Here is a 144179-nt window from a genome sequence, read left to right on the forward strand (position 1 = left end):
TTCTAGCTAGGACTTCCAATACTACGTTGAATAGAAGTAGTGAGAGTGGGTATCCTTTCCTTAATCTAAATCTTAAAGGAAAAGCTTTCAGTTATTTATTGTTTAATATAATGTTAGCTGTGGGCTTTTTGTATATGGCCTTTATTATGTTGAGGTAATTTCCCTCTATTTTTAGTTTGTTGAGTGTTTTTATCATGAAAAGGTGTTGAAATTTTTCAAGTGCTTTTTCTCTACCTATATGAGATGATTATGTGATTTTTATCCTTTGTTCTGTTAACGTGGATATCGTATTGATAGATATAACCGTATTGATTGGTATATATGTAGAACCATCCTTGAAACCCAGGGATGAATTTCACTTGGTTATGGTGTGTGATCCATATAAAGTGCTATTGAATTCAATATGCTAGTGTGTTCTTGATTTGTTGGATTTTCTCACCCATTCTGCAGGCAGCCTGGAGGAGGGACTATAGCCAGTGAGTGTGCGCTAGTATAAGCCGTTGCCTTCGTTCTCAGAAACGCTCCGCCAAGGGTCCTTTCCTGTCCGTGCTTAGTTTCAGGCAAGACAGAAACTAGTCCCTCAGGCAGCCCCTGAAGAGTCTGCGCATTGTGTACGTGTTTCAGTCTTCTCTCTCTCTCTCCCCAAGCAGACGTCTGCAGTTGGGCGTTTCCCCCTGATCGCCTCATGCTGCGCAGGGACAGGGAATATGGTGAGTGCCACGATTTTTCCCACCCAGTTTGATGCAGCAGGTTTCACTTTCACTTGGAGGCACAGGAGCCTCTTAACTGGTTTCTGGATTTCTCACGAAGGAAGTTTGTCCATATGTTGTTGCTGGGTCTGTGTCTCCATGGGGCGTGGGAAGTCTGGGTCTTCCTATTCCACCATCTTGCTGACGTCAACTTCAGGTTAAATATTTTAACAATAAAGAGTTGTTGAAAGAATTTACAGAAGACAATGGCTTAAATGCTTTATGGTTATATATGTGCAGGCCTGCAAATATGTATATAACTAAAGTTATGGAGGATTGTTATACTAGGCCCCAGACTTGTAAACATCTGATAATACATAAAAATATTAACTCATTAAGTTCAAGAAGCCCACTATTTAATTTTTTTGAAAAAAGAAATACATTAACATGCAGCATAATTTAAATGTACAAAAGAAATCCGTTGAAAAGTTCCCCGACCCTTTTCTCATTCCTGAAGACAAACAATGTTATGTTTCTCACACTTCCTTACTGATTTTTTTTAAACATACACAAACAAGTTTTTAAAATTTTATTTTATTGAAGTTATAATAGTTTGTAAAATTATGAAATTTGAGTTGTACATCATTATTTGTCAATCACCATAAAAGTGTGCCCCTTTACCCCTTATTCCCATCCCCCTACCCCCTTTGCCTCTGATAAGCATTAATCTTACAAACGAATATTTTAAATCTATATTTTACAAAAACTATGGCATCATAGAAACATTGTTCTGTGCTATGTAAACCTTTCATAAAATCACCTATCCTTAAACATCTTTTAAAAGTGAAGAATGAGTAAAATTTTTTCAAACACACAAGATCTCAAAAACATTTGCTTTCTATGAACTCTTTCTCAGAAAATTTCGGGAAGATTTGCTCCTCTTGAGCAAGGAATTAACTAAAAAGGGGGAAAATACAGAATTCAGGTAAAAGGAGTTTCAGTACAAAGAGAGGGGCAAAGGGAAGTTGCTGGAAGATATTGAAGGGGAATCTCAGGAGAGCAGCTGGGCTGCAGGCCAAAACTGTAGTAGAGGAGTATTTTATTTTTGTTAGGCTATCTCCAAGAAAATGAAAATAAAAATGATGTAACCTGATATGTTTGAATATAGTAAGAAGTTATTTGTAGTTTTGAATCAAATGGGAGGTTAATTAGTAATAGTATGTAAAAAATCAAGAAGGTAGAAACAAAGCAGTTATTACTTCAATAGAAAACAAAACAAGATGCAGGAAAACAAATGAAATTATAGTATATTTAAAGGCTTGGGTATGAAAGATAAGTAATATTAAGGTAATAATAAGGAAAATATGGACTGCGAGATGAAGATAAGGGAGAAGCATGTGTGTCTGTGCACGCGTGTGCTGGTGTGTGCCCACCTACGTGGGGCAAAGAAACAAATCGTCTTTCATAGAAGGAAGTCTGTAGCTAATACTACATCTGAAAAATCAATAGTAAAACCCAGCATATCATTAAGACATAAGAGTAAAAGAATTTTAAAAAACAGCTTAAAGTTTAAAGTGGTTGCTTCTGGAAAACAGGATAAGGAGTGAAAGTGACAGGACAAGGGATACTTATTAGACACTACAAACCTTTAGAATTATTATACTTAAAAAGCTGTGTATTTTACTGCTTCAATAAAAAAACTTTAAATAAGAATAAAGATAAATCCCATTCATTATTATTTTAAAAAGTTGTCTGTAACGTAAGTTTATATATTTTGAGTTAAACAAAGAAGCAGTTTAACAAAGCAGGTGAGCCGTGAACCAGGTACACAATGTTATCAGTGGAGAAATTAATGCAGCCATGTGCATGAGCAATAGACATCTAAAAGTTACCTTGCAAAATGTCACCTGTAGCTAATTTCGGATGTTTGGATTTTTGCACTCTTCACAAAGTCGTTGAAAAAGATTATCGGGGCCAATAAATTCATATAATGGATGAAGAAATCAATTATCAGAAAGTTTTAGAGGTTTGTCCTTCTTTACTCTTTGAATTAAGGATAAAAATTGATGAATTAAAATGTTTTGTCTGTTCATGAATCTCTTTTTCCTTTTATTGCCCATAAATCTATGTTTGGAAGTCTAACACTTGAAAACAGGCAACAAATACATATGGGTTATTTATGAAATTTGACCAAATCTTAGCCACCAAATTAACTTCAATAAATTCTATAGAAGACAAATAATAAAAATAGCCCTTCTTGATCACTCTGCAATAAAATGAGATACTAACAGAAAAATTTAAAAAAAGAACTTTTCCACCCAGGCAAAAAAAAAAAAAAATTCTACAAAACAACTCATGGGTCATAAGAGAATTACAGACTTTTAAAATAATAATGACAGTAGTAATAATTACATACAATAAAAATAAATTACACACTTTTCTCAAAAAGAATTAGAAATAATTTAAACTAAAAAATGTTAAAGGAAAATGAAAGAAAGAAAAAATTACACACTGTCATTTCAAAGTCATTTTTGAAAAAATCAATAAGTTAAAATACAACTATTTGCAAAACAAGAAATTTCAAATACACAAATTTATTTATTTATTTTTTAATTTATTTATTTATTTGTTTTCGGATGTACATCATAATATGTTTCGGATTCTGTGTAGATTACATCATGTTCACCACCTGAAAACTAATTATAGTCCATCCCCTCACATGTGAGCCTAATCACCCCTTTTGCCCTCCCCACTCCTCCCTTCCCCTATGGTAACCACCAATCAAATACACAAATTTAGAAATGAGTTAAATAATATTGAAACAGAGAAAATGAATTAACTCAAAGATGCTTTTGTTATATCCATGAACATATACATTTGGAAATTAGATGAAATGGATATTTTTCTAGGAAATTATAATTCATCCAAATTGGCCAGAATGGATACAGAGTCTTACTGACCAAATGCCACAAAGGGATAAAAGAGAAGTTAAGGAAACTTACAGAAGAAAGATACTAGATCCAAACTTAAAACCACAGTCCCAGTGATACTTAAACTGTTCCAGAGCATAATAAAGATGAACTGCTAACTCTCTTTTATGAAATGAGTATAACTTTAATCTCCAAACCTGATAAAGATGAGAGGTAACCCCCGACCCCACCACCCCCAAAAACCTAGCTATAGACCAATCTTATTAATGAATATCAGTGCAATTATTTCAACTGAAATTTTAACTAAAAGAATCTAAAAGTGCACTAAAAGTATAATATAGCATGAATAAGTGCAATTTACTTCAGCAATACAAAAGTAATTAAGTAATATAAACTCTAATAATATCATTATATAATCATATGAATAGAAATAACAAGAAAAGTTATACTTTTTCATCTCAATAGATACTAAGAAGACATGTCACCATGTCAGTACCCACTCGGATTTAAAATGATTGATAAAATAGGAATCAGTAGGTACTTTCTTAATGTGATCAGTATGTGTGCTCATGTAAATATATTGAATGCTGGTTGACATTTGGGTTGAAATATATGCTTTGGGCTGACAGTCAGTATCTTAGTTAATGGGGAAAACATGGAATTTCTCACAAATGTCATAAATAAGACAAGTATATCAACTCTCTGCTACACTATTTGACAATGTATTGGAGGTACTAGACATTGCAATTAGACAAGATCAGGTACTCAGAAGCATAAGAATCAGAAGAGAGAAGATGAAATATCTCTATTTGAAGTTAATATGATTAAATTTCTGAAAACCAAAAACAGTCAATATAAAAACTATAGCAATTTTAGTAAAATGACAATTGAATAAAGAGTCTGCAAAAACAATAGGCTTCCTATAAGTTAACAGTCTTGAAAGACATAAAGGTGGACTTGAATAAGTGGAAAGAAAGTCCATGATTTTGGTTTCAACGAGATAACTTTGGCTACTGAATTGAAAAGAAGCTGAAGATGACAAGGTAAGACTCAGAGTGAACATTTGGGAAGTTGCTGTGATAATCCACTGGAAAGATGGATTAGGGAGAAGTGATGAGAAGTAGATCCCACATATATTTGAAAATCAGAGCTGGCAGGGTTTGCCATCTTGTGTGCAATGTTAGAAAGAGGAATTAATTTGCCTAAGGGAACCAGCAGCAGCTTATTTTGTGTCTTCTCTGGATGTTTAAATCTTTTTAAAGAGGAATATGTTTCATCATAGGATGTGGACATATTTGGAGGACCCTTATTCTGTCTACCACAGGTATTTAACATACTCGTTAAGTACTTGGCACAAAGATAGATTTGAATCCTTTCACCGTTTATTGAATAAACTTAGGCAAATATTTATCTATTCTAAGACTCCATTCCCTCATAGATAAAATGGAGATAAAAATTAAATCTATCTCAAAGAGTTTACGGGTTTATTTTTAGTGAAATAAAGCCTGTGAAGCACTTGGCATGGCTTAGCTCATAGAATATACTCAATATATATTAGCTACCATAATGATACCGTTAAGGGAAATATTAGTAAAATATAACATTATATAAGCTTATTTGACAGTCATTTTACTTGCTCTTACTCAATTAACAATCTTAAAGTTTCTTTTAAAACTTCAGAATAGTTTTGGATTTTATATTTACTCTTTAATCCTTCATGAATAAAACTTTAAGTTATTTCATTCCATTGAGAATGCTTATGAACACTTTCTGTTAAACTTTCATATTTGAGTTATACACAGTTATAATGTCAATTACATCATCATTCAAATTATTTATGAAAATTTGTAAGAGAAAAGAACTGAGAAGAGAAATCTCAAGAAACAAGTTTGAAATGTCTCAAAGTTGACATTTGTGTAAGTTGTGTATTAAGGTTTTGTCTCCCAGCTTCAAACTCATCCTTCGTGTGTGTGTGTGTGTGTGTGTGTGTGAATCTGGAGCTTGGACTCTGAAAATTGCCTTCCTCCTTTGACAGCTGGTGTGCTGTTAGGTTTTGCCAACTGAAAGAGCTAGAGAAAATTGGAAGTCAGAAAGAGATGAGAAAGAATTGGCTTGTTTCTGTTTGCTTGAGTTTTGAGCCATCCCAACAAGGGGCTTTCATGTTGACAGCAGCAGTTGATTCCAGCAACAGTTGGGTCCAGTTGGAAGTGGAAGTTTCTTTCAACACTCTTGGAACTGGCCTCATTGTGTCCCATTTGGGGTGCCAGCAGCAACCATTGTCATTTCCTCCTCAGAGGTTTGAGTTCTAGCTCTTCAAGGTTGCTTTTTCATGTTTCTAAGATGTCAACACCTGTTTTGAAGCATCGCCTCCTCAAAGATGTGGTGCCTAATTCCACAAGGCCTCTTCTGCAAGCTTCAAGTTTCTAATGACCCTAAAATATTCACTTTTTTCTCCATTCTGAGGAATGTTAACTGCTTCCTGCTAACTTTCCTAGAAATGTGATACCTCAGTGTTTCCCTCTCCAATACTCATTCAGACTATTTCTTATATTAAATTATCTCTGCTAAAATAAGTAGGTTCTTTTTTTTCTGACTGTAAGCTAACTAATACATTGGTGCATTTTTTTTCTGGAAAAATTAGTTAGGAATTCCTCTTTCCTGTAATAAAGCCCATGTTTCTTTATTTCTTCCAAGGATAACAATGGACTAGTGCATGCCCAACTGAAGTTTTTAACTTAGTATTTTTCACATTGTGCTTTTGCATAGCACTTGAGAAGCCGCCAGTTTGGAAGAGAATCTATGCAGCCTGGTGAAGTAGGGCTACCCTGTCTGACTGCTTCTCTCCAACTACCTGGTCATCTCCCTTTAGGTGATCTATGTGGTCTGAGCTCAGGTGCATCTATTTTCAAGATGTTCCAAAATGTAAGTTCCTGAGTTCCCACCTTTCTCATGGCATTAATTGAGCTTCCATTCATTGCCAACTTCTCATATCTGGATCTTCTTTATATTACTTTCCCATAATCTTCTTAGTGACTGCTCCTGGGCCCCAGCTCCATGGACTCCCATTCAATATCTTAAATCCTTTCCATGGACCACCTCCTGGCCTTGATCTCTCTGTCCTCACACTATCTCTCCTAGAACCTTTCAACACATTACGTCTCCTTCTTGCACCTGTTTCCTCAGCTGTGAACATCTCTCAGCCAGCAGTGCCCTCTTTTCCCTTTGGTGTCATTAACTTATCACTAGACATTGAGCCAAGTTCTAAGGTCACATAGAAGAATGTAGGATAAAGTCTATGCCTTAGGTTGATGAAGCATCAAATAGATTTAAAAAGGTGTCATCCTTACACTAGAAGCAAAATGGATCTATTTCAGAGTCCTACTTTCCCACTGCTTCCATTAATACCTTTCTTTATAGTTTAACTACCATCACATCCAAATATTAACTCCAAAACTTAAAAAAAAAAACTTCAATTTTAGAGAGTATTCTTATGGGGAACAATAATTCCCCTGCTACTGTCTTGAGTAGACTTTTGTGCCGCTGTTCTTGCAACCCAATATCTGAAGATTCCTTGCCCTATTTACTTCTAGTCTTACAACTTTTCTGTCCACGACTGTATTTTCTCTTACGTGTCTACCAAATATCTCAGGACTGGTTGCTGCTAATCTGCTCTCTTTATCTACCAACAGCCCTTGCTCTGGGTTCCTTGGGACCTCTATTGTAGTCAGGCTCATTTCTCTGTGGCTGCCTCTGGGATTTTTAAACTCTCCTCTCTAAACCTGACTACAGCTCTTTCTCTTTGAAGACATGGTTTTTCCTCCCTTTTACACACATCTTTTCCACTCCTCTTTATCAGAAAGTTCCCTTTTGTAAGTATTTTTAAATACTTTTATTTAAGTAAAAATAAAAGTGAGTTCACTTAAGGAAAAATACAAAGAAATAATAATGCACAGGATATGCAAATATAGCAAAAAGGACGAAAGCATCGTGCCAATCTAATGTATTATAGATTATTTTATGAGCTACCAGTTGAACCACTGTGTTAAGGGAGAACAAAAACAGTTCTGCTTGTTCTTGGTGAATTTTTGATGGCTCCCAGTGATCATTGCCTTCTTTTATAATTTACCTAAATCATCACATTAATAGCTTATTTATTTATTCTGCTTGGGAAAGATGCAACTTTCACCAACTTGCATCTTTCAAAAAATAAATAAAAAATTAAGGCTGGTACCCTCTGTTATTTTTTTTTAAAAAAATAGAGCAGTATTTATTAATTGCCAGTGTTCTAAAATGGGGTTTGTGCATTAGTAACCACTTCTGGAAGCTTCATCTTCAAGACCATAAGATTTGAGTTGATTTTAAGCAAGCAAGAACTTTCCTTTCATCTCACAAATCGTAGAGTTTAGTGCCCTGTTACTGATATTTGTTCTGTTTTTGCCAGTTTAAAGATCTCCTTTTGAAAGAGAAGAAAGAAGCAAAATAACTTCGGGTCGCAATGTTTTTAAAGAATGTCTGGCTTTAGCAAACTGATTTGCTTATTGGTGTTTTCTTAAGTATGCGTAATTATAATATGCAATTACACTTAAAATAATTTAGGAAATGTAATATCTATGTTATCACTTTAAGGACCACGCTAAGGTAGTATATTTGTCTGCAATCGCCCTATTTAGTCAAAAAACACAATCTATCACCCTTTTAATTATTTATTTCAAGAGTTTGTATCTGATTATAGTTCAAAGTTGGGTTTCCCGTGAGATTTTATTGCTGGTCTTAGTGTGTTTCTAATGTTTAACACTAATATTTAATGTCTCTTTAAACCAGTGTTTGTATTTGGGCTGAAATCCAAATTGTGGGTTCCTTTATAGTGGTCCATTCATCCTGGGAAAATTGTACCCACTTCAGGAAGATCTAATTATGTCAAGCAAAGCATTAATCTGAATAGCATTAGTACATTTAATTCTTTTTGTCATAATTAAACTCTGCCTAAACAAAATTGGGAAAATATTTTAATTCATTTGAGAGAATAAGGTTGATACAGAAGAGGGGTATTTAATTCAAGTAATATATAGGTATTGGTGATAATAAGCAATAACCATGGTGGTAGAAAACATGACTTCTGGATTTAGAAAGCTTGAGTTAAAGTGCTCAATCTAGCACAGTAGGTGTTACTTTGGGCAATTTATTTAGTCTCTCTGTGGGGACAATAAAAATACAAATGGCACAGCTTTTTGGTAAGCCTACTATGATATGATGTTTATGAATCACGTAGAAAACAGTCTAGACATAGACGGTTTTCAATAATGGTGAAGAACTACTTCATTTATGCTATTTTTAAATGCCTATATGATACCAGTCATTTTGATGTTAAAGAGTTATCTGTGCCAGCAAGTTGAGAACAATAAAATGAAATTAGTAATAATGCATGTCTTGATTCAGTGCTCAAAGTAACCAGGGAAAAGAGGAATTGTGTCCTTCAATTAAATATGCATTTATAATGCTTCATAAAAGTCATAAATAATAAAAATTGGTAATATGCATCACTTACATATACTGTAAGTGGTACCACTTACAGTAGTCCAGGGATGGGAGAATCACAACAGCACAGCACGCCTCTAATGAAGAAATTATCATCTCCGTGCATATTAGGAACCATAGACTTGGAAATTATGTTGGTCGCCCAAGATGACTGACCTTATAACAAGATTGTTAATGGTATTTAAACGCAGACGTTTCGAATGTCAATATTCACACTTTTAAACAATATACACTAGTAGCTATATATGCAATGGAATCACTTCTTGAAATGCAGGGTTGAGGAGATGATGGAGTCCATAGTTGGGTAGGGATAACCAGCACTGATTCTGAATTCACATAAGGATCGTGTCCACTAATCAATATTTTTAGAAATCCCGGGGAAGACTTGGATCAGCCCGGCTTAGATCCTATGACTTTCCTGGAGCAACATATATGGCTGAGAGAACAAAACAATGCATTAGGATCATCTTGGATCACAAACGCAACATTGTGCTCAGGAAGATGTGGTCCAGAGATTGGCAGCGTCCGCTAAACCCTACATTGAAGAAAGATTTCTCAGAAGATGCTTTTGTCACTGTACAGGGAGAATAAATAACTTGCATCCACTAGTAGTGCCTCTCCTTGCCTAGCATATGTTTTGTGCATCGGAAAATAGTGCCCTTCCCCTAGGGGATGTTGTGTTAAATGGTATGGTTTGGGAAATCAAGCAAAAGATGGATTTAGTACCCCCATTTCCCCTCTCAATTGATTGTCTTCTGCAGTATCCCTGTCTACTACCAACATTCTGAAACAATAAAAGGAATTCTGGAAGGAGGGTACAAACTTGGGAAAAGAGAAAGGGAGAAATCAGGTAAAGAACTGAGTATACAGACATTTTTCCCCATATCCATAGGAATTTGGCACAGCACCCCTTGGAAGACTTCTAGCTCCTGCTTCTTTTCTACTTGGGAAATATTAATTCACAGATGTTGTAATGTGTCCTTTGGGGAAATGTAGTAGTCTGTCAAACTATTGAAGGGTACTTCAAACCTGGAAGCAAAATTGTGTAAAAGCATGACCCCCAAAGGGCGTGGCTAGAGAAAATTGTAGTTTTAGTCTTGCTCTGCACCTTAGTTAAGCAGGGTGTGTAACATAGCTTTCTCTCAACCATAGTTATGTTCCAGGGCAATTAAGCTGATCTTATACAGATTTTCTCTTCCTTTCAATCAACCTCTTGTCACTGCACAAGATTACTGAGGAGCATAAGCATATGACTGGGATCATTAGTCACGACCCTCCAACCCTGTCACCTATTTTCGCAGGTAGATGGATCCTTTGGGATCCTGTGGTCCTCCCTGAAGTCCCTAAGGGGCCCTAGATGTTAGGGTTTAATAAGGTTTGATAGTTAAATCTCTGAAAACCAGAATATTTGACCAATGATAGCTAATATTTCTTTTAGGAGGTTGGGTAATATAGGCTTAACCTTCTTGGAAATTATCCTGATTTATCTACTGTGGAGTCCTCTTAGGCTGATGACTGGAGGTGGAGGTGATGGGAAGGAATGCAATCCAAAATAATTCATGCATCAAAAATATGTGGCTAAACCTGAGCACTGCTTAGGAATAAGTTGGATAGATGAGGTCTTGATGAACTAGTCATTTTGAAGCAAATTTTTCCTGTTGAGATTTTCACTGTCATTTTCAACAGTTGAGTAAATTAAATTTAAATAATCAGCTTCCGTAAATCACTCACCATTACTTGAGATCTCTGGCTGCATCACCCAGATATTATAAGAAGAACCATGTCATTCTTATTCTTGTCCTTTTAGGAAAACAAAAGAGATCACTTTATAATAATGCGTCAATGACAGGCTCTCTTAGTCACTATGGAATGATTCTGCAGTCAGCATGAATTGCTCTCGTTCCGAGATTTTGTACAATGACTTTGTGCTATCGTATCTTAAGAATGAGAAGAGTTATTGTCAAGTTCATTATCTCAGCAGGGAATGTTTGTGATGGTGAAACTGCCCAGCTTCATCAAGTTGTTCGTGCTTTTTCCATTTTATTAACATGACCCATTTCAACCTCCCTCTGATGATAACTCCTTTTGATTTTAACTCACTTTAAAAATGAGTCAATTTGATTTTTAAAACCTTGTTGATTTAAACTTATTTTAACATTTCCTGATATGATATCTTGTATTTTAGCAAAAAAAAAAAAAAAAAGAGAGATCCTCTTGACTCAGCAATCTTAAGAGGAAAATGTAAGAAAGCAGAAAATTGATGAATGTAAAAGTAACACTAGTTCATTTTTCTTTACTTTTTCTTCCAACTATTAACTTTCTTCTGCCATTCTTAACAATCACTTAGCCATTAATTCTCAAATCGCAATCCTGGCTTAATCCAAACTACTTTTAATCCACTCACTTGATTATGCCTTGACAGCATGCTATTGTATTTTGCACAAGTAAAAGAACCCAGAATGGTAAACTAGGAGACAGACAATCTCTGTAAAACTGCCAGCTTTCATGAAACATGATTTACGCCATTCCATTTTTATGGCACTGCTCTCTGCTAACATGTCTAGCTACTACCTTGTTCCATTCTCATGTTGCTTTTTCCAAGATTTACCCCAATGTCCTCTGACACACAGAGAATGCTAGTGGCAGTATCTTAGCAACAATTTAGAGTATAATTCTGAAATGTGTAATATTGCTTGCAGGGAACACACAAATAAAAAATAAATAAAAGTAGTGTCTCCAAGGTAATTTTTCAATTGCACATTTGAAATTCGGAGTGAGCTTTTATCAGATAAATAGCAGTATTATGGGTAGTTAAGTTCCCAGCCTAGCCCAAAATATACCTAAAATACCACACATTTGCACTAAAAAGCAATAGTAATTAGAAGTTTTGAAATCCTAATCAAAAGACTGAAAATAACATTAAGATTGGTTTTTCCATATATCTTTAATATTCATCCTGGAAAGAAATTTAGTTTACAGGTAAGTGACGTGACAGATATATTGACGTCAAAGGAGGAATTCTGGACGTTTGAAATCGCAGAGGCATAGCATATTAGAGTTAGATAAAAACCTTAAATCTTTTGGATCCCTTGCTCTTTTCGTTGTTATTATTATTATTATTATTATTATTTGGCCAATGTCACGAAGTTAGAGACTTAGGCTCTTTATGGATAGTCTTAGTGCAATTAAGTTCTTACACAAATTCAGGTATTGCTGTAGCTTCAGCTCCCCCATCTCAATTCAGTGGGATTTTGAATAAAGCACTTTGCAGGACTAACCATGACATTGAAACCTTGTGGCCCTCCAGAAAACTCTTAATTGGCTATTCAGTTCCAGGGGCCAATGGCCTTTGAGATGGTCCCAGTAAATCCTGCTATACTTTAAACATTTTATGCCCTTCTGATCCATTTTTTCTCTCTTATTCTGTCTTTAAAAATTCTGCCCATACCCCGACAAGCATTCCATCCCACTCCAAGACAGGAGAACTTGATTTGACAGTTGGTGGGGAGTGGGTGGAGCTTTTGTTTCACCTTTAATAGATCACACTGATGCCAAACCCCACACAAGGTGAAGACTGCTCATGGCTTCTCTCATATTTTGTTCTGCCCAGCTGTCATATCTCCCAGACATTTAACCTTGGACATTCAGTTGCTCACTGTTTCCTGATCATAAGAATTTATTAATGCAAGAGCTTATTAGCACTCCAAACTGAACCTTTTTTTGACATTATCAGCAGCTTATTCATTCTTAATTAATAATTTGTAATAAAGAAATAATTAATAAGTAGTCTGTCCTGCCCAATGGATTGATTCTGTGTTATTTTCCCTTGTTCTCCATTATTTTATAACTAAAAGAAAACCTATAATGCAGAGCTGATTCACTAACTATGACTAAAGATATTCAATATAGAACTTAACTGTTCTTCCTGGTGGGCTATATCTCTGAAAATACGCTGTCAAAAGTGTAACTATTTTTAGAGACTGTTTCTGAATGCTCCCTGACTACTCCTGGTGAGCTTTGTAGTATTCCCATCCTTAAGATATCCTATGTTTGTACATTATTTCATGCATGAATGCTTACTTTTAGAAGAAGTTTTCTTGGTAGTAGGGGATATCTGTGATATTTGCATTCAGATTATATACAATTAAGTCTTAGTTTTGCCATCTTCTGGGCTCATGGATTTGAGCAAATAATTTAATCTTCACAACTAACGATTGGGTTGGCATTAGTATTTCACTTAAAAGACAAGCGAACTAAAACTTGTCTTTCTGAAACACTTTATGTGAAAGTTCTTAACAGTCCTTAACATATAAGGATCACTAAATAAATAAGTACTCTGCTATGGATTGAATATTGGTTTCCTCAAATATCATATTTTGAAACCTTAATCCCTAATGTGGTGGTATTTGGAGATGAGGCCTTTGGGAAGTAATTAAGTCATGAGGGTAGGGCCCTCAAGATGGGATTAGTGCCTTTATAAGAAGAAACACTAGAGAGCTTGCTTTCTGTCTCTGCTCCCTGCCATGTGAGGATACAATCAGAAGAAGGTCATCTGCAAATCAGGAAAAGGGCTCTCACTAGACACCAGATTGGCTGGCACCTTGCCCTTGGACTTCCCAGCCTCCAGAATGGTGAGAAATAAATACTTGTTGTGTGAGCCACCCACTCTGTGGTACTTTGTTATAGCAGACAAAACTGACTAAGACAAACTCATTAACTAATTATTAATTGACCAGTTAACTATTATTTAGTTGACCAAATATTTTTTTCAGTGTTTGTTTGTGAGTGTGTGTCTTGTGGTTTACATTTTGGGATCATAAATCCCTTTAAAATTCTCTCTTCAAGAAAGTGTATGTAGTCAAACACATTTACTGGTAGGTCATTAAATGGACAAAAATGCAAAAATTTCAAGGAATTGGAGTGTAGAGAAGATTTCCTCAGTATTAGCAAAGCAAAACTTTGAAGACTCAGAACCCAGGCATATGACAAAATTATTAGCTTATACCTATTGACTTTTAAGGTAGCGTTAGCTTAATTTAGTTTAGTTCAACTTTTGTTTTGTTTTTAGTAGTGACGTAACCAGTGATATAAAAAGCAGGACACCCTTGGTTAGGTCTCCGCTAGTCTAGTGTGCAGCTAACCCCACATGAGCCTGCTCCAAATCTCCACATCAGGATTGCCTCTGAGGGATGCAAGACTGACAGTGGGGAGTCATGTTCTCCTAGGAGCATCAGTATCTTTTTCGAGTCTTTGTACCATTTATTTCAAAAAGTAAAACAACTTTCAAACAAGTCTCAGTCATCATTCTTTGTGTATTTTCAAAGCTGGACTGCCTCCAAGTAGAACCTAACTGATTTGTGAAATCATGTAGGTGTTTGTCGGTAGTTCAGAGAGCTTTGTAGATCTCAGATAGAAGATGCAGGAGTCTGCCAGGTTAAGAAGCACATTTCCTGACAGGTGGCCAGGAGGGTTGCACATAAGCACACCCAGTGGTAGAAAGTTGATACTTTTTAAAGACGTTCCACTTCAGTTTTAATTTTATTATAAAATTCTTCCTTATATTGAGAGAAGTTTTGCCTAGCTCTTGCTCTTCTGCAGAGGCAAACAACAAATCCATTTTCTCTTCTAAATTATAAGATTCCTACTTGAACTCACCTCTCCTGTATTTTTCAAGCTAAGGAGCCCAATTTCCTTCCATAGATATTTTACTCACAGCATGGCTTATCAACTTCTGATTATTTTTGTCTTATCTTCAGTTTGAAAATGCATCTTATGAATTTGTATTGGTGTGAGTTGAACATAATATTCCATAGATTATCTAAATATAGTAACTATATTCTACAATACAAAAAGTATATTCTAAACAAGATTTTCTATTTTTTGTTGTTTTTTATTCAGTTTCCGTAAAATTGAAGGAAATTACTTGCTTTTTTCAAAAACAATGGCTCAGTAAGAAACATTAAATGAATCTCAGCAAGGAAGATATAAATTTTGGGGTGGTATTTGATAATTTCCAAGGGAAGAGTGTTGCTTCTGACATAGACACCCCCTCCCCCCCAACAGTGAGTTTGGCTACAAACCTCTGTGAAGCTCCACACTAGACAGTGTAGTTTTTTTTAATACTGTTGCAGTTTGCCATAAATTTTAATGTTCATATCAAAATTTGAATATTTTTTACATGTAAATCCAGGTTGCTATACTTTCGTTTCAGGAATATTGCCTCTTCCCAATAAATACGTAGCTTTATAACTATTTTCATTAAATTTTACTGTTAAAAATTACTTAAAGTTTCTGCCTGGCCAGAAAATTTTTAATTCCCATTTTATATTTTCCTAATTTATATGTTTCCCAAATTTGCGTTATTTTCCTATGTGGTTAACATGCCATCTCCATCTTAAGAGCATTTATATTGATTTTATGATGATCATGGAATGAAATATAACAACTGATTTTAATAATGACAGTGTCAACTATTTATAACCAATATAAGCTATACATATTAAAATGTGAAGGCAATATTAATAATCAGAATGCAAGATGAGCATGTATGTTAACTCTCCCATCATTGGTGTAGGGGAAATGAAAATAATGAATGGTATTTTAATGTCACAAACAGTGCACATGCATGTGAGTTAGACAAAATTAACTTTGAATTATGTTTCTGAAACTCTCCTGGATATATAGTATTAGGAAAATTGTTACACTATCTTATTTTTTAATAAAAATATTTTTCATGCTTTGGTACATAAATACTTCACAATTTTCATTTCTGATTGTAGCATGATAAAAAATGTTTAAAAATTTAATAAAGAAATACTTCACCTACAATCCTATCCTTTCAAGAATAAACTGCTATCATTTTTCTGTGCTTTCTAATTTATTAAATTAATTAACATTTATTCAATTTTATTAAAATTCCCACATATTTATCTGATAAAAATCACAGAAAACAATTTTGCAGTTCATTTACTTTGCTAAACATTATAAAATTGTCATTTCTTAGGTTTCTGTATTGTTTCCATAATAATGTTTTATTGATTGCATAATATGACAGAGTTTATATTTCTTTCTTTACTTATTCACTTCTCTTGTTTTTCATATATTTCAATATTTCCAATCAAGAAACATTTTCTTTTTCATTTTAGTTTGTGTTCATAGATCTTGGAGAAGAGCATAAAAGTGTACATGATTTTAAATGAAGATTTTCCTTACACTACCTTATACTTCCCTTTCCATTCCATTCCTCTTACTAAACCATGAGAGGTCAGAAACGACACTTTAGTGGTGAGTAGCTGCAATGAGAACAGCTCTGGAAGACTCATATTTTTTATTCATACTTGGAATGTTCTTTCCTTATGGGTATATGAGTCTGGTGTATATAAATTTTACTAATATTAATAAGGTTTATATGTACGCTCAACAAAAGAATAAAATGCCTTTCAATGTTTAATAATGACATGTATTACTTTTCATTGAATTGATTTATTTCCCACTGAGCTCCAATGTTTATTGAATGTGTTGGCTGATGTCACTAGAACAAATTCAATAAACTATATGGCATCATTCTTTGGGAAATTAAACAGTATATAATTTTCTTTAGGGACTAAACAAGTAGGATAAGTGAAAAATATATTTTACCTAACATTATATATGGTAGTCTATAAAAATTTTTGTAATAATTTTGAGGGGTACATGTTATAGAATACATAAAGTATACTAATGATCAATAATAATTTATAAACCTAAATTTCAATAATCAATAATGCCCTAAATGTTTTTATAAAGAATATCACTTTAATAAGATATTAAATGTTTGCCTTTACTGATAATGAAAAATGCAAATCAAAACATGATATAATGCAATTATATCTGTCTGTAGCAAATTAAGAAAGATTGTACATTATATTACTAAAGCTCTTAGCTCAATATGGCAGGTTAATTATATATATGTTGATATAGTTATATACACAGATATAAAGAGACAACCGAGGATTACCAGATAATTGCTAAACAGAGAGAGGAAAAAAAATAAAATGGAGTGATTCCGTAGGAAGCTGAGATAATTCAGATTTCCATATCCAAAGAAAATACGTTTCAAAAATTAAGACAAAGTAAAGATTTTTGCAGAGAAATATAATCTAAGAGAATTTGATGCCAACGTATCTTCTCTATAAGAATGTGTAAAAAAGTTCCTCAGGTAGACAGAAACTTAGATTTTTGCAAAAGAATAAAGAATATCATAAATAGAAAATATGTAAGTAACTATATAGTGACTTATTGTTTTGAATGTCATTTAAATATAATTATTTAGAGTCGAATATATGACATTAATAGTACAAAGACAGAGAGGGAATATTATAAGATTGTCACATTAACTATGAAGTGATAAAATATTTGAGAGAGATCATGATAAATTAAATCACGTTTATTCAACTACAGTATTAAGTAAACCCTGTAAACTGTAAACCCTAGAGGAACCAATTAAAAAAATATATCTTATAAGGCAGTAGTGGAAATAAAATTAAATACTAAAAAACAGTCAATTAATTCAAAAGAATATTGAAAATATAAAAGGGGAAAAGAACAGATTAAAAGAACAGAGAGAAATAAAATAAGAAAATGATAGATTTAAACCTAATTGGTACATTAATATATACACTAAATGTAAATCTTTCAAAATTGCGATTCAAAGGCAGAATTTCTGAGAATTCTTAAACATAGAGGTATCAAAGGAGCAGTACAGAGAGTTCAGAAATAAAGCAATGAATTAGGGCCGTCTGATTTAGCAAAAGGGGCTACTCTGGAAAGAATGGTCTTTAAAATAAACGATGTCATGTCAACTCATATCCATATGGAAAAATACAAATGACTCATTATTTTCCTCACAAAATACAAGATAATTTATTTCAGTTTGATCATAGAATGAATGTAAAATATAAAAAATGATGTTCTATAAGAAAACATAGTAAATTATATTTATTATATTTGAACAAAGACTTCCTAAAGAAACAAAAATCACTAATCATCAAAGTTAATAATTTAGAGTTAATGACACTAAAAAGTTCTGTTTAAGGAAGGCGATATTAAGAGAATGAGAAGTGAATCCAGAAACCAGGAAAGGATATTTCCTAGGACATATATGCCTAATATATATAGACTACAAATAATTTTTACAAGTAATGCTGTATAGAGAGTGCAACTGATAAACAAATGAGTAAAATACTTGGAGGAGCATTTCACAAAATAGATATTCATGTGGTCAGTAATCATATAGGAAAGTGCTGAAGAGCATTTGTCACTAAAACTGCAAATTAAAATGACTACAAGATACCATGACATACACACAAGAAGACGGCTAAAAGTGAAAAGCTAAACAATGTCAGGGATGGTTATAATTAACAAGACAAGCAATGGCAAGTGTTGGAGAGGATGTGGAGAAGAGAACTCTCATACACTGCTGATGGGAATGCAAACTGTGCAGCCACTATGGAAAATAGTGCATAGATTCCTCTAAAAATTAAGAATAGAGCTACCGTATGATCCAGATATTCCACTGCTGAGTGTTTATACAAAAACATGAAAATGCAAATGCATAAAGATACAGGCACCCATATGTTCATTGTGGCATTATTCACAATAGCCAAGACTTGGAAACAACCTAGGCGTCCATCAAGGGATGAATGGATAAAGATGTGTTATATATACACAATGGAATACTACTCAGCCATAAGAAACAATGAAATCAGGCCATTTGTGACAATATGGATGGACGTCAAGGGTATTATGCTAAGTGGAGTAAGTGTGACAGAGAAAGTCAAACACCATATGATCTCATTCTTAAATAGAAGGTAAAAATAACAACAAAAAGCAAACACATAGATACAGAGATTAGATTGGTGGTTACCAGAGGGGAAGGGGGGAGGGAAGATTTCGAAAGAGGTGACCACGCACATGTGTGTGCTCATGGATAGTAATTAATCTTTGGGTGGTGAACATATGTAGTCTACAGAGAAATCAAAATATAATGATGTACACTTGACATTTACATAATGTTATGAACTAATGTCACCTAAATGAAATAGTTTTTTAAGAAAGAACTGCATTTGAGAATCTTATGGGCCCCTGATATATAGTAACAAAATAACTCTTCAAAATGGCCATCTTGAACAAGTGCCCCAAACTTGCCAATGCCAGTAATTCTATTTAGAATTTGGAGTTATAAATAAGATTAGCATTAGCAGAAAAATGCCTATTTAGCAAAAGAATTCCAGCTCTGGTTATCTACCAACAACCCAGTAATGGGAGATTAAAAGGACAGAAAATGTCGGTTGCAAAATCAGACTCCAAGAACTCTTTGAAGGACAGAGAAAAGAGTCAAGAAGATCAACACAGACTGATGCAGCCTCTGACCGTAACCTTGGTGACCGGTTTAGGGTCACTAAGGCCCATCTCAGTGCAGTTAACTATTTTCTTTTAGAACAAAAAAGGTTAGAAAGGTAAATGAAAAGCACAGATGCTTTTAAAAACCAAAAATAATTTTGGAAACATTTTTGGCTGTATTCAGTATAAAAATATGAATCTTAATTCTTAAATTGTAGCAATTGCGTTCTCAATATTGCACATATAATAGAAAGAAAGTGAGTTGAGCGATTTTGTTGAAGTAAAAGTTTGGTAGCAAAAATAACTTTGTGTGTGATGAAATAAGAAAAGCGTGATGTGGTCATTCCCAGAGGGAAAGGCAGCAATATTCCTTCTAAAGGACATTCAAAGATGATGCTTAAAAAATGAGGTGGAAAATTGTTTTGGAAGACTAAAACGACTTTAAAAAAATATGGAAGAGAATGTATGAAAGAGTGACAAAAACAAATAAATAAAAAACAGGATGAGTATGCTCCCAACTTTTTTGGGGGAAATAGAATGTAAAGAAAAACAGAACAAAAGCTTGAATTTCCAACCTTTTAAAATAACTAAACAAGATTGCCATGGAGATACTAATTTTATTAGATTTAGTAGAAGCTATAATGGTCCCACTGAACCTAACACCATTTTGTGACCTTATTTTTTGCAATATACTTTTAAAAAGTATTTTTGAAGCTTTCTATCACAAAACAAGTATATATTGTATAACATATCAATAAGATATAACAAACACAAATATCCGCATACAGCTTAAGAAAAAGGTTGTTGTCAATATTTGAAACATCCTGTGGATCTCTAGCAGTCTTAGAATCTTCCCTTCCTCCAGGGTTCATGACCTTGAATTTAATATTTATAGTTCGCTTCCTTTTCTTTAATTTTACCAAAAAATACGTGTCCATAAAAATAAAGTTTTTAGTGAGGTATGTTTTTAAACTGTATATAATTGGACTCTATGTGTTCTGTGATTATCGTTTTTGTCAAAACGTTTTAGAGATTAATTAATGTTGATATGTATTGATAGATATATTTCATTCATTTCCAATGACAGATAGTATTCAATTGTGTGAATCTATGATCATTTTTTTCTATTTCCCTATCAATTGATATTTGATTTTTTAATTTTATTAAGAGCGCTACAATGTACCATTCTTGTACATATGCACAGTTTTCTCTAGAGTGTGTAGCCAGGTTAATAGAGTACACACGACTTCAACTTCATGAGATAATGTTTATTGCATTCTCAAAGTGCTTAAATAAATTTGTTTCCCATCAGTAAAGGAAAGGAGAGTGGAGCGTTCCCATATCTCCACATAAACTAACATACAGTTTTTCAAATACAGTCTTTTATTTTGTCAACCTGTTGGATGTTTAAAGTGGTACCGTGTTGTCATTTTAATGTTCATTTTCCCAATTAGCAATGAGTTCAACATCTTTCTATGCATAAATTGATCATTTGGATATCTACCTACGTAAGTTAACTGTTTAAATAGTTTATCCAGTATTTTTTTTTTGCATTTTGTGGGTGTTCCCTATTAATTTGTCATATCTTTGTATCTTATATGTTTTACACATATGCTTTCCAAGATGGTTGCCTTTAAAAAATAAATATATGGAGTCCTTTAATAAACAGATATTCTCAATTTTAATGTAGTTGGCTTTACTAATCTTTTCCTTCATTGGGAGCATGTTTTGTGTTTCAAAAAATCTCTCCCTAGCTTGAGGTCACAAAGACACTCTCATATATTATCTTCTAACAGCTTTTGTGTTGCCTTTCTGAATCTGGTTGTTAGTCCACCTGAAATGAATTTGAGTGGGAATCAAATTTCTTGTATTTCCCCTTCTGGATGCCCAATTATTGCAGCATCACTTATTGAAAAGACTCTGTTTTCCCAGCTGCTCTTCAGTGACCCTTGCCACATACCAATCATCTGTATATGTGTGATCTATTTCCAGGCTCTCTATTGTCTATCCCAGCATCAATCCTGCTCTGTTAGAATTTGTACGGCTTTGTAATATATGATACTTTATAGAACAAGTCCTCCATCCATATTCTTCCCCTTCAAGACTATCTTGGCAATTATTGACTCTTTGCAATTGATTTCATATAAATTTGAGAATCAGTTTTCCCCTAAAATATGTGTTGCAATTGGGTTGGGATTTCATTAAAACTATAAATCAATTTGAAGAGACGACATATTTACAATATTGTCTTCTCATCCATATGTGGTATTATCAATAGATTTATTCAATTCTCTAATATATCTCCTTTAAGTCTAATAATTTTCTTAGAGTTCTTGCCCATCATATATTTATTTTAATATATGTTTTATTTTATTTATATATAAAATTTATTTAAAACTATTTTTCTTCTAGGTTTTTGTTTGGTATATAGAAGTGTAATTGATTATTGTGTATTTTTTATTTTGCAAGCTTACAAAATTCTTGTAACATTAGTAATATCTGTGTTGATTTTTTTGAATTTTCTATACACAGTATCATCAGCAAATTATAGCATCTATGATTCTTCTGGATCAGTCCTTACAAATTTATTTATTTTTGTTGCCTTAATGAAAAGGTCAGAGTCTCCAGTACAAAGATAAACACGAGCAGAGATGTGAGACAACTTTTTCTTTTTGATGAATTTAAAGAAAAATCTTACAAAATTTCAAAATTGAATATGAGGTTGGTTGTAGTTTTTTTAAAGATATGTTTATCAGAATAAGTAGTTTCTTTCTAATCCCAACTTGCTGAAACTTTTCATCGCGAATGAATATTTATGTTTATCAAAAATATCTATTGAAATGGTCATATGATTTTTTTAAAAAGTTTAAACTGCTAATGAAGTGCATTACATCGATTGGAAGTATAGTAAACTTTGAGAAAATAATTCTAATATATTATAAAAGCATTAAATATTTAAGAAATATCAGTAATAACGTGAGACCAAGCAGACTTCCCAGATTTCTTCTTCCCAGTTTTCAAATCTTCCTACAAACACATTGCTGTTTGTTTGTTTTATAATGAAAATGCTCTGTTAATTTCACTAAAGAGACTTCTCAATCATTCACAGACTTCTTGAGATTTTAAAAAGAAAATTTCTTCTAATATAAATTCACTAGGTCAGATACAAGCAATATAAATTGTATTATATTATGATGTTATATTGATTTCAGTGCTATATGTGCTACTTTTTAAATTAGCAGCTTATATATGAGTTCATAGTATTTGAATGGATATGTGGAAAATGATTTTGCAATTAAACATGGTTTCCTATTATGTTTTGAGTCTTAAAAATTCATTCATATACTAAAAGTGAGTGAACATTCAATTTGTGAAAACATTAAGACCATTACCCTGTAAAAATCTTATGACTACAAAATAAACCACAAAATACTTAAGGGTGCTGGATATAATACGTTTATGGCACATTTGAAAAATACGTGACTGAATAAAAAGAGAGAGAGAAATGTTCAGAGTCCAAAAACTAAAGCAAGACTCCACATAAGTAACTGGGCAAAAATAGATTTGGGGACATATGCTGAAACCTGGGACAGGGGACAAAAATTTCTGTAATGCATGAACCCATGTCATTATATGTCTCAGATGATTAGCCTTCGAACACAGTGTTTACATCTATTGTGTTTCTGTAATGTTCAAACTGGCCATCAATACAGCTTATACCTAATCATTCAGTCTGGTACCAGAGTGGTTTAAAGAGAAGCCAAGAAAATAACCAAGAAGCATGAAATGTAGAACTCGTAATATATCTTCTTGTATGAGTATAACTATTTTTCATTAAATGACCTGTTATATTCAGGAAAAAATTTAATTCAATCAAATGAACAGTAAGATTTTATTCTCAATTATTTTCCTACTAACTTTGGATGGAACAAAAATAATATTGTAGCATATCTGGTTCTTCATTAATACAATTTCACATTGTATGACTAATTTTATATGTTCAACATAATGAAAAAAATCACTGAGAGTATTTTTTAGTTAATTTAGTTAGAATTTTTATCATAGGTCTTGATATCATTCCTTGTAGATAATAATACATCGATTGTAATCAGATCTCAGATTTGTTGCTTCCTGAAGGATGGACTTGGGTGATCGTCTTTTGTTGCTGCCTGACTTCCACAGAGACTGCATCAGTTTCTTCATTACGGAGAAGTTCAAATTTACCTCTCTCCCCACATACCCATGCAATTCTGAAAATAATGCCTTATTGTCTTTCCAGTAATTCCTGTATAAACATAAAGACTTGCACTAATGAATGTAGCTGCAGCACTGTTTGCTAGGCAAGGAACGCTTTGCGTCAGAAGCACCTAACGATGAAGTCAGACCCCTTCATTAAGTGGTGTGAAGGAGCAGATGCATGCCTGAAGACCTAGGAGGTGTGGAACTGGAATTTTTCTTTTTTTTTTTTTTTTCAAAGATTGGCACCTGGGCTAACAACTGTTGCCAATCTTTTTTTTTTTTTTGCTTTATCTCCCAAAACCCCACCTATACACAGTTGTATATCTTAGTTGCAAGTCTTTCTAGTTGTGAGATGTGGGACGCCGCCTCAACGTGGCCAGACGAGTGGTGCCATGTCCGCGCCCAGGATCCGAACCCTGGGCCGCCGCAGTGGAGCACGTGAACTTAACCACTCAGCCACGGAGCCGGCCCCAGAACTGGAATTTTTCTGATCCAAATGAGACTCTATCAAATTCAAAATCCCCAGTGACTGGGTTTCTGAGACTCAACTTTCCTTAGTTTCAAGTGCTGTTATGAAATATTGCATGATAATTAGTTTCAGTACAGTTATAAGCTTTTATTTTTAAAAGCCTACATGTTCAATTTACTCAGTAAACTGAAATATGCCTGATCTCTTACCAGAATGTGTCACAATAACAGCTGTTTTTTAAAGTCTCAACTGGGACAGTAGTTAAAAGTCCTTGAAAAGTAAATGGCGTACATTCAATTAAGCTACAGAAATAGCTAAAACAAGTATTATTTAGTGGGTTTTTAATTAGATGACTTCTATTAAATTAGTGCTCTAAAAGGGATTTCACAACCTCCCAAGATTGTGCTAGTTAGAAATGAGACCATAAAAATCCATTTAACTCTATCTTGTGAGAGCTTGCTCACAGGTTGGGTATTTCTCTGTCATCAGAACCCATATGCCTGGCATTGAACCATTAATTCCCCAAATGATGCTCAAGAGGTAAAACAAGGTAGATTATCCTTAGGTGGTAAATCAAAGAGACCAGACTTTCTGATCGCGGAGCACAATGGTCTTTAACCTCATACTCCTGGAATTTTCCAACATCAGCGACAGAGTGGCTTGAGACTATGCTTAGGATTGCTTCCTTGCTTAAAAATTTCTGAGGCAGAGAGAAGAAAATTTACCCTCTTCTCCACTGGGAATATCCACAGTCTCTCAGTAGATCTTACTTATATTTCAGTAAAAGGCCTTTTATGTTTTGGGCCCTATTTGTCTTACTAGTCTGACTCCATTTTAACACCACTGCTGCCAAATTTTTAAATTTAGATTCTGGTGATATTGAGCTTCTTACTTTTTTCAAAATCATAGTGTTCCTCTATTTATTTGCAATTTTTCTCACAACCTGGAATGAGCCTTCATGTGAGAAATTCTGTTCATCCTTTAAAACATTGCTTTAGCATCGTCTTCTCCATGACTCTTCTCAGGGTACCACATGCTCCATCCTACCAGCTATTCCATTCCTGACAGAGTGAACATCTTGTTTCCATTTGCCAGTTCTGTCTGGTGGACACAAATTGTGCTTATCATTCTATGCTATAAATGTCTATTTCTCAAATAGACTGAGTTTTTTTGGTCAAGGATTTTACATGATTCAGATATTTATTCCATTACTTATGTTAGATACTCAATAAAATATGGTGGAACTGAACTAAATTATTAGCACTTTTCCCTCCTTTATTCTTCCCACTTAACAGACTTGCCAGTTATTGATCCACTGTTTCAGGTACACAAAACAAGCAAAACACACACATATGTACGAGTTGGTGTTAAAGTAGAACAATCATGACATCTTGATTTTTACACCTGAGGCAATTCTTTTTTCTGCCACCTCCTATAAATAAGGCCAAGACTAAGATAAATTCTCTAAACCTCAGTTTCCTTTTTGGTAAATAGGGATATAAGTTATGTTTAATTAAAAGAATTATCTTAAACAATTAAATGATCAATGTGAAAGAATTTTGTAGGTCATATGACCAAAAATTATTTATGTACTGAGTGCCAGGCACTTTACATACGTTACCTAATTTGATTGTCACTACAAACCAATGCAATAATGCTTTTATCATTCCTGTTTATCAGTGAGTGAACTGATGTTTACACAGGTCAAGTACTTTGCTTAATGGCAAATAAGGAGACTAACTTTAGAAACAATACTTTTAATCACCATAATACACACACACAGAAAAAGAACACCAACACAAAGATCTCTTTGTGTCAGTATACGCTGAATAGCAAGCTTTATAGTATTCTGATATGTTAACTGTTGAAGGCAGAAAAATCATGAAGCTAGAAAACTGTAGACCTGTTTAAATTGCTTCACCCATGGTTTAACTTAGTGCTGGGGAAACAAAAATGAGTGATTGTGCCTTCTTTTAAAATGAGTTTAACATATGCAATAAACAGGTGCCATTTTCCTTGCAAACATCCAGGAGAGGAAGAAATAGGTAAAATAATCAAGATCTGTGTATTAAGTTAATAAAAATCTGAACTAAAGGTCATCATTCAATTTCACAGTCTTTCTACCAAGGTAATTTGGCATTAATAGCTGAGAAGAGATATTTCTGGCTTATTAAAGACAACGCACATCTGTTTGGCTACATGTTTTCAGAGTCCACAGACTCCACTATGATCCAATTACGAGGTCAATTCCAAACCTCCTGTTCCCGTTTATCTCCGTGTCTGGATTCTCTCTCTTTACTCTTTCTTTCTGTGCTCCCATTCCTTACTGACATTTCTAGCGTCTGTAGTGCTTGGCTATATTCCATCTTTCTCCTCTTCCAAATCCTGCGCTCAAATCCCTGCCTTGTACTAGTATCTAACAACTGATAACAGCAGAGTGAATACTAGTAGTGAGTGCTTCCATTCATTTTCACTTATCATATGCCATTTATATTGCTTAGCATTTTAAAAAATCTATTTTCTATTTAATTCCCCTTCAGTGCTAAGAATTGGATATTATCATCATTATAAATGAAGAAGTTGAAGCTCAGTTTTCCACAGCAAACACTTAACTGGTGTTTGAGTTCTGGCCTGCCCCATTCCAAAGTGGAATCATTACACTTACTGCCTCCCTGAATGACCCATACTTATTGCATTCAGTAAACATTCATTGAGGATCACTGTGATGCTAAGTATGGCATTTAGTGTTTGGGATTTAAAAAAAGCATTAAGACACAGTGATTTGGTAAAAGAACTCTGGATGAACAAGTAGTGGAAATTAAGGGAAAGTACTAAAGGTAAGCCAGGCACCATCAATAATAATCCAGAACCTTATCCACCAAGAATTCAGAAACATCCCACTTATGGGAGACTAATCAGCATGGCTCTGATAGTTAATTTTCTCCTCATCTTTGCTAGCTTTGAAAAGAGTCAGCTCAACAATATTGAATTAATTCAATGGAAGAAGAGATCGAAAACAAACAGTGGGCTCGGAAGACTCCCTATGTCTAACCAGACTACTTTCTTCACTGAGAAACTTCCATTGTTGCACAGTTGTCTAGGTTGTTCCTGACCTTCTGTGAATATGGAGAGAGTTCTCCACTAAAATCTCTCTGGTGTGTCCAGTTTAGCATCTTTGGGACAATAATAGCTTAGGGGATCACGTGCATTCAGCTATGTATCTCCTTGTAAATTTTCCTCCAATACAATATATTTTAAATTTGTACCATAGGGGACTAGTCATACCTAGTTTGTGTTCCCATTGTATGACCACACCCATTTCAACAGAACAAAAATAACTTACTATTTTAAAATCACTGCACTTTATACTATTACTTGTCATTAATGATAGTTACTTTTTTTTGACAGCTACTATAGAGAAGGTATTATACACATATTACCTCCAACATGAAAAACAATCTTGAAAAATATTATTAATATCCATCTTTTCCAGTGAAGACTATAAGTTTAAAGGAATTATGTTAATTCTTTCTGTACTATATATGGACAGCTTATTATACTAGAACCTGGCAAGATAGCTGCCATATAAATGGCCATAACCTTTGTCTTCATAGAGTGAGCAGAAGAAATGGATATACAAATATTCATTCAAACAATACCTGTGATACATTATAAAGCAAAATGAATAGCACCATGAGAAATCAAAACAGTGTTCAATTTAGGGGACTAAAGAAGGTATAACTGAGAAAGTGACAGTTGAGAAGAGATCCTGAATATAAATAAAAGTCAGAAAGGTGAACTGTATGGGGAAAAATAATCCAGGTAAAAAAACTGGCTAATTTAAAATCCTCAAGATGGGGAAATTTCTGACAAAGACTGGGAAACCAAGAAGGGCAGTGAGGCTGGAATCTCGTTGGTGGTGGGACAAAGGTATGAGATGGCATTGAAGATAAAGGAAGAGGCTACTTCATACAGGGCTTTACCTATAACGTGAGGATTCTTGAGTACTCAAAGGAAAATAGAAAGAAAATTAAAAGTTTTAGCGGACAAAATGATAAGATCAAGTTTGCATTTTAACAATTTCATTCAAGATGCTCCATGGGGAAATAATGCAGGAACAAGAACTTGAGGCCAAGTCTGTCTAGCTCTAAAGCTGGTCTCTTTTCACTACGCTTCATTGCCTCTAGCATCCACTATTGTATTTGCTTTTCAAGTAAACCTGTGGAGTGTAAAAAGCAGGAATTATTCACTTTTTACACATAGTGAAACTAGGATAGAAAAAGAATAAGTGAAAGTAGTCAAAAGGTACAAACCTCCAGTTATAAAATAAATAAGTCTTGGAATATAATATACAGCACGGTGATTATAGTTAATAATACTGGATTGCATATGTGAAAGTTGCTAAGAGATTAGATCTTAAAAGTTGTCATTTCAGGAAAAAAGTCTGTAACTGTGTATGGTGAAGGATGTTACTAAGACTTATTTTGGTGATCGCTTCACAATATATACCTATAGTGAATCACTGTGTTTTACGCATAAAGCTAATATAACGTTACTTGATAATTATGCCTTAACAAAAAAGAAAATAAAGAAATGTACGAGGCCAAGGTCTTCTTTTATTTTTGTTTTGTCTTGTTTTTATTGTGGTAACATTGGTTTATAACATTATGTAAATTTCAGGTGTACATCATTATATTTCAATTCCAGCGTAGATTACATCATGTTCACCACCCAAAGACTAATTACAGTCCATCACCACACACATGTGCCTGTATATACAACACATGTACCTAATCTTGCTCTCTTGCTCTCTTCTTCTCCTCTGGTAACCACCAATACAATCTCTGTCTGTACGTGTTTCTTTGTTGTTTTTATCTTCTACTTATGAGTGAGATTGTACGGTGTTTGACTTTTTCCCTCTGACTAATTTTACTTAGCATAATACCCTCAAGGTCCATAAATGTTGTCACAAATGGCCAGATTTCATCATTTCTTATGGCTGAGTAGTGTTCCATTGTGCATATGTACCACATCTTCTTTATCCTTTCGTCCTTGATGAGAACCTAGGTTGCTTCCAAGTCTTGACTATTGTGAATAATGCTGCAATGAACACAGCGGCACATGTATCTTTACACATTCGTGTTTTCACGTTCTTTGGATAAATACCCAGCAGTGGAATAGCTGAATCATATGGTAGTTCTATGGATTTTTTCAAGAATCTCCATACTGTTCTGCATAGTGGCTGCTCCAGTTTGCACTCCCACCAGCAGTGTGAGTTCACTTCCCTCCACGTCATGTCCAACATTTGTTGTTTCCTGTCTTGTTAATTATAGTCATTCTGATGGGAGTGAGGTGATATCTCATTGTAGTTTTGTTTGTATTTCTCTGATAGTGATGTTGAATATCCTTTCATGTGCCTATTGAACATCTGTATCTCTTCTTTGGAGAAATGTCTGTTGAGATCTTTTGCACATTTTTTATTTGTGTTGTTCGTTTTTTTGCTGTTGAGATGTATAAGTTCTTTATGTATTTTGGATATTAACCCCTTATCAGATATATGGTTTGCAAATACCTTCTCCCAATTATTAGGTTGTCTTTTCACTTTGTTGATGGTTTCCTTTGCTGTGCAGAAGCTTTTTAGTTTGATGTAGTCTAATTTGTTTATTTTTCCTATTGTTTTCCTTGCCTGGTCAGACATAGTACTTGAAAATATGCTGCTAAGACTGATGTTGAAGAGCATACTGCCTGTGTTTTCCTCTAGAAGTTTCATGTCTTTAATTCATTTTGAGTTGATTTTTGTGCATGGTGTAAGATAAGAGTCTACTTTCATTCTTTTCCATGTGGCCATCCAGTTTTCCCAACACCATTTATTGAAGAGACTTTCTTTTCTCAATCGTATGTTCTTGGCTCTCTTGTCAAAAATTAGCTGCCCATAGATTTGTGGATTTATTTCTGGGCTCTCTATTCTGTTCCATACATCTATGTGTCTGTTTTTGTGCCAGTACCATGCTGTTCTGTTTATTATAGCTTTGTAGTATATTTTGAAAACAAGGAGTGTGAAACCTCCAGCTTTGTTCTTTTTTCTCAGGGTTCCTTTAGCTATTCAGGGTCTTATGTTGTTCCATATAAATTTTAGGTTTCTATGTTCCATTTCTGTGAAAGATGTTGTTGGAACTTTGGTAGGGATTGCATTGAATCTAGATTGCTTTAGGATGTAAGGACATTTTAACTATTAATTCTTCTAATCCAAGAGCATAGAATATCTTTCAATTTCTTTGAGTCTTCAATTTCTTTCAACAATGTTTTTTAGTTTTCAGTGTACAGATCTTTCATCTCTTTGGTTAAGTTTATTCCTATGTTTTTTATTCTTTTTTTGTAACTGTAAATAGGATTGTATTCTTAATTTTTCTTTCTGCAAGTTCATTGTTAGAGTATAGAAATGCAACTGATTTTTCAATGTTGATTTTGTGTCCTGCAACTTTACCTTATTCATGTATTATTTCTAAAAGTGTTTTGGTGGATTCTTTAGGGTTTTCTATATATAAAATCATATCACCTGCAAATACTGACAGTTTTACTTCTTCCTTTCCAATTTGGATCCCTTTTATTTCTTTTTCTTGCCTGATTTCTCTGGCCAGGACTTTCAATACTATGTTAAATAAGAATAGTGAAAGTGGCCATCCTTATCTTGTGCCTGTTCTTAGATAGTTTTTAGTTTTTCTCCATTGAGAATTATATTAGCTGTGGGTTTGTCATATATGGCCTTTATTATTTTGAGGTATTCTCCTTCTATGACCATTTCATTCAGTCTTTATCATAAATGGATGCTGTATTTTGTCAAATGATTTCTCTGCATCAATTGAGATGATATGTGATTTTTATTCTTCATTTTGTCAATGTGGTGTCTCACGTTGATTGATTTGCAGATGTTGAACCATGCCTGCATCCCTGGAATAAATCCTATTGATCATGCTGTGTGATCTTTTTAATGTAATGTTGTATTTGATTTGCTAGTATTTTGTTGAGGATTTTTGCATCAATATTCATCAGTGATATTGGCCTTTAATTTTCTTTTTTTGTGTTGTCCTTGTCTGGTTTTGGTATTAGGGTAATGTTGGCTTCATAGAATGAGTTAGGCAGCTTCCCATCCTCTTCAATTTTCTGGATGAGTTTGAGAATGATGGGTATTCAATCTTCTTTGAACGTGTGGTAGAATTCACCAGCAAAGCCATCTCATCCTTGACTCTTATTTTTTGGGAGATTTTTGATTACTGTTTTGATCTCCTTACTGGTAATTGGTCTATTCAAATTCTCTATTTCTTCTTGATTCAGTTTGGGAAGGCTGTATGATTCTAAGAATTTATCAATTTCTTCCAGATTATCCAGTTTGTTGACATATAGCTTTTCATAGCATTCTGTTATAATCTTTCATATTTCTGAGGTGCCTGTTGTAATTTCTCCTCTGTCATTTCTGATTTTGTTGATGTGAGCCTTCTCTCTTTTTTTCTTGGTGAGTCTAGCTAAAAGTTTGTCAATTTTATTTATCTTTTCAAAGAATCAGCTCTTGGTTTCATTGGCTTTTTTCTATTTTTTAAATAAATAAATAAATAAATTTCATTTATTTCTGCTCTGATTTTTATTACTTCCTTCTTTCTACTGATTTTGAGCTTGGTTTGTTCTTCTTTTTCCAGTTCCTTTAGGTTCACTGTTAGATTGTTTATTTGAGATTTTTGTTTGTTGAGGTAGGCCTATATTGCTATAAACTTCCCTCTTAAAAGCACTTTTGCTGTATCCCATAAATTTTGGCATGTTATATTTTCATTTTTATTTGTCTCCAGGTATTTTTTGATTTCTCTTTTGATTCCTTCATGGACCCAATCATTGTTTAGTGGCATTTTGTTTAATCTCCACATATTTGTGGCTTTTCTGATTTTCTTCCTGTAGTTGGTTCCTAGTTTCATACCATTGTGGTCAGAGAAGGTGCTTGGTATTACTTCAGTCTTCCTAAATTTATTGAGACTTGTTTTGTGGCCTAATATGTGATCAGTCCTAGAGAATGTTCCATGTGCATTTGAAAAGAATGCATATTCTGCAGTTTTTGCATGGAATGTTCCATGTATATCTACTAAGTCCATCTGGTCTTATGTGTCATTTGAGGCCAATGTTTCCTTATTGATCTTCTATTTAGGTGATCTATCCATTGGTGTAAGTGGAGTACTAAAGCCCCCTGCTATTATTGTGTTACTCTCTATTTCTCCTTTTATGTCTGTTAGTTAGTAATTGCTTTATATATTTCGGTGCTACTATATTGGGTGCATACGTATTTACAAGTGTTATATCCTCTCAGATTGTTAACTTTATCATTGTGTATTGCCCTTCTTTGTCTTTTGTTACAGTTTTAGTTTCTATTTTGTCTGATGTTAGTATTGCTACCCTAGCTTTGTTTTCATTGCTATTTGCATGGAGTGTCTTTTGCCATCCCCTCACTTTCAGTTTGTGAGTGTCTTTAGGTCTAAAGTGTGTCGCTTATATGCAGAAAATTATGGGTCTTGTTTTCTGTGTCGAGTCAGTCACCCTATGCCTTTTGATTAGAGCATTTGGTCCATTGACATTTAAAGTAGCTACTGATAATTACTTATTGCCATTTTGTTACTTTTTTTCCGGGTTTTTTAGTAGTTCTTCTCTGTTCCTTTCTTCTTCTCTTTTTCTCTTCCCTTGTGGTTTGATGGCTGTCTTTAGTATTATGTTTGGCTTCCTTTCTCTTAATTCTTTATGTATTTATTAAAGGTTTCTGGCTTGTGATTACCATGAGGTTCATATATAACAACCTACTTATCCAGGAACCTATATTAAGTTGATGGTCTCTTTAGTTTGACCTCTTTCAAAAAGCTCTACTCTTTTACACCCTTGCTCCCACACTTTATGTTTTTGGTATCAGATCTAACCTCTTTTGTGTGTGTGTGTGTGTGTGTGTATCCATTACCCTCTTATCATGGAAATAGGTAATTTTAGTACTTTTGTCTTTTAACTTTCATACTATTGTCATGGGTGGTTGATCTGCTACCTGTACTGTATTTTTACCTTTACCAGTGATTTTATAGCTTTTTTTTTTGGTGATAATTTTCTTATTCCTATTTGTGGTCTTCTCTTTTCCACTTAAATATGTCTCTTTAGCATTTCTTATAAAACTGGTTTCTTGGTGATAAACTCTTAATTTTTTCTCTTTTGGGAAACTCTTTATCTCTCCTTCCGTTCTGAATGATAACCTTTCTGGGTAGAGTATTCTTGGCTGTAGGTTTTTTCTTTCCAGCACTTTAAATGTATTTTTCCACTCCCTTCTAGCCTGTAAGGTTTCTGCTGAGAAGTCAGCTGATCTCCTTATGGGGTTTCCTTTGTATGTAACTTGTTGTCTTTCTCTTGCAGCTTTTAGGATTCTTTCTTTATCTTTAATTTTGACATTTTAATTATAATGTGTCTTGGTGTCAGCCTCTTTGGGTTTATCTTGTTTGGTTCTCTCAGTGCTTCCTGTACTTGGATGTCTGTTTCCTTCCTTGGGTTAGGAAAATTTTCAGCTATTCTTTCTTCAAATAGATTCTCTGCCCCTGTGTCTCTCCTTTCTCCTTCTGGGACACCTAAGGTATGGATGTTAGTGTGCTTGATGTTGTCCTGGATGTCCCTTGGCCTGTTCTCATTCTTATTAATTCTTTTTTCTTTTATCTATTCAGCTTGGGTGGTTTCCTCTAGTCTTCCTTCTGGTTAGCTGGTCCATTTTTCTATATCATCTATTCTGCTATTGAGTCCCTCTAGTGAATTTTTCATTCCCATTATTGTATTCTTCATTTCTGATTTGTTCTTTTTTATATTTTCCAATTCTTTGTTCCTATTCTCACTGAGTTCATCCCTTCTGCTCCCAAGATCAGTGAGCATTCTTATGATGTTTTTTGGAACTCTTTGTCTGGCAGATTGTTTATTTCCATTTCATTTAGTTCTTTTTCTGAGATTTTGTCCTATTCCCTTACTTTGAATGTATTCCTTTGCCTCCTCATTTTGCTTCTTTCTCTGTGCTTATATCTATGCATTAGGTGGGTCAGCTAATCTTCTGATCTTGGAGAGGTGGCCTTATGTAAGAGAAGCCTTATGAGGCCCAGAGTGTGCTTCCCTTTCACCACCAGTTCCAAATGTTCCAGGAGCGATGCCCAGTGTGCTATGTGTCTCCTGTTGTGGCATGGTTGCCCTTGCTGTAGCTGCCCAATGAGGCTAGGCTATCCCCCTGGTTAGCTGGTTGTAATGCTCAGCTGTATGTGGCTGCTATGGACCCTTCAGTCACTTTATGGGGCATGGGGTGCCCCAGCACAGTTGGCTGCAAGGTCTAATAGCACATTCCTGTTGCAGTTTTTCTGTTAAATAACTAGGCTCCCAATGTGGCTTGATGCAAGGCTCAGGGGCTTAAAATTGCTGTAGGCCTCTGGCCTGTAAGGTTCTTGTCAGGAGTCTCAGGATTGCAGCTGTGTGAGACTTGCCTCAAGCATGGGAGAACCCAATTGTTTCAGGCTTTGGAAGGTGGGCCCAATACCCTATGTGGCTGTTTGAGAAGCACCAGTCTTCTGCAGCTGACAAGTCCCACTGCCCAAAGGGCCACACACTGTCAACACAGTCCTGCCCTACATGCATGTCCCTACCCCCTGAAGCGGACCAAGTCACCCCACTGCAGAGCCCCACAAACTCTAATGTGACATACTCTCCACCTGCTCCTTATGCACACCCTGTCCCACAGAGGTGGGCCCACTCATCCAGCTGCAGAGGATCCAGGAACCCAGCCTATGAAGGCCCTCAAGTTGCCTGATGGCTTGCCATTGGGTGGGACCAGTTCCTAGGGCAGCCTGCCTGCCTGGCTGAGCTGTATTACATCAGTGTCCTGGTGGGTGGCACTGACCTTGGGCTAACAGGCCCAGGGAAGAATACCAATAGCATCTGCCAGCATCTGTGTCAGTATGCTTGTGTGCGGTCACAATAATGTCTGCTGCCAATGTCTCAGTCCCTGGAGAGGTCTCACCTCTCAACAAGATGCACCCAGAGCCTATCAGGTGAGTCTTTTCACCAAAGGACTGCACATCTATCTTTCTGGTAATTTTAGGCTGATTTCTGAAATGAGTAAATTTGTGTGTGGGCCCTTTAAGAGCTGGCTTTTTTCCCTTATGTCCAATAGCTTTTCTGGAGATATTCCCCATTGTTGTTAGTAGACAGAAAAGCCAGATATTATGAGATTTTTCTCAGTTGTGCTGAGTCCAAAGGATGTTTATAGCATTTACGCTTAGCTGCTCAAGTCCCCCGCTCCTCCAAGAAGGCTGCATATCTTAGGATTACTTTCGGCTGACCATGAAGTGCTGCTTGTAAAGGTGGCTTTTTTTCTTTCCAGAAAGGAATTTCTGCCTCTTCCACCTCAGTCAGGACTGTCCCTTGTTGTGGGGGTTCTTTCTATCCAATTTTCAGTTCTCTCTCAGGGGTAATTGTTCCAAGAATGGTTGTATATTGGTTGTGTCCATGGGAGGAAGTGAGTTCAGAGTCCACCTACACCACCCTCTTGACACCTGTCCAAGACCGGTGACAAAAGGATATGGTTAGTGAGCTAATGAGCAATGTCTAAGAGTTACTATGGGCCTACCCAGTTCCAGGTTCTGTTGTAAGCATCTCATGTTTATTAGCTCCTTCAATTCTTACAAAAAGAGTAGTGAGAGTTTACTCCCAATTATCTGAAGAGAAAGCTATGGCACAGAAAAATTAACTTCCCCAAGTTAAAATAGCAAGTACAGCTCAGAGCTATTTGATTCCAGAGCTTAAATTCATGATCATTGCTCTCTTCTGGGTTAGACATACTACACTGGATCATTCCTCAGCAGTACAAAGTTTATATTGGCTCCTCCCATCTGCATAGAAATTGGTGAAGTTTATTGTTTCTTTTGCAACAATATTATATGAGAGTCATGATCAAAGTTTACAGTAACCAACTTTACATGGACTTGCTAAAATTTAACGGTAATTGGATGCTTAGTGGTATGCATCAAATTTTTCATTCAGAAATTACTGGTTTTTATCATAGACAATAAATGAATATTCACAGTAATGATAAAGTGATATAATATTATGGCTGAGCATAATGTAAAATATCCATAAAAGTCCTTGGACACAAATGGTAGATTAAGCATAAATATTTTCACTAAACTCCCTGGAAGCAAAAGCAGAGAAATCTTTATTTCCACACAACTTTATTTTCAGAATAATTATGTACTATGAAGTTGTATGTTCTACTGTTTCTTAGCTGGAATTAGCATATACTGTTTGGTTTTCTCTCTTTGAAAAGTAAGGGTTTCTTGTCTATATATGTGAATGTTCTCTATCTGCTCAATAAATGTTCCCCAATGTTTTAAAGAAATTATGCAGATCTATAAATCATTGCTTCAGTGCATAGTATATTACATGATTGGATATTTGAATCAGCTTAAAATTTATCAGAACACTAAATGCTATAAGCAGTTGTAAGTATATATATTCCACTTAAATGTAATTAAAATTAGTTTAAAGTGTTATTTTTTTATTCACATGGTGGATATCTAGACATTAATGCAAGTGCTGGTGTCTCTTGCCTTTGAAAGTCATCATCAGTCCTGGTCTGGTGTGGCCATCTTATGATCAGGCGACAACACTATTAAGGAAAGGAAGTCAAAATAATGAATATAATGGAAGAGTAATGTGAGAAAACTGCAGACTGATGATAACTTTGACCTCCTGAACTATCTCAAAAATTGCCTTCTTCAGGACTTTTAATAAATCAAATTAAAAGTTCTTTTTTTCACTGTTAAAAAGATTTTCTGTCACTGATCTTTGCATTTTAGTTGGCATAAATATTGTACAAAAAAATGAAAGGTTTACTAAAATGTCAGAATCTCAAAGCCAGAGAACAGTGATAATGTAGCTATGGAAAGAGACAACTCTCAGTTTTAAATGAGTCAAATGATAGGGAGAATATCACCTGAAGGTTGATATTCCCAGCTTTCCTACCTTCTTCTTTGCTTAGTGTTGTGTCTGACACGTGGTATATGGAAAATTTTATTTTAATTAAGAAAATGAGAATTTAATAAGGAGTGAGTGGTGAGGCTAGGGACTTAGAAATTGGTAGACATTCATTCTGGATCAGTTCTATCACTCAGGATTCCCCACTATTATGATGGCACCTGTCAAAGCATGTGTCTTCACTTTACTGACTAAATTATAAATCCTGCTATAGAAATTGGAACCGTTCCTGGCTTCACAAATAATGGGCCACCCAGAGCATGATATATACCTTCATTAACAAATTAGGGCATGGTCTTCAATAAACTTTCCCAATCACTGGTTCATTGTCTGTCGATTTCAATTTAGCCAAAACTGTTTTTAGATAGGGAATAAATTGTTTTATATAGGCAGGGAGTTTGCTGGTGGTGGTCATGACAAAAGTATTAATTAAGCATCAAAGAGCAGTATTATTTATATAAGCACTAAAAAATGTAGTTTGGGCTTCAGGTGGATAACATTATGAGTTTTCTTGAAGATTTCATAATTCATGACAAAATAAAAATAGTCTCCTGACTTAGAAAATAATTTTTCACTGTTTTATCCTTAAAATTATATTTTCTACCTTCTAAGATCATGATATATGAATTAATTCACTAATCCATGGGGTCAATGGTTGATTTATTTTTTAAGAGAAATTTCCAACACAGATGAGCTCGTCACAGAAAACATTTTCAGTCAACAGTGAAGTCAGTGTTTTTTAATGCTTTACTGAGTAGTTTCCCTATGGGTTTTATTACTATTCCTCCTCTCTCTTCATGTAACTCAAGTGGTTCTCAACCTAGGGCCAATGAATACTCTTAGAGGAACGTGAATCCCTGATATTGAATGCAAAATTTTGGAGGTAGGAATCATACATTTATTTACTCTGATCCTCAAAGCTGTTACCTGTAACAACAATCAAAAATTAATAAAGAGTGCTCTAAATCATTTTCTGGGACATTGTAAACACCTCTGTGGTTTTAATGAATAAACTAATACTTTCTAAACAAGTACCAAAAGACAGCACTCTAACCTGAATAACGGTTCTGCAGTCCGGCAAATGAAAATACTGAAAGCATTTATAATTCACTTAAACTCACTGTTCCTATTATGTCTGCTGCCTCATCTCCTACCCACTCACTAAAGCCACAAACCAGGAAAATAGATCTGCAACTCCTTCCTCTGCACCCACCTCATGCACACACCCCGGTTCTGTGTACAATAATTTCTACATGCATGATAAATCAACCCGTTCTTCTTCATTGTCACTTTCACTTTTTAAAATTTTATTTATTTATTATTTTTTAATTTTTATTTTTTTCGCATGTACATCATATTTCAAATTCTGTATACATTACATCATGTTCACCACCCGAACACTAATTATAGGGCATCCCCTCACATGTGAGCCTAATCACACCTTTTGCCCTCCCCCCTCCCCCCTTCCCCAAAGGTAACCACCAGTCCAATCTCCAATGCTATGTGTTTTTTTTTTTTGTCGTTTTTATCTTCTACTTATGAGTGAGATCATATGGTATTTGACTTTCTCCCTCTGACTTATTTCACTCAGCATATACCCTCAATAATCCAGGTCTTCATATTCTCCTGCCAGAACCAGTGCAATAGCTTCCAAATTAGCTTCCCTGACTTTGGTATTCTCTGTTAAATTCAATCTCCATATAGCTACCTGAACAGTATTACCAAAATATACACTTGACCATGTCATTCCTTGCTATTTAGACTTACATGGCTGTCTCATTTGTAGGATACTCTTAAATAAATTGCCATGGCATACAGAGCCTCCCACGATAGACCCCTGCCTCAGGACTGCTTCATGCACCACTATCCACAGTGCTTACCACACAATAGCATTCTTTTCCTAATGACTCTTTCCACAGTGGCCTTCCCATGCTTGAGTAGCTTGGATCAAGCATCAAACATCACTTTCCTGGTCTTCTTCCCCTGATAGCAGTACCAGAGAGAATCATTAAATACCATTTTTCTGTGCTTCCATATGAACCCGTTCTAACCTTCACTGCACGGCTTATAGAATATCTGCTCTTTCCCCCAATAAACTGAAAGGATCTTCCAGATGGGCCTGATTTTGATCTATACTTGTTTCAACAGTCTATGACCCATGGAAATGACTCGGTAAATGTGTTTTGAAATAATGAATGAAAATATAGGAGCATGCAACTTATACACATAATGGAAACCTTTTCCTGAACATACAGGAACCTCAGTTTTATCCTTCACAAAAGATGATCCAAGCCATCAGCTCTTAGGCAGACATCTTGGGTTTCTTCCCAGATGTGTCACTCTGAAATAGGAGGAGACATGAATTATGAAATCCAAAATTCATATCTCCCTTGAAAGCATGTAAAAATACCCATGTATTTTCCCTCAACTTTTACCAAACTGAAGCAAAGACAAAACTAGAACAATCTGCATTTTGCAACGTACGTTCTATTCCAGTCTATTTTTAACAGATATTAATATCACACACACACACACACACACGGAGAGAGAGCTGGAGGGAAGATCATTATTTTTATTTCTTTCTGTCTTTTTTTGTTTTAAAGACTTTTAGAGGGAAGTCCATCAGTTGAATTTTGCAAAGCCAACAATTATGGGAAACAAATTTTGAGTAATGCATTTGGGTTATTTTTTAAATATCCAGGCAATTTACTGCCCTATAAAATATATTTAAAATGTAGGCTTATCAGGAGAGACTATTTTCTGACCTCTTTATTTCTTATCAGACACTTCCTGAACTTTTAAATAGCATTGCCATTTTCTATGAACTCAGCAGTAACTCTTAAGAGTAAAGCACACTCCATTTAAAGCTTGCCTTTCATTCTCACTTCTCGTTTTTGGTAGAAGTTCGTGGTTTTAAATTAGAATGTACGACAGTAGTTAGAAAATCTGTTGATACTGACAAAAATAGTAATAAGAGAAAGTTGGTTTCTCTACCTATCAGGTTTGAATACAATCCAGTTGGAAAGATTTTCTTTTCCTAAGGGCAAGTAACCAGCAGGTTTTACACTGATACATTCTGGAAACATAAATTGAAGTTAGGTACTTACAACATACTGTACAAAAGTATCTAATTCCTCTATGACCCAGGGCAAAGTCTCCTTGAGATTTGCTTAATCCATCACTAGCAAAAGATCACTCAGAGGCGAAAGCTGAAGGAACCCGCCGTGAAGGCATTTCTCATTCACTGTGAATTATGAACTACAACTTTGTTTAGATTTAATAATAAAGTGTCATTAAACCTTTATAATCATGTTTAGAAATGTCCTGAAATTACCATGTCCATGAAATTCCTGTCATATATACCGATTTGACTAAGCCAATATTTATTAATTTGGTTTATTTAGTACCCATTTTCTGAGCTTCTGTTAGCTGCCAATCACTGAGCTATGTCCTAGTATTTCAGAGGTTAATATGAGATAGACTGTATATTCCAGAATCTCACGTCCTAATAAACGACAATGTTGTGTGTATATATATATACAAAGTGTGCTAGCATAGCAATTAAAGTACCTAATAAGCCTTGTATGAATTCTTGTTAAATAAACAGGGATAAATTTTTTAAAAATTTCATCATATATGATTAAATTATTAAGCTCTCAAAGGCAGATAAAGCGTTCACTGAGTCACAGTGTTTGAGGGGAGATTAGATAAAAATTCATCCACCAGACATTATTGGAAAGAGCATTCCAAGTAAAGAGAAAATTCTGTGACGAGATAGGCAGTCATAGACATGTAATTTTTTTTTAGAGAACTATAAAGATGTTATTATTTCTGGAAGAAATATATAAAGCAGAGTGGTGGTAGGTGGGCTGAGTATGAGGCAATAGGCTGATGAGGGTGTCATTTCATGTCATGAAATAACATTTAGGATTAATTCTAACTACATGGTGGGGGGAGTCATTTTATTCTATTTGGATGTTAAAAATTAACTCTTTAACAAAAAGAAAACTACTGAATATTTTAAGCATGGAAATGATGTGATATATTTGCATTTGAGAGACATTATTTAACCATTTTATGGAGAATTGTCTGAAGAAAAGAGGGAACATTAGTAGAAATAAAAATTAGAAGCCTGTTCAAAAAGTTGAGCCTCAATGTAACACAGCTTGAAGTAGTAGGATAGGAATGAAAGTAAAGGCAAACTCCATTAGATTTGTTAAGTAATTGGATATAGGACCACAAATACACTTGTTACATAATTGGATTTACCACCATCAGCACCCACGCTTCTTTTATTATTTTCCATAATGCCAAGCTCACAGGTCTTGTGATTTTTAGAATAGATCCTCCCTCATCCTACAAGTAAATAAGAGGATACAAAAAGGCAAGGATATATGGAAATTATGTTTCTGTCAGAATGATTAAAATGATGGATCATGGTGTCTAGGCTACATAATGAAGAACAAGAAACAGAGAGGTCCAAAAGTTTGAGACAAAAAAGTGAGAGAAGGACTAGAAGCCCCAGTGAAGTAGAAGAAGTAATGGAATAAAAACACAAAGAAATGAGGTACTGGCAGGATGGAGATTTGTGTTCATATGTTGAAATATTTTCCTTATTTAACTTTTCAGCAATGGAGAAATTCCAGGTGAGGACAATGCACAGAGTAAGATCTGAAAATAAAAATCCCAGGATTAGAAAATCAATAAAATGTGAGGCTAGATTCTTCAATGTATCATCCGAGTAGTTGTTTAAAACCTTACAAATATGCCGCAAGTTACATGGAGAACACCTTGAGCCTGATGCCAAAATTCTCAATGAAAATGGAACCTTATGGAGTCAGAAGATAGCATTGGCAAAGAAGCATAAAGAGAACCTGATCCTCCCAAAAGGAAGGTACTTGGCTCAGAGCAGAAGTGAAATAGTTTGAAAGAGAAAATAAAAATTTGAGGGAACAATGACACATAACATTTATTAAGAACATACTATGAGTCAGGTGACACAATAAACTTTACATGGTACAATGTTGCCCTCTAAGATTGCCTATCCCTTTTAGGAGAGCAGAGGCTTATGGTTATGAGATTCCTCCAGAGGACAGTGAACTAATGGAACTGTGTTTTAGATGGTACTTGGAGAAAGCAGAAATGAGAGATATTAATAGATTAGGCAGCATTAGGGTTCTCACTAGAGTACTCTCATTCTAGGTGCTGGTGATACAACAATGAGTATACAAAGGGAGAGAGAAAAAAACAAAAAAGCCTTCTCTCATGAAGCTTTTCTGATAGTAGAGACGATTCACATCATTGTTTTAGCCTCAGCTCCCATCCACCATCAGGAATTTGGCAATGTTTATGATCAATGAACCAATCCTAAGAATAATCATTACTGTTGATTTCAATGACAATACACAGGAAAAGTTGTGTGACTCATCTGTCCCTCAGGTAAGAATTGATTAAAAACAAAGGACCTACTTCATCATATGGGTGAACACAAAGAATGCACTCGCAAGTCTGGGTCTTTGTGTTTTTTAAAATGATGATTTAGATGTACTCTGCAATCTGCTTTCATCTGTGTTAAAACTTGTTGATGAGACAGTTGAAGCATTATTTGCCCTGCTAAAGTGTCTCAGTTTTCCCCTACTTGCTACATGGAATGACTCATGATGCTTGAGGTAATCTTGAGAAGTCCAAGGACAATGAGCACATTTCAACAAAACTCTATCAGAACCAAAAATGATTCTGGCTAATCTAAACCACAGCATTATGGTATCCATTTTAGGATGTCTGAAGCAATCAAGATGTTAATATCTTAGCATCCATTGCCATAAGAACAACATGGCATTCCTTCATCCAAGATTTATGTTATGTAATAGGGATGCAATGATGGAAAAAAAGAACACAACAGCAATGATAAAGCCTACGTAATACAGGAAGTAGTCTGAAATATCTTTCCCCTGACATATTGTTATACCAATGGCCTTGAAATATAATCCTTTCCCATTTTTCAATAATTGTATAATAATAACAAAAATGACTCGAGTCAGAAAGCCTCAATTCCAGTATCTCTTCTTCTTTTATGAAACTATGTGATGACAGTGAAATCTTATTCTTAGTCTAGATTTTCCTTTTCTTGTCGGTAACATTAGGAGTTTGGGCAATGATTTCTCAGGGTACTTCCAGTACCTTCAATGTGATTCTTAACTGAACACAGGAAAGAAGGGGAGAGCTAGATGGATTTCAGAGGCAAGTTGTTTATCAAGGTGAAGAACTGTATATTTTCCAGACTTGTAATCAAGATGACTTAAACTCAGAGTTCATATAAGTTTAAAAAAAAAAAAGTTGAAAAGAACTATTTCTTTAATAATTAAAGCTAAAGAACTAATATAGTTGAGAGACAAGATAAATTTTGGGGACTCAGAAGAGCTTCTACTTAAACTGTGATAGAGATACTTTTGGCCCTCTTGCTGGTCTTTTGAATCATTTTGCATTTTAGTTCCTAGAGTTTTCTTTTTGCTGCTAAATGATGATACCAATTCTTGCCATTTACTGTTCAGAAAAGTGGATAGAATCAATGGGGTGATATTTATCAAGTGCTCTGAGCTCCTTGGAATGTAGGGTATATAAATATCATATACTGCACTCAAGTATATAGAAGAGAATTGCCCCAGACTTCAAATTCTTCAGGGAGTTACCCATATAACGGAATCTGTCTCAGTGAAACTGAGTTTAATGAAAAACAAGTGCTATTGGAAAGTTTCTAGTGTGTCATACCTGCATTGATAAAATATAGTTTTCATATCCACACTCTTCTTACAAGTAGAAGTGAACAGAAGTGCCTGTGGTAAATTTGCCTTATGACATTAGGCAACTAATGCATCTATTTTTAATAGTATAAACAAAATTAAAACTTGGTTCTTTAGGTATAGTTTGGAGTAAAATATGTGATTAGTAACGAGTTTGAGTGGGTTGTTTCCTTTTAAACAAACGATTAATCATTTTTATCTATTCTGAAGTCTCACAAGACGCTGAGTATTAAAGACATTAATGAATTAATTTAGCTAATAAATAGAGCAGTAGTACCTGCTATTTACTAAGCATACACTGCTAAACAAGAAATAGATGGCCTCTGCCCACAGTGAATTCTTAAACTACTTAAAACACATAGTTAAATGGGAAACGAAAATAGTTTATTTTTCTCTTCTTAAACCCTGAGCACCTTAAAGGGTGTGCATATGGTAGGAATGAGTCCACCAGGATCTTGGAAGAAATGAGCAAGTTCTCCTAACCTTGAAGGCTCATGCACCAAGAGAAATGTACAACAAGAGACATAAAAGGATTTAAAATTTAATCAGAACAGACCCTGAAAGGGTTAGGTCAAGCTTGCAAAGGTGCTCTATTAGAGCTAATGCAGTAGCTTTGCCTCAGATTTATCTGGAGCAGCATTTGATTGACTATGTTTCCAAATTTATAGCTAACTAGCACAAGTAAGAATTTCCATGAAATTCAAGTAGTAATGGGAGAAGCACACCATGCAATTTAAGAAGAGGCACAGAGTGACCTTCACATTTCATTTGGATTACAGAACCTCATGGTAAATTCTCTTGTTTTCTAAATTAATGTAATTCTCTAGTCCATCCCCCAGAGAGCAGCTACTTTTTTGTTTCCCAGAGCATCAGAGGAAAAAGGGATTAAGGAACTGCAGAATAAAGACAACTTTGTTGTGAGCTAAAAATGTCCTCAGAGAAATGATGCACCGTACCCCAAAGGGAGCAAGAAATTGAAGGTTTCTTCCTTTTGAAATAATGGCTAGCTCTATGGAGATGGAAAATAGACTGAAAAATCCTTTTCCTGCAGGAAGAGAAGAAATATAAGTGCATGATTGATTTGGTAACATTCATTTAAAGTTTATTCATAAAATTATTCAATCATTATTCAACAAGTATATATTGAGAACTTACAAGCAAGGCACTGCTATAAACTCTGAAGGTAAAATTGTTAAAACAACATAAAATATTCCTTTTCACATGTATCTTTCTTTCTAGAGGATAAAAAAGACATTAAACAAGAAAATAAATGAATAAGGCAATTTCAGCTTTTTCATATCATCTTTTGAGTTCAGATCTTCTAAATACCTACTGATGACCTCTATTCCTTCTTCTATTGTCATATGAAAAGATAAACTGAGAAGTTTCATAGGTATACACTTAATCTTTAAAGGCAGAACCATGATGACAGTCTTGAAGAAGACATGGTCTATGTCCTTGTTTTAGACAGATGGACTTGGTATTCTAGTTGCAGATCTGAGAGTCTGAATATGGATATAAAGAAATTAGCAAGGGATGTATCGTATGAAACAAGGGGTCACGTGGCATAACCTTTAATGGAAGCTTAAGTAATTTATAAAATGCATTAACTCAAAGAGGTTAAACAAATTGGTAAGAAAATACAAACTAGAGCATAAAAGTCTGGATGCAAGTATTATCCATAGGTTCTGGAGATATTCCCTGAAATGTTAGACTAGGACTCCCAAACTCTTTGGTGTTAAGACCATCTTCCTGTATGGCACTATGGAATGCACTAAGAAATAAACGATGAGACACCAAAGAGAAGATGACTAATCTTAAGATTTACCATGGATTAACCTTACCTGTGGTGCTTTACTCTGTTATTGTGGTCTTGGGTTTTGTGACTGCCTCTGAGTTTCTGAGTGTCATAGTTTATCAAGATGTATATCTACGTCTCTAGCGAGATCTCTTACAAGGAGTTGGCTAACATGATTATGAAAGTGCGCAACTCTCAAGAGTTGCAAGATGAGTCACAAGCTGGAGACCCAGGAGAGCCAATAGTTTAGTTCCATTCTCAGTTTGAAGGTCTGAGAAACATGGGAGCTGATAGTGTAGTTCCAGTCCAAAGTCCAGCAGGCTTGAGACTCAGGAAGAGTCAGTGTTTGAGTTGGAGTCCAAAGGTAGGAAAAAAGCCAACCTCCAGTTCAAATGGAATCAGACAAGAAGAATCCTCTTTTTCTTTGATTTGTTCAGGCTTTCAACTGATTGGATGATGCCCTCATCATCCAGTTGGATGGATTGGATTCGCCTCACCAGGGAGGTGAATCTGCTTTACACAGTCTGCTGATTTAAATGTTAATTTCATCCTAAAACACCCTCACAGACACACCCAGAATAATGTTTGACCAGGTATCGGGGCACCCTGTGGCTCAGTCAAGTTGACATACAACATTAACCATCACCCGTGGGGATGTTGGAAAACCAACTGAAACATTAGAAAAAGAGTAATAGAAGGAAAGGGGGGTAGGCAGGAGTTAGTCCACATAAATTCAGTGACAGTGAGAGCCAATGCTGAGAGTGCAACTTTTAATCGTTTGCAGTTTGTAGTGCAGAAATCATCTTTAAGAGGGTAATCTTTGGGGACCGGCCCTGTGGCCTAGTGGTTGAGTTTGGCATGCTGTACATTGGTGGCCTGGGTTCCATACCTGGGCTCAAACCTACACACTCATGGGTGGCCATGTTGTGGTGGCAACCCACATACAAAATAGAGGAAGATTGGCATGTATGTTCATTCAGGGCGAATCTTCTTCAGCAAAAAAAAAAATAGAGTAGTCTCTGGAGTCAGGCAGATGTGATTTTAAATGCTAGCAGATCTATTTCATAGAGTGATATCGGGCATTAAGCAACCTACTCTGAACCATGTTTTCCTTATAAGTAAAATGGGAAATGTAATAATATCTGCCTCATGAGATTGTTAGAATAAATATGATGATATATGTAAAGCACTTAGCACATTGATACATAAATCTGAAAAATAAAATTTTGGATGTTGTGAATATTTGTATCAATACCATTCTTTATATGAACAGGTTGGATTTCTTAGAAAAGCCCAGGATGAAGGAGAAATTCACTTCATCAAATGCCTCTCATCACTGGACTTATTTTCATTTTAAAGGATTTGTTCATATATTTCTTCTCTTTTTAGAAATTGTACTTTTTTGTAGAAATCAATAGTGTACAACAAACAGATATCACCAAAACACTATAGCTCCATATGCCTGCAAAGCTTTGCTGATCCTCCCAGCATTTATTATGTATCTGATTGTGTGGGGTAAGTAATCCTCCTATTACTTTTAAAATTAAAGTAACCACTTTGGTCTGATAATGTCACAGAAGGTTTTATAGCACAGGAAGGGCATGAGCTGCTTTTGATGGAGACTGATACCACAGGATGGAAGAGAATTAGAAGTGATATTTCCCATGTCTTTTCTCATGGTCTACTAAATAACAATTTCCTCACTTCATAGGGTATCCATTTCCCTTTATCCTGAATGAGAAATTTAGTAGAAATACAATATGAAGGGTTTTTAAAAATCAGTTATGTCTTTTATCCTTCTCTTCAAAAAGTGGCATTTGCTACATTCTTACTGGGGTAGAGGCCGTGACCTAGGTGTGTTACAAGGTGGGGCCCCCTAGAGAGTCAGCATATAGATGTTGCAGCCCAAAGATCTCCTAGTAAGAAGAGGTCTAGAGAGTACTATGAGTCATTATCCAGTGGCTTCTGGAGAGTCTCTGCCTTGGCAAATCAATAATGAGTTATCTGGGAGGGAGCTGACAAAGATGATTGCTCTGAGCAATGAAGGAGAGTGTGGAGTTAGGAGCCAGGTCTGGAGCCATATAGCTTAGAATTCTAATCGTGGACACAGTATGAAACAGTTATATAACAATTGGCTTGTTAATTAATCTTATGGCCAGTAAATTTCCTCATAGATGTACTTCATGTATTTAGGATTGCTTAAGATAATGAGACAATATATGTAAAGTGCCTGAAAACTATTATCAACCTTTTAAAAATTACTTAGAATATTCTTACACATGCATTTGCACCAGGGAGCAGAAACTCACCTCTTAGATTGTTGAACTGACAGGCTTGCTCAGGATGCCATCATCCTGTTTGCTTTGCTTGGAGAACTCCAGGCAGTATGGCTGAATTTGGAATGGCCCAACGAAGTGGATTCAGTAGCCACTTTTGCTTATATTGTTAAAAGTTTATCACAAACTAAGTGGGCATGGAATAGGCATCAGAGACGGAGACAATGACTATGACCCAAGGCACGTACAAAAACCCCTCTCCTGGGCTGACCATGAAAACAGCACTTCTTGGACAGAGGATGGAAGAAATCCATACCGATTGTTCTTTTCATATGTTTTTGGTGGATTTAGGGAAAGTGTTTACCTCAGTTATCTGTTTAAGACACAGAAGTAGGATAACAGATGAGTATGAACTATTTCCAGAACAGAGTAGGAGGAACTTTGATAATGAACATTTCAAAACATGTGAAAAATTATGAAAAAAAGAATGAGTACATTTAAATGCAAAAGATTAAGAGGAGAAATTCAATACCTAATTAGTTGCAAAGGATTAGGATAGTAAAATGCAAATAGGCAAGGGATTTTAGGGAGATTCAATCTGAGAGGAACAAAAAATAGTACTTTCCACCGTTCAATACACATTACTGTTGATTGACAAACATTTTAAGTGTCCAAATCCAGACAGTAAACTCACTATCAACAAAAATCTTTAGAGATCCACAATCTTTGCTTCCAAGGCCTACTTTCTGCTAACAGTACTGTTTCTTCACCAAGCAAAGGAAAAACAGGCCAGTGCAAACTGTCCACCCCTCACATTTTTCAGCTTCTTGGCTTCCTACTATTGAGGAATGACCTGGCAGCCTGAGCTACTTCAGTTCCTGAATCATTCTTCTTCTGTAGAGGAAGAATATCGGGTGCTGCAACTCCATCCAATGGTGTAGCTTGAAGTTGTTCCCCCATACACCTGATGCCCAGCTCATTATGGATGAATCTTGGGCATTCCTGGAGCCTCAGAGACTCAGGATTCCCTACACTGTTCTCATGCAGCATTTTATGGAGAAATGGTATTGACCCAATTGCATCAGGGCACTCCTGTTCCTGAGAATAATTCACAATGGAACCTGAATCCCAGCCTACTAATCTGGTATCCTGATACCTTGCCAATTTCCTGCTCTGCTTGGAATCTGGTTCCCCTCCCCAGAGGAAGATATTGCAGTCCCTAAGTGAGTGAAATCAGAGGCCAGAGCCTATACGCAGCAATACTCCTCACCTGATTTAGAACAGGTAACAAGCTAGTGGTGGCAGACTAAATATTAAATGCATGAAGACTTCACATCAGGAGTTAAGTTTAATTTTACTTTCCCAGTGGCCACCCTCATAAGAACAGTTGGGACAAAAATGGTAAATCTCGTCTTGGAATTCAAAAGACACCATAACAGATGTTATACAAAAGGAATGAGAATACAGAAGGAAGAAAAGAAGAGCTGTTATGAACCTCTACAGAGATAAGATGAAATGAGAATGTGGACCAGAGTATTTCTGTTCATTGCATCCCTCACTCCCAATAACCATGAGAATGATAGGGTGAGGAGGGGACATCCTCTGGATATTTGAAGTGGGCTGGGAAGAATGGTCTGGATCATCACCTATATCTGATCCATCCAGAAATCCAGGAGTTGGCAGTCTAAGGGTGATTTTTGTTTCCAAATGTGGAGGTAAGGAAGCAAAGAATGATATACAAGAATCCATGTTTCCCTTGAACTTGGGTAAAGTCACAGCATTTAGCAGAGAGAGCAAATGTTCCCACCTGTTTCAGTGAGGGTTCAGTCCCAAGAGCAGAGTCAATATCAATGCAGGAGGATACAGAATTAGTATAGGAATTAGACCAATTTTGGGAGGAGATGGGGACGTGAGTGTCTAAAAGTATTGGGGGTGGGGCTGGAGGACAAGGGAAAGACTAATTAATTAGTCAAGCTGAGAAGCCAAGCTCTTAAGAGCCAGAAGTGGAACTAGAAGGGGCAGCTTGTACAGAGATCTATAGGAATCCATTCTCTCAGTGCAGCACCAGCCTCTGTGGATCCACTGTCAAGGATGCAGCGGTAAGGCTGACAATGCTGTTTGCTAGCAGAGCCAGCATTGGGGAAAAAACTGCATAAAGAACAGATGAGAGTGAGAACAATTTGAAACCCACCTATTACCTCTGCACCTTTTTTCCTGTATCCGGCTGCAAAATTACCTTCAGAAGCAATGGTGGCTAATTCACTTCTGTTTCCCAAACCTTGGATACATTTCTCTTGTGGCCAACTCTGATTTGGCATGATATAGAGAGAGATTCTGGCTGATATAGTTCGTAGCATAAAAAAGGTAACTCACACAGTCCTCCATTCTACACCAGGACTGACTGCTAGAGTGAGAGCATAGCAGTAGAGGGATGTGGGTAGCATCCATTTTAGAGTGAGGGACTGGTAGCTACAATTCTGTGGGGTCTCTGATGCCATGGATATGGATGGAAGACAAATCCCTGAGAGCCATCAAGAAGAACTGCCCCAGGCTGAAACAGTTAATTATTTGGAAGTCAACTGCTTTCCGGTATTATTATAGGATCGATAATTGGATGAGATCCAGGTCAAGAATAGCCTCAAAACAAACACACACACACACACACACACACACACACTACCCTGCTGGCTTGGCAATTCCTGGAAAACTTTTTGTTGCAGTAGAGTCATCCAAGGGGCTTCCTTGAGGCTGTGTTGTAAGTACTGAATGGACATGACCTCTTTCCTTTGAGGACATGGCTGAGTATGAGCTCGCCAAGCTCATCAGCCCCTTGCTTTAGACTTCGAAGCTGTTCTCATAAGGACCAGTCTCTGAAACTGTCTGTTTTCCTAACCCCAATCCTATGCATTTCTGGTCCTATTTTATCCTCCAAGGCTGGTGTTTCTATAGCTTCTGCATGCTTTGCCCCAGAGTCTGCTCCCATATGACATTTACTGAGGCCAAAAGAACATTTTCCTTCAGTATTTTTATTCCAATGACTGACACTAAGTCTCTTTAAATATATGCTGAGTTTGGGGCATTTCCATTGGCTTAAAGCTTCTCTTATACAAAATGGAAAGTGAGTTCATCTTAAATATGGGTAAAATGCTGTGCCAAGTTCAGAGAGATTAAGGAGCTTAGAAAAGCATTTGTCACAAGAATTCTGCAAAGGAAATTATCAAAATGTGCAATTTTAATACCTTACAGATGGGACTTCTAAAAAATTTCTACAAATGTTTAGGTCAAGGGTTATACTACAGAGCAAAATTTGAACTTATATAAAAAATGGACACCTAACGTGCAAGAATAGAAATACTCCAATCACAAAAGCCTGCTCAATGCTTCTGTGAGTCCATAAAAAACGCTTGTGCATGCTTCCAGTAGATAAAGAGACCCAAATAGACTCACTCATTTACTTTAACTTGGGATACTATTGTTCTAAACATCACACTAATCTAAACTTGAGAAGTATGCCAGATCTCTGGTTACAATGTCTATTTTTATAAAAAGTAATGAGATAGAGTACAAAAAAAGATTTAAATCAACAGTGTACCAAATTATGTCACACATTTTTTTTTAATCTAGATCTACTTGTAGATCAATAAATGTTGTAATGTTGCTTTTTTTGAACAACCCATTCTATAAGATATTATGAAGTTCTACCTCTTAAAAAGCAAACAAAATGAAAGGAAATGTAAGTTGTGGTAGCAGCTAGGGAAAATATATTGATATATTTCCTTCAAGTAATGTTATTCAACCTGCTAGATAAGATCTGTCTCGGAGAAATAGATATAAATTGTAAGTAGTTGTATTATTAATTGTAAAGAAAAGTTGTGAAAATAATTTGGATGAACATGAATTCAGGTGATCCTTATTCTAACCCTGGAATATCTAATTGTGAATTATCCCTTATCAGGCCTATTCATAGCTGTTGGGAAGAAAGTAACTAGCTGTCTATACCCTGTAATTTGAAGGATGATTGAAAGCTTATTCGTTTTCGAAATACCTCTATTGACAGCTACCATTATGCTTGAAATACTATCAGAGATTTATCCTTTTAGTTAAAATATTACCCCTTCTTTACAAAGAAAACGGATAATTTGTAATCATCACAATAATATGAATGATTACCTTTTACTAAGCATATATTATGTGCTAGGATTTCTGTTAAATCTGTCAAGTGCATTATTTTCATATAATCCTTAGAGTAAAACTCTGAGGAAAGTATTAATATTACACATGAGAAAACTAAAGCATAAAAATGTTAGATAATTTACCAGAGGTCGCACAGCTGAACAATGGTGGAAATTTATGTTTCAATTCTTTTAAGATGAACTTGATTCTTTGTATACATATTTGTCTTCTGGCAGGAGTACCCTTTCTGCTCTGAGTGTCAAAATTCTACTTAGCCCTCAAAATGAAACTTTCTGATTATCATAAGCAAATCTACTCCCTATGTCAGCTGTTATTACTGTTTAATAACTCATGTTATATTGATTTGAAATAGTTTTTTATTTCCATATCCCTTACTAGGCTACATTTTGTAAGGACAGTGAACATGTCTCTTTTATAGTTATTATTATTGCTATTCTTAATGTTTGAAGCATTGAACAAAATGACACCCTGCATATTTGATGCTCCATATATGTTTTCTGGATGAAAGTATGTAAAAAGAAATTATTTATACACGATGGACTACTACTCAGCCATAAGAAATGACGAAGTCCGGCCATTTGTGACAACATAGATGGACCTTGAGGGTATTATGCTGGGTGAAATAAGTCAGAGGGAGAAAGTCAAATACCATATTATCTCACTCATAAGTAGAACATAAAAACGGCAAAAAAAAAAAAAACACATAGCATTGGAGATTGGACTGGTGGTTACCATTGGGGAAGGGGGGAGGGGGGAGGGCAAAAGGTGTGATTAGGCTCACATGTGAAGGGATGCACTATAATTAGTGTTCGGGTGGTGAACATGATGTAATGTATACAGAATTCGAAATATGATGTACATCCGAAAAAATAAAAATTAAAAAAAATTAATATCAGCATCTTCTTATAATGGTTCATGCTGTTTTATCACTGGCAAAATCTAGGGTAGCATGGGAAACCTGAATGCCAAAGAAATTAATATGTATTTAATATTCAGTTATAGAAACAGTAAAGATACAAAATGTGTGGGGATCTCCTGTGGCTTTACCTTGAAACAGATCTTCTCTCTGCTGGATAGATCAAAATGTCCTCAGGAAAAAACAAGCAGGGGAGAGGAAACAATAGAAGCAAAATTGTGAAAGCTAGGAGAAAGAGGCATAAGTAATAAACAACACTCTAGACCAGGGGTTGGCAAATACTTTCTGGAGAATCAGATAGTAAATATGTTTGGTTGGTGGGCCATACAATATCTGTCATAACTACTTAACTCTGTCATTGTTGTATAAAAGCTGCCATAGACAATACATACAAAAATAAAGGAGCATAACTAGCAATCTGTGGTTTGCCTTCTGCTGAAAAGCTACAGATTTATGAAATTGAACCCAAGCTCACAGTGGAAGAAGCTGAAAAACAGCCCAGTTTAGACCTGAGAGTGGAATAATAGTTCAGGAATTGGCAATGACAGGTAATTCTAAAATTTGGTATGCCCTTGAAGCCTTTAGGAGCACTGTCTGACAGTCTATGCAAGAGGCAAAACCACAAATTGTACTCTGTCTTTCCATGCAGCTAGGCAACTGTCTTCTACCACTGGAACAAAAAACCTAGAGATTACAACCCTGAGAAGGAGGATCCGCAGGAATCTGGCCTGGAGAACACCAGAAATAGGTGAAAGCAGTGGTAATTTTCTGAAAGCAGAAAATGGTACAGCTTTTACTGCCTCCATTTCACTACCTGGTTTCAGCAGGCTGGCCACCTCATCCCCTAGGGAAGACGTTGGAAGAATCTTATCTGGTTAATAAAATCAGGCCCAGAGACAATATTAAAGATAATGAGGATCCTGCAACGTATGGTACAGCCATTCTAACTCACAGTCAAGACCATCAATAAGTCACATCCACAAAACAAAAAGTGATATCTAAAAAGAACTATTCAGAGAAGAAAAAACAATGCCTTGAATTTAACATATGTTATTATAAATTTAAACATCAGTAGAAGCTGATGTTGGGAGCTGAAGTTGAAGATGAGGAGTTCTCTCAGAAAGTAGATTAAAAACACCCTATGTATATATATATATATATTAGGTATATATATATTATATTTATTAGGTATATTTTATATATATATATGTATTAGGAAAGAAAAAATATTTGAAAGTATAGAATACACCCAGGTGTTAGAAAATCTGAATAACAGGAATTAAAGAATGAGGAAAGAAAAAATGGAGGAGGGATAAATAATTCAATATATTTTTTCAGAACACAGCTCATGCCTTTATATATTGAAAAGGTCCAACAAATGCTGAGACTACAGCTAAAAAAGACTCAAACCAGGGCATATTATCATGAAAGTTTAGAATAATGGAGGAAAAGAGAATATCCTAAGAGTGTTCAGAGACAGGAAAAAAATCAAGAGGGTGAAAAACAAATCAAAATCAGATTACAAGCACAGGGTCAAGAATTAAGAATGACAGAATAAATACAAAGAAAACTCCACCTGGTACCTCATTGTCAAACTACTGAAAATCTAAGTTAAGGAAAAAGGAACGAAAGCAGACAAGGAAAAAAATGACATACTATGTTTAGTTTATGTTGGATTAAAGTATTTGCAAATTACTGTCTTTGCAAAGTTTTCATTTCTCCCATAAGAGGTGGAATTTATTTACTTGAAATTCCCTCTGTGTTCATCCATGTTTGACGTATTTTCCTTTAAGTTTTTGAACATATTTATAATATCTGCTTTAAAATCTGTTTCTGCTAATTATAAAATCTCAGAAATAATGTCATTTTTACTAAGTTCTCTTCCTCTTAAGCATAAGTCATGTTAAGGTGTATTAAGTATAGATAGTATTTTGAGCATATCTAGTAGTTTTCTATTGCATGTTGCACCTCGTAGATGAATTATGTCCTCTTCCTTAAGATATCGAGCTTTGTTCTGGCAGGCAGTTAAATTAGAGGTGATGTCTTTTGGTGTGGCCAGGCTTGGTATTATTCTCATCTAGTTCAAGTCTGCTTAGGGTTTGAATTCAGTACTAGGATGTGAGCTTACTGTAATTTTTTTTTCCTTACCCCTAAGGCAAGGTTCCTCTAGGGTCTCAGCTGAATGTCTGAGGGGCTCAATTCGATCTCTCCATTCTGGTTGTATTGTAACCACTTCTGTGCCTGCCCAAATTACACATTTTCTGCAACAGGTGATCTCTGCCAGGCCCTCAACATGTCACTCTGAGCATATGTCTCTTGTCCATTAGCCAAGAACTCATGGTGAATGCCCACACAAACTTCTATGGTCCACTTTCTGTGCAGCCCCCTCTCTTCGGTTATCCTCTGCCATGAATTCTGGCTACTTCAGCAGCTCAGAATTTTTCTCCTTGCTCTTGCAGCACACTGAGACCATTGCTCTGCTTAGGATCCACTTCCACATACCTTATTGGAAAAGCACTCCAAGACAGAAATTTGTGGATATTGTCAGGGTGATCATGGAACTCACTTCTTGTGTTTCCCATTTTCCCAGAATTACAGTCTGCACTGCCTATTGTTCAATGCCTCGACATCATTGCCCAGCATACGTTCTCCTAATTTTATAGAATTTACAACTGGGAGGGCAAATTTGTTAACCAGTTAACAACTTTCATAGCTGGAAGCAGAGAAGACACGATTTTTATTTTCAAAGATAAACTCTTTCATTTTGCTTTTAATGTTGACAATATAGAATAATGTTGGAGGTTTGGTTCTGGGTATCCAGTGTAATTTCTTTCTTTCAGGCCCTACTCTTTTCTTCCACTCACCTTACAAAAGAAACATTTTTACTGGTCCCAGAAAACTGATTTGGCACAAACAGCTATCTTATATAATCTCATGGAAATAAGGTGTGTAGGCTGTAATTGATCAGCTATCTGGTGAAATTTTAAGCTTTTTATTCTTGTCTCTATAAATGTGACCAATAACAATTCCTTGATGGTAGATTATTTAACTGAATTCATTTGTTTCTGACCTATGCAGTATTTTTTCCGTTTCTGTAACTATATACCTGTAAAACCTCCAAGTCATCTTATGAACTGCTTTCGTGAATGCTTTGCAGCTAGTAATCATCCTAATAATGGCAGTGGCCACAAGCTATTATCTCAAACTACCTTTGTCTTCTTAAAATTCTCGCATCTTATCATTGTCTTCCTTATTGCCATCAGCAGGGGACTCTCTCCTAATTATTTGATCTGCGGTGACAGAAAGGATGAGTTGCTATTTGTTAGATTTGCTTAGTATGTTATAGAGTTGCTACGTGATACCAGTCAGCACCAGCCTAAAATACTTAATAATCTTCAGATTAAATTTTCTCGTTACTTTTCTTTAAGCAGCACCAGGCACCTGGGCCAGAGTGATTTAGACTGCATTATAAAATTCCTTGGATTAAAGAAACATTCTGATTAGTGCACAGATTAATGTAAAGGGTAGATTAATTTTTGTGAACTACTAGTTCAGCTGAAGCAGCCGCTCATATTTTAAACTGCTAACATCATCATATTCTAGCACACAGAAGTATGGTTTTCCTAAGAATGAAGGTATCCAAAAGAGAAACTAATAAGGCATATCTAAGCAGAGTGTTTGGTAATCATGAGATAACACTCTGGAGGGATAAGAAGCATGAGGCTGCATTTCTGTCAAATTATTAGCTCATGATAACCCCTTCCTCCTTGTCACACCTGACTGCATAATTCCCACCCAATTAAAAGTGACATTTTCTGGTGATGTTAGCAATTTAGCTGCACACTTTCTTTTTTATTTGAGAACCTCTTTGCAAGACTGATCACTGAAAACTGGAGATGTCTTTGCTCCTCTGAGGCTCTCATACATACTTGGTGAGGAAAAATTGCCTAGAATATGTTAAATTGGACTGGCTATAAAACAGGGGAATCTATTCTCCTATTGTTTGATCCAAGGCCATAACATAGTTTCTTCCATTTTTTCCATTTCAGCAATGACTGCTGAGAACTATCCATTTATTCTTAGGGAATTCCTTTTCATTGCAATTAATTCGGTTGGTTGTTTATTATAGGTATGGACACCTTAAAAATGAGGGATCTTAATTCTAAATCATACGAAAAGGTATCCATTGTACTTGTGAGTGAGAACTCTGTTACAAAATAATTTTCATGATTTTATATATATATATTTCTATACATATATACACACACCATATATTCATAGTGACATGAGACATTTGTAAAGATAACCCACCACTCTAACACAGCTTTCTAATTTTTAGTTTCATATAATTACGTCTAGTCTTTAGCAACATGCCAGTGTATGTGTTAAACGACAAAAAAAGCCTCAAAAATGGCATTTGCATACACTTTTATTCACTTAATATTATGTCACACATTTTTTATGTTTCTGTATGCTTTCCATAATACTTTTATTTTATAAATAATATCCCAATTTTTTGAGGTTTCAAAATTCGCTAAAATACTTTACTGTTTCCCACTTTTTCCCTTTTATTAATGATACTGACATGAACATAATTTTAAATAAAGATTTGCTTTTCTTTGTCTCAAATTATTTCCACGGAATAAATTCCTTTCTATAGTCATTTACAGAATACAGAATAGTATTCCCAGACCTAAATTTATGAGTCTTCTATTTGTAGCCATATGGCTTCCTGTAGCACTGGACCTGGCTCCACCCCCACACAGTGAACTTAATAGGCCACAAGAGGATCTGTCACTGCCCTGGTCTTCAGAAGAGAGTTAAGTCATTTCTTGATCTACCCTCACATCACTACCACTGATACTAAATTTGCACTGACAATTCACAACCATTGCTGACGGCTCTGTCATTCCTCCTGTTTCAGAGTTCCAGCTGAGTGTCCCTGCTGCTAATGTTTTCTGTTTTATAACATTTCTTGGCCAATAGTTTTACTGTCCTGGTTTTGTGCATCACTTATTATTCCAATAGATCCTGGTAACAGACGCTTCAGGGCTTCCCTTCAAAAGCCTTCTAGATAGAGAACTTTATCATGTGTTTATCCTTCTCTGAGGTTGTAACCCTTTATGTAGACTCCACTCAAAAACAGAAAATGGTTTATCTGGCACAGAAATCACCAGAACCATTCAGACAATAGAATTGTGATGATGTATTCTTTCAGGCCCTCAATGACCAGTTGCTGATGTGATCCTGAATGGAGGGGGTGATGAAAATCATAAACATGTATCATATTTTATTAAATTAAAATAATTAATACTAAGAAGAAAGTACTACAGGCTGTGAGAGAAATCTGAACATAAGTACAGAAAGATATTAAAATATCTTGAAAATGTTTTTATCTCATCAAAATCAATAAAGATTTCCTGAAAAATACCATAAGTAAATTTTATAATTCATTGTCAGACAATTCTGAGGAAACGGTTATGCATTTAAATCCTAATTTTTAGTGCAAGGATCTAAATAAATAAAATGTATATAATGTGTTTTTATCATTAAATACAGAGAATTTTCAGTAACATATGATAGGTACCATTCAGATTTTTTAACTGATTTATAATGGCAGATAATTACTATATTCTCCATTTTATTTGCATCTTATAGTAAATATCCCTTTTTAAGAGATGTATGCACTTATTTTTATTATGGCAAAATATACACAAGACTAATCAATGCTATGTACATTCACAATGTTATACAACCATCACCACTGTCCATTTTCAGAACTTTTTCATCATCCCAAATAGAAATTCTGTACCCTTTAAACAATAACCCCACATTTCTACTTCCCCAACCCCCGGAAACCTCTATTACACTCTTTGTCTCTATGAATTTGCCTATTCTAGGTATCTAATATAAGTAGAATCATATAATATTTGTCCTTTCATGATTGGCTTATTTCACTTGCATAATGTTTTCAAGGTTCATCTATGTTGTAGCACGTGTCAAAATATCATTCCTTGTTAAGCATGAATAATATACAGAAGTCTCCGACTTACGATGGTTCAACTTAAGATATTTTTGCCTTTACAATGGTGCGAAAGCAATAAATATTCAGTAGAAATCATACTTCAAATTTTGAATTATGATCTTTTTCCAGGCTGTCGACATGCTGTAAAATGTTCTCTCATGATGCTGGGCATCAACAGCGAGCAACAGCTCCCACTCAGCCCCACGATCATGAGGGTAAACAAACGGTGCACTTACAATCATGCTGTATCCACACAACCCTCTGTTTATCACTTTCAGTACAGTGTTCAATAAATTACATGAGATATTCAACACTTTATTATAAAATGGGCTTTGTGTAGATGATTTTGCCCAACTGTAGGCTAACGTAAGCATTCTGAGCATATTTAACATAGGCTAGACTAAGCTGTGATGTTCGGTATGTTAGCTGTATTAAATGCATTTTCGACTTACGATATTTTCAAATTATGATGGGTTTATGGGGACATAACCCCATCGGAAGTCGAGGAAGATCTGTACTCGTGTATGTATACACCACATTTTGTTATTCATTGATTTGTTGATGGACATTTGGGTTATTTCTACCTTTTGACTAATGTGAATAATGCTTCTATAAATACTTGTGTACAAGGATGTATTTGAGTCTCTGCTTTCGCTTATTTGGGGCATATACAGAGAAGTAGAATTACTGGATTATACGGTGATTCTTTTACTTTTGAGGAGCAAACAACCTGTTTCTTTTGGCAGCTGTACCATTCTACATTCCAACCAGCAATGCAGAAAGGGTTCCAATTTCTCCACATCCTCCCAGACAATTGTTATTGTCCATATTTTTAGTGATAGCCATCCTAAACGGTGTGCAGTAATAAGACATACACTTTTAAACCCTTTGTCTTCACCATGACTTATGCCTTACATTACTCACAACATTTATGTGTGAAAACATTCTAAGTACTGTTGTCTTTCAGATTTGCACTATTTAACCCCAAATCTGAAGCCTGATTTAACCTCTAATCTAAAAGAGGTTGTATCATCTCACTGGTTCTAGAAAAATGATAAACGTGCTTTATTTTACCTAAATTTATAATGCAATAACTGGGGAACCAATTTTATCAAATCACTGGCCACTTCATTAGGTGAACTCATGAGGGTATATGTGTGTACAATTATTTTTTAAGTGCTTTTCTATTGGTTGAGTAGAAAATGCAGCTTTCTAATTTATATATGATTTATTATGGCTCTATATGTGGTCTGTCATTATCAGTGCAGAAATATTGGCACTAAGAAGAGTTTATTATCTTGTCCCTGTATTTACCAGTAATCAGCTTTTCTCTAATCTAGACTTTACGTCCAGTTTCTCGCTCATTCTTGCTTCTGTAAATAAGTCTAATAAAAATATATGGCAACTCTCTCATTAATTCAATAATGGAAGTAAGATTGATTTGAAATCTCTGCCTCAACAGAAAAAAAAAATATTCCCCCCCCAAAAATTGAAGGAAGCTTTGAAATAACTAGTTGTAATTAAAAAGCCATTTTTGATTTCAAGCTTGTGTGCACGGCTGACGATCCTGAACTACCTTTCTACAGGCTGAATTCCACACTAACACTGCTGGAGGAATTAGAACACGTCGAAGCATGAAAGGTATATATACACAGTTATAAGAAAAATATTAGCTTATATAGTAAAAAATTAGAAAAAAACACCAAATAAACTCTCAGTCGCAGATTGAATACTTACAAAAACCTACCAAACCACAAGTCAGTGGATTTATCATTTTTGAATAAATATGGAAATAACTCACAAAAAATTTTAGGACATTTGAATAGAAGGATAGAGATAGTTTGGGAGGTTATATATCAATACAGAGAAAATTAGCTGGTTTGAAATATATAAGCCATGAAAGAGTTTGGTGGTACCTGTTATTTAAAAGCAGAACTTAGATCCAGAAGCGGAGTATCAAAGAGGTCTCATCTCATCGACAATTCCAATCAATTCTTCCCCAGGAGCTGCACTAAAACGCATTCTTAGGCTATCCTTAGGACCCCAGGGAAAGTAGGACAATAATAAATTTGCTACGACTGCTTAAGTTCCAGAGTAGAAAGTACTACAATGCTGGTCAGATATTTGCCCTTCTTTGCCTATAGTTAACTTCTCTCAGTTACAGTGAATTATCATCACAACATCAGTGGGACTGGAGCAAATAGAGATCAAAATAGATAGATGACAGTGTGTTTGAAGTCAGATCACTTTGTTTATAACAATTTTTTCTTAATTCTAAAATATTTATGTTGCTCTAAAAAGAGATACTAGAACTTGTAAATACAAACAAGTAAATCTATCAAATGACTGAGTCCCACCACTGAAAAGATAGATAAAGATAGGCTAGGCAGAGTAGAGGATGATCAACAGGAGTTGGTCAATTTAGCTATAAACCAGGAAAAACAAAATGATGTTGTGAGAGGTGAAGGCAGTGGGAAGAGTTAGAAAATGTCCCATATGTTGAGAAGGGGAAAAATCAAGGATGGTATCTTAGACAAGAAGGTCATCTTCAAGGAATTGAAAACTGCACTGGTGACAATTCATATTTTCCTGGAAATGTCTCTAAGGTAGGGCCATTTCTAGTATACATATAAATATCCAGTGAAAAGATAAATACACCTATGGAAATTGAATTCTATTTAATCCATCAAAATATATTATTTTTAAAATCCCACATATAAGATTATCTACTATATATGTATATTTAATGCAAGAACCCAAGGCATATTTTCTTAAAAATATCTAACTCATAGTCACTTTCCTTCTCTCTTTGCAAATATTTTCCTTCCTTTAACAACCTCTTCTCCAGCTTTCCCACTCTACCTAGATTCCCTTCTAGTGTTCACTCAGCAAAATCTGTCTGCTTATTGAGAAAAAAAGAAGAAATTAACTAAAAGGTACTCAAACAGAAGGAGAAAGGAAGAGAGCACATTACAGCTTGAGCCTAACCAAGGATCAGAGATCCTGTACATGCTTCAGGGATGTGGTCCTGTGGTCACATGTCACATCTGCAGTGATAGGCAGCTCAGAAGTGAGAAAACTGTAATCAAGGGTCTTCAAGCCCCCCGAGCTATCAGGCACTGTTGTGTCTGGGTCCCCTGAGTTGGTTTTGATGAGGATCAATTATCTATCGCCTACACATGGGAACAGAAGTTTTTGCTCAAAGATGTAAACATATAAAAATCTCTAGAAATGAAGTTAGAAGACTTGGGTTCTAGTCTTAAAATTGCTATTAACTAGCTTTGTGACTTGAAGCAGATGACATAAAGTGTTTGAAACTATATCTTCATCTGCTAAGGAATGATATTATGCCTGTTATGGCATGCCTTCGCCATCCAGGTTTTTCCACAAAAAAATATAATTCCTTCTAGTTATCTTTATTATTATTATTAATTATTATTATTATTATTATCTTCTTGAGGAAGATTTGCCCTGAGCTAACATCTGTTTCCTCTATTTTGTATGTGGGTTGCCACCACAGCATGGCCACCAATGAGTGATACAGGTCCATGCCCAGAAACCAAACTCTGGCTGCCAAAGGGGAGCACTCCAAACTTAACCACCAGGCCATGGAGCCGGCCCCATAATTCCTTCTAGTTATCTTTTATCTCCTATATTTCTTTTCACATAGTCTTAGGAGCATCTTCTTGGCCCAACTGTCTGCTTGCAGCTTTCGTTTTCCTTTTCATATTACCCTCTAAAAGACACACACCCCAGCAATTCTTTCAAGAACACTTTGTCTATTTGCTGCTTTAACTAAAAAGAATAGGTCACACTTGAGGATACTCTTTCCTGTACCCTTCCTAATTAGAGATGCAGCGATATCCAATACTGTTTAATCTGAGAACTGGAAGACACAGTTAACATTCTCCTCAATTGCCTAGTGCTGCACCAAGACCAGTAATCATCCAGCTTGTATGTAAACCCCTTGTTCCATGAAGCTCATGCCATTTCACTACAGCAATCATTTTCCTTCCTCATGTAGTCATATCAGTTCTGGACACTGCTTCTTACTCACCGAAAACTTGAACTTAATCCTTTTCTCTTCAAACCCTACCACACTCTCCTGCAATAAACTCATACCCATCCATTCCCATGGCTTTAACACTCCAAACTACACTGGTAATTCAAATTATTTATATTTATATGTGTGTATAAACATATGTAAATTTATATCTATGTATAAATATATATATACACACACACACAAACACGGAGAGAGAGAGAAAAGAGAAAAGAAATTTATTCTTGATATTTTAACTTGGAACCCTCATAGATTTTTCTAATTCAGTGAGTTAAACATATTACTTTTCATCTTTAATTTTCACACTGACACACAATTACATTATCTGTTGTCCCTAAAATATTTCAATCTTGAGAGATGACATTGCCATCCACTCAGCTTCCCCGATCATAAACCTAGAATATATGCTTGACTCATATGTGACAGACATAGTTGCCCCTAAAATCCTAAAATTTCATCCTTCAATAGTAATATAGCTATAATCTGGCCACCCAGTTAGAAATTGTATTTCTCAACCTTTTTGCAACTAAGCATTACCCAGGTGACCAAGTTCTCACCCTTGGAATTTGAATAGAAGTGATATGTAAATATCATTGACAGATGCAGAGATATCTGCCTCAATTGCATAAAGTTTGTTTGCTTTGCACATTGTTTCTTTTCCCTTCCTGCAGGCTAGAATGCAGACATGGGAGCAACTCAACATCAAACATGCAGATGATGACAACTAACCAGTAGGGAATAGTAGAACAACAAAATGGCAGAAACCTGTGTCCTTAAGAGACTCCATGGATCAGAGCCACTCTGCTAACCTAGGCCAGCCCGAATAAAACGTGTCTGAGAAATAAACTTATTTAAGCTTCTGTATTTTGGAGTCTGTTTGTTATAGCAGCTTGGACTTTGCCTAATTAGTACAATTCATAGCTTTATTTAATGAAACTTGCCTATTCTACTTCCCTGATTGGTTTGGAATAGGAGTTTTTAAAAAATTTCACTATTACAGTCTTAGTTCTGAGTTTCCTTTCTTTCTTCATCCAATGAAACAATCCTGCTGCAATTAAATTTCTTATTTTCTCCTGCCTGGAATATATCAATGAATCACATTTAGACATTTGGCCTAACTTGCTTTCTAAAAGGAGAGATACAATCATCACCAACACCCTCTCCCTAATTCTAAAAATCATTCTTCCATGTGGTCTCCATTTCTTCCAGAATAAAGATCAAACTCTTTAACAGGGCATGCAAAGTCCTTCATTATGCTTCTTGAACCTATTTCTCCAATAGTTTCTCAAGTATGCTATACTCTATCATAATAAAATCTTATTTTTTCCTAAAATGCTCAGTTCTGTCACGTATATATGTGTCTACACATACTATTTCCCTAGGTGTAACTGTTATGTTACAAAAACATGTTGTATGTTTTAAAATATATTACTAAAAAACTGTCATGCCCAGTGAAATCTGATTTACTCTCTAAGAATCAGCTCAAATACATACTACCTTTTAACCCTTCAACTGCTCAAGAAGGAATAAATTTTTTTTCTCTCATGTGCTTGATTAGGTTGACATCACATTGTATTTTAGTTCATCACATGTTGGTTCTATATCTAACACGGTAAATTATGTGACGGAAGGGACTATATCTTCTACAATTCTGTAGGCCAAGGATCTAGGAAATTAAGCACCTGGTTCTCTGTAGGTGCTTTTGTTGCTTGAACTTACAAATGAAAATGCAGGCACCTAGAAGCCTGCCCAGAGCCACACGTAAAATGAAGCCTGTGATTAAAACTCAGATAAATCAGGTTGACAAGTTGTCAACCACACCAATTAAAAGAAATAGAACATCTAAAAATATTTAGAAGGGAATTAACTAGGACTTAGACTCATAGTACAGACTTCTTGAAATTTATCGTTATAAATAAGTGGATAATTAGTAATAAAAATTAGGACCAGAACTCCATGTGTTTTGTCCCCAAAGAACAAGAATCATTTCCATCTAATTCAGTAAATAAAATAGCATTTACTTCAATATTTAATGAGCTATAGAATCTGAAATGAAAGCAGGAACTTAATTTTGTGCTTTATCTACTTCAGGCCTATTAATGAAAATTAAATTTCAAATTAATAGCTATAACATGAAAGTACATGATTTCCACTGAGTATAGTAAAAGGGTAATTTAGTGTGTAAATAGAACAGAAGGGTTTCCAATGTATAATATTTAAAAATTTGTTGTACTGTAGACAAGGAAAACTCACATTTTCACATTGTATTTTATATTTTAAGGCTCCATTTTTAAACAATTGCATTTTAAGAGGAAACATGCCATAAATTGGAACTTCATGAAGACAAGCAAAATGTACCAGTTCAGATTTTTTTTAGTTGTAATAATCAAACACTCAACTAAAACTGACTTGAAAATGGTCAAAATGCATTTTATCAGAAAATTAGAACCCAGGGGCAAGTGTACCCAGCTTGGTTCAGGCACTCAACGACTGTAATCAGTGACCCGGCCCTTTCCATCTTCCAACTATTCTCAGTGTTTTGCCTTAGTTCTTAGATGTATTCCATTGGGATATTTTCAACAGTCCATCAGTAGTCATTTCCGCCAGTATTATTGACCAGGGGTGGTTGATACGCCTATGCCATAAAACCACAGATGGCTGGAAAGCAGGTATCTGGCATTTTCAGCCCCCATGTTGGGCAGCGAGTTTCATTGTATCCTGTGCATATTTCTATTATTATACTTATTCTATTATGCATATCTCCTCCTCTAGACTGTAGGCTTATCAATGAAAGTAATTTATTTTACTTGAATTTGTGTATTTAATAGTTCAATAAATTCTCTTTCAATAAGTGAAAAATAGAAGGAAGGAAGAAAGGAAGGAAAGAAGGAAGAAAAAGAGATTGTAGATAAATTTTAAATATGAAGGAACTTCTTTGACTAGAGAAAACTTTCAAGCTAACTGAGAAACATCATAATAGCATATCAGTCTGCTTTATTTATTGAAGCTCTTTTGAAATTTCCTTGTGTATATCTACTCCCAGGAATCTCTCCAAACGTTGAGCTACCATTTCTTTCCTTTTGGCTCAATATACTTCCCCTGATGTTACTTAACTTTCTAGAAGTTGTGTTAAAAGATCCAAATTTGAGAAAACTTATCCATACCTGATTCTGATAGCAAAATTTTCTTGTTTCCTTCAGATCATACGATCATTTTGAAATTGCTTAATTTTTAATCACAATAAAGTTGAAAATATTACCTGGCTGTGGAATGTTGGGTAATTAGGTTAAGAAGGAAGAAATATGAATTGGATTATGCCTTAATGTATAGGTTTTAAGTCAAATGCACACCACTTATAACACAAAGTTTAACTTCCTTGGTTCACTCATTTTCATATGCTAGCCTATGCTATATGCTAAAGAAGGTCAACGCTTAACTACAATACAACGACCTTCAGGGTGCATATTACAATATAAGGGGTCCAATCTCACTAAGGCTGAAGTCAGAGTGCTTTCCACAGCTCCACGAGGAACAGTAACAAAGCACGAAACATGCCCTAGAGTGGGTTAGTGCTTTTAAAATGGCCAGAACTGCTGAAATTTGTCTCTTAATACTAGGATGAACATTACTGACAAAATTCATGGTATAATGAGAACAGTAGCATAAATACTAAAAAAACGGAAACTTTTGGCAAAATAAGTTTACCAAAGGAAAGAAACAAAATTGTCTTTCTTGTTGATAAACATGAGTTGTATTTAGACATGCTTTATGAATACCACCTTGATCATAATTTAAACATAATGAATTCTTACAGTATAACAATTATTTAAGGGTCATCCTTAATTTAGCTTTTTTTACTTCTTAATTTGCTATTGCAATGACTGCCTATATATATATATACATATATATATATGATGTACAATGGGTGCTTAGTGTTGTTGAATGAGTAAATAGATGAGTAAATGAAAAACTCTCTTCTCTCTTCTAACTTGAAGTAGTCTTTCACCAACGTCGATGCTGCATGTCACTCTTTCACTCAAAAAGGCCACTATAGCCATTTGTGCTCTCTTTTGCATATAAATTCCTAGTTTTCAATTGTCTATTATTTGCAGAAAATGTTGCATTTATAAGAATGTACCATTATGATATTATAAAATATTACCTTGCCAGGTATATGATCAGGCTCTTGGAGGCATAGCTTTTTTACCACTTAGCATTTTATGACCTCTATTTAGCCCAGTGCATTTATTCAAAGGTGGTCAGAAATTTCAATAAATATTTATTAAACAGGTAAAAAGCATAACAAATACTGTTAAACACTCTGGAGGAATCTAACAGAAAACAATAGATGATCCCTTTTAAAAAAAAAAATTAAAATCTAGCGAGAGAGTGAACATGAACGTGAAAATGACAAAGCTTACTTATAATTTTGAAAATTACTTGTTCATGAATAAACAAAGGGAGTATCCTCTCTGTGGATGTTGTTTAGTGATTTAGATGCATGACAGATCATCAAATATTTTGATAATTGCTATAATTGTAAAATGATGCCTCAAGATAGAAGGTGAAACAAACTTTTCTTGGGAATCTTTAGAGAAAATGTGACATTTGATCTGGGTAAAGGGAGGAGGATTTCATCAGCACAAAAAGGAAGAGGGAAAGTCCAGAATTATGAGGAGCAAATGTTCAGAGGTCCTGGACTACAAAGTGTGAATTGAAATAACAGGGAAGAGCATGGCATGGCTGAGCCATAAACTTTTATGTAAAATTGGGATTTGGGGGGTGGTGGAGAGATAGGGAATAGAACTTACAAAGTTGACTGGTGCTATATTTCGAAAAAAGTAATTAAAGAATTTAGAAGTTGTCCATGAATAAAAGCTTAAACAATACATATACAATTTTTAAAATCAAAAGTTTTGACAGGCATTGTGGATAAAAAATGAACAAGTTTTGTGATATGAAAATGAATAAGATGTGGTACTCTCCATCGTGGAGCTGACAGCCTACAGAGGAAGACAAACTCGTGAATAAGCTATTGTAGTACAGAATGTGAGACATATGTCTCAAGGGTTGTGTGAGTAATCGGAAAAACATAAAACATTTTAGGTCTTTCAAATAGAGGGAGTTTAATATAGGTAATTGGTTATACCAGTGATTAAAGAACTAAGAAGCTAAATGAAAATTAAAAGCAGCAGGAAGTTACTACCAAAATAGGGTTGAAGGGACAAGGGAAAGCCATGGTGACACCAGAGCCCAGAATCCAGGACCATCTGGTGAGAATCAATACCACAGTGGGTGGTGATGTTATGGGATTTGAAACTATTGAACGTGGATTTATCTAACTGGAACTAGGGCCACAAAGAAAATCAATGCCACAGACATCTCTTGATGATGAACAAGAGAGAAAGATATGTGGTTTTCTGGAATATTGATCAGAGCCAGAGAAAAATAGGAAAGAGATATGAAAGTTCTTAGGGACATGACCAGCACTGGGGGTGTTAAGTATAGAATACATGCAAATAACAACATAGAGATTAAAAAAACCTTCCTCAAAGATGTGATTAAAATATATCTTTCTGGACAACTTGGAATTAGCTATGCGAATGATAAAGAGAAAGATCTTGAATGATGAGGGAACAACATGTACAAAAATATGAGACTCATATAACAATATTTTCATAGAAATTTAAACATTTCAATATGATTGGTGACAAAAGTATTTATGAAAATATAACTAGAGACAAGTCACTGGTAAGGCTGTAGCCATATTGGCACAATGGGGAATTACAAAAATATTGTATCTAAGAGAGTAGTCTAATCAGAATTAGGATTTAGAACGATTAATCAAACAAAATGGAAGGCAGATTTCAAGGTCAAGAAAATGCAGGTTGGGAAACTGGAATATTGACCCAAAGGGAAAATAGTGTGTCTTGAAATTGGGCAAAACAGGTGAGGAAAGAGAATGGACATACGGAAGAGGTATTTAATTAAGTTTGGAAGCACTATGGAATTAAGATGAAAACAGAATCTCAGTTTTGAACATACTTATTTTGAGGACCTTGAAGAATGTCCAGGATTTGGCAACAAGATATTCAGTCATGATTTGAGGATTTATTAGCATTTAGAAGTAGTTAAAACAATGGGAAAAGGTGAGATGTAAATATAGTCAATATAGCATGCACAGGTAAACGAGAAGATGAACAGGACTAAACATCTATGAATCACTGAGATTCAAAGAAATGATTAAAGAGGAACCAATGAAAGATACAGTAAAGTCAGAGCTGAAAGTGTACTGTTCTTGGGCATCTTTGCCTTCAAGTCAATTACTTATATCCTCCAATTTGGCTTTGCTTACACAGATAGTGTGACACCCTTCAAGATGATTCCCCAGCCTCTCATGCCTCAGGTAGCATGTGTAGCTATGTCTAGCATATACCGGCTGCATTCAACCTCACTTCCCTGTAGGGTTCCAGCCACCTCTACCAGCTGCTATGTTTCAAGCTTCTGAACCACTACAACATCCTTTGTTTCTTTATTCTGTTGGTGGTATTCACTTCTGGCTTTTGTTAATCTCTAGTTGCCTCTCCATCTCCTGTTGGCTTTTGGCTTTTCTATTGATTTTTAACCCATTCCCTGCAGTAAAATCCCTTTATTTCAAATCCTGACAGTGATTTCTGTTTTCATGATTAGATTTTGATTAAAAGAAAAAACGTATTGGAGTCATGTAAAGACAAGAAGAAGGCCTTCTAAAAGGAAGAGGTAAATATTGAAGAGGGGTTAAGAGATTTGAGAATGGGAAATAAGCAAGCCACTAAATAGGTAGGATATTTACTCATTTAACCATATTCCAGCTAGTATGTGGTAGAACTGGACTGTAAAGGTGTAGCTTCTAATCTATGATTCCATAATTTCTCTGTAGCATACACTGTGTAAGTGTTAAACTTAGGGGAGTGTGGGGGTACTTGCCTACTGCTGTTGCCATGATGCTGAGTTGCATAATTTAATTCTTAGTGCCACCTAACTCTGTAATACCAGTAATATGAATGAGTCCACAAGACTTCTTAAAGGATTTGGATCTGTTGCTCAATTTAATAACATGCCACAGGGTCTTCCTTGGGCATGAATAACACAGATATGGCTGCGTTGCTGGCTTGACAAGATGCCAAGTTAAAAAGTTAGTTCTTAGAGGGGTATGTAATGTCCTTGCATAATCCTCACTGGCACAAGACATTCTCCATTCCACCACGGGATATAGAGCTGACATATATGCTTGTTATTTGTGAGAGGTGAATATAAGTTATCAAAAAAAGTCTAAACCTCCAAAATATAAAGAGTTTGGAAGCCATCACTCCAAGACTGACAACAAGAAAAAAATCTGAATTAACCAAAACTCAATAATATTTCTTGGACCCATCAAAGAACTGAGGTAACTAGACAAACCACCATCCTGAAGTCTAGAGAGACATACAGATTCAGAGAGTCATAGCTAAGCTCTCCTTACCTGGAGTAGAAAGCACTGCAGCCATAAATTGGTAGGAACACTTAAACAACAATTTTGAAGAATTCCTGGAAACTGAGCATGAACTTGCATGAGACTGAGATACTTTGGGAGCCAGAGTCTTAGGGAGACCCCAATAATTTGTGGGTTTTACTTCAGAGAACCTCTCTAGAGAGGCTGGTCCAGTGGTGTAGTGGTTAAGTTCGTGTACTCTGCTCATCCAGGAAGCCACAAACACTAAACAGGCAATCTCCACATAAAATAATGGATAAAAATAATGGAACTCATGCTACCTAAGGAAATTAGCCTTTGAAGAAGAAGAAGAAAAATATTTAATAATATGTCAAATAAACTATTTTATGAAATCATTGATAATTATAATAAGCTCAGTATCAAGTTTTAATTCTTTACAGGTCAGATATTTTCAGGCATTTGTTTTACTTTGATACTTACTTGCCATTCTGAATATTAGGTAAGTATTTGCAAAAAAAGTTATCCATCATTACATATATATACATACATATATATATATGCTTGAGGTATTAAAAGAGAGATAAAATTAACTATGAAATTATTAAGTCACGTGCGTGGGTTAAATATTTGAGAGAAACTTCTAAAAGTAAAATAAAATGCATAATCAACTTATAGTAGAGAAAGAAGACAACTTGATGAACCCAACAGAGGTCATAAAAGAAGAAATCAAATGCATGCTAAATAGCAAAAAGTGAGTGGTAAGATTGTATGTTATTAATAAAGTATTTATCATACAATAAAATCAAGCCAAATGCTATTTTACAAAAGGAAAACTAGAGTATTGGTACACAGAAAAACTTAAAGTGGAGAGAAAAAGAACTTTTTTGACAAATATTAATAAAAAGAACATTGGGTTGACTACATAATCATCAATATGGACTCCCAGGTGAGGAATCTAATTGAGGTCAAAAAGTTTCACTATTTAAGGATAAAATTTAATCAGTAGATAAGGGAAGAGAGGCCAGTCAGAAAGGAAAACAGAAGCAATGTTTCCCAAAGCACTAGAACCTAAAGATTGATTTGGAAGAACAAGGAAAGTATAGGAAAGCTGGAGCATAAATTCTGAGTGGGATTTGAGAAGGAGGTAAGGAATAGAGCTTCCAAAGTTAATGGATGATACACTTAATGAAATTTATTTGACTTTCTAAGTAATTTAGAAAACTTTATAATAATTTTGAACAGCAAAACATTTTTGCTAGGTGTTCTTTTAAAAAATTATCAAGATGAGGTTCTTTCTATCAAGCAGTTGATAGTCTAGTGAGAGGAAAAGTTAGCTAACCATTTATTAGAGAAAAAGATGTGAGAGGTTTACCCAAAGTGCAATGAGAGAAGTGAGAAAAAACTGAAATAATTTTCAAACTGATAGACTTTAATAGTCAATTGGTTACCACATTGATTAAACAAGAAATTCAATGAGATAACCTTGCTGTTAAAAGCATCAGGAAGCCACTCCCATAACAGAGCTGGAAGGATAATGGAGGGAGATGGCTACTAGACCCCAGAAACTAGGGGCAACTGGAGAAATCTAGAACCACAGTTGGGGAGAGGGGGAGTGACACGTTGGGATTTGGGACCATGTGGGGAGATAACAAGAGTTACGGAGACAAGAGGCAGAGCCCATGTCAGAGTCCCTGGGTAACACAGAATAAAAGAGGGAGATATATCCTGCTTCTCTCTCTTCTCATTAGCTGGACCTACTTGGAAGCCAACTGTTAACATATCCCTTGTATCCTTTGAAATGTGGTTTTCTAAAATGTGGATCAGAGGCAAGGAGAAATGGAGAATTAATATGAAAAGAGACAGGCAAATTACCAGCATAGAAGTTTCAAGTAGAGGGTATGTAAATAATAGATGACCAAAAACTGTTTCTTGGAATATGTGATAAATTGTATTTTGAAGGAAAATTTAGAATTAGTAAGATGAATAATAAATGAAAAAGCACTTGGGAATGTATTTTTTAAGCATACATGAAATATATATATATATGAGTAGGTAGTTGACTGACTTTTGGCTGGGGCAATGGTGCTGACTGAGCCATGTATCTCTCATCATCCAGCAGGTGAGCATGGATGTGTGCACATTTCAATGGCAGCATCCTGAGAGAGAGTAAACAAGTCTTCTCGAGGCCTAGACTCACAACTAGTACAATGTTGCTTTCACCATTATTATTTTGGCCAAAATAAGTCGAAGCCTACCTAGACTCAAGAGGTGGAGAAATAGGCTCTGTTAAAAGTTCATTAAATGTTACTGTAGAAAAGTACAAAGATAAGCCACCAAGAGAAGATGTTTATAATAAACTAGTAAAGAAATTGTCGTAAAGCTATGGGATTTGATACTGTGGATTTTGGCAGAACAGCTAAATTGAACAATTAAATAGAAAACAGAGCCTGAAGATTACTGGTGCATATGTGGACATTTGACATGTGAGAGAAGATATTTCAGATCACTGCAGAAAGGGAGAAATTTGCAATAAAACGGAGCTTAAAATGTGTGGTTATAAATACGGAAAAAATTTTAAACGTACACTACTTCCTACCAAATACAAAAATCAATATAAAAATATCTCCAGCCAGGATCACAGTGGCAGAATAGATTTTTGAAATAGCTCAGCTGCAAATTTCATGCAACAGAAACTACAGGAGAGAACAGGAAAATAGACAAGGAGACACACACCGACAATGGTTATCAGTCTTAGATAATTCAGGTAGATTAAAAATCACAAAATATATAGAGAACCTAAAGAATATAATCAGTAAGGTAAATGTAATAAATACATGCATACATCCACATATCCTCAAAGCCTGATATATTTATTATACGTTAGTACACTATACATAATAGAGAAATCATCTTCTTTTCAAGGGCACAAGGAATATTTACCAAAATTGACCAAGAAGATATATTCGACCAGAAAGATAAAGACAATTAATTTTTACAAATAGAAATAACAATATTCAATATTCTCCAAACACAATGCACTAAAGTATTACACAATTAAGGACTTTCTATTTAGAAGCTTAGATTAGATGGGCAGATAGATAGATGGATAGATTTCTTAAACAACTCTGAGGTCCAAAGGAAAATGTGAAAGGGAATTGCAGATTTCTTAGAATATAAAAATAAGGAAACTGTGACCCAGAAGCATTTTTAGGAGATAGCTGAGGAAGTGCTCGGAGTAAAATTCATGGCACTAAACACTTAAATCAGTAAAAGAAAAAATAAATAAAAAATTCAAACAAAAAGTCTGAGAAATAATATAAAGAAAAGGCTGAAAAAAACAAAGAAAATACTTAATAAAAATGAAAGAATTAGATAATGAACTAGATAAAAGAAAACACATTTATCAAAAAGCTGATTCTTTGAAAAAAATGAATATAAATTGACAAATTATTAGGCAATCTAATATTAAAAAGAAATAGAGAAAAGCCAGAAAGAGATCCATGCACTTATACAGATATAAGAAATTACTACAGGGAGCTAATCAACAGAAATTAGGAAAGTTAAAAAGAAAGAAAGAAACTGATTCATCAACTCTATAAAAATAAAATGGAAAACCTACATAAAATCAATAATTTTTTAAAAATTAAATTTTAGTGGACATAGACTATTGCTTACAAGTAGGACGGATAGATTAAATTCTAAAATATATATGCAAAATTATTCTCATTTAAAAGAAAGTGTATAGGATTTTTTAAAAACTTAGCGTAGGAAAACATTTATTTAACCAGACACAAAAGTATAATCGATAAAGAGAGAAATAGATCAATTCAAATACATTAAAATTAAGGATTATCAAAAGATTGTCAGAAGATATGAAAACAAAAGTAGAAAGATATGCTCCAATGGTATTATATGTGACTCATAACCAATAAGGAAAAAACTGCCAAAATATATAAAGAATTTCCAGGGCCAACCCAGTGGCATAGTGGTTAAGTTCCTGTGCTCCGCTTCCGCAGCCCGGGGTTCTCTGGTTTGGCTCGGGCATGGACCTACATACTGCTTATCAAGCTATGCTGTAGCAGGAATCCCACATGTAAAATAGAAGAAGATGAGCACAGATGTGAGCTCAGGGCCAATCTTCCTCAGCAAAAAGAGGAGGACTGGCAGCAGATGTTAACTCAGGGCTAATCTTCCTAAAAAAAAAAAAAATATATATATATATAAAGAATTTCCGCAAATCAATAAGAAAAGTATTTTTAAAAGGGTAAAGAAAATGAATAGTCTTTTCAAACAATAGAAGACAACAATGAACCACAAACATGTGAAACAATGTGCAACTCCACTAATAGGCACGGAAATCCAAAGTGAAAACATGTTATACAAAATTATAATTTACACGCATGTAGAAATTTATGTGATATAATATAAAGTATAACAGATTTATAATAATCAGTGTTTGGGTATACAAGTATAAGTGACGACACTGAGCATTGCTAAGAGTGAAAGCTCTTAAAACTACTTTCTAAAACACCTTAGCATTACCTAGTGAAGCACTAAGTAGAAGATATAAATTAGCAATTTCATTCTTTGCACATATGTTCCAGAAGATTTGTTCAAGAATGTTCTCACAAACTTGTTTTCAGATGTCTAAAACTTTACTAATCTTATAGTTATAAAATTTCATTTCATTATCATTAAATTTTATTAATTTAAATACTAATTACGTTGAGCAGCTTTTCGGAAGAGAAAATTTTAGCAAAATAATTTATGACAATAATCTCTTAAATATATGCATTATGTGGCAGCAGGAACACAATAGTTATATTATAAACACAATTCTAAATTGAGGTTACTTATTGATTTAACATGCAGTGGATCCTCTTAATATTTTAAATTGCAAAATACATCATGCATGTAAAAAGAGACAAAATCATCCCGTTTGCAACAACATGGATGGACCTGGAGAGTATTATGTTAAGGGAAATAAGGCAGACTGAGAAGGACAAACACCATATGACTTCACTCACATGTGGAAGGTAAACAAACACACGGAAAAAGAGAACAGTTCAGTGGTTACCAGGCGAAGGGGGCTGGGCAGGTACACACAGTGGGTGAAGGGGAGCACTTATGTGGTGACAAATAAGAAATAATGTACAGCTGAAACTTCACAATGATGTAAACTATTATGAACTCAATAAAAAATAAAAATAAAAAATCATGCATGCATGTATTTGTGTATGTGTTTGTATACAATATGTAAGTACATTTTTAGAACATGTATAAATCAGACCCCATGTACAATGCACCCATCAATAATGTTAAGAAATAATCCTGAGGCACCAGGAGATATGTACAAGAAATTTTCAGAATAGACAAACAGAAGCAGCCAAGGAGTTTACTGATAGTAACCGGACAAATAGGTTTCATATATGCACTTGATGGGATAACATACATCTACGAAAGTGATTTAACTAAAACATGTGTCATCTTATAATCATGTTAAGTGAAAAAGGCAAGTCACAGGAAAGCACATATAATGTGATGTGATTTGATTTTTAGATATCTCAAAAACAAAGAAAACCAAGTAATACTCTGTTTACACATACATACATACCCGGCATACAAGGTATCTGTGACAAGTACAGAGAGTATATAGAGCTGCTGGCAATGATAGAATGACAGCACCCTTGGGTTCATGGAAAGTTCCTTACCATCAGTTGACTGACTGGAAGAAAAAAATTCCAAGCTTGGTTGATACATGTTTCTTTATGATGCTCTGGTGCCACCCACAAATTCATGGCTGCTGCAGTATAACACAAACTAATGGTGACTTTGAAGGACAGCAGTGAAAAAAGCCTTCCAAGAGGAAAATCATTGAATTATAAATTTGTTGTCCACTTTTTCTGGGCTTAGAGATGGCAGGAAGTTTTGATCTACATTGACTCATGAATGGTTGCTACTGGTTTGCTTGGGTGGTCACAGGCTTAGGTGGAACAGGCTTGGAAGACTGGTGAGAAGGAATCCTAGAAAAGATAGGTCTCTCATAATGGGCAAGACTGTGAAGATATCGCATTCCATATTAATGTTCACAAAAGGCATCTACTGCCAAGGAAACAGTGAATCATGGGTAGACAAAATGATATACCTTGTGAATTTTAGACAGCCTTTTGCCATGGCCCCTCTAGTGTACTATGAATGATGACAGGGACAGAGGCTATGTATGAACTCAATAAAATTGATTTCCCCTTACCAACGCTGACTTGACTTAACAACCATCTGCATTCTGCACAGTATTGCTTCCCAGCAATAAATTCATCTTGCAACTAAGGAAGTACAGCAATGTAGTCATGACCAATTAATTAACTGTTTTTTATCTCATTTTTCACTACTCAAGAGTGGCTGATCTATTGAAAGTTCAAAGAACTTTTTGAAGACTCAGTTATGGTAATATTTAGGAGACAACACCCTGAATGGATGGGATTCTGTCTTATAAATGCAGAATATGCTTTGTATCAGAGGTCATTATACAATGCTATCTGACCTGTTAACAGAAGACATAGATCCAGGAATCAAGGAGGGAAGTGACAGTGTGTCATTTTCCCATTATACCTAATAACCGCCTGGCAGAATATTTGTTGCCCATCTAAGTACCTCTGAGTTCTGAAATTCTAGAGTTCTTAGTTCCCATTTGGTTTATGCTTCCACCAGGGTACAAACAATGATTCCACTGAATTGGAAGGTGAGACCACTGCCTGGTCCTTATGGCTTTAGAACATCACTGAAGCAACAGGAGAAGTAAAGAGGGTACTCTCCAATCTGGAATAATAGATGCTGATTACCCAGGGGAAGATGGTTTGCTGCTACACAACGAGAGTGGTGAGCACTCACTCCATCTGGAACCCAGATGGTTCTCTGGAGAATCCCTTTTACTTTCACACTCAATATAAAAAGAATAAAAAATTACAGGTCTAGTAAGGCCTCAGACTTTCAAGAAAAAATTGTGGATTACCCCACAAATAAATTTCAAAAAGCCGAGTTTCTGGCTGAGATCAAAGTAAATTATTGAATGGCTAGTGGAAGAAGCAAGTCATAGATACGACAATGACCTGATGATAAATTACAAAAAAGTGCTAGTAGTAGCTTTGCATATTTTCATTTTGCTTATTAGTGTATATATTTATTTTTATTTTATTAAATAATTTTTCCTTTTTCTCCTTCTTTCTGTTGCTATTTTATATAAGTTGTTTGATGTTAATTTTATAATTTAATCTTTAGATAATGCAATATTCAGTGACAATGTGAATGAATTTGAATAGAAATGAATATAGGTAGCAATGGGTACAGTGACATTGAGCATGCGCATTTTTATTTGGGGGAGAGGGTGAGTACTTCACAGATACGAAGGATAGTTTCCGCTTAGATGGGCACAGACAGTAGTTTCACTCTTGTTTGACAGTTCAAACATGTTCATAAGAGCACAAATGTGTGCAGAAGAGCTCCATGGCCAGAAAAGGGGGAAGGATGTGACTTCCTTCTTCCAGTGTGTTTTCTTGGAACAGCATCCAGAGTATCTATGTGTGTGTGTGGCCTGTGGCCTTGGTCTGTCCCCACTGCAAGTTCCTCAAACCACAGTGGCATCCTTCATTGTTCAGCTCCAGCCCTTTCATTCTACTGCTAAACAGCCAGCTGCTCCTGAACTCCAGCTGCAGCTCATGCCCTCTGGCATTTAATCCAACTCTGAGCCATCCAGTGAGTTTCTTTTCCACCAGAGGGTTGCATGTTTCTATGGCAGCCATTTATCTTTTCAGAGGTCTGAATACCAGTTTTGGGGGCTGACTCTCTTAATTTTCCAAGTTCCTTCCGTGTTTACTTTCTCTCAGCCTAGGAATAGTATCTATTTCTTCAGTCACTACCTTGCACCCCACAGAATCCTCCTTTACCCCTGTTATGCATTATTCATCTTTCGCTAAATTTTCCTGTTCAAATTACTGGTATGATTTCCATCTCTTGACTCTCCGCTATCTTCAGTCCCTAATAAAACCTTGAGTGTTTCAATAGAATAATATGTTACTTTCCTCTTCCTCCACATGGACCAATTATAGACCTTGGCTAGGGGTAGTTATTCCTTGTGTTTTGATGAAATGAAAAGACTTGAATTTACACTAGAAGTTCATGGATAAATTGGCCCCAAATGTACTGCCCTTAACGCATAGATTTTGGAGCCTGTGGTCATATGAGGGTAGAACCCTGGAAGATAAGACTGGTAAAAATAAGCTATTTTGCTTTGTTTTTTAATTCTTTAATGTCACATTGCTCCATCAATCACAATAATATTTTGAATGCTTTTCTTTGCCTAAAAGAAAATTTTATCTTGCTATGTCTATAAAAACTTGAGTGAAAACTACAGAAAGGAGATAAAGAATAATATAAAGAAGGAGGAAAGAAGAGAAAGGGGAAAAAGATATCTAAAAATGCCTGGGTGTGTGGCAGAGAGAGAAAATGAGAGAGATCAGGTGATAATGAAAAAGAGGTCACAGAGTGTGCTGTGGAATAGAGGCTGCACATTCTTGCAAAGCTTCAAGGTTCTCAGTGTGCAAAACACGTATAATTTGACTCGCTGTGTAGGATTTATAAAGATGTTTGAAAAAGTATCTTTAAGCACTCAGTTTCAGTTTACAAATGGATGCTAACTGCAGGCACTCTCGGTGGTGTTTTACAACAAAACCAACTTCCCTTGAATTAGCAGCGTCCCTAAATAGTAGAGAAAAGGAAGTTGAAATCTTATAGGTACTAGACTTCAATTCTGCCTGAAAGCTTTTATAAACAACTACATTAAAGGTTAAATGGGTTAACATTTTGCAACATGTATAAAATACCAAAAAAAAAACAAAATGCTCTGCCCTCTGCCGAATTATAAGCAAACTCTCAAAAACTATAAAAAGTAAAGAAACCACATTAAGCACAGTCGGCTGTAACTAAAGTCCTTAAAACTACATAATGCTGCCTCTCAAGGAGCTTTTATTATTCGTTAGATGTTCTCTGTGCCATATTTATAAACATAAATTTAATATACAATTGTCATACAGGAACAAAAAATAAACAAATACTTTTTATTATTTACCAAATAGATGTTTGCTTAACAAAATTCAAGAAAGGTTTTCATGTATAGTTTTCAGCTTGGGCCAGCATGCTTTTCGTGGCATCCTCATTTCACTTCTGAAAAAAGCAATATTCAATTACAGTAATGAAGCTTGAGAGATGATAAGCTTTACATTCAAACTGTTCTAATTTAGGAGAGCCAAATATTAATAATAAAATTACATAATCCTAAGCAGCATGAAAATGCTCTTGGAAGGTCATACACATGAGATTCTCTCATTTGTCCAAATAAAACCTTTGAAAAATGGATCACCTTTTTTCTGTCAGTAAGATTGCCCCAGAGTACTATGCTAACAGAATAATTTGATTTGATCTGAGTGAGATATTTGATTCTATTAGTTTATTGATAACGTATTATGATAAGAGCTTCATTCCTAAGTTTGGTTCGCTGCATTAATTGGCAGACAAGTATCATTATCCTTGGTAGTTTAAGAGACTCAAAGTGATCAGGTAAAAAGGTTTTTAACTTCATTTTCTAATTGTATAACTTCCATAATGGGTACAATGGCTCTTAAAGTGCACATAAAGAGAGAGTTGATGATTCTCCCAGGGATTTCTCCCAGTCACCTTATTGTTGCTTTCTTTTGGATGATCAAGTCTCCAGAGGGACACGTGGTCAATAGGTAGGGTAGTTGAATATTTGGGAATACTGGACAAGGATTCCAAAGACATGGGAAAGAATGATGTGAGAAAGGCAGGTGTAGGCTTGCTGACCCCATAAAAGATAGCACCCTAGGGAGGCACAGGCAATGATTAATGTGTAGGTATTGTTTATCACGTTTGGGGTTAATGTCAGGAGGCCAGAATCTTTGCATAGAACTAAACAAAGGCTATAAGGCTGGTTGAAAAGTGGTGAAGGAGAAAAACGGTGGTTATCAAAAATAAAGCTACCTTGTGTTTTATCTAATATCTGATCCTGGGGAAGAGGAGTCATGGAGTTTGGAGATTTCAAGAGAAATATTAATTATGTCAAGAGTTAAGGTCTAGTTATTACCTAGAAAGAGGTTGGAATTGAAGATGTGGGGGTAGTTTATATACCGATATGGACAATCAAGGGGAAAATCTCCCTGGTATGTGCTGAGAGGAATGGCAATTAAATGTTGTTCCTAGGGACCAGCAGGGGGTGACAAATCAATGAGATTGAGAGTGGTAGCAATAGTTTGAGAAAATTGAATGAGGGAGTTTTGTTTCTCCTTTGGTGAGGAAGCAAAGGAAAGAGAGAGGTGTGTGAGGTGGAAAATCATCTTAGGTTATTACATAATAAGAGGAGGTTTGAATTAGAGGTTAATGAAGAAAAAGGAATATGATGAAGAGCAGATGAAGAATGAAGATGGCAGTGATTAAATAGGGGAGTACTGGAGGATCTTCTTCCAGCTTCTTGGGTAGAAGTTGATTACTTCATGATGTCATCTGCTTGTTTTATGCGTCTTGGCAAAGCAGTCTATTTCATCTTGTTGTCTGCTTGTGGGGGCTTTCAAAAGAGCCTTAGTTTAAAGTTTCTCATTGTGGTGGATTTCCATTCAGAATTAGACATATGTTTTTGAATGTGAAACACAGACCCAAAGTTGCAGTCCTTACAGTTTTGCAGATGTATTGGTGGTTAGGAGTCGGCATTAGGTCCCTTTCACATGGATTCAAGATTGGTCTTTCTGTGGTGTCTTTTCCAGAACACTAGGTCTCCAATCTGAAGATCATGTACAGGCTGTGGTGAGATGTATGAAGGAAAGGCATAATTGACTTGTTTGTGTTAAGTATGAATATATTTAGTAAACCTTGGCAGTACTGAAGGACATCCAATTGGATCAGCTTAGAATCTCCTAATGTCCAGGAGGGCCTTCCAGTAATATTTTTTTACAAGGGATGATCTATGTAGACCAGAGTATGAAATTCAAAGGTTAATTAGAACTAAAGGCAGGACTTAGGGCCAAAAGGTTAAATTCCTCGAAGAGTTTGAATAGTTTGATTTTTAAGAGTGCTACTGACCCATTCGATTTCTCCATAGAACTGATTGTGGTAAGGATACTGCAGTTTTATGAAAACAGAAATACTTGTAGAATATCCTGAATAACCTTATCAGTGCAGTGAATGCCTCTATCATAAGAGGAGGAAAAAAGAGATTCCCCAAAGTATAAATCTTGGCTACAGTGGTGGCAGTAGTCTGTTTTCAAGGAAAAGCTTCCAACCATCCTGAAAACATGTAGACTATGGTTACAGCATATTCATACCCATGGGATTTGGGGAGTTGAATGAAATTCATTTGCTAATAGACAAACAGATCTACCTTTGGTCCTTGTCTGACTTGAGACATAATATACTATGAATATACCCAGCATACAGTTAGGATATACCAACAATATATCAAGATTATCAAGTAAAAATATTCAGTAAGTCTGGAATAGGTCCTAAACATCTGTATATTAATAAAAATCTATATGTAAGTGTTATGAATCACTAATTGGAAATCACTGGCCCAGAATATACTAGCTTCAAATTAAAGAAGCAAAGTTGCAATCAAGTTTATGTTTAAAAAAATAATTGAAATTAGGGTCACACTATACTGTTGTCTAACTTCATGCAAAGCATCATCAGGACTCTGCTAAACAGAAAGGTGTCATTGACAGCAAGGGCAATGACAATTCTATAAAAACTTCACAACATTTTTGAAATATTTATATAAATAACATTTACCCATGCAAATTTAACCTAGGGAAGGCTAATCATTTTTTTCTGATTTGACATTGCCTTCAGTTCAACTCATCAATGGTAATATATCAAAGAAATATAATTATTTTAACACATCTCTTTGCATAAGGTGGAAGAACAAATCATTGTGATTTTGCAGGAGCCATTTCTTCATTTAAGATTCGATTTGGGGATGGCAAAATAACAAAAGTTTTCAGGACGTTTGCACACTTGATTTAATAGAATCCTGGGTTACTGAGAAAAAATACCTCACTACCTATTTAATCAAAGCGGCAGTAAAATATTTTAAAGGCAAAGATACGAGATAACCGTGTTTGTAAAGAATTTTAACTGTTTCAAAAGTGAGAAGACGACCGTTCTCTCATCTGAAACTGTTCTGATAAGACATAGAACTTTTACCTTATAGGCAGATTACTCAGAAGATAAAGAAAAATCTTTTGCTATCTCTCCTTAAGAGCAGGCTGAACATGTCCAAGTACATTCTGTCATTTTAACAGAGAAAAAACTAAATTTAGTTTCGTATCAGTATAATATTTGATACTAAAACTAAATCCGTCACACCATAGCCAGCATTGGCAAGGACAAATAAAATTCCTTTTCCTCAAACTTTCTGGAACTTTCTATATGCACTCAGGTTTTATTTTACACTTTCTTCTTTGTCATTCTAGAGCAACCAGTCATTTTACTTTAGGCCAATACTACTTTCTTTTTCCTTAACGCGTCATGCTTTGCATACCACGTTGTTCCGCCCTGTATTATTTCTCCCACTATCCTCCCATTCACATATGTTAATTATAACTTTTAACCACAGTAACTTTTATTTCACAGAGAAAACTAAGAGATGGATGATTGTGAACTGTCTGTCATATGTCAACATTTTGTAGCAGACTAGCATAGCTTATGAATATACATCTCAGAACTTTTTATAGCCATATGTATCCCTTATAGTGCAAAATCTCAATGTAGCAAAAACGAGCACATTCATTAATAGATCCAAATATACACAAAGCCTCTTTCAGTAAGATATAAAAGTAAGAAGCAAGCAAGTATAAACTTAAAATCATGCTTAGTATTTAATATTTCAGAATTCTCCCTTAGAAATAATCTAGGTATCTAATGAATATCCATTAATTTGCATAATTTAGCTTAAGTTTGGGATTTCAAGTTACATAAAGATCTTAGAAACTATCTTCAAGTTGACATACTAAAAAATATGATTGTTGAAATAAAGTCAGAATACTGTTTAAATTTGCTTAAGCACAAATTTGCATTTTTCAAACCTTAAACATCTGGTAGATGTAATGCTAGCTTATTCAAACAGTAAAGCTGCACAAATTCAGGAAGAACATATCCAAGTGGAATCAAACATATGCTTCTTTCTTACTTGACGTTGGTAAGTCAGAAGATGGCTATTTTTACTAAGCCAACAATATTACAAAAGTATTCTTTGTCAAAGATTTCCCTAAATCATGTGAAACTGAATTCTTAAAACATTTGAGTTAGTGTCTAAAGGAATACCTTTTTCTTTTCATATTTAAAGTACTGGACATTTAATTCCCCTAATTTGGCAGAATTTTAGTAATATTCAATTAATATAAGCATTTCTTTAAGTCAATCAGAATAGAGCTCCTCTAAGAGATATATAATCTAGTTTGGTAACACCATACGGAGGTGATAAAATACTACAAAACTCACAGATACATGAATATACATGCAGATACAAAGGGCTATAGCTCAAAGAGGGCTATGAGGACTATTGACTTATTGTGCTTGCCATTTTCATGATGTAACTACTCCTACCATGGCCAGTTTCAAGGTCCCAACATGATGTTACTAGTTTCAGGTGTTAGGAAGAGATGTCTAAAGAGTCTCTCATAAGCTGGTACAACCCAGCTTCAGCACACCAATTCTGCCTTTGTTAAGAAAGTGAAAATAATTGGGTAAATTTGATAATTTTTCATTTAATGTCTTTTTCCAAGACTCTTGAGGAAAATATTCTAGTTATGACTAACTGTAGTTTATGTGTTAATATTTGAGAAGACTCGTCTTAATATAAAAATACCGAAGTTAAAAACGAGTATACACATTGGCTATAATGATGCTCAATTCTTAATCATTCACCTTTCCAACTTTATAGACATAGAAAAGGAAGAGAAAGGGCTGGCCTGGTGGCCTAGTGGTTGAGTTTGTGTGCTCCACTTTGGTGGCCCAGGGTTGGTGGGTTCAGATCCCAGGCGCAGAACTACACACACTCATCAGGCCATGCTGTGATGGCATCCCACACAGAAAAAATAGAGGAAGATTGGCATAGATGTTAGCTCAGGGACAATCTTCCTCACCAAAAAAAAAAAGGAAGACAAATTAAAGATAATCAGAGATATCCTAAGATAACTGATCAGGGATTAGCACATGGAAAATAATTTATAAGAATAATGTTATAAATTAATTGAACACGAAAGATAATTAAAAGAGAAGGATTATTTAAATTAGAAATGAAAAAACAATGAAAGTATATTCCATATCTAACACAATCTTAGACTCCTTACATATTAAACATTATTTTTAATGATGGTTACTTATGTTTGTATTACCATGCACAATTTATGTAACACTTGCATGTAAATTTTCTCTCTTAAGCAATTATATCACTTTTGTTTTTCTAGAATAATATAAAAAAATATGGACCTATCAAACTTATTCTGTACAGTAAACATGACACTGATAATACTAAAATCTAATTTAAAAAACAGAGAAAAGAAAACCATAGGCCAGTCTCACTTATGAATATAGATATGGAAGTATGAAAGTATTAGTATAGAATTCAGCAATATATTAAAAGAGTAATATAAAATATTATTTGTTTTAACTAAAAATGTAGGGATAGTCCAATATAAATACATCTATTAGTATTCATATAATACAACAGAAAAACAGCAGAGTGCAGTGAAAAGTGTATTGGCTCTGATACCAGATTACCTGGATTTGTATTCTTGCTCTGCCATTTTGTTCAAAATTCACTTTTCACTTTCCGATCTTGTCATGGTCTTACTTTAGGGGTATATAATACTCCATTGTTCCTCTGACACTGAGCTGGGTCAGGTGGCTTATTTTGCCCATGGAATCCAGATGACAGTTGTGAGCTGAGACCTCTAGAGGCATGGGAGGTTGGCACCATCACTCTTGAGTGGACCAGCCCTCCACCATGAGAACAGCATGCTCCAGCCAGTGCCCCTTTTGCCTGAGTCTCAAAATGAAAAACATGTGCAGCAAATCTGAACCGAATCTAAAGCTTAGAGTGCAGCTGGCTCACTGTAGCCTAGTGCAGAGCAGCTGGACTGCAGACAACCTGCAAAGCCTGAGCATGAGACCATTGGCATAAACCACCGCTACGCACTGCATTATGCATGACCAACTGGCGAATACGCTAGCTCTATGACCTCGGGGAAGTTATTTAATATTTACACTTTAGTTTCCTCTTCTGTGAAACGTAAAATATCACAGAATGTAAGGAGGATTAAATGACTTAGAACATGTAAAGTATTTAGTGTACTCTATAGCAAATGTTCAATAAATTTTATTACTATTAGAAACTGTAGTATTATTTCATTTGATGCTAAAGAAGTAAGATAGCATTTCTGATAGTATTTTCAAGAGTATAAATATAATATTACTTCTTCAAATGTTGAAGAATATCTATTAAAGTAAACAGTTAAATTTTATATGAAATTATGCCTCATATAAAATAGATTATAGAGTATATAGACCATCAAGACATTAATTCCACCTAGTGTTCAATTCCCAGAAAAATCGTTGTCTCTCTGGGTGATGTTATATGCATTCCTTTAAATGAAAATAATAAGTGTATAACCTATGTTTTTCTTCTTCTTGGTTGTTAGGAATCTCAAACAAATATACTATTCACGTATAATAATCAAAACATCCTGATATTTATTACGCCTATTTTTCTCCTGTTAGTGCTTTTACTAATTTTTAGGTGCCTTAACTGTTTTATTAAATTTACAATGTTTTTAGTTATGGGTTACATATAATTCTTAAAAGATATTGTAAATCTTTATTCTGTATAAACGGCAGAGACAATCAATTCTAGTTGAAAAGTTTATTAAAATAACTGGATTCTATTCTTGGCTCCACAAATATATTATCATGCATCCTGGGAGGGAGTGTTTAACTTTCCTGGGCTTTTTTTTCCACCTGTAAATTGATAATAATAATAATTCTTTTCCAAGACGCTAAATTGCTGAAAAGATCAAATGTTATCAGAAACCCCAAAACACTTTGAAAAATATGAACTTTGTTCAAAATGTAAGGGATTCTTAATTAACTAAAATTGAGAGCAAAGATTATATTACTTAAATTTCTATATCCCTACAGATATCTGTGTTTCTGATTTAGTTTTGGAATTCTGCTTCTCAAAGAAACAATGGTTTGTTCAATAATACAGTCAGCAACCAAATTTTAATTATATCTTTTCCCAAGGTGATATAAAACGTCTCTAAGTCCCCAAACAACACAAAATGAACTGTAGTAATACTTTATAATCAATAGCTCATTTTTAGTAGTGTGAATAAATGTAAACATTGTAAATCCCCAAATACTGTATTAGGGTTAAATGTATTTATTTATATAGGTTTCAAGTTGAAGGTGGATATAAAGCCTATATGCAAGATAAAACTATTGGAACTATTTTTAATTACTTGTATCATTGGTTAATTAATATAATTGATGCTTAAAAGTGAAAATATGTGGAATAAAGTGTAGAATAATTTCAAAATCTATCACAGTGAAATACTAAGTTGATCAACCTAAGTTTAACCTAGTAAAATATTCCTATTTTCATGGCTCTTTAGAATTCCTATGTAGCGAGATTTACAAACCCAAAAGTCAACAGGGGCCAGACAAGGAAAACAAATAAGTGAAATCAGTAGGATGGGAAACCTGGCAAACTGGAGAATTTATACCTTACGAAAGTGAGTGGCAGGTCCTTGGCTCAACTAATTGTTGCTGAACATAAATGTGCATTCAATATTTTAGATTAGTTTTTTAAGAAAAGACAAAGAATGTAATTTTTATGTTAATCTTCTTCGCTATAAAATGTTGACAACATATCTATTTTTAAACTACTAAGAAGGCCAATAAATCAGTTATACAGTCCAACAATTTTCAATTTCTGTCCTGTATCATAGCAGGATACTATGTTTTGTCTTCTGCTTTTTCTTCTTCTTAATCATCTCCGTTCCTTTGTCGATGTGACCTGACTCCACATTACCCATCGCCTGCTAACAAACTCCTCAAATCTACCTGTGTCATCTAGTAATCTCGCCCTGGATGGAAGGTATGCACATTCTTGATCATTTAACTTTGCTCATGGTATACACCAAAAAAATGGATTAGCCATCAGTTTTGCCTTTTTTTTAGCAATGCTTTTGGAATTTTCAGTGGAGAGAAGCAGGAGTATATATGTTTTGAGATGGAGAAATACAGAGGGGTGAGGAAAGCATTTCATCCCCTAGCCTATCAAATTTCTGAGTCTGACATTTTACAAAGAATGAGAAAAAGCTATTTGCCATCTTCATTCATGTGTTTAATCCAATTTGTTAAGGACTTACCATGTATTAGCAATGTGTTAGGTACTGGGGATAGAGAAATGATTAAAAGTCATGAACTCTCCATTCATAGAGTCTATCATCTAGCAGAGGAAAAGATAATAGACAAAGTGTTGTATAAACAGCAATTTACCTACGATGCTGAAAGCCACATAGGTGAAATATTGCATGCTGTGAGAATATCTCATGGGGTACTCAGACCAGGGGACCATGGAAGCAGACGTTTAATCTTAGACCTGCAGAATACACAGGAGTTAGCAAGGCTAAGAGAAGAAGATGCCTCGGCAGAGCACATGACATGAATAAACTGCTTACATTTTACCCTAATTGCTCTATCACCTTCTCTCTCTCTCCCTCTCTCTTTCCCTCTCTCTCTCTGACATACACACACACACGGTTTTTAAACTTTTGAGAGTCAGTTGGAGAAATCGTGCTCCTTTAACTACAAGATAATTCCAATGGCCATTTGTTTTTGAAGAAATAATGGAAATGTTTACCTTATTACCAGTTAGGAGTTAATTCTATTTGAAAATTATCATTCATAAAGGACTAGAATTTTAGTTACTTTCAAGTGAAAAGAGAATAGTACCTTCTAAATAGTTTCTAAACTTTTATAATTATTTCACCCATATTTAATTTGGCAATATTTTATAAGCAACCTGACTTTATCAGGGATTTTCAAAGTATATTATTTCTGCTTCTCTCATATTTTATCAGTATTCAAGACTTCATTACAATGTGAATATCTCTCTGGAGTCTTGCAACATGGTGGCCTTGAGTCAGTTTTATTAACCAATTACTATATTAAGTTCAAGTACTCAAAAGTAGATATGAAAATAAACACAAATGACTCTTGTTAAGTATTTAACTTGCCTGGTAGGTACAGAAGCACATGTGCATATTCAAGAGTATCTTGCTTAGCCAGGAGAGTTCAACATTCTGAGTATAGGATCGTGTTTTTTTTGTTTTGTTTTGAGGAAGATTAGCTCTGAGCTAACTACTGCCAGTCCTCCTCTTTTGGCTGAGGAAGCCTGGCCCTGAGCTAACAGTCATGCCCATCTTCCTCTACTTGATAAGTGGGATGTCGACCACAGCATGGCATGCCAAGCAGTGCCATGTCCACACCCAGGATCCAAACCGGTGAACCCAGGGCCACCAAAGTGGAACGTGCGAACTTAACCACTGCGCCACTGGCCTGACCCCAGGGTCATGTTTTAGAGGAGGGACTTAGAACATTGGTGAGTAAATTATGAGATCACTTAAGACAGATTCTGCTCACTATGATATGTGTTAAATTAAAATATTTAAGGCATTCGTGTCTATTTTTTCAGTTAAGACTGATTTCATTCTATTTTGACATTTCAAGTTAAACAATTTAAGGTATTTACGTACTAATTTTTTTGGTGATTCATTGCTTTGGTTGCTATTTGACTATCCAACCAGCTACTAGTCCAGAGAAAGCAGAATAACAGGTCTTCGACTGTACACCACTGGGAAAAATTTAATTTTTTTATTATTAATTAAAATGAGGATCGAGGAAATGTTTTTGCATATCAACTAATCTTGAGATCTATGCTTCTCAATGCAATGTTATGGTTAATTTATAATAAGTTGCAACATTTAATTTGATAATCTAGCATTATATTTCGGCCCACAAGTATGTTTTTAGCTAAAAGTCTATCTCTACTTTGAGTTTTGACTATTTGTAAAGCCACTCCAACATATCTGTGAAACTCATATGAGAAGTAGGATGAGACAGAGGATAAACACTCCCTACGATGACTGTGGTGTTAGGGCCTGGATTCCAGCTGGCCAGGTAGAATTTCTCTGAGCTCTCCAAGATAGTCATAAATGAAGTGAGACCTCTTTATCCAGGACCTCTTTATGACCAGAGAATTACGCTCTGGAAGAAGAGAATGCTTGAAAATGTGGTTTAATATGTGTCCTGTGTCTGAATTAGAAGACCAATATTCTTAGTTTATTCAAAACTAAATTTACTCAAAATTAAATTAATGTATTCATTATGATAATAAGTTATGGATTTGAGTCACTCTAAAATGTGAAAGAAAATTTTTTAAATGTGTGGTGATTTGGACAAGAAAAATGAAAAGCATAGAGAAAAGGCCATATTAGCACAGATATATTTAAAGGCAGAAATAATGAGTTTCTGTTATATAGTTTTAATGATATTTGTATTACCCAATAATGGATTTGGCCTTAATAATAAAAAATAAAGTTCATTGGGATTTAGCTCTGCCTTAGAACTAATATAGCTTAATTTCTTCCTGTGATATTATTTTTTTCATAAAGTTAATATTTGATCTTCCCTAGGTTTGATTCCATTTTCTTATCCATTGGACTCTTTCTAATGTGAAGAAAAATTTTAAGGTTTATGACACATGCTGTAGGTAAAAACTTTGTTCACCAAAAAAAGTATTGTGCTTCATAAGAATTCCTTTCCTAGAAGTTTTGACTCACCTTAAATATGTACTTGAAAATGATGTTTCTTGTCAGGCTTAGGCCTGAGAAAATACGCCATAAAATAGAGTAGAACAAAATTCTGTCCCTATGCAGTGTCCAGTTAGAGCCATGTTAGCTAATATTTTTAAAGTATTATAAAATGTGTTTGAGGTTTAACTGCATAGTATCCTCTACTGAGCATGATCAAAATGCTCTATTACAATAAGCGTTATCTTTTCTTTCAGTTTGATTATACAGGTATTTTCTCATGTCATCCTACCATTGGCGCCATGATGTAGGAAGAGTACATATCGTTTCCAAATGTACAGATGCAAATCCTATCCTTTGAACAAGGCCATCCTGCAAGCAGTGAGCAGAACCAGTTCAATCCTTAGATTATCATTCAACTACACCTACCATTTCCAGGTTCGCTGATTCAATAACAAAACATGGAAATACGTTCTGAAAAACTTCACAAAACCAAAGTTTCTTTTAATATATGAGTGTAATGTCCTGGGGAAATTTGCTATGGACAAATTAAAGAAAAGAAATTTTAGAAGAAGAAATAATAGGTGCAAAGACTGAGAGATAATTACAATAGCACACACTGAGTTCTTATGACAGGTCACGTACAAGCCATTTCTAAGCATGTTATGTTACTCCTTACTTCTATATTTTGGTAATTTATGTAGGTTAAATTTACAAATGTTGGTTTAGGTTTGAACACATTTACATTAACCTTCAATTATAGGAATACGTGCATTTCATCAATATTAAAATTATTCAAATTATATTCCCATTCTATTCTCATTGTCACAGTTTGCTTATGGTTACTTCTCTTCAAATAACAAACTATTTTTTATTAGTAAATATCCTAATCCACTCTTAGAACTTCAAAATTACTGAGTTACTTAAGTGAAAAAGACATGATGTTTTTATTAACTTACTAGTCAAAAGATTTGAAATGGATCAAATTAAAGGAGCACCTGATGTCAAGTAGATTTCAAACAGTTTAAATGACTATAATAATATTAAACAATCTAATTACAAAAAGTGAATTATGAAGCACCAAAGCCCACCCTCCTGTTAAATGGGTTTTATAATATAAAATAATTTTTAAAACAAAAATAATTATGAAACTTAGTCAATAATTTAATTTCTTATTATTAGGACCAGTTTTGTAACAAAAAATATTTTAATGCTATTTTCATTAATAATTGGCATATCATCAGAAAGATAGTTACTAGAAATGTTACTAATTTCCATATGCAGAGGTTTATACCAGTGATTCTCATACCTGTATTCAACTTAGAATCACCTAGAGAGATTTCCTAAATTTCCATTCCTAAGACTCACCCAAGTCCAATTTAGAGAGTGTCTCTGTGGATGGCATCCCAGCAAAGGTATTTGCAAAATCTCCCCAGGTGATTCTAAAGATGGAAACCACTGGTCTACCAAAAGAAAACTACCATCTGGGGAAGAAATAAACTACTAGGATACAAGAATGATGGTCTATTTTGTAAAACGATTCCTCCAAATAACAATTGGAGCATTTTCCCCAAAAGAGCTAATAATTACTCTCTAGATTACAATATAGAATCAGTATTTTCCTAATCTTTCCTTTAATATCCCCTTCAGCAAGCACTTTGTATGAGAAGTGTTGTTACTTTAAGAAGAGAAAGAGGAAAAGAGAGGGAAAGTCAAGTGTCAAAATAAGTATCTCATCTATACCATACGTAGACAAGATTATAAATAAAGCTGCCATTTGGCTAACACAGTGAAGACATTTCATTGTGTTAGATATCAGAGTGTTACCCCAGTTGGTATACTTCAAGAGGTGAAAAACAGTCTTCCCTTTCCCCACCTATCTCAACTGTTGCTTTTAAATAATTGCCTTTAGGATCAGTAGTAGATTAGATGACGAAAGTTGGAATATTTGAATCTAAAATTATTAAAATATAATAATAAAATTTAAAAAATAACTAGAAAAGAAAATGGCCGTAGGTAAACTTTTCATATCATAGGATGACTGGAAGAGCCCTAGGTTAACAGTGAGGAAACACAGATCCTACCTCCCATCTCTTTGCTTGGGCAAATTACAAATTATACGAACTTATTTCATTATTTGTTTTTGCCTTTGTTATGGTGGTTTATTAAAACTGAAGAATCTTGAAGATTCCAAAGCACTGTAGAAGATAAGGTGTAAGCTCTGATGAATGTCAGAGCCATTCACTGCTATATCTTCTGTATGTCACACAGCCAAGCATATACCAGCTTAATATGCATGAGGTTGTGGAGAAATTTTTACCATTATATGTCACTGGTAAGATTGTAAAATAATGCATCCACTGTGGGAAATAACTTGGCAGCTCCTCAAAATGTTAAACACAAAGCCACCATATGACTCAGAAATTCCACTCCTAGAAATATTCTCAAAATAAATGAAAACATATTCGCATATAAAAACTTGTACCTCAATGTTCATCACAGCATTATGCATAAGAACCAAAAAGTGAATCAACTCAAATGTCCATCAAGTGATGAACTGATAAATAAAATGCACATGCAATGGAATCCATACAAGGAAATAATATTCAGCAATCAAGAGGAATGAAGCATTGCTACATACTACAACATGGATAAACCTTGAAAACATTATGCTAAATGAAGAAATCAGTCATAAACGTCCCGAATAGGCAAATCTATAGGACGGAAAATGGATTAGCGATTGCCTAGGGCTGGGTATAGGAATGGAGGAATGAGGAGTGACTGCTAACGGGTGATATCACTCCCTTTGCTGGTGGTGTACATGTTCTAAATTTAGATTTTGGTGATGACTGTACAACTCTGGAAATTTACTAAAAAACATTGAATTGTACATTTGAAATGGTTGAATTGCATGTATGGTTTGTGAAGCATATTTTAATAATTCTGTTTTTTACTAAAACATAATGTGTGCTATTAGACTGACAGACTGACTTTTACGTGGAAAGGGAAAGATGAGGACTTAGCCCAAAAAGGCAAATAAAAGCAGGAGCACTCTTTGGGGATGTGGCCTATGTGTCCAGAATTTGGGAGTGATAAGGGGCAAATTACTATTCAAAATGCTCCCAAAAGTAATTAAGGATCGAAAGAATGGTTAACGTGAAACTAATGAAAGAAATAAACTTAAATTATCTACTTTTAAAGTTTTCAATAGATATTCCTATCAACAGAAATTAAAAGTCTGCGTCTAATGTTTGGCCTTACGCTTGAAATACAATTCTTTCTCCCAGAATAAATATGTTGGAAGAGAACTGCTTGTATTTATCTTTGAATTCTGTGCTAGTTAGATCTCTTACACCCACAGAGGTGAATGGGTTAAATTTTTAGGAAGGAAGTGTTTTATTCTAAAGAAAAAAGGAGGTAACTCTCAAGCCTTGTACATGTATATAAACACCTAGGAGATCCAGAACAGTGAACTCTGGTTTGACTGAAAATCCCAGAGAAGCACCTGTCCTTCCTTTGTGACTCAAATTCCTGAACTGAATGATTTCATCTCCTGATGTTCACTTTCTCTATCTACAAAATGACCTTCTTATAGGCAGAGGTGTGATATGAGCAACATTACCTAATATATGAAAACCAACATTTGTATCTCAGAAAAAGAAATACAAAAAAAATTTCATTTAGACACAGGTGTGTTGAGTGCATTCTCTATCTACTGTGACTACCAGTGAATGTGGAAATGAAACCGTGTTAAGGAGATTCTTCTCTTTAGTGTAAAATTCTAAGAAAATATCAATGCCACATGTAGCATACAGAGCACAGTCACATGCTGGCTTCCTTTCCCATGATGTCTTTGACTCCTTCCTCACCATATCCAGCCAAGCAGTCCTATGGCTTCTACTTTGAATTCCTGAACTTCTTTCTATCCTCATTGCTGCTTCCTAATGAAATCTAATTTTATCTCTCCTCAGATTCCTCAGATATTCTCTGGGTTTTGCTCTCTTGTCTTGTGTTTTGTTCTTTACAATTTGGAATAAAATTTGTAAAATAAAATATCTCCCTATATTAGTTAAGTTTGGCTCACTCCTATAGCTAATAGACCCCTCCTTCAATCGCACAGTCAAAACAGAAGTTTATTTCTTGCTTACAACAGCAATGAGCAGGCAATCTGTCAACACAGCACTCGTCCTCCATGTATTCATTCAGGACCCAGATGGTGGGGTCTCTGCCATCTTCTACAGGTGGCCTTTAAAGGTGACCTCACATTGCCGTGGAATCCACCTGGTCGGGGAAAAAGAGAGAGTCTTGTTTTGAATATTTTTGTGTCAGGACTGGGAGTGCTGCCGATCATGTCCACTCACATTCCTCTGGCTAAAAATAAGTCAGCTGAGTACATATAAATGGAAAGGAGCATGGGGAAGTTAAGTAGCTTTGTGCTCAGGAAGAAGAGGAAAATACAGATTTTGATGATTGGCTAGAAATTTCTGCCATTTTCCAAATATCATTTCCCTAAGTGGAAACTGTTATGTGGAAACAGGGCTGAGATTAAATAGGTAATAGCAGTAAGATGTGGATAAAGAAGGCAGAGGTGAGATAGCTCAGGTATCAGGTTTTCTTTGAGTATCAAAATCACCCTTGATGTGAGCAGCTGAGCTGATGAGTAGTATTGACAGGTGCAGAAATCAGGGACTATCTATGCTGGTGGGAAAAGTACCCTTACACCATGCTTCCAGAAGCAAAGGAAGCATAGCTGCTGAGAGATGTTACTTTTTTTGAGAAACAGTCCTGATATCGAACCTGAAGTGAGTTCGATCACCTGTTGCACAGCAAGCCAATCTCTGACACCAGGGATAGTGGAAGAAAGTAGGAATTTTATTATTGCACAGCATAGAGCAAGGAGAGAGTGCCACTTTTGCTAAAATCCCAAACTTCTCAAAAAGCTAAAAGGAAGGGTTTTTATTTGGGTTTTAGGTAGAGGAGATGGAAACATATGGCCTTGCTGCTTGGAGCTTTTCCACCAGCCTGTCTTTGGCCTTGAGACTACTTGCAGAGAGGAGGGAGCCTGTGAACTTGCTGGTCAGCAGCTTTGCCACCAGCCTGTATCTCTTTGCAGGGAGGAGATAATGAATCCAGGTGCTTGTCCTTGGCAGTGTCTGTCTCCATGGCGGATAGTGGATTCTAGAGCCAGGAAGCCAGAGAGTAAGCAGGGAAAGAGTGTTTTGGTTTTAACCCCATATATGCTGGGTTTAATGTAGGGAAACTGATATCAGGGTCAGTATCAGTCCTTCAATGAATTAATAGAAATTGTATAAAAGTTGTGAAGAAACTTAGGGAGCTATGTGGTCCCTTCCCCTTTTCCCAAGATTCCTCTTGCTAGTAGCCAGTCCAAGAAAATTCAGTTCTGAAACTCTATCTTATTGCTATTCTTGCATATAAATAAAATATTGTGTGCATAAAGCTACTCAATAACATTCTGGTTATAATAAAAAAGACTGGAAACTACCCAAATGCCCATTTATAAGGGACTAGTTAAATAAACAGATATATCCACACAACGGTATACAATGCAGATGTAAAAGAGAATGAGGCGGTCTATTCTATGGATATAAAAATATTTCCAGAAAATATTGTCAATTTAAAAAAGAAGAAAAGAAACGAAGAAAGAACTATTGGGGAAGGATAAGTATGGAGACAGAAAGAGTAAGACTTTCCTATGTGTTCTTTTTTTTTTTTTACTGTTTGGGTTTTAAACTGTTTGAATGTCTTACCCACTCATTAATGACATTTTTATAATATATATATTATAAAAATAATATAATACAAAAATATATATTATGTATATAAAGCATCTACAAATGGCTAGTAAATGCCATGAATATAACAACGAATCACACAGGTAAAGCTCCGGATCTCAGGGTGCTTAAGTTCTAGTCAGGAAATGTTGTCTATCACATAAAAATGGTCTTTTAAATCTTGATCTTTTTTTACCAATAACTAGCATAATTCTAAATTTATGTAATATGCTTATCGCACAGTTCTTCTATTGTGTTCTTAGTCTAATTTTGAATGAAACTGTACATAATTGTACACAAGATAAGGCTTAATCATAGGCAGAAACTGAAGACTTTAAAGCAATATTTTGAGAGACTTTTTTTCCCAAAGGAAGGTTATAAAAGTTTCCGGTGTATGTTACTAGAAGGCTAAATAAAATTTTGTGGAAAATTTGAAAAGGAGATGATTATAAGTTATGAATTAAAAAGAAAAAATATGTACTAAGAAAAAATCAGAAGCACCTATTGAAGCCTCAAATCCTAGAGACAATTTCATCCACAGGTTTGACCTTAAAGAAGACAGAACTATTGATGTAATTTCTAAAGCAGCAATTACAGGACGCAATTACTGCACAGGACTACACTCTCAGTTCCTGTTGAGTAGCAAATGCTATAAGGTAGAGTGATCGATCCATACTGGGAAACATTACACTGATGCATTGTTCAGAGAAAACTTCAGATTACTTGATTAGATGAAAAGACAACATTCTCGCTTGCCTTTTAAGGAAAAAAGCACAAAATGTACGAATATATTTTTATATTTTAACCAGGAAATAGACCTTAAAATGAAGACATAAAAGAATTATATATACAGAAAATCAGGTTAATAGTAAGATGAACAACTGAATAGGAATGCCACACAAATTAGAACATAGGATTTTCCCAGTACTTTGGACGGTTCCTGTGAAATGACTCATTCTCCTGATTACATCACCTTTCTAAAACATATATTATTACTTTTGCCTGCTATAAGCATTATATAAATTGAATCTTGCTATGTGTATTCATCTGCATTTCTCTTCTTTTCCTCATAATGATATCTAAATATGCTTTAATGTGTACAACATGATGTGTTGTCTATAGCTAATCTATTTTCAATGTTGTATAGTATTCCATTATATAAATAAAACTCAGATTTTTTACTCCATTATATAATACTTAAACATTAATTTTTTTTTACATATTTGTACTGTTATGAATAACGCTTATATTAAACTTTTATATCCTTAAGAGTGGAATGATAGGTTTTAGGCTATATTTTATCTTCACTAAGAATTGCTTTCATATCTGTATTTGCTTATATTAATGCAGGCCCTCCAGGTTTTTTTGTTTAGTGTTTTCCTTATATAGTTTGCTTTATACCTAGTGAATAGATCATTCAATAATGTTGGCAAACAGAAACAGATTATCCATCACCAAAGACCAATCCTTAAAGAAAACCAAAGGCAGGAGTAAGATAACTCCAAAGGATAACCAAAGAAATAGAAGAAGGAAAGAAAAGTTTGAGAAAGAGGAAATAAAAATGAATATTTACTATACAAAATGGTACTAGTATTGACTTATAAGACGAAAGTATAGGTAGAATTTAAATGCATGAAAATAAGAATGCAAAACATAGAAAATATGAATGGAGTTAAATATATCTAATTCTCTAATTATTAGAGAAGTGCAAAGAGAAATAATTTGTATTAGACCTTAATATGACAATGATACATGTCCAAATCTCTAGGGTGGTACTCCACAATGTAACTTTTTGTGATGATACAAATGCTACATATTTACACTGCTTGATGCTGTTGCCCAGCCACAACAAGCACTTGAAATATAGCTTGTGTACCAATTTTTATTTAACTTTAACAAATTTAATTGTAATCAGACTCATATAGCTAGTGACTATCATAATGCATAGCAAATCTCTAGGGTAATAATAGAAGTAATAGAGAAAGTTAATAACTAATTAGTTAGAGAAAAAAATGATCTAAAACAAATATTTGATTAATCCAAAACATAAGAATGTAGAGAAGTATTATTGAAAGTGAATTTTTTTCAGAGGAATTTGTGTTTGCTTCTGCCAGTTTCCTGTGAGCTCCACCACCTCGGCATTGCTTTAAATTAAAATATCCTTCAGAGGTTTCAAAGAAAATAGGAGAAGTTCAAATTTCATTGCAAAAGCACAGGATGCCCATGGTTATTAATTCTCAGTGGAAATATATAACTTTTCTTCCTCCTTTAGTGCCAACTTTGAGACAGGAAATTCTCATAGTGCTGCATTCTTCACATAAGGATTTATTCCTATATCACTGCTTACAGCTTGAGCCTTTGAATTTTCTATGAAATTCTCCGCATTGGTTGTATCTAAGATTTTGTCTCTCATCTACAACTCCTAAATTCGGGAAATGCATTCTTTCACTCAACATTTGGCAACTTTCAGTGGTAAAGTCAGCTTTGGCACTAGTCAGCTCATAAAATGCCTAGTTTCACCTTTTCTTTGATTCTAAATTTCATGCTAGCTGAGGGATGCATTTTTATTACTTGAATTCCTCAGAATATTAGCTGTTTTGGTCTGGAGGAATTTCTAGTTTTCCTACCACACCACGCTATCAAAAAATATAGGGCAATATGCTCTCTCTAACATTTTAGCCAATGTGACAACTGTTATTCTTGGCACACACTCCTTTTGGTTTTATTATTAAGGTGCTCCAACTTACTGTGCTATTTTAAAATTTTATGATTCTGCATTATTACTACTTAAAGAAAAAAATATTTATTTTGGAAATAACATAAAATTTAAATCTTACATTCCCCTTTTTTCTAATATATTGTGAGAATGAAGAGAGTCAGTCTAAAATGATGTCAAATAACCTATTTTTCAAGACTTCTAATATATATATATATATATATATATATATATATATAATGACTACAGTGTATGTTTCTACCCCAAAAGGAAGATAGAAATAGAAAGCAAATTAGGCAATCACCTTTGAAGTACCAAGGTCTAGTGGAGAAAGGATTAGTTTACTTAGTAGGATTGTTGAGGTTTTTTTTGATTTTTTTGTTTTTTTGGTTTGGGTTGCTTTGTTTTTTCCATGGACCTAGGTCATATAATTTAATTGATCAATGATTCCATTTTTCCATGACAGAAATACAACATGTATGCAAAGATAGTTTAATAATCACAATACAAGATCAGAAACGAAGCCAATCTTTCAAGTGAGGAACAGGCTAATTTCGCTTTGGTCTCTGCCTGTCATTTACTGTGTCTAAACTCTTTTCCAATAGAGAAGACAATATTTGTCATCCTTTTCCTTCCTCTTCTGGTAGGATGAGTAAGTTATTTTTATCTGCTACTTTAAAGTATTTAAAACCTGGCCTTAAATCTGCCTCTAGTATATGGCCTAACCACTATTACTATTATTAAGACATTTAAAATAGATTATCCTCTTTATTTTTGAATAACAGAAATAAAACTGGAAAAGGATTCTTAAAGAAAAAAATGTACAATGCTTTTTAAAAAGCGATTTGCAACCAAGAAAGCAACAAATTATTGAGGGCATAAAATTAAGTAGTTATCATTTCCTGTGAGCTAAATTAATAATAGCCGTATATGTCTGATTGTATAAATCTCAGTACCTAGACATTCATATTTACAGAATATTTTAATAAATTCATCATAGAGAATCTAATATTTTGTCTTTTTTCCTATGAATTTTATTAAATGTTATTCCCATACTTAATTTGAATCGCAGAATCAATGAGTTTTGGAATGCAAAGTAGCTGTTGAAGGAAAGTCCTGTACATAACGTAGGCTTGTACACCACAGAGATGTTTTCAACTATCCAGCTTTGTGGCCATAGGCACGTTTAGTTACCCTCCCTGGTCTCAGTGTCCTCACAATGTAAAGATGTGGAACCAATGTCTCCTTACACGTAGCATGGCACCAAGCACATAGGAAGTATTCCATCCACTTCTCTATTATGGAAAGAATATAGAGTATGGAGTCTAACAGGACTGAATTTTTATCCTGGCTACTTGGTCTTGTCCAGATGGCTTTAGTTTTCTCAACAATAACTGGGAAAATCATAACTCCCCAACAGGTCTGTGGAAAGAGTTATGTAAAATGGCTTATGTAAAGTTTTGAGCACTGTTCCTAACATAGATATACAATAAGTACTACTCCTTTCTCTTCCACTTTTTTCCTTCTCTTACCCCCAAACTCTGTCTTCATTGACAAGATAACTGAGACCCAGTGGAGCCCTTCGATTTACCCAGAATTCAGACTTAGTTGTAAGTGACTGGAGCCTTCATCTTGGGTTCCTCACTCTTGCCAGGACACAAGCTGTTATATTACATTTGTCAGTAACTATACATTATCCTGAACATGCTTCTGTTGTTCATTTCTTGCTGCATTTTGAGTGGACTCTTTCTGAGTCTCCAGTTATTCCAGTTCAACATACTTTACTAGTTTGTATGGAGTTTTTGGAACCAAAAAGGTTTCATTTACTTTTCTGATTATAGAATAAAGAAGAGGAAGGCTGGCAAAAGATGGAAGGGACTTTTTATTTCATACTTTTCCAAGGTAGCTTATCTCTTTTTACCTTCCAACTTTTAAGATGTGGAATACCTAAAATCATTCTCTAGGTAAAATTTTTCTTTGGGCTATTATTTTAAATAATATTAAAGCAAAAAAGTGATATTGTTTCTTTAAATGTCTGAGTCTTATCATTTTTGCAGAAGTTTTGAATATTATTTTATTACATTTTAGGGCCAGTTTATTTTTAACTCCCCAGAGGAGTATATCTCCAGGCATATCTAAGTTTATAATAAAAGCCAATAGGAAAATAAATTTTAATACATAGAAATTTTATTTATAGGTCACTGTTCAGAAACATATCTATTCCGCAAAATGAGATATGCCTCTATATTTGAATATGTAAGAACTTATCCAAATAGGAAAAAGAAGCGCATATTTTTATAACCTGTCATCTAATTATTTTTCAAAATATTCTGACAGAGAAAGTGAATGAAGTTCTTATTTGAAGTTTATAGATAAAGAATTGGATAAATGTTGGAATATGCTAAGCAAAGTAAAGAACAGAGTTAGTTTATTAGATACTCCAAATTAGAAAAGCACTATTTAGCCTAAGTTGTATGATTAATGAAAATTAGTTTTAGCTTGTATTGTCTGTATATCTAGTACATTCCCCAATCACAGCATGGAGGTATGCAGTAATGAAGTATCCATGAGATATAAGGGCCCGTCAAGCTTACATTCTTTCCTAGAAAGGAGGCCTCAGGCTTCTTCCAAAATTCTTTGCCTTCTTTCATATGATCTTGATGGGTTAACAAAACCTCCTGCTGCAGAGATGGCTGCATGAGCCAAAGAAAACAAGGATAGGATGGTCATAAGAGAAGTCATCTCTGTGTAATTTGGCTTAAGACATTACTAAAGAGTGACACAATGTTAGAGTATAAAATTCATGTGCAAACATCATTCCGCTCTTTGAGTCTATGAATTTGACTCTAAGAGTGTAATGGTGGTTGCACCTGTAGTCAACGATAATGTAATGTACACTTAAAATGTTGTTGAGAGGTAGATCTCATGTTTAGTGCTCTTTCTACAATAAAACTTTTTAAAAAGTCATGTACGTACAGAGCATATGGCAAAGATCAGCTGTGAGTAGTGGATCCCTAATTCTAAGTGTCAGAAGATTTGATCAAGTTCACCAGAACTATACATGTCTCTTACAGGACATCAGATTTGCTGAAAAAAAATCCTAAGTAGTTTTACAAAATATTGAGACATCTTTTGATGTTGAATTTCTGTTTTTCAAGATTGTTGCAGTTCAGTTTCCAGTTTGAGATGCCTCTGCCAATATCTATTATGTATGTATTTTGAGATCTCTTTACTTAAATTAGTTTCAATTGTTTATTGCAATTGAAAATTTTAGAATCCTTAACTAAGTTAGTGTCAGTGCTTCAGGCCTTAAGTGTCCAGTAAGTTTCATAAAGAATGGAATAATAGCTCATTGCCATCTGGAATGCAAATGCTGCTGCGTGTGCTGTTTATACTCAGCTTTTGGTGCATGCATCTACTATTATCTACCTAGATTTCTTTGGTCTTCCAACTGAAACAAAATGTAAACTCCATACTTGTATAGCTCATCATGGCCAGGTGTTTATTACATGTATATCAACTATGATCAAAGACTATAAAAATTTCTCTGGAAATGCATAGTTTTATGAGGGGCCATCATTGAGGAACAATCTCAAATATAAATATTTTTACTATATAGGCACAGATTGGCTATGTTGCTGGTCAGAGAAATTCACATGCTTTCTAACTATCTTGTATATCCTTATTATAAACTTCTATAGCATAAGGACCTTTGAATTTGCTATATTTTTTTCTGCCTAGAATACTTTTCAAATAGATCATAGCATGATAGACTTCTTTTCTTCCTTAGGTTCAGCTCAAAATATTATATTCTTCTCTAATCAACCAATGCAAAGGCCCCTGACTTCCGTGACTTCCAGTCACTCAAGAGTTCATTTTACTATTGCATTTACTTCCCAGAACTCAGCACTATTCAAATTGATTTTGTTCATTTGTTGTAATACATGTTGACTGCCTTTCTCCCTCACTAGTTTATAAATTTTAGTGAGCAGAAGTCTTTTCTTTCCTGCTCATTACTGAAATGACAGCTCTGAAAACAGCATATTCCATATAGAAAGACTTGAAAACACATTTTGAATGACTGAATATACTCATATGTTCTGAAGTGTTACCTACAGACACTACACCTGGAAAATATAAAGTGGAAATGTCCATAAGATGAATAATAATCTCATAATTCAGCTCACAATTCAATTTAATAAATTAAAGATGCTGAATAGCCTGAGAGTCAAAATAAAATTCTGTTCAACATTTTTAATCAATAATTCCCACACTTGTTTTTTAACAGGACCCTATTTGGTGAAATACTTATTCCTGCAGAATTAGTGTTCAGTGGAATATATTTTGCTCATTGCTAACGCAAGGTAACCTTGGTATGCCCCTTTCCTGAAAACCAGAAGAGATTAATTAATACAGAGGGATGACAGGTGAGCTGTTTTGTTCACTTAAGATGTCATGTGGTGAAGTTTTTAACTGAATTTAATCCTCTTCATGCTTTGTCTGAAACAATAATTCTGGGCTGCATATTTGGTCACAAGAATGGAATTTAGTAGGATTATTGGTGCAGTGAAATCCAGTCAACTTGAAATTCATCAACTGCAAATCTCTATGAATTATCAGGTCACCAAATTTACTATGCACATCCATGATAGCTCTACAAGTTATTAATTATGGATTCTCAAAATTACAAAGATTAAACATTAATTTATTTTTAATATATTTATTTGTAAGGAGGTCATGAATGTATAAAACTATAAATCAGATATTTGAATACTTAGACGAATCCATTTTGTAACAGTAGTACTGACATAGTCAAAAGAATGTAGTATTCAGAGGAAGAACTGGCAAAAATTTTGCCATGGCATATGGGGTGGCATGCTTACGTAAGAACCAGAATAATGAAATATTAGTATGTGTAGATAATAGTAGCATATATTTAGCAAAGAAACACTTTGTATGCATTACTTTATTTACTATCTCAATAATAACATGGACATAATTATTATCCCCAGTTTGTAAATAAAAATGTTGGGACTCAAAGAAGTTAAAAAACCACTAGATCTCACTTTGCTATACCATGCTTTGGGCAAGACAGAAACATGTTTTCCATGTTCTAAAGCCTGGAACCCTAGACACTTGTGTTCTATGGCTGACCATCATTTTAAGAATAATTTTCCATATCAACACACATAGTTACAGTGTCAAAATTTAAAGATAAAGAGAAAATATTAAAAGTAGAGAGAAAAAAACAACTTGTGACACACAAGGGCAACTCCCATAAGACTATAAGCAGATTTCTCATCAGAAACTTTGTAGGCTAGAAGGGAAAGGCATGATATATTCAAACTGCTAAAAGGGAGAAAACTTCTAAACAAGAATACTCTATCCAGCAAGGTTATCATTCAGAATTGGAGAGATAAACTGCTTTCCAGACAAACAAAAGCTAAAAGTGTTCATCATCACTAAAGGAGCCTTACAAGAAATGTTGAAGAGACCTCTGTAAGCTGAAAAGAAAGAGCACTAATTAGTAACAAGAAAACATACAAAAGTAAAACTCTCACTGGTAAAGGTAAATACATAGTAAAGGTAGTAGATCGATTACTTGTTAAGCTAGTATAAAAGTTAAAAGACACTTGCAGTAAAAACAACTATAACTACAATAATTAGCTCACAGATACACAAAATAAAAGGATGTACAATGTGACAACCAAAATCACAAAATGTTGAGGGGAGTAAAAATGCAGAGTTTTGGGAATGCATTCAAAATTAATTTACTATCAACTTAAAAAGACTGTAATATATATAGGCTGTTATCTGTGAGCCTCATGGTAACCACAAATAAAAACCTATAGTAGATACACAAAGGATAATGAGAAAAGAGCCTAAACATAACACTATAGAAAGCCATCAAACCACATGGAAAGAAAGCAAGAGAAGAGGAAACAAAGATCATAAAAGAAATGCAAAACAGCCAGAAAAACAATTAACAAAACAACAAGTACATACCAATCAATAATTACTTTAAATGTAAATGGACTAAATTCTCTAATCAAAAGACATAGAGAGGCTAAATGGATAAAAAAATAAGACCCATCTATATGCTGCCTACAACAGACTTACTTCAGATGTCAGGACACGCACAGACTGAAAGTGAAGGGATGGAAATGGAAACCAAGAGAAAGCTGGGGTAGCTATAGTTATATCAGACAAAATAGACTTTAAAACAGAGACTGTAATAAAAGAAAAAGGTGGGTAGTACATAATGATAAAAGGGTCAATACAGCAAGAATATATAACATTTGTAAATATTTATGTACCCAACATAGAAGGACCTAAATATAAAAAGCAAATATTACCAGACCTAAAGGGAAAAATTGACAGCAATACAACAATAGTAGGAAACATTAATACTACACTTACATCAATAAATAGATCATCCAGACAGAAAATCAATAAGGAAACATCCCCCTTAAACAACACATTAAACCACATGTGCTTAATAGATATACACAGAACATTCCATCCAAAAGCAATGGAATACACATTCTTCTCAGGTGCACCTGAAACATTCTCCAGGATAGATCGTCTGTTAGGCCACAAAACAAATCTCAATAAATTTAAGAAGACTGAAATTATATGAAGCATCATTTCTGACCACAATGGTAAAAAATTAGAAACCAAACACAAGAAAGAAACTGGAAAAAATACAAATATGTAGAGATTAAACAAAATGCTACTGAAAAACCAGTGGGTGAATGAAGAAATCAAACGAGAAATCAAAAATACCTTGAGACAAAAGAAGACAGAAATATAATCTACCAAAATCAATGGGATGCAGCAAAAGCAGCTCTAAGAGGGAAATTTATAGTGATACATGCCTATCTCAAGAAATAAAAAAAATCTCAAATACACAATCTAACTTTACACCTAAAGGACCTAGGAAAAGAAGAACAAATGAAGCCTAAAGTTAGTAGAAGAAAAGAAATAATAAAGATCAGAGTGGAAACATGTGAAACAGAATAAAAAGACATTATAAAAGATTAATGTAACTAAAATCTGGTTCTTTGAAAAGATAAACAAAATTGACAAACGTTTACCTAGACTCCCTGAGAAAAAAAGGAAAGAGGGCTTAAATAAATAAAATGAGAAATGAAAGAGAAGATACAACTGATATCAGAGAAATAAAAAGATCATAAGACACTACCAAGAACAATTATTTGCCAATGAATTGGACAACCTAGAAAAGATGGATAACTTCCTAGAAACATACAACATTCCAAGATTGAATACTGAAGAAATAGAAAATCTGAATAGACGAATTCCTAGTAAGGAGATTGAATGAGTAGTCAAAAAACTCCCAACAAAGAAAAGTTCAGGACCAAATGACTTCACTGGCAAATTCTACTAAACATTCGAAGAATTAATACCTATCATTCTCACTCCAAAAAATTAAAGAGGAGGTAATGCTCCTGAACTCATTTTATGAGGCCAGTGTTACCCTGATATCAAAACCAGACAAGAATATCACAAAAAAAGAAAATTACACACCAATATCCCTGATGAGCATAGACGCAAAATCCTCAACAAATTATTAGCAAACCTAATTCGACCATACATGAAAAGGATCCCATGCAATGATCAAGTGGGATTTACCCCAAGGATGCAAGGATGATTCAATATCTGCTAATAAATGAACATGATACACAATATTAACAAAATAAAAAATAAAAATCACATGATCATCTCAATAGATGCACAAGAAGCATTTGAAAAAATTCAACACTGATTTATGATAAAAACTCTTAACAAAGTCATTATAGAAAGAATGTACCCGAACATAATAAGAACCATATATTACAAGCTCATAGCTAACATCAAATTCAATGGTGAAAGCTGAAAGTGTTTCCTTTAAGATCAGGAGCAAGACAAGGATGCCCACTCTTGCCACTTCTATTCAATATAGCATTGAAAGTCCTAGCCAGAGCAATTTAGGCAAGAAAAAGAAATAAAAGGCACTGAAATTGGAAAGGAAGAAGTAAAACTGTCACAATTTGTGGATGACATAATCTTATATGGAGAAAACCATAAAAATTCCACCAAAAAATCTACTAGAACTAATAAACAAATTCCGTAAAGCTGCAGGCTACTAAAATCAATATATGAAAATTGATTGTGTTTTTTTACACAAAAAACAAACTATCAGAAAGAAAAATTAAGAAAAAACTTCCATTTACCATTGCACCAAAAAGAATAAAATACCTAGGAAGAAATTTAACCAAAGAGGTGAAAGACCTGTACACCAAAAACTATATTACATTGGTGAGAGAAATTGAAGAAGACACAAACAAATGGAAAGATCTTCTGTACTCATGGATTGGAAGGATAATAATGTCAAAATTTCCATATCACCCAAAGCAATATACAGATTCAATACAATCCCTATCAAAATTCCAATGTCATTTTTCACAGAAACAGAACAAATAATCCTAAAATCTACATGGAACCACAAAAGATCCCTAATAGTCAAAGCAATCTTGAGAAAGAAGAACAAAGCTGGAGGCATCACACTACCTGATTTCAAGCTATATTACAAAGGCATAGTAATCAAAACAGTATGGCATTGGTATAAAAACAGACACATAGATCAATGCAACAGAATAGAGAGGCCAGAAATAAACCCACACATATAGGGTCAATTAATTTATGAAAAAGGAGTCATGACTATACAATGGGGAAAGGACAGTCTCTTCAATAAATGTTGTTGGAAAAATTGGACAATTACATGCAAAAAAATGAAACTGGACCACTGCCTTACACCATACAAAGAATTAACTCAAAATGTACTAAAGACTTGAATGTAAGACTTGAAACCATAAAATTTCTTGAAGAAAACATAGACTCTTTGATGTCAGTCTTAGTGACTTTTTTTGGATCTGACTCCAAAGGCAAGAGAAACAGAAGAAAAAATAAAGAAATGAGACTACATCAAACTAAAAATCTTCTGCACAGTGAAGGAAACCATCAACAAAACAAAAAGGCAACATAGGGAATGGGAGTATATGTTTGCAAATCATATATCCAATAAAGGGTTAATGTCTAAAATATATAAAGAACTCATATGACTCAATAACAACAACAAAATACCCAAACAATCCAATTTAAAAATGGGCAGAGGATCTGAGTAGACATTTTCCAAAGAAGACATACAGATGGCCAACAGGCACGTGAAAAGACACTCAACGTTACTAATCATCAGGGAAATGAAAATTAAAACCACAATGAGATATCATCTCACACCTGTCAGAATGTCTATTATCAAAAAGACAAAAAATAACAGGTGTTGGCAAGGATGTGGAGAAAAGGGAATGCTCATGCACTGTTGGTGGGAATGTAAATTGGTGCAACCATTATTTAAAACAGTATAGAGGTTCCTCAAAAAATTAAAAATAAAACTACCATATGATACAGCAATCCCACTTCTGAGTATTTATCCAAAGAAAATTAAAATACTGATTTGAAAAGATATATGCACCTCTATGTTCAGTGCAGCATTATTTACAATAGCCAAAGTATGGAAACAACCTAAGTGCCCATTGCTGGATGAATGGATAAAGAAGATGCAGTATATATATATACAATGGAATACTACTCAGCCATAAAAAAGAATGAAATCTTGCCATTTGTGACAACATGGATTGACCTTGAGGGTATTATGCTTAATGACATAAACCAGACAGAGAAAGACAAATACCACATGATTTCATTCACATGTGGAATCTAAAAAACAAAATGAATAAACAAAACAAAACCAGATTCATAGATGCTGAGAACCAATTCATGGTTGTCAGAGGGGAGGGGGTTGGGAAGATTGCACAAAACAGGTGAAGGGGATCAAGAGGTACAAACTCCAGTTATAAAATAAATAAGTCAAAGGGATGTAATGAGCAGCATGGGGACTATAGTGAACAAAATTGTATTAACTTTGTATGGTGGCAGAGGGTAACGACTTGTTGTGGTGATTATTGTGTAACGTACCCAATTTTGAGTCATGACATTGTACACCACAAACCAATATGATATTGTGTGTTAATTATACATCAATTAAAAAAAAGAATAGTTTTCCATCAGTCAAAACAAGTACGGCTTCTACTTAAAGGAATCAAAATATATCTTCATGTTGATGAGTTTAGTGGTTGGACAGGAGAGACATCTGTTTGTAAAGAGTCAAAAAGCAACTGACTGACAGCACAAAATGTATGAATAAAGGCAAACCTTGAAAAGAGAAGAGAAAAAGAGAGAGAAAAAAGACAACCTGAAAGAATCAAAGGAAAGGGGTCACAAAGCAGAACATGCCGCTCCAGAATATCCCACATTGGCATAAGGATTATTTTGAGCTAAAGGCACTTCAAAAACACAGCAGGTGGAAGAAGGGCATTCTGACCTTCCCTTTTCTCCCTGAGAACAGAAGATGAAACTTCTATGTGAAAGAAAGGTGTTCTCCCTACACCAGGAAGAAAGAAACATTCTTTTTCTTTTTAAAGATTGGCCCGGAGCTAACATCCATTGCCAATCTTTCCCTTTTTTGTTTTTGTTTTTCTTTTTCTCCCAGAGCCCCCCATGAACAATTGTTTATTCTGGTTGTAGGTCCTTATGGTTGTGTATGTGGGACGCCACCTCAGCATGGCTTGATGAGCTGTGATCGGTCTGTACCCACGATCTGAACCGGTGAAATCCTGTGCCGCCAAAGTGGAGCAGATGAACTTAACCACTCAGCCACGGGGCCGGCCCAGGAAGGAAACATTCTTAATACCAAGATGGAGAATTGAGGCTGAGAGAATTTTGTACAAGTCTTGTTAAAATAAATCTTATCCTTTAGTCTCTTCACATATTTTAGTTACTTTTCCATAATTGCTTCTCTTTGTTCAACTTATTATAAAAGCATCTAGGCTTTGCAACTTCTTTGGATCTTCATTTCCTTACGATGTCTTTATGTCATGTAAAACATATATTGAAAAAATGTGTATGCTTTTCTCCTGTTAATATGTCTTATGTCAATTTAATTCTCAGGCCCAGCCAAAGACTCTAAAAGGGTAGATGAAAAGTTTTGTCTCCCCTACACTGCTTATTTCTGATTCAAACAATAAAGTCAAAACTTAAAACTTTCCCAAAACTCTCACTGAGATGAGCATAACGTTTGAATAGTAACCTCAAGAAATTATAACATGACAAAAAAAATATCACTTGAAGAAGTAATTTCTGCTTAAAGCACCAACTGCCAAATACAGAACTGAATACATTAATAGAAATAAAATGCTAATAGAAATAGAATGAGGAACGGTGATTCTGTACTTTTAGTTCAGGCCTCTAATTTTTCATCTACATGTTCAAAATTTCACTCAAAGGATGAAGGAATGCTCTTTAAAAAGTCATAAAATTGGTCTTGGTTGAATTTAATTCACAAATACCCACAGGACTCCAGAGAGAACTTTTGAGGACAAAATGTTACGTTTGACATTTACTGCTGACTCTGTTTTTAAAAACACAAACTTCCAAAGATAATAAAATAAAAACGTTGATTATCTTCATACCATAAAAAAGAAATTAACTTAGATCATCAGAATATTAACACAAGTAAGAGAAAATAGAATACTCCTTCCTAACATTTTTGTTGTTTTGTCTTTTGCCTACAAACTGATTGGAGAAATATTGTATTCTTCCTTAATCTCAAGCATCAGGCACTGAGAACAGCAGAAATGTCGTTTTAACCATCTTTTGTAGAACGCAAGAAGGGGAGAGCTCGTTCTGCATATTAAGTGATTAATGACCCTTGGATTAGTTTTGACTGATTTGCTGTTGTACTTTTGGCTAGGATAGTTTGTCAGCACTAAGGTCGCCCACAATGTCTTGTAAAGGAATTAAATCACCCCAGGAGTTTGAAGAAGGCTTATATAACATTCCAGACAGTATTGAAAGTGAAAAATACCCAAATAATATATATGCTGATAGAGTCACAATCATTCGGCAAAAAACTTGTATGTATTGACAACATTAAACTAATAGCAATCTGTTTTGGTTCAATGAAAGCATAGGAATAGAAGATATTCATGACAAACATCATGAACCATTTAGAAAGGTGTCTCGATATAGAAGAAAAATTATGAAATCCTTATAGAAAAATATCACCAGCCGTAAACATGGTCGCTGTGGACAACAAAAGAGGCTGCTGTTCACACACTCAGGTGTTTCTGCAACACAGGGGATCATGAATGGATCTGTGATTCAGTTGTTGCACTGAAGACAAAAAGGGTATAATTGTCTGTCTTCTACCTAATGTATATTTTTTGAATAAACGGTAATCTATAATTACTTCAGGCAAATTTAAAAACACATAATAGAGGGAAAGAATAAAAATCTTCCTGATTACCACTTTTTAGAGAAAACCCCTGTAAACAATTCAATAGATTTGATTTCAAGCTATTTTCTATGTCATATATATTCAAAATTGGACTTAGAAGTTATATATATATATATATATATCCACATATATGTAATTTTGTTTTCCATTTTTCCCATAAACATTTTCATTTTTATAAAATATTCTTTAAAATCTGATTTTCATGTTTTATCACAATGTCATTTTTTAGTTATAACAGAATTATGCTCCATTCCCTTAACTGAGTTTTCTCTTACGAAGTTGTATTATTATAAATCGTGTGTACACTTTTGTAATTGAAGTGACAGTACTGATTTCCATGATGGAACAGACACAAGCTTTGAAGTCAGACTGATCCTGTTCTTATCCCAGCTTTACCATTTCTACGTGCACTTGGACAAATTCTTCACATTTCTACACCTTAATTTCCTCATAGGAAGTAAATGGATAATGATAACGCATTGGGTATGTCACAGAAGACTGCAGATATTTTGCAGACAACTTAAGAAGTGGCATACATCATCCTCTCACTACTTTCCATTGGCCAAAACTCAATCACATTGTTTCCATCCAATCACATAGGAGGCTTAGAAGTGAAGAATTTCACGTGTGCACAGAAGGAAATTGAAAGTATCTCCGTCACAGATACCTTACAGGTCATCGGGAGGGATCGATGAGATAATATATGGCACGCTGCCAAATAAATGGCCTTACCAGAGAGGAACTCAGCTTAGCTTGTACGGTCTAGAACAGGGAATGGGTTGGTTGGTGATGCACACAGCCTAAAGTAGGGAAGCCTGGAGCTGGGTCCTTGGTGGTTGCTGAAACTAAGCGTCAATGCGTGAGCATGAATGGTACTGAGGCATATGACAAAACATTTGTATTGGAAGTTGGTGACAGACTTGGAAAGCCTTAGATTTTAACTTATTTTATTACTGAATTGTTAAAAGTCTATTTTCTCGACGGTAAGGGCAGCAGAATTATCCAATTTTTCATGTTAGTTCATCCATTTTAATGGCATTTTAATATTCAGAAACTATTCTATTGAATGGGATATTTCCAAATTTTGAAATTAAATAGTGCTAGAATGAACACTTTTTTTCCACTATAATTTCTTTTTCTTAATTAGGAGTAGTTTCTTGGAATAGATTACCAAATGAGAAATTCCTGGGTATGCTTATATAGCTATTCATTCATTCATTTTTTTTCTATCATATTATGCTGTTTTCTTAATACTAAGATATTGAGGAGCACCTCAGGTGTTGAGATATTGAACACAGTAAAATTTTCTTTTTTGTCTGTGGAATGAACAAAATACTTATTTAAAATTTGTACCATTAATTATTGAGTATTAACTACATGTGATTTACTATGCCAGCCAATAAATACTCAAAGAAGTATAAGGCACTCTCCCTACATCTGAAGAGGTACAGTAAAATAGCTAGAAAGATAGTTTTAAAACTAAATACATTTGATTTTTAATATCAACCCCCTGAGTTATATCAGCTATTTCATTTAGCTGATTTAATTTTCTGATTTAATTTTTCTGATATTCTGTTTTCTCATCTTTAAGTTGAAAATAATTTAATCCTAGTGGGACTAAATTAAATAACATATACAATATGTTTAGCAATATTAGTAGTTAAGTACTATTTGTAGAGTTTTTGTTATATGCCAGAAACTCAGTGAATGGGAGTTTAATTATTATTATTATTATCAAGAACCTACATGTTGGCATGGATCAGGAACAACACAAAAAATGGCACCTGATTGCATATGACTCGGTGCCATGACAGTGTGAGAAAGTACTACTAGTGTGCAGAGAACGGACTGCTGACAAGAGTTGATGTACTTGAGGAAGGCTTCCTGCTGGGTGCATGGCTGGAAGAGCATTGCAAAAATGAAAAACATAGGGGGTGGCCCCGTGGCCGAGTGGTTAAGTTCGCGCGCTCCGCTGCAGGCGGCCCACTGTTTCGTTGGTTCGAATCCTGGGCGCGGACATGGCACTGCTCATCAAACCATGCTGAGGCAGCATCCCACATGCCACAACTAGAAGGACTCACAACGAAGAATATACAACTATGTACTGGGGGGGGCTTTAGGGAGAAAAAGTAAAAAAAAAAGAAAAAAACAACTAACTTGTGTCTTATGTATACTCATACATTGTGGATGGGAGGATGCTAGGTGACCTTTCAAAAAAAAAAAAAGAGAGAGAAACATAAGCAAAAGTTCAGAGGTATGTGGAGACGCCAATATACGGAAAATTTAGAATGAGAACCATAAATAGATGCACTCATGCAGGTAAATAGAGATAAACTGGAAGATGTTGACTGTTGGACATTAAGTCAGAGTAAGGGGTGGGGGGGGCAGATATGTTTGGTGGCATTCAGTGTCCTCTAGTAGATATCTTTAGTTAGAAAGCCGTGGTCAGTGTGCTTGCTTCCACTAAGGGCAAAGCTTTTGATGTATCAAATACTCAAAACTCATTTCTTTCTGTCAATTCTAATTGATAATAGGTGTCAAGAGATTATACAGAATGGGGTAAATGACAATACATTTCACATCTCGGTCTCTATATATTAGAGGCCCTTTTAGAAACAATCTAGCTCCAAGAGGAGATAATATGTAATTTAAAGAGTTTAGCCAGTCTACATAAAACAAGGGAAAACTAACTTAACCCTGGCCAAATCTTTTAATATTTTGTGCCCTCAATATCTTTACGAATTAAATAGGTAAATTTGTAAAACTATTACTCTATTGCATGGCATTTAATTTGTTTAAAAAAGGTTTATTTTCAGTCTGTTTATTCATCTCATATACTATGATGCCAAATTCACAAAGTCATTGTCAAGATGGAATATAAAAGTGTCCAATATGCTATCTGGTGCATACTAGACTTTTCTTACAACTTAAATGTCTAGAAGACAGACTCAGGTCTCGAGGGACTAGTCCTACTTTACCTCTGTGTCGAGGTGGGTCAAACAGTTCACACGGATCAGAACCAAATGCTCAGAGGACTCGAGCATGAGGTGGGGAGCCATTCAATCACAAATTTAACCACATCTTCTTGTGTCCCTCACCTTGGTCCCTGACCACCTATCTCATCAGATTTCTGTGCGAACCAAAGAAGCTAATGGCACTGGAAAATAATTGAGAACTGTAAAATGTTAGTCCCATGCCAGCTATTCTTAAAATTATAACAATGCTTAGGCCTTTGTAACCTCTGATATTCAAGGCTGTTCACATACTTTATACATATAACAGTTCTGTACAGATGCAGTAATGAATAATATCCTTTCATTGTTCTAGGGTTGGGGTCATTAATGATCTAATCTCACTAAATCATCTGAATACTTGACAAAACAAGGTGAGATAGCACTATGTGAATCTTGACAGTCATACAGGGAAAGGACAGAAGGCAAACTGTCATTTACCTTATTAAATCACTTTCAATATTGTACATCTCTTCCTAATAGCGTTATTCTCCAACTGAATGTAGTTTCTTCTAAGTGGCACAATGAGCAATACTTTTTGAAATGTTTCATCGGATCTATTTTCCTGTGTCCTCATCTTTGTCAGATTTTTTTTCCTTTTTTAAAACTAGGCTAGGGTTATCCAACTGCATTTGACAGGCGGTAGTCAGGTGAAGAATTTCAAATGAATTTTCAGACGGGAGGTCAGCCTGTGAAGTGCCTTGCTGGGAAAGCTGGTGACATAAACCTGCAGGGTATGAATGAAAGCAATCTTGTACCACTGAGCCAGCAGATGCCACCTAATCAATTACGATGACTTTTGGTATGACCTTTGTGTAAAGAAGTTTACATTTGTGTCATCATCATCTTTTAGTCCACGGTATGCTAGAAGCACATGGGATGTACAATTTAGCTAAGGACCCTGGAGAAAATAGAGCGAAAAAGGATGGAGCCGAATTCTGAGAATTGAATGGAATACATGGAAACTTTAGTGCCAAAACTTAAGCTTTTGAGCAGAAATTTAAAAAAAAAAAAATTTGCTTTGTGTTTTGACTAAGACATGATTATAGTTCTAGTATATGGTAGTGATTCACAACTGGGGATTATAATAAGAAACTTTAAGAAAGAAGTCAGTGGTTAAATTAAAGCCACTAATTAGTGTGTATAATATAAAATATAGAATTTAAAATTAGTAACAGCTTCTTCATCTGTATTTGTTATCTACTGCCACAATAATGCTATGCAACAAACAACCATACAACCTCAGTGGCATACAATAATAGTTGTTTTTGCTCCACATCCATTAGCCAGCTGGGAAGGTCTGGTTATCTTGGCTGGGCTTGGCTGATTGGGACCTGGCCCCTTCATACAACTACAGTCAGCCTGGGAGTAGGTGGAGGCTGACTCATCTAGGATTACCCAAGCTGGTTTGGCTTTTCTCTGATGCACACGGTATCTTCCCCTCCAGCAGACTAGCTAGGGTTTGTTCACAAAGCAGTGGAATTGTTCTGAGAGAGAGAACATTGAAGAACACAGGTCCTCTTGCGGCTTGGGAACTGGAACACTATCATTTCCACTGCTGTTTATTTTTTAAAGCAAATCACAAGATCAGTTCAGGTTCAAGGAGTGGCAAAATATGGTCTACCTTTTAGTGGGAGGAGCTTCAATGTTACATTGCAAAGGGTATGGATACAGGGCAGAGAGTGGAAGATTGTAGCAACTGTTGGAAAAAAAATGACACCCTCTTTATTGAAACATATGTATTAAGAAGAAACCTATATCTAGCACATTTATTTCATTATTTTCAATGAAAATCTTCTGTCCTGTTTCAATATTCAAGGCATTATATATGATGTTATGTTGGATAGACCGTGGACAGTTACAACTAAGGAATTCATAATCCAATAGGGAATCATGATTTGTATATAAATAGCTTTGACACAAAGAAGAAGAGAATGTATGCCATTAGAAAGACACAACTGCCCATTCAGGAAGCCAAAAAAGTTTAGCAGAGGAAGTTACACTTGCGTGGAATGTTGAATATATTGAAAATGGAGCATTTCAGTTACTGCAAGGTAAAATATGTTTTAGTGCGGGGAGAGAAAAGGAAAATGGGAATATTAAGTCTTTTCATAGGAATAGAAACTAAAATATGCCCCTCCTCTCACCTCCCATTTTCAGAAAACAACCCTGGAGAAGTAACACTTGTAAAGAAAAAATAATAGCTGTAATTATAAATATTGCTAATGATATCAGTTGCAAGCTCAAGGTAGTTTTTTTTTTTTTTTTTCCTATTAAATACTGGTCTTAGAAAGTTAGGCAGAAGGCTAGTACAGGAAAAGAATTATGTTGACATATCCTGAAAGCCCTCAGAAAATCTCCTATACTTCCTCTCAAATGACTGTGGTGATCAAATATATCAGTCATTTCAAAGAATTTCCAGGGACATATGGGTGACTAAGGAAACCTCAGGACTCCTGTTCAAGTAATGCTTTGGAGAGTTTAAAGGAGATATTTCCTATCCACAGAATACAGACGAAATCCATAGTTACCCTAATTCTCACATACATTGCAAACAATAGGTAGGGAGAGTCTTATTACTCACTGGTGTAAGCTGGGTTCTATGTTTTTCCCAAAGGACTGTTCAAATTGCCCTGTTTGAATTCTGGATATATTTGGAATTACCAGTTTATGAGTAATATTTATATAAATATGTCTATTTCTGGGGTTTCTATTATATTCCATTGATCATTTTATCTATACTACCAAAACTCTCAAAGCATCTTGGTTACTGTAGATTTCTAGTAAATTTTGATATTAGATAGTGTCAATCTTCCCACTTTATTTTTATTTTTCAGAACTGTTTTGTCTATTCTAGTTCCTCTGCCTTGTGATACAAATTTTAAAATCATCTCATCAATATCTACAAAAGTCTGGTTGGGATTTGTATTAGGATTGCATTGAATTTATAAATCAAATAAGGGAGACTGAATTGTTAATAAATATTGAATGTTTTAATCTTAGGTCTTTATTGACTTACCTCAACAGTGTTTTGTAATTTTCAATATACAGATGAAAATCTTTGACATATTTGAGTGGATTTATAACTAAATATTTTATGTTTTAGTTTTATTGAAAATACCTGTTTTATTTCCAATTTTTCATTTTTACTATATAAGAATAAGAGTAATTTTAATTTTTTCAGCTTTATTGAAATATGATTGACAAATAGAAATTATATGTATTTAAAGTGCCCAACATGATGTTTTGATATACATTTACATTGTGAAATTATTACCACAATCAAGCTAATTAACCTACTCATCACCTTGTCTAGTTAGGTGTGTGGGCTGAGAACACTTGAGATCTGCTCTATTAGCAAATTTCCAGTATATATTATTATTAACTGTAGTCACTATGCTGTACATTATTCATCTTATAGCAGAGAATTTATACCCTTCGACTAACATCTTGTTTCCTCCACCCCTCTGATAGCCACCATTCTGCCCTCTGTTACTATGAGTTTGACTTCCTTAGGTTCCACATAACATGAGATATAATGGAGTATTTGTCTTTCTGTATCTGGTTTATTTCACTTAGAATAATATCCTCTAAGTTTATCCACATTGTCAAAAATGGCAGGATTTCCTTTTTTAAGGCTTAATAATATTTCATTGCATATATATATTACACTTTCTTTATCTGTTCATCCGTCGATGGACATCTAAGTTTTGTTTCCATATTTTCACTATTGTGAATAATATTGCAGTGAACATGACAGTGCAGGTACCTCTTCAAGATAGTGATTTTACTTCTCTTGGACATGCACCAAGAAGTGGGATAGCTGGATCATATGGCAGTTCTATTTTTAACATTTTGAGGAACCTCAATAGTGTTCTCCATTAGGCCTGTACCAATTTACATTCCTACCAATAGTGTACAAGTGTTCCCTTTTCTTCATATCCTTACCTACACTTGTCTTTTGACTTTTTGATAATAGCCATCCTAACAAGTGTGAGGTGATATTTCATTGCGTTTTTTTGATTTGTATTTCCTTGAGGATTAGTGATGTTGAGCATCTTTTTATACACTTGTTGGACATTTGCATATCTTCTTTGGAGAAATATCTATTCAGATCATCTGCCCATTATTTAAGTTATGTTAATTGGCTTTTTTAGCTTTTGAATTTATGAGTTCTTTATATATTTTGGAAATTAACATTTCATTGGATATATGGTTTTCAAATATTTTCTCCATTCTGTAGTTTACCTTTTCATTTTGTTGATTGTTTCCTTTGCTGTGCAGAAATTTTTCATTTGATGTAGTCCCATTGTTTATTTTTGCTTTTGTTACCTGTGCTTTTGGTGTAAAATTCCAAAATTCATGGCCAAGATCAATATCAAGAAGCTTTTTGCTTATGTTTTCTTCTAGGATTTTTAGGGTTTCAGGTCTTATGTTTAAGTCTTTAATCCATGTTGAGTTAATTTTTGTGTATGTTGTAAGATAAGGATCCAGTTCTATTCCTTTGTGTGTGGATATCCAGTTTTCCCAACAACATTTATTAAGAGACTGTCCTTTTCCCATTGTGTATTTTTGATGCCTTTGTTCAGAATTAGTTGTCTGTATATGTTTGTGGGTTTATTTCTGGGCTCTCTATTCTGTTTCATTGGTCTGTCTATTTGTATGCTCATCCCATACTGTTTTGATTACTACAGCTTTGTAATACAATTTGAAATCAGGAAGCATGATGCCCCCAGCCCTGTTCTTCCTGCTCAAGCCTGCTTTAGCTATTCAGGTTCTTTTGCAGTTCCATATAAATTTTAGGATTGTCTTTTCTATTTCTGTGAAAAACACCATTGAAATTTTAATAGGAAGATTGATTTTTATCCTGCAAACTTATTAAAATCACTAGCTAGTTCTAGGAGAGTTTTTTGTATATTATTTTGGTATTTCCAAATGGAAAATATGCATTCTGTGAATAGAGACGATTTTATGTATTCTTTTCCAATATTTATTCCATTTTTTTCTTTTCTTGCTATATTGCACTGGCTATGTATGGTATAAAGACTGAAATTGAGATTCAGTATTATGTGCTGCCTTGACATATGATGCATTAGTTTCTAGGGGTGCCATAAAAATAATATTTACCAACTTGGTGACTTAAAGAAACAGGAAATTTACTGTCTCATCGTTCTGGAGACTAGAAATCTAAAACCAAGGTGTCAGCCATGCTCCCTCTGCAATTTATGGGGGAGAAGCTTTCCTTGCCTCTCTTAGTTTGTGGTGTTTGCAGTCATTTCTTGACATCCTCTGGTTTATAGATGCATCATTCCAACTTCTGTATCCTTGAGTCCTGTCATTTTTAAAGAAATATTCTTAAATACACATATAAGATGCTATGTCTTGGAGAAAAAACCCTATTCTCATTGTGTAATGTCTCTTTTTAATCCCTGGTCATCATCCTTATTATGAAATCTACTTTGCCTGATATTTTTACTCCAGCTTTAGTTTGGTTAGTGTTTGCGTAGTATATCTGTCACCATTCTTTAACTTTTCATCTCTTTGTCTTTAAATTTAAACAAGTTTCTTGTAAATAGCATATAGCCATGTCTTACATTTTTACCCAGCTTTACAATTTGTCTTTTAAATAGTTTACATATAATTATTGATATTGTTGGATTAAAATCTACCAATGTGCTAGATGTTTCCTTTCTTTTTCCATGTTTTTTGATTACTTTTTCCTGCCTCCTCTTGGGTTACTTGAGCATTTTTTATTATTCCATCTCGTTTGTTCTGTTGTCTTATCATTTATACCTCTTTTTGCGTTTTACTTTCATAATTGTTCCCTAAGGTTTACAGTGTTCATATTTACACTCAGATAATACTATGCCACGTATAGTGTAAGAAACTTTTGAAATACCCAGTTCTTCTTTTCCTTGCTTTGTGCTACTTTCATCATTCATTTTACTTTTCTATATGCTATAAACACACAATATATCACTACCATTTTTGTTTTAAATAATCGTTTACCTTTTAGAGCAATTAAATGTAAGGTAAAAATTATGATAGACAGACTTCTAAAATTACTTCCAAGAATCCAGGCCCCTGGTGTGTAGACCCTGTGTAATCCACACCACTTGAGATGGGAAAGATCTCATCTTTCTACAAAGAGATATCACTCCCATGATTATGTTATATTATATGGCAGAAAAGATTTTACAGAAGTAATTAAGTTCCAGAATCATTTGACTTTGAGTTAATCCAAAAGGAGATTATTCTGGGTGGACCTAACCTAATCTGGCTAGGTCATTAACAGCAAGTGAAGTTTCTGAGAGATCCTCCTACTGGCCTGGGAGAAGCAAACACCCATGTTGTGAACTACGTATGGCAGGACCATATGATGAGAACCTGAGATTGGCCTCTAACAGCCCAGAGCAGTCCCCTGCTGACAAAGAGCAAGAAAAGAGGGAGTTAAGTGCTTCCTCTTCAAGGAACTGAGTTCTGGCAACAGTTGGTGAGTCTGGAAGAGGATCTTGAGTCTCAGATGAGATCTCAGTGCTGACCTTGTAAGATCCTATGCCCTCCCCAGACTTCTGATGTACAAAACTGTGAGATAACAAATGGGTGACGTTTTAAACCACTAAATCTGTGGTAATGTGTAATGCATCAATAGAAAACGAAGACAAAAATAATTTGATTTTACCTTCATTTATTCCATTAACTTTGCTCTTTTTTTTGGAAGAGGAGAGGCAGATGTGTCAAAGGCTACTTTTTTGTTTTAATTTTAATTTCGTGTGAGTGTGTGTGTGCATATGTTCTATTTCTGGTCCATTCTCAGTTTTACATTTTCCCCTTGAGCTAAACATCAGAGAGGGATTGAATCTTACTATTATCATACTAGCTACTAATGGCTCAATGCATTATAGCCTGGCAGGGATTAGATGTGAAGTGTGTGTATGTGGAGGGGGAATATAGGATCTGTTATTTTAATTAAGTCTCAGTCTTCGGTGGGCACCAAGTCACTGGGTTTCAGAGGTGTCTCAGTGCTCTCAACTCTCCCCACCTCATTTAGCTCTGAGCCCAGCATGTATTCTTGAGTCTATCCTAGGAATAGAAAGTTGGTTTTATTTATATGTTTAATTTTCCTCTTCCCTTTTCCTAGTGCCTTGTGGGTGACACTGTTTGTAGCCCTTTCTCCCACAGATTAAGGGGAGGAGGGTCCTGGTGGAGTTTTAGTCTGTCCTGCGGCGGCTGCTGCTCCCTTTCCAAGATCTGCACCGTCGGGGAGGTGTTCTCAGGATTGTCTTTCAACAGTGCATGCTTGGCCAACCTCCCAACAGCTCCTAGTCACCCTAACTGAACTCTTCTTACCAGTGCCCAGCTGCATTTCACACAGGGAAGCCAGTGCTCATGTCTTGCCTCTCCCTGTAGGCTCTTTACTCTCCTTAGATTTGGGACAAGTTCATTGCCCTGTATCTTCAGCTCTCTGAGAGCTCAAGAAGAGTTGTAAACTTGCTTTCTGTTCAGCTATTGTAAGTTTGGGAGTAATGCTTTTCCCAGTTCCCTAAGTCATTTCTTTCTTTCTTTCTTTTTTTTAATGTAATTGAAACGGTCCATGGCATCAGAATGTAAGAATCAATTTAAAGAGTAAGGTAAAGAGTAGGTAGCAAACATTCTCAATCTTACTCTAAATGAGGTTATTCAAATTTTATTCTATCAGGAGATCCTGGTACGAGAAAATATTCAGTCACACTTTAATACATTGACTATTCTGGGATGTTGCTCAGAGTACTGTCTGGGCATATAATCAGTGTGTTCATTATTAAGTGCCATTGTGAACATTAAGGTTGACACACCTCTGTGGAAAGGAACTTATGTTGGTCACATTTTATCTTGACAAACATGGAGCTGTGTTTCAAAGTGGGGAGTGGCAGGACAATTTCCTCAACCTGCCTATCTTGTAATACAGATTTTATGTGATCCAGTTGCTTCTGACATCAGATCCTCTATCTTCCATTCAATATTCATCTCATGTGACACCTCTTCACAAAAAGACTCCAACAGCACAGCTGGAGTTAATAAACTGAAGGAGGATGCCCATTACCAGTTACAGACATTTCTGTTGTTTGGGGCTTTCAGTATTTCATTATCTCTGCATCAGCACCAGTAGTCTCACAGCTGAAAAGCCATCAAAATAATGCGGCTTGAAATGATAAATGAAAGGATTGTAACAACTACAGCACTGAGCATTTGATTGTCTGGATTTTTTTTTTTTTTTGCAAGGACGTCTTTGTTTATTTCTACACTTTCTTTGTTGGCAGTCATATTCTACCCCTCAAACAGTCCATCTAGATGCGATGGTGGGAGTGTGTCTCATCATTCTTTCTCATTAAAAAAAGATGTGAGACATTCTCTGTGAATAGGACTATCCACAACTTTTCAATTTTCCAAACAAATATCTTGAGACAGTGAAAAAGGAAAAAAGTGCTATAACAGTGTTAAGAGTGAGTGTGTGTGTGTGTGTGTGTGTTGTGCTTGTTTTTGTACCAACTTAGTATTTAAAAGTTTGTCTTGTTCTGTATTCCTTGGAATGAACACCAACATTCTTACGCACTCCATCACACGAGATTCTATATCTGAATGGATACGGCTGTTCAATAATTGTGTATACCACCCCCATTAACGCCTTCCTTCCTCACTTTAATGAGTTTGATTCCATTGTCTTACTATAATTATTCATCTACCTAAATTGCCCAAACTCATTCATCTCTTTTGCTTCATTGTATTCATTTGGCAAAAATCATATTGTAGTAAAATCCATTTACCTACCTTCAAAGCAACTTTTCCCGTGCAATTAAACATGGCTGTGCAACCATAATGACTAATTTCACTAAATTCACAACCACAAGTTCAAAGGGACCCTCCATGCTGCCTATTAATCTGACTATATTTTCCTGTCCCATTCATTCTCCTTCTCTCCTAAATAACTGGGTTACATCTTTTTCTCTTTCCTAAAAATTCCAATCCTCTTCTCCCATCATTATTCTCAGTTTGCTTCCTACTTCTCTGCAAAGATTAATATAACTTCCAAAGTTAACTTTACATCCACTACCTACCAGTGTGTACATGAATGAACAGCATTGTAGGGAAGGAAAAAGTTGGCTAGGTTTAAAAATTAAACTGACAGACATATTTACAGGAGAAAAGCATACACATTTATTTATTATAAGTTTTATGTGACATGGGAGACTTCATAAAGAACTGAAGACCCAAAGAGACAGTTAGACCTGTGTACACTATGCTAGGTTTGATGAAGAGTGGACAGTCGTGGAGGAATATGATAGGTTAAGGATTATGAGGTAATTGTAATAAACTGGGGGAAACTTAGGAAGGCCTGCTGGTCAGGATGATTCTTGATGTCCCTTTGTCTTCGGAGATAAAGATGGTCCCTTCTTCTGAGTATAGGGAGGGCATCTCTCACATGTTGTTTTTCTGGCTTATTATAGGGAAGAAGGAGGAGGGGCAAGAAGGACAGAGTGACCTTCCGTCTTCTGCTCAAATTTCTTCAACTTAAAATTTTCAATACGCCAAGATGCCATATTTTGGGGTAGTGTGTCCTGAATCCCATCATTGTCTTCCTTTCTCCTAATGCAGTTTAATAATTTCCAAGTTTATGTAAAGATAGTCCCTCCTCTTATACACTATATGCAATCCCCTCTTACTTTCATGATTCTCTCTATTCTCTTTTTATATCATCAGTGATTCCCTCAATTTTGAGTCTTCCATCAGTTTACAAACTTGCTGTCTTATTTCATCCTTAAAAAAGAAAAAACTAAATTCTCTTGACCCATTGTACCTCCGTTGTCCAATGAAAACGTTTCAGAGTTACCTATTCGCATTGATTCTAATTCATTTCCTACCACTCTTGTAAATTCACTCCAGAAAGTATTTTGATCTATTACTATACTGAAACTACACTTCTGAAGGTCCTTAAAGCCTCCACCTTGTAAAGTCAAATGATCAATATGCTCCCCTCATATTACATGACCTACATGTAGCATTTCACACAATTGATAACTTCTCATCCTAGATCCTCTTTCTTTGCTTATAGTCCTGGATGACACACTCAGTTTCCACCTAACTGGCAGATCACTCTTTCATATGTTTCTCCCCTTTTCTACAACCTCATCATGTTGGAATACCCTGGGAATCATTCCATCATCCTCTTCTGCTCTCTATCTGCACTCAATTTCTTATGTATATTAACCATTCTCATAGTGATAAATATGTTCTATCGGCTCTGAAATTCATATTTCTAGCCCAGATCTCTCTTCTGTACTCTCAACTCATTATGCAACAGTTTCCTAGACATTGCTACTAATATAATACGCTAGCAGATATTGAAAATTTAGCATGTTTGATGCTGAACTCTCAATCTTCTCCTTAAATTTTGTTCCCTCTGCAATTTCCCCTAGTTCGATGAAGAGTATCTCCTTGTTTCTAGTTATTCGGACCAAAAACCTTGACGTCATCCTTGACTCCTCTCTTTTTCTCATAATCTTCATCAATTCATCAGGAAATGCAATTTGCTTTAGTCTCAAAATGTATTCAGAACCCCAAACTTCTCACCACTCCCATTGCAATTAGTCTGGTTGGAGTCATCCTTATATTTATCACTGTAACCAAAAAGGTCTTCCTGCCACTACCTCATAGGATTTGGGAGAGTAATTTCATTCCAGAGAATGTCTTTGACTATGCTATTCTCTTAAGGATCCAATATCTTACATTTTGCTATTCTGTGAGATTTGAATTATTCATAAACAAAGGATAGATGATGGCTATCTGTCCTAAGCTCCAACAAGAACATTGTCAAAGGGGTTTTGTTTCCATCCACAATTAACACTGGCTTGCTAACTACCTACTGTGAGTCAAGAATGATCCTAGGTGATAGGACTCTAGCCACAAAAATTACACAGTCCCTGATCTCAAAAAGTTCTGAGTCTAGCGCATGTCACAAACTATCATCCAGATAAATGCAATGGGCAGTAGAATGTGCTTTTATGTTGTAAGTACAAAGTGGAATAGAAACTCACAGCATGCCGGCTTAATTTGGTATTAGAGGCACAGGGCATTTCATAATCTCTTAGATTCATCCTTTCTTTTTTTTCTTCAATTTTCTGAAAGAGATACATTGTAATAAATGAGTTTTAGCTTTTAGCCTGAATAATCTATAATTTTGATATTTTTTTAAAGTGTATCAAATCAGATTCTACTATCACTACTTTCAAAGGTCATGAATAAAGACAATGAACACATTTCTCTAACCACATATTTGTAAGTATTCTACCAAAAACCTAGAGAGAAGTTCTGCCTATAAATGGAAAGGTAGAACAAACTGTCTCTATTCAAGTAGAATGATCTAGTGTTGCATGATTAAAGCATTCTGGAACAGCAACCTAGAGATGTGACTCGCCATTTCCCTTGGCAGGAATTATTTCAGTAGCTCTTTGTTTCACTCTCATTCCAAGAGAGGCGTTTAGATCAAGCCACTGAAAGAATGATGATAAATAAATTATGTGTCAGGTACTGTGCTGGGTTCCCTGGGAGAGGCAAAGATGGTCAGACATAGTCCTGGACTAAGTAAGGATTTCATAACACACTGGGAAATACGAATGCACACAGGCTAGGTACAGGACACAGGAGACATTCTGAGCACAAAGTACAAAGAACCCCAGAGGACTGAGAAAGAAATCCTGCCGAGGGAGCTTGGGAAGGTCTTTTTCTTAAACTTTTTCTCCCAGCCTCTTGCAGCTAGACTTCCCCAGACGCTTGAGTGGGGGTTTAATCAGAACAAAACAGTATGAAGAAGTAGCACATAGAGAATCCATCGGCCTTGGCATGGCAGTGGCAATAAAGAAGTGAGTGGTGTGACGCTCAGTGTCGGTGCCCAACAGAGGCTGTGGTGGGTCCTCGCTGGCACTCCTCAACAGTGCGGTTAGCATGTTCTGGATGAGTAGCCTGCAAGCCTGACTCTCTGTCCCTCTTGGACATGACGTGAGTGTCCCAATACACTTTATTCAGTTGGTCTTCTGCCTAAATGAATTAGAGGGCATTATGCTCCCTGCAGCTGATATTTAAATTACAACAATAAAGCAGCAGTATATTCTAATAATTAAGCGCATGGGTTTTGGAATTATAATTTGTGTTTGAGCTCTTTCTTTTCCATTAAGTTATTACATACTTATGGGTAACTTACCTTTATCTCAAGACTCAGTCTCCAATTTTATATTTGGAATAATAATAATAGCAAATTCATAGAATTGATACATGTATTAAATGGGTTGATACACGTAAAGGATTTAGCACCATGTGTATTACAGTAACTGCTCAATAAAAATAGTTATTATTACATGAGTTGTAATTCCAACTAAATTAATGTGTTCCTGACTCCAAAACACATCCTCTGACTATTACACACTATTTCTCATGCATTTTAACCTTCCTAATCTGTCTTTTGGAATTTGTAGCTTGTTTTCAAGAAGTTCTCCTTACTGAAGATGGATCGTTTATTTTATACTCCTGCAACTAGGGATCATTGCCTTCAAAAATAAAAGCATGTAATAAATATTGTCATGCTTTGGAGTTTATTTTTCCTTTGATGCTAGGATTATCATCATTACAAATTCCTTACTGATGAAAAAAGTGCACCAATTTAAAATAAATTAAACTCAAATTGACAAAAAAGGAGAAGAACATATAACTACAGTGTCTAAGATTGCCCTCTCACCAACTGAGTGTAACGGCAACCTGCAGAGCAGGGGAGAGGTACCTGGCCCCAGGCAGAGGCGTTGAGGTGAGTTTTTTGTTATAGATACTGATTATCACTGAAAAATAGTGTAACAGAGACATTAAAAGATTCATGGTGCTTCAAAGAGATGCTTCTCATTTTGACATTCATTAAGGTTTGATTCATGAGCTTTCAAAGCAAAACCAAAGTAGACACTTTGCAGTGATTTTTTAAATACACAAAAACCCACCAAGAATATCTCCATTTTGAATTAACTGAATTTTATATTGACGATGTAGAACATCTTATCAAAAATAAAACACATCAAATTTACTGGGAATTATTTAGCTTCTTTGACATTATTTCCATTCATTTTGAAAATTTCTTGTTTTAAAACTATTTAAAATACATTTCATCAGGACGTGAGTTATCAATGTCTGAGTATTCCTGTCCATTGCCTTTTGTCTTTCCCTGCTCTGCCTTTCCCTATATTCTCATCTAATTAGAATTTTATTTACCCAGAAAGAGACAGGGCAGAATAGATGAAGGAAGGAAGATTATATTGAGCTAGAGAAGATGGATTTGTCTACATAGTTAAGAGCTCAGACTCAAGGAGATGGGAAATCCAAACAGAGGAAGAGATGTTGAAACACTTCATGAATTAGTTATTGGGAGAATTTAGAGGACTTGATAAAGGAGATACCCTGACACACTTTTACGCCATGAGAGGATTAAGGAAGAATGAGAAGGGGATTTGAAGAGTATCACAGTGTGTAATGAATTAAAACTGCTTAAAATCTTTCAAGCAACATGTATACATAGGTATTCTTCTATAAAAGGTTTGGTTATTGAGTTGTATTTATTTATCAATTTTTGGGACTCTTCCTACAAAACCATTCCTATTCACCATGGGAGAACATTTAAAAGAGTTTGAGGTTTTTTTTTTTTTTTTTTTTTTTTAATTCATTGAGTATGTGAATTGTGAAATAGCTAACTGAAAGTGGTAAAACTTTACACTGCTTTTGGAACCTCCCTGTGCAATCCATCCTCTAATTCTAAGCATAACAAAAGAAGCCTGATGAGGCTTCTTAAATAAAAATATAAATATAAATGTTTATATAAATAAGTTTCCTTGGTATAACACTTTAAGACTTTGAGTAACATTTTCCTGTTTTCTTGAAGAGTCATTTAAAACAATATTGTCCCCATTACCCCCAAAATAATTACTCAGTGTTGGAGTAGGTCATCCAGAGGATGTGACTGTCACCTGACCCATGAGTAGGACCTGGGCAAGCAGAGAGGCTCCTCACCCCCCTCTCCTGTCCTTAGAATGACATTCTGTCCACCATTTCCACAGTGGGAGGCTTTTTTAAGGACACGGCCTTGAGAGAGCAATGTGTTGTTGAGACCATCTGGGCAGTGTATGTGACCGAACCTCGTTAAGTCTCCTATATAAACTAAGATTCTGGCAGGTAGGGTTGAAGATCTACTCTTCTTGCAGTGCTCAAGACAAGTCTTGTACGTAAGTTCTCCTGCTTATTAAACATGTCACGTACCAATCTGGAGTGGCCTGCCTCTTTCTTCCGTTTCCCCTTGCCCTGGGTCTATGGGGGCTAGTTTCAGGTTTACGCGTAGATCTCCTGAGGCTGAAAACCAACAATTGGCTAATTTAGTGAGAGATCAGAGACACATGAACAGATGATGGCCCTTATTTTAACAGACCTTATAAACAGTTCTGCCATTTTGAAATATTTATCAGGATATATTACTATATATCCTTCCTCCAACCATCACCCCCCCATATTGAGAACAATAGCATTAGAGAAAAGAATTTGCCATTTCCTGGCTTATATTCATATGGAAAGCAGAAATACTGACACAGAATCCTCAAAATAGGTGTGGCTTTGATTGAGAGCCAAGTCCTCAAATTCAAAAATGAGTAACCCAAAGAAAAAGATGACATGAATTACAATATATTTTGCATATGTCTAACTTATTTACCTGAATTTCTTTATCGTTATATTTAACACAAATGTTTATATACATATATGTATCAATTATATCCTTAATTAATTTGTATTAATTTGGTTAAATTGAAATTTATTTACTCAATTGATATTCATATTATTTACATTTAGATTATTAGCATTACTTAATTTTTCAAATATTATTCCATATGCAATTGAGTTCATTTGCCTTGGCTAAAACTCTCACCTGATGACATTCTTAAAGATTTTGCCATCTTGCACCAATGTGTAGAACTGTTCCCTCATTAAATTTAGGCATGACTCTAAGATACAAGGCATAGCAGCCTGAGTGCTAATAAAGGAAAGCAGCACTTTACATATTTTATTTTATCTTTACAGTAATACTTGGAAGAAGAAAAAATATTATTGCTATTTTTACAAATGAAAGCACAAGCTTAGGACTGTTAAACAATTGGTGTAATGACACATACCTACTAAATGGGCAAACCAGGATTAAATGGCAAATAAATCTGACTCAAAGCCATGAAATGCAAATAAGTGCAGGCAAAAACTATTAAGCCATTTTAACTTATATGTTTCTATATCTTACTTTCCCCTCTAGACTCCAAGTAGCTTGAACGCAGAAAAACATTGATTTACATATTTTCTTTCCCATAGAAATGAGTTCTTTTTAAAACACTTTATAGAGCACAATAACTATCTTTTGGCTTGAGTGATGATACTCCCCAAAGGCTAGTTGCAAATAACCTCTTAATTAAAATGTGTGTGTGTTTAATCTACTTAACCTATACTCCATTTTGCTTTATTCAATATCCACATTGACGATTCATTTCATATGTTAATTTCTATGGTCCATGATAATTTTTTCTCAAACTGTTTCACGTTTTTTGATTTGTCTTCCTACTTCAAGTTTAAGCTCCCAGAGAAATAGGAGCTTGGTCATAGGGAATGAGCTTATGACTCAAACTACTGTAGTAGCTTCCCATATATTTTACGTACTACATGCAACTATGCAAAAGGAAAGTAGACACTTAGAGTGAGAAGGAAATTCAACCATGAAGAAGCCAAATCTTATCTTTTTACACATGTAAACATGCTAATGGTTAGGATATTTTTATTCGCAAATCACAAAGAGCATCAGTCAAACGAGTCTAAATTTGAGTGAATCTTTTGACCCATATTACTAGAATGTTCCCATGCAAGAATGGCTTCAAGCAGGATTGGATGCAAGTGTTCAGATGATGTGGTCTGTATTCTGCTTTATATTTCAGCTGTGTTGTAATATGATACGATGTGGTAATGTAATGATCAATTTTTTTAACATAATGCAAGTTCTTCTCCAATGATGGCCAAATTGACAACTTCCTGTGTACACTGTATCATTTTAACTGTTTAAACAATCCCCAAGGAAGGAGTGCTTGTTATTCCTAAGTGTTCCAGTTAAAGTGTCAGTATTTATATTAACTGAGTTGGATTGACCTATTTGGAGGCACATGAGTTTCCCAGATGCAAACTTGAATCAAGGGAATGCAGTGGTTTAGTTGTCCAGACCTGGGGTGCATTCCTTTTCTTGGCATCCTGGAGTGGTGTTATCCACATATCAACTACATGGATTGATAAAGGGCAGGTGCTAAAATCCCAGATTTAGGCTTTGTGCCAGATAAATAAAAGTGTCATAGAGATTATGAGGAGCAGTCTGCTTATAATGGGTCAGACAGACTAAAGCAGTGTTCTGGAGAACTTCCTAAAGTGTTTATGACAAACAAACTCTCAGAAACCTTCCTACAGACCTGCTAGTGTGTGCCCTAGTGCCTCTAGAGAATCAAGGCTATCAGTATGCTCCTGTCTGACGAGAAGGTGGAGGCTCTACAGATGCTGTTTAATTTCTTAGGTGACGTCACAGCGACTGTAAAAGAAAACTAGATGATTTTGACCAATCTTACTTCTAACTCAACACTGAAGAGAAAGAATTCTTCTCCAAGGATAATGCAAAACAACAACAACAAAAACACACGACAAAGTCTGAGTAAACCAAATCAGAAAGATCTGAGTGTAAATGTAGCCATGACTCAAAGGCTGGTTCATGTAATTGCTGAGTGCAAGAAGATTTTCAAGATGCCTGAGGAAATGAGCCAGTGTTGGAATTGGTCCTATACTGAACAAGAGCTGAAGCCCCTCACCCTGGAAGTATTGGAATACCTAAGCAACGGCAAGTTAGCTCGTAATCACCACTTCCTCCAGGATTGTGTGGACAACCTGCTTACAGAAGCCAAAGAAAAATTTAAAGGCTGGGCCAGCTACTCTACTTCTGAGCAGGCTGAACTGTCCTATAAGAAGGTGAGTAGAGGATCCCATCTAAGGATTTGGAGGTCCACCATCAAAGACCCTGAAGAAATCTGAAGAAATCTTAAAGTGCCTACTTAAAAAGCAATACCTCTAAGAGTTAGACCTGTTGGAGAAAAAGGGATTGAAATACTGGACAGACAAAATGAAATTTATCAGTATGTTAAAATAAGATGGCACCACACCTTGCTCAGAACGACATTGTTTGAGAACACGGAGGAGTAATTTATCCAAGGAATCACATGTTCTTTTACTCAGCTCCGTGGATCACAGCAGGGTACCTGTGGTGGGTGTAAGGGTTAATGGCCTGTCCTAGTATCTGATTACTGGATGTACACCACCAAGAGTGACCCCTGATGTAAACTATGGACTTTGGGTGATTATGAGGTGTCAATGTAGGTTCATTAATAGTAACAAATGTACCACTGTGGTAGGGGATGTTGATAGTGAGGGAGGCTGTGCACATGTGGGGGCAGTGGGTATGTGGGAAATCTTTGTACCTGTCCCTTAACTTTGCTGTGAATCTAGAACTGCTCTAAAAAAATAAAGTCTTAAAATTATATATAGGTAATATATACATATATATACACACACACTTATATACACACATTTATACTTAATTATTCCTTTGAGTTTTGTACTTCATGACTTTCCTTTTCCTATTGCACATATACTTTACATGAATACACTCTAATTTTAAAAATAGAAAGAAGTTTATACTATGTTCCATATCTTTATGAAAGATAATATGTAAGTACACTACCAAATGTTTAGAATAATGGAAAAATCTGGCCTGTTTTTTTTTTTTTTTTTAGTGCATCTAACTACCACCCTTAAAACCACATATTGCAAAATATATCATTCTAGCATCAACTAAAATCAAAATATTGATTTGATAAAGGAAAAAACTGAACTGCAATTCTTTCGAAGGCCAAACTGTAACTGAGCCCCTCACAAACGATCAGGAAGCCCAGGAAAGGCTCAGGACACAGGAAGAGTCTCTCCAAACAAAGTTCTGGTTAGAAAACAATGCTGAGAAAGTTACAAGGGAGAAAGTTACAGCCATAGAAAGATGCTCATAAGAAAAGCCAAGATCACCGATCTATTCTCAAAAGAGGTCTTTTTCCCACTGTATAGCTTTCCTGTTGAAAAGATTCTTTATATATTTGAAAAGAGAGGTATTCGAAGGATGTGAACATTTTAGTAAACTCTACTTAAGTCACTCAAAGCAATATTGCCACAACTTAGGTGACTAATTGCCTAGGTTGTAAACTCGTGAAATCAGAGCTCATCATCTGTACAGGTTTCCCCCACTATCTGAAAATTCGCTGTATGCCATCGCTTTTAGGAAAGACCTGCGTTACCCTCTGTTTTTTGCTAGCCAGAAGACATCCAAAGAGGATATTGGCTTTCACGAAAAAAGGCAAAAAGCAGAATATGGTGTCCAGCGTTTGTTTTCCAAGGGGCAGTTATAGAGGCAGCACGCGCCTGAGCAGCGAGAGTGCGCCGCCAAGCTCCTTGCCTGGGAACTACACTCACCATCTCAGTGTCAAGTCGCCAGTTTTGAACTGTGTCTGCGAGCGTCTGTGCTTTATCTCGACTTATTTTGGGAGGTTATTTTTTGAGTCTGGGAATGCTCACACATTTTTCCCATTTAAATTAATGGTAATTGTTTCTTCACTTTATTTTGGTTTATGAAAGTTTTCATAGGAATAGTCTACTTTCAGATAGTGGAGGAAACTTGTACATCTTTATAATCTCATACAGCAGCTTTCAGTGTTTTGTGCTTGTAGGCATCTAATAAATTTATTATTTGCCAAATTGAAAAGAAAGAGGGGAGAGTAGAGGAGGTGATGATACCACCAAGGAAACATTTTACTTAAGAAAATGGAATGAAACCTAATACCTACTAGATATTGGTGTCCTGAAGGAAGCAATGGTTGCTTCAGGTCATACACTTTTAGCAATGCTAAATATCCCCTCTTAGACCCTCGCTATAGATTTCTTTGATTTTTCCCAATGTAATGATTTTTCACAGGTGAAATTAGGTTTTTTCCTTTGTGATTACAACCAAGGACAGTATAAAGTAAAATAGTAAAAATGTGTTTGTAATCAATCACATATTCATTCAGTTTTTCTAAGCTGAACCAGAGCCCAATATATGCATAATATCTTGATGGTGTTTTGCAGACAAATACAAATATTATGGGTGTTTTTTCAGAGAACATAGATTATTTATGATCTTTAATAATTTGAAAAGAATCACCTCTATAAAATAGCCACAAAAAAAACATTTTAACTGCAGAGCTAGAAAAGTCAATTCTAATTTCCCAAATTTTACACTTAAAATGTCATTGTAAAACATAACTAAACAAAAGAGTGAGTTCAAATTTCTCTCTTCTAAACCTTTCTTGGTTACAATCTTGGTTAAGTACAGCAAAATCAAAAGGTCTTGACAGTATGTTTCCAAAATGTTTTTTATTGAATAGAATTTCAAATAAAAGATGAAAATCAATATTTACGGGGCAGCCTGCTGTATCTTACTTCATTTACATACTTGATCACTTTAATCCTCATAACAAACTCAGGTAGAAAGAGTTATTTTCCTATTTAATGAGAACCAAAGAGAGTAAGTGACTTGTAGAGCAATGGGACCTTGTTGTGTGGAAACTGGCAAAAGCGCTTCCCTGCAAAGCCCAGAGCTGAGGGACGGAAAGCGCAAAGACCACAAGTCCGTCACTGGAGTGATGGTAGGGGGTGCTCCTTCTGGATCCGGCTCTTGGTTTCTGGACCTGTGTCTTCTGTGTGGGAACACACCATCTAGAGGTCTCCATTCAGCGTACATTTTGCATCCTCCTATTCACAGAATGTTGCCTCTGATCTGGTGCTTCAGTGGCTTTAGCAGGCCATTCTAATATTGTATCAGACTGGCACCTCCTAGAGGGTCCATTATACGTTATGACCTGTGGATCCTAATATATGGACCCACTTTAATTCCTTCTTCTCCCATGGCAAGATGCCATACATCAATATTGGTGACCAGCAACATAAATTTTCTCCAGTCATCCCAAGAGAAAAACCATACAGTACTGGGATGGTTTCACCTTTGTAAAACAGTCAGAAGACATCTCCAAACCAGATACACTACAGCTCGTGGACTCCTGAGAGAAGGAAAGGGAAGTCTTTCTGTCGCCAGGAGCTGAGATGAAATGGTGTTAGGTACCAGAGTTCACTGGAAGATGATTGCTTTGATGATGTCATTTGATAAAAGATGAACAATAGTGTGGGTTCACAATTACTAAATGTCAGTTGCTGACATCTTAAAAAAGGCTGATTGCCTTAACATGGCAAGGGAGTTCTCGTTTTCTGAAGGAAAACCTAACTATCTGGACTCATGAATCAGTTATGGTCCCAAGTTTCCTTGCAGCCCTTCTCATGGAACTGATTCCTTTTGGCCTGGAAGAAAGGGATTCTTTTGTTGCTTTTAGTACAGCAAACTCTACTGATCACACTGCAAAACAGTGAAACTACTCCAAATATGGTACTACGAATAACTTTTAAATTGCAAAATTAGGTATAGTGAAGTCCATTTTGGACATTAAAGCAAATTGGCCAGCTTGTTTAGAGCCCAATTGATGGCTGCAGTACAATAAGAAAAAAAAAAATCAGGGCGTGACTTTTTTTTCTAAATGCTTTTTATAGACCAAAAAGCAAATTTGCACAAAGAATAAAAATTATGAAATATGTTCCACTCAGAATTTTGCAGTCAAACCTGACTTCTCAGTAAATGCTTTACTACATACATTGCACTATTCTTATCATTATCTGCTTATTCTATGCTGATTTGATATTCAAAGGACCAAAATTTCTTTCCTTTAGTAGCTATATCTGTAGCTTTATTAAAGAAACTAGGGATGGATTTAGAATAGATTTTTTTTTATTCCCTCATTTAGCCATAAACTGCCAAGTGATACAGAGAACAAACAGATGTTAACCAAACTTGAAATAAGTAGCAATGTAAAAATGCTCTTAATGGTGCTTATGCAGAATATAGACTATATTCTAGAAATTCTACAAGAATTTACACACTTAGGATTTGTAAACTTTTTACTTCAGTGTATTTAAAATACCACTTGCATAATTTTCAGAACTTTAAATTTGCAAAAAAAAATCATTTATTGTATATTCTAGAGTTTATTTAATGGCTTCAAGGTAGTCATCATTGTAATTTTTGAAAGTAAATATAAATAATGCTGCTTTTATAACTATCGTTAATTTTGGTGTTTGTAATTTAAAATGATTTTCAATTATATATAAGCAAAATAAGTACAAATATATTTATTAAAATTTTGAAGCGTATGTGTGTGTCAATGTCAGCTTAAATACTCTCTCTCCCTTCTTAGAAATTATCAGGTCAGGGAAAATTTCTATTATTTTTAAATATGTTTTTAAAAAGTTGTATGGCAATGATGTTATGCATAACTACAAAAAATATTGTTAAAGCTACATGGTTACAGATGTATAAATTTTAAAATTTCAAAGCATTTTACATTATATCAGAATAACAGATATGATATACATAATGATGATGACAATGACAACAATCTTACAGTTGGAAAAGCATTCTCAGAGAGGTTAAGTGACTTGAAAAAGTTCACAACTAATATTTCATAAAGTGAAATTAAGAGCTAGTTTTCTAACTTCAAAATCACAATATATTCTCTTGGCAAAACAAAAGGTCTAAACATCTGAATAATCCATCTTTACTGCCCATGAGCTGTGTTTCCAGTGTTTTTTGTTTGTTTTTAGGGGCACTGATTTATGGCAAATTTATTGAAGCTCGTTAATTCTGAATTTAGAAGAGACCGCTAAATCTTAGAGGACTGGAAATCGTGTCATGTAAGTTTATGACTAAAGGAATTAAATGAACTCGGCTTCAAAAAGTCTAGAGTAACCATGACAGCTGTGGATATTTGATAGACTGTCAGAGCAAAGAGGTATTATACTATTCCTCAAGAAAGCAAAACTTAACAAATGTGTAGAAATTACCTAGAAGGAGCTCTGTTTCAAAATGAGGAACTGTCTTATAGTTAGAAGAATCTAACAGTGGAGTTGTCTGACCCAAAAAGTATTCTATAACAATAGATTTTTCAAGCTAAAACTGCATTACTCTCTGGCCAAGACTTTAAAAAAAAGAAGGAGATTCCTGCAGTAAATGAAAGACTGGATTTTGAGGCTGCTATGGGGTTGCCCAAGCAAATTGTCAGAATCACAGAATGTTAGAGATGAAAGAAACCTTGGATAATACGCTTTTGTTCCTCTCATATAAAGATGAGAAACTAGAACCATAGAAGTTAATTTATCTGCTTAATATCATGAAGCAGAACTTAATTAGAAAAATCATTAATAAATCATTGAACTGAAAGAAGGGATACAGATTCTTAAGCCAGTTTAACCAACAATCCAATGATTGTCAAGTTACTTCGATAGTCTTCAGGAAAACAAGCCTTTTTATTGCATTGCTGTTCACCAACGCTATGTAGTTTTTACTGAGAAACTGATGCCACTAAGAAGTAATTGTCTCAATTTATGTCATCCCCTTGGCAAAGATTTATTTTATATTCGCTATGGTTCATTTAGTCGAATCTATAACATTCACCAAACTTAACAGTAAAGAGGAGAGCTGCCAGTATGACTTAGAATCTAATAAACACCGGAAACATAACTGCAACCAAGCAGAGGCCAACTCATCAGTTCTTGAAGATTCCTTGGAAGAAAAGACCCATGGGATGAAGCTATGAAGAGGACATAAATATATTCATTCACCCATCCTATCATTAATTAATTCACTCATCAAAAATTCATTGAGCCCCAGCTATGTGCCACACCAGGCATTTTTCTCTTCATATTTTTGCACATTTATATTAATTTAGTGCAGTAAAGGTCATTTCTTGATCTCTAATCAGCATTTATTTCCAAGGCATGATAAGGAGTAACTCATATACAGAATTTCAGAGGAAAACCCCAATAGAACAGTAAATTTTCGATAGACCTAAACCACACTCTAAATATTTGCACATCATTCAGGTCAGCAGCCATCAGCAATGTCTCAGCATATTCCGGGTTTGGGGAATTCAGTATATCTATGTTCTAGGTTTCGGGGATTCAACAAACCCATTTCTGGGTTCTGAGGATTCAATAAATCCATTCAATAAATTTATTTAAAGCTATTTACATAAAAGAGTAAAATGCATAGGATTTCAAATGAGGGAAAAATAATGAATCAATATTTACTAAGCCTGTGTTCTGTATTATATTCTGTATAGAAAAATCTCATATACAATATTCTATTTAATTCTCAACACAAAAATAAGAAAGAGTATTGGTAGGCCTTTCTTCGAGATAAGGACACTGATCCTCAAGAAGAATATATGATTGGTACATGCTGGCATGTCATCATGTCTTCTGACTACAAGGTCATTGTTTTCCTACTAAAAACAGCAATTGCTAGAAAAAATAAGAAAACAGTAATGATACTGAGAAGAAAATCTGAGTGACTAGAACTTGCTACACCTTATATAATCATATTAAAACCTTAGAAATGGCCAAAAAAGAATTAAAGGAGAGATTTTATGGTTATTAGACAAATATGAAAACTGAAGCTTAAGGAGGAGCTAATTCCTTAAGTCTACACAGCTAAAACAGTCAAGGCTGATTTCAAACCTAGGTCCTCCTGACTTCTAAGCCAGTGCTGATAAACTACTATTCTAAACTTCATGCTCTTTTCCATAATTCTGGTTTTTCTGCTTCCGGTTTGGCACAGGCTCAAGTTTCCCTAGACCTCTATCTGTTCCAAACCTTCTTCCAGAGCTACGAAACCCCACATTTTACCCAGCATTGACCTTCTGGAATAATAGCACATAATCCAAACTCCCTTGGAACTAGGTGTTACTTGCAAACATACTTTTTTCTAGAAAGATATAAGTAAGATGCCTGTAGTCTTTTCTGAACAATGTCAAGAAAATTTGCATGAGTCCTTTATGTCTCCTTTGCATCTTCCTCATGTTGGTACCCAGAACGCGGATGTGATGGTTGGCACTCTATCAAACATCTTAAACCACATGAACAAGGGCCACACTTTAGGGGCAGTAGAGCAGAAACAAGAAAATGGTCTGAAATTTGGAAAAATCTGTAGTACTGCCAAAGCAACCCTGGACTGCTTACTCCCGCCAGCTTTTAGAAAAGAGAACAAAATGTGTATTCACTGTTAACTTTTTTCTTTTGGTCATATGTAACTGAACTTAATTTAAATCAATGCTGTTACAAACTGGTAAGTACCTGAAACACTCTGAGTTTTCATCCATTTCAATTCAACAAACATTTATTGAAAAACCATTGGGTAAGCAGCACTGTATAGAAAATAGAGAAAAGATCTAGCTTATTATAGAAAGAAACAATTGTTAGAAGGTGAAAATAAGTAAAAATTAATCAAAATAGAGTAGTACTGAAGAAATGGCAATGATAATGAAGACTTCACCAGTAAAACTAGTGGAAATCATAATGAGCAGCTATTTAAAATGTCTTATTTTAAACCAAGTGTATGAACATTAACAAATAGTAATTATGGTTAATAAATTATAAAGGTGTTTTCAGGAGAGCCATCAACTTTGGCTAGCTCTGCTGGCTAGGTAGAGAATTGGAGAGTAGGGATTAATTCCTACAGGTAGCACGTGAAGAAAAGTATTCAAAAGAATCTATCTTATTAATTTGAAATCAGTTCACATGGACTGCCTCATAGTGAGATTTAGGAGTAATAAGCAGCCAGAACATTCCTTGATTCATTTATTTGCATCTGGGAATTATGAACATTAATGGGTGCTTCTGCAAGAAACCCCAATAAAGTCAAAATGATGCCATCATTTAAAGTTTAGATACTTCTACTATGTTGTTGACTACCTGACATTGAGATGTGTGCTCTCTTATTTATATGTGTATATATATATATACATAATTTATATATCATAGATATATATCCAGCAAATATATAGAGAGATATAGATCTCTCTATATATATTATATATATATTTAAATCTGCTTTAGAAATGGTAAATAACGAGTGAGAGTAGTTTGAGAAATTAGTTCTTTTTAATATCTCAAACTGTATTGAGGTATAGCAGAAAGGATAAGTTTATGCTTTCATGTCCAATCATTCAACTTATGTTTATAAAGTTTTGACAAGCTGCCTTACGCAGAGATTGTTATTGCTACTAAATATCCTTGTGTTCCTAAACTTCTCAACAGCACTTAGGTTGAAATTGGTGGGATGGTACTCAAAAATAATGTTTAGATGAAAGTGATGACAGTTTTATTTCTTCTTTCCAATCTGCACAATTTTCACTTTCACTATTTGCAGGTGGCATGATGCTATATATAGAAAACCCTAAAGACTCCACCAAAAAACTAATAAATAAATCAATAAAGTTGCAGGATACAAAATTAACATAAAGAAATCAGTTGTGTTTCTATACACTAACATGAGTAACAGAAATGAAAATTAGGAAAACAATCCCATGTACAATTGCATCAAAAAGAATATAATACTTAGGAATAAGTTAAACCAAGGAGGTGAAAGACCTGTACTCTGAAAACTATAAGATATTGATGAAAAAAATTAAAGACAACACAAATAAATTGAAAGACATACCATGCTCATGAATTGGAAGAATTAATATTGTTAGAATGCCCATACTACCCAAAACAATATACAGATCCAATGCAATCCCTATCAAAATTTCAATGGCATTTTCACAGAACTAGAATAAAGAATCTTAAAATTTGTATGAAACCCCAAAAGATCCCAAACAGCCAAAGCAATCTTGAGAAAGAAGAATAAAGCTGGAGGTACCATGCTCCCTGATTCCAAGCTATACTATAAAGCTATAGTAATCAAAACAGTATGATAAAGGCACAAAAAGAGAAACATAGATCAATGGAATAGAATAGAGAGCCCATAAATAAACTCATGCATTATGGTCATTTAATCTATAACAAAGGAAGCAAGAGTATACAATGGAGGAAAGACTTTTCAATAAATGGTGTTGGGAAAATTGTACAGCTACGTGCAAAATAATGAAACTGGACCAATATCTTACACCATATACAAAAATAAACTCAAAATGGATTAAAGAATTGAATGTAAGACCTGAAACCATAAAACACCTAGAAGAAACCATAGGCAGCATACTTTATAACATTGGTCTTAGTAATACTTTTTTGGACCTATCTGCTCAGGCAAGGATAATGAAAGAAAATATAAACAAATGGACCACATCAACCTAAAAAGCTTTTGCACAGTGAAGGAAACCATCAACAAAATGAAAAGGCAACCTACTGAAGGGGAGAAGATATTTGTAAGTCATATATCTAATAAGGGGTTAGTATCCATATATAAAGAACTCATACAACTTAATATCAAAAAATAAACAACCCAATTAAAAACTGGGCAAAGGATCTAAATAAACATTTTTCCAAAGAATACATATAGACAACCAATGGGCACATGAAAAAATGCTCAACGTCACTAATCATCAGGGAAATGCAAATCAAAACCACAATAAGATATCACCTCACGTCTGTCAGAATGGCTATTATCAAAAAGATAACAAATAAGTGTGGTTGAGGATGTGGAGAAAAGAGAATCCTTGTGCACTGTTGGTGGGAATGTAAACTGGTGCAACCACTATAACAAACAATATGGAGTTTCCTCAAAAAATTAAAACTGTAACTACCATACGATCCAGCAATCTTATTTCTGGGTATGTATCTGAAGAAAACCAAAACACTAATTCAAAAAGATATATGCATCCCTGTGTTCATTACAGCATTATTTACACTAGCCGAGATATCAAAGCAAGCTAAGTGTCCATCAATAGATGAATGTATAAAGAAGATGTGATGTGTGTGTGTGTACATATATATATATATATATGTACACACACACAGTAAGATATTATTCAGCCATAAAAAAGAATGAAATCTTGCCATTTGTGACAACATGGATGGACCTAGAAGGTATTATTCTAAGTGAAATAGAGAAAAGACAATTACTGTGGACTTCATTTATATATGGAATCTAAAAGGCAAAACAAATAATAAACAAATAAAACAAAACAGAAACAGACTCACAGGAACAGAAAACAAACTGATGGTTGCCAGAGAGGAGGGAGCTGAGAGAGAGTAGGTGAAATATGTGAAGGGGTTCAAGAGGTATAAACTTTTAGTTATAAAATAAAGTCATGGGAATGTAATGTACAGAATGGGGAATATAGTCAATAATATTGTAATAACTTTGTATGGTGACAGATGGTAACTAGACTTATCGTGGTGATCATTTTATGATGTATATAAATATCAAATCATTATGGTGTACACCTGAAACTAATATGATATTGTATGTCAATTACACTTTAATAAAAAAAAGTGATGGAAGCCACTTCTATAAAAAATCCAAAACTATTTCACATGAACTTTGAGCTGTCTCTTCCTTTGTTGTGGTGAGCACAGAAGCCACACGGCTCCAAGACAGAGAGACAACTGTTTTGCAACAGGTTGTAATATGAGCAAGAAGTAAACCTTTGTTATGTTAATCCATTAAGATTTCAGGCTTCCTTTATTGCAGTAGTTGGATTAATATCTAGCATATTTTTTATTGTTTTCTGTTCCTTGCCTTTGTTCTTCGTTCCATTTTTTTTATGTCTTTTACTCTTTTCCTGTCTTTCATGGTTTTAATAAAGAGATTTTATATGATTCTATTTTCTCTTCTTTCTTAGCACATAGTTTATGCTTTTTAAAAACTTTTTAGTGGTTTTCCTAGAGTTTGAAATATACATTTATAGTTAATCCAAGTCCACTTTCAAATAACACTACCACTTCAGGTACTCATGATGAGTACCTTATAATAACAAAATAATCTTAATTCCTCCTTCCCATCCCTTATACCATTGTTGTCATTTTGTTTATACATAAGCATACATAAGCATGCATATGTATGTAATATATTATTAAGCATGCATAAAAAATATATTGTCATAATATAAACAAATTTTTATCTGTTAGATAAATTAAGAAGAAAAATAAAAGGTTTTATTCTACTTTCACTTATTCCTTCTTTGTTCCTCTTCCTTATCTTATGTAGATCTGAGTTTCTGACTTATGTTATTTTCCTTCTCTCTAAAGAACTTCTTTTAACATTTGTTGCAAGACAGGTCTATTGGCAACAAATTCTGTCCATTTTTGGTTATCTGAGAAAGTCTATTTACTTTCAAAGAATAATTTTGCAGGGTACAGAATTCTAGGTTGGTACATTTTTTCTCTCTCAACACTTTAAGTATTTCACTCTATTCTCTTCTTGTTTATGTGGTTTCTGAAGAGAAGCTGAATATAATTCTTATCTTTGTTCCTCTATAGATAAGGTGGTTTTTTTCCCTCTGGCTTCTTTCAGTATTTTTTTCTTGATCTTTGATTTTTTCAATTTGAAAATGATATATGCCTTTGTTCAGCTGTTTACTTGTTAGGACAGACTGGCAACTTCCAAACTCCTTACATGGGCAACCAGAATCCTTGATTCATGTTTTAAGATATTAAACTCACTCTAAATCTGGGCTAGCCTTCTTGTCTTGCTTCAACAATAGAGTGTAGAATGAGCGACTTTTGATGCCTGCTCCCTAGAAAGCTTCTACTTTTACGTGGGCCTTTTAGAAGTTTCATTTTTGGAGCCCTGAACAGCTATGTAAGAAATCCCACTTCCCTGAAGCCATCTCTCTATGAGCAAGCTCAAGCTACCTTCCTCATAGAGGGACTATGTGGAGAAAGATGCTTGGCTAGTCTCCTGATTTTCCAGGTGCTTGGCATTTGAGACATCTCAGCTGAGTCATCAGACATCATAGAAAAGAGATGAATTGTCATAGCTACACCCTAATCAAATTCCTGTTTCACAAAATCATGAGACAGAAAATTGACATTTTAAGACACTTAGCTTTGGGGTAGTCTTTTAGATAGTGATATATAAGTGGAAAAAATGCATTAGAATATGAATATGAATATAAATTTAGGATAAATATGCATATATGTGTGTTACATGTGCACATATGAGGTAGAAAGAAAAATGGACTATAGATAGAAAGTAAGAAAGGGTCATAAAATTACAAATGTAATGCTAGAGAAGTACAAAGACAGAAGAAATCACTGTTAAGGGAGGCAATGTTCCTGGACTGTAAGTACCGTGGGAACAAGGGTTGAGTTGGTTTTAGTCATCACTGTAACTGTCATACCTACCACATGATAGATGCTTATGAGAGTTGGT

The 144179-nt window shown here is 34.9% G+C and overlaps 1 long non-coding RNA gene across 2 annotated transcripts; it reads left to right on the forward strand.

The window, feature by feature from the left end:
• Positions 1 to 218: 218 nt before the first annotated feature.
• On the forward strand, positions 219 to 64245 carry LOC106840538 (uncharacterized). 2 transcript variants are annotated; one of them, XR_011502288.1, is made up of 3 exons: positions 219 to 710; positions 60865 to 60960; positions 64054 to 64245. It is a non-coding gene; the product is annotated as an uncharacterized lncRNA (long non-coding RNA). The 2 variants fall into 2 exon arrangements; XR_006525112.2 differs by having other exon boundaries at positions 60906 to 60960; positions 64054 to 64233.
• The last annotated feature ends 79934 nt before the right edge of the window (positions 64246 to 144179 follow it).

This window comes from Equus asinus, chromosome 3 (genome assembly GCF_041296235.1).
Source record: "Equus asinus isolate D_3611 breed Donkey chromosome 3, EquAss-T2T_v2, whole genome shotgun sequence".
NCBI classification, from domain to species: Eukaryota; Metazoa; Chordata; class Mammalia; order Perissodactyla; family Equidae; genus Equus; species Equus asinus.